The sequence below is a fragment of the Echeneis naucrates genome, chromosome 8 (assembly GCF_900963305.1).
Source record: "Echeneis naucrates chromosome 8, fEcheNa1.1, whole genome shotgun sequence".
Lineage (NCBI taxonomy): Eukaryota > Metazoa > Chordata > Actinopteri > Carangiformes > Echeneidae > Echeneis > Echeneis naucrates.
In genome coordinates, this window is record NC_042518.1 from 10,762,498 (window position 1) to 10,906,676 (window position 144,179).

General features: G+C 41.8%; 1 protein-coding gene across 1 annotated transcript; it reads right to left on the reverse strand.

Moving 5' to 3' along the window:
* Nucleotides 1–16,788: 16,788 nt before the first annotated feature.
* On the reverse strand, nucleotides 16,789–112,459 carry cacna1ia (calcium voltage-gated channel subunit alpha1 Ia). The gene is made up of 36 exons (XM_029508051.1): nucleotides 112,212–112,459; nucleotides 83,139–83,250; nucleotides 78,532–78,665; nucleotides 72,857–72,954; nucleotides 65,759–65,918; nucleotides 62,440–62,788; nucleotides 62,028–62,120; nucleotides 58,632–58,956; nucleotides 57,950–58,338; nucleotides 54,007–54,158; nucleotides 52,878–53,063; nucleotides 51,497–51,614; nucleotides 51,211–51,366; nucleotides 50,954–51,044; nucleotides 49,955–50,109; nucleotides 48,742–49,467; nucleotides 47,705–47,805; nucleotides 46,674–46,797; nucleotides 46,391–46,459; nucleotides 44,060–44,238; nucleotides 43,751–43,877; nucleotides 43,302–43,427; nucleotides 43,091–43,180; nucleotides 42,621–42,813; nucleotides 42,277–42,428; nucleotides 41,211–41,320; nucleotides 38,516–38,649; nucleotides 38,097–38,167; nucleotides 34,205–34,283; nucleotides 33,039–33,160; nucleotides 31,283–31,732; nucleotides 26,753–26,902; nucleotides 22,025–22,159; nucleotides 20,041–20,227; nucleotides 19,489–19,634; nucleotides 16,789–19,124 (listed from the first exon to the last, which is right to left on the reverse strand). Exons 1-36 carry the CDS (start codon nucleotides 112,457–112,459, stop codon nucleotides 18,396–18,398), a joined length of 6,966 nt encoding a protein of 2,321 aa, XP_029363911.1. The 3' UTR covers nucleotides 16,789–18,395.
* Between the last annotated feature and the right edge of the window lie 31,720 nt (nucleotides 112,460–144,179).

Genomic DNA, 144,179 nt, shown 5'->3' on the forward strand with positions numbered 1-144,179 from the left:
TCATTCAACCACAGGAGCATTGAAGACACCCTGAGAATATTAACTCACTTTAAACAGTGGCACACTCGGGCAACATTAACATCCCATTCCTCTCTCCAGCACACAATCTGTACATGTCATTAAGAGAGCAGTATTTCCCCAGGGGGAGAGTTGCAGCTGGTGGCAAGACAGAGGGAAGAAACAATGGGCAGATAGTGAGCTGAAAAGACAGGGAGGATGAAAAAGTGATAAAGGAAGAAACAAGGGGCTGAGATGAAGGGAGCCAGCCCGATGTGACACTAAATAACCAGGGTAAAAAGAAAAGGATAATGGAGATAGATTGTCTTCTCCTTTCTCTGCTTTTAACTCTGCTTCACATAGACATGAATCTGAAAAGAAGCAGGAGGAGAGAAGCTGCATGTGGATTATGCAGCGGAGAAGGCAATTCATCAGTGCTGCTGGCGTGCTGTCTAATTTATGATTGAAGCTCCAACACTCACTAACAGCTTTCGTCAGTTGTCAGTCATGTCGTGATGGAGGGGGGGCAGTATGGTTTCTCCAGAAGGCGTCTGCTATTTGTGCTGAGTTAGTACCTATTGCCAACTCTTCGCACAGCTGTGCCTCTAATATTCTGGATGTTTCTCCTCATGCGGTTATAGGCAGCGTGAAACTGCAGCCTGACTGCAACGCCAAGTGCGTTTACATGGAGCAAGCTTTTCATCCTAATCCACTCTTTTGGGTTTTTTTTTTTTTGGCTTGGCTGCAACATCACCAAATATTCATATTTTTTTATTTTATTTACATGCAGCAGCTTGTTCTGCATCCATCCCATTATATCCAATGGTGGCAGTAGTGATTCACTGGCAATTGTGGCCAGAGATGAACATTTAATTGCCATCAATTCATGAGTGGATAGCAGTAAATGTATTCTACTTCCATCAGTCTTTGAGTGAGGATGGAAGATAAATTAAATATTTCACAGTCATATGAGTTGTGCCTGTCTAAACACACAAGTCCTACAACTGCATGCATAATAATGCAAAGCATAATCGCTCATTGTCTTGCTACATGGGTGCACAGGGCCCCATCTTAGCTGTGCAAGCGTGCTGTGTAATGAGAAGCGCAGCGCGACAGGTCTTGAGAGCACCAACTGTGTGAGCATCTCAAAAAGCACCTACTATTTTGGTGCTTGTAGGTGCCGCAGTGCAAAGTGCCAAGTGGGGAGGCAGAGGTGACATAGAAATCAGAGAGTGCAGTGGTGAATAAATGTGCTCTTAACCAGTCACATCAGCCGTGCCAATCACAGTGATGGTAACAGCTCCACAAATGCAAAGAGGCTTTCCCAAAAAAAAAATATATATATATTGTGTTGTGGCTCGTGCAGAGCAGCACAATCTGAACCACAGCAGCTCAAATCTGCACCCAGATATTCTTCTTATTATTACAGAGCTTGAGTTATGATGATTGAAGTAAATAAAAACAGATGCTGATGAAGCCGCTGGTGTGACCAAATGAATCAAATGCAATTTCTGTTTTATTTCGGCTGTGGCTCACACAGAACAACAGAGCGCCGAGTGATAATGGCTCGGATGGATGTGTGGCTGTCGCCTGGTGTCATTTGCATGCGACCAGATAAAATGAAGCAAAGCGGACAGCTGTGTGTAATGTAACAATGCAATGGCGCTCTGACACAGCACTTCTCAAACGGGAAAATGGAGGTTGCAGGGATTCAAAAATTCTTTCTAAAATTAAGAAAAAAAAAATCTGATACATCTGTATCAAAGGATGTGGTTCATCATGAACAATAAACATGGAGTAAAAGTCACAACAAATGTTCAGAGGATTTCGAAATCCGCTTCTTTTTTTTTTTTTTTTTTTAATTCACCAAAAATAGGCCCCAGGGTGTGCCATTCAATTACAGCCAATCATATTTGTTCTTCCACTGCGTGCCATATGTGGAGTTTCGACTGTGATCCCCCTGTTTCATCTCAATTAGTATTTGATTAAGTTGTGCATATGGCAGTCTTTATACAGTACGTCTGTGTCCATCTGTTTGTTCATCTGATTAGGCCAAAATTTCAAACTGGACAGTTTGCCGTTGTGGTGCCTGGCATGGCGAAGGATCGGCAAAGCACACAGGAGGAAAACTGCAGCATGTACATGATCAGCTAGTTTAATGTCGTCCACTGCACCGTTGAGTTGGGCCACCCTGTTTTAAAATCAGCAGTGAAACTGAGAAATTTAACAGTAGCAGCTACACAATGGTAAGATTTATTGCAGGATATATTACTTGACACAGTCTTGTGTATTTTTAGACTTTGGGGGTTCGGTTCAGCATTCAGCGGTTTCACCTGCACAAGGCTAAGATCAAATTATCCAGCAACCGTGATGAAAGCAGAATGGCTCCCGCTTCAGTGTTTGCACTCCTCTCCTGTCTCCGTCCTTCCCTCAGCAGATGGCTCCACCACAGGAATGGGCTCCGAATCGACGAGTAACAGCCCAGCAGCTTTCTTTCTGTCTATCTCTTCCTTCATGTTCTCTTTTTCCTTTTTCCCCTCTTTACTTCCCACAGCGCTTGCATTTCTGGCTATGAGCTGAGCCATCCGGAGCCAGCACCCCCCCCTCCGGGTGGCAGCCAGTGAGAGTTTTCAGGCCTCCCACCTGAGCATCAAAGTCCTCTTATGAGTGTTGGAGTGAAGACAGGCCTGTCTTCTGCACTGCCTCCCACCCTGAGAGCTCAAGAAGGAGAAGTTGGGACACACAGGACAGAGAGAATGACAGAGATTAAAGAGAAAATAAAATGCCAGGTCGATTTTTTTCCTGCAGAATGACTCCAATTGTGTGTTTTGTGGAGTTAGGAGTGTGTTGGGGGGGAAAAGAGAAAAGAATATACTGCTACCTAATCACAGGCGAACTCGGCTCCACAAAACAATATACTCACTGCCACGACATTACCACATCACCCCCCAGTGTAAACCTGTCTCCATGGCAACGGCTCAAGCTGACCTTGCCTGATTTGTACTACAACAATTGGCCTTTGTGCTGCACTTGTTCAAATATGCACCTGGCAAAAATAAAATAATCTCCCATCCCTCACACACACACACACACACAGAGAGCTTACAAACCTGCCTCTGTGTCTCCCCACGCAGCCAGCCGAGGAACCTGGGGGAGGGCTGGGGCAGAACAAATGACACTTCCTTGCAAAGTCTGGCTGACTAATGTCCATAATAAAAAGGCCATCACAATCTACTGTTGTTTCCTCTTTTTGTGTCATGCCATAAGCTTACACACATGTTGAGCCCCAGCACCATTAGAAGACCATTTACATCCCCTATATGTAGTTATTGATCTCAGGCAGTGGCATGCACTGATGCTCTTTTTATAACCACCAATGACTGTCATTTATTGTAGTTTCGTTGTTATCGACCCACTTGTGTGATGATTGTCATCAGATCGATTCATTCATTTTCCATCAGTACAGAATCATCACTGATCTGACCCTCATGTGTCGATGACCTACAGTTGTCTTATTGATTATGTCTTTCATATTAGTGCTTTTACCATCCCAGAGGTAGCTTTAGGAGATTTCCATTATGTAGATGTAAATTTGATTGAAAGCGCCCAACTCTTCTCCAGTACAAGTCTTCGGGCTGGAGTTACTGGAGCCCCATCTCCCAACAAAAAATAAAAAAATAAATAAATACAGCATATCTATATATTATGTAGAAAAGCGCTTGGCGTATTTTCATTTCATTATTCCAGTTCAATTGATTCGTCCATAATCCTATTTTTGTTGCTGGTCAAGCGCACATCACAATGTTCTTCTTCATCATCTCTGTAAGAAAATGCTGATGATGCAGGCCTGTCCTCCTCCCCCATCCCCTTCCATTTCAAAGCACATGCTTCCATCTCATGAATAATGTATCTGATTAATTAGGCTCATTATTACAGTATATGGTCAAGTGGAAATTCCCCTCTGTTCTAGTTCAAACATAAAATGGACCTTTTTGTTCTCCCCCTTCCCCTCTCTCGACTCACATCATTGTCGGCCGTGTTGTTATGGATGAGAGGGAGGGCCCTGGGTATTTGTTGTACCCCTCGGGACGTTGCATGGCGTTGCGCAGAGAAATACAATGAAATAACAAGATAACAAGATAAAAGCCTTGTGTTGGACTTCAAAGCGGAACGGCTGCATGAATAGAAGCAGAGTGAAACACACTCTGCGCCTTGGTGATTTCAAAGAGCGGGTCCGCGTTCATGGAAGGCAGCGGCTCGCGCAGGATATGCAAACCTGGGATGTTGCATATAATCACACACATGTGATTATGTGACTATACACAATGAGCTCCAAAACGTCAAGACTTGTATGTTAATACTATTCTCTGCCTGAGAAATCAAATTCCATAAACTACTTGGAGTGGAGCCGCCCACGTATTCTTGTCCTTGGGATGTAAATATGGCACCTTAGCTTGTCCTCACTGGAACGATAAAGTTAAGCCATATAAATCCAAGGCTAGCACAGCTGCACGGAATCACCCTTTTCCTTTACTCTACACACGGTGACGGGCATATTTAGCGCTAAGTAACATAAAGGCGCAAATCTTTCACAAACCTGTAATTCCTGGAAGCCCGCAGGTCCTCCCAGCCCAAGATGCCATCCATGCAATAAATTTGCCTCGCAGCTATTGATCCATGATGTTCTCACAAAGGTGGGCTGTCCTGGCACTGTGGAGACAGTAAGATACACACATGAACACTCATACTCTCCAGTGATGGCAGGGAAGGAGCTCTCATGCACAAATCTGAACAGATGCCACGAGCAAAGTTTACTTTTCACTCTCACTGTCTATTTTTTTTTTTTTTTTTACTGTTAAATTCACTGGCACATTTTACAAGCTTTAATGTGCTGCTCTCACGCTATGAAGCAGTAGGGGGGTGTGGGGAGGTGGCCGCCGCATTGTGAATCCTTTGGCTTTTCATCGATCAGGGGCTTCAACAGCTCTGTATTGATCGGGCCTCTTTCTTTCTACAGATCAGTCATGCACCTGTCCATGGATACTCTGAGCTCACACGGGCATTTCTGCCTGCCCTGCAGGAAGATTATATGGACGAGTCAGTGATAGACAATGTAGAAGATTTTATACTGTCATACAACGTTGCTCAAATTGATAGCTTTTGAAACACCTGAAGATTACAGTGTCCTGAAACACAACCTATCAATCAGTGAGACAGTGTATGCGCACGCGTGTCTGGGCGTGCCATCATCCTCGCCACTTCCCAGCTGCAGTATCAGCTGGCATTGCCCTGATTTACTGTACTTGTGCATACTTGTGTCTCTCTGTAGGTCGTCTTGGTTTTTATGTGTGTGTGTGTGTGGCTTTGCATGTTTTTTCATAATCATCCTGTGTGCATTTGCGATGAGTAATGAAGCGGTGTCTGTCTGGTGGATGCTGGGTAATCATGCAAATCAGCACCACACTCATTCCAAGGGAGGGTATTACAGGCAATGCTGGACAGAGAGCCTCCTCCACGCAGTCCCTGCAGATGACACTATAGCACGACTGCAAAAAGATGACAGGGAAGAAAGAGGTGGGAGGGCAGGAGAGGCTGAGGATATTAGACACAAAAATACATTTGTGAAAGAAGCAGATAGTAAAATTAGCAGCTGGGGGCAAGACAATTACAAAAATTGTGCTGCGGCTTTGCGTGTTAAATGAGTAAGAAGCATGTTGCTGTCTGCTTTTAGATTAATTTGTAAATTATTCTTCCCATAGCGTAAAATACTCAAAACTGCATCAGCTCTGCGTTGTCATCCGCTCATTTTTGTGGTGCGTTGGAGCCCATGGGTGAGAGTAAACGGGAGCTACATCTGTTGTGTGGCTGTGTGTAGTTTTTGAGATGAAGCCAATGAGTTCTGACATTGGCACTGATGTGAACTGAAATAGAAAATGCAGTGCTGGGTGACAAACACCTGAATCTCACCTTAGAACAAGGAGCAGGTCCACTCTGTAGCTTTACACACAGACACACACACTCACAGAGGAAAGTGTCTACTTAAGATTTTTGCTCACGCGGGGCTCGAATTATAGCTCCATCGCTGCCTGGGGTCACTTGATGCTTGAGAGCTTGGAGGATATGGATGCCAAAGGTATTTGGCAGCACTGTGGGCACAAAAATCTAGCGTTGATGTGTTTAATATCACTTAGACATCAACATACTTCCCTGCTGCACCTGATGGGGCAAATACACGAATCACAGAGATTTTAGTGATGATGAGTCAAGTTATGATGTTGTGATCAATTCTCCCTGGGGATTAGTGTGAAACTCTTCCGTGTAGGCTAACCTTAGATAACGTAAATCCTGTGAAATGATTCATTCATTTCTATGCTGAATGTACACGGAGCGGGTCTGTTTTTATGAAAGGAAGACAGCTTGAGGGAAAGTGGTGTGGATTCTCCGTTAATCCAGATACAACACTGACTGAAGAGGCCACTTCACAGGCAGTAAATGCCAGAACAGATGAGGTTTTACGCTGAACCTCCAATACAACACCCCCCCACCGCCTCCACACTTTTATTATAACACATAATGAGCCCATGCACACTGAGGGAGTGGTGCTTTCTTGGCCAGCCTGCATGGACTTGCAAAGTGGAAGGCGGTTATTAGAAGGTCAATAATCAAAGTTTCATGCTCAATTCCAAATTCAGACAACCTTGCTCAATATCAATTTCACAGGTTTGTAGTTTATGCTGTTCTATTGCACACTATAACAATCTAATGCAGTGTTAAATGTTTCCATTAATGACTGGCCCACAGAAAAAAGATTCACGGATGGAATAAACACAAAAATTGGGCCAAATTATTACTCAACCTGCAACCATATGTTTCTAAAACAGCTGCCTTTACTTGACCCTTCAGAGAACACATGAATTCAAAGCGCCACTGGGCCACGCAACTAGCCCGTCATTGCCAGCGGTGCAGGCGGTGAATGGACATCTATGTTAACATGTTTTTTAAGTGACTTTGTGCCATATGTGCAGGAGAGAGAACATCTGCTACTAAATGGGGAGGAAACAACAGACCTGCAACATGATATGCATCCCCCAGAGAGAGCGGAGCCCGCTCACACTACACTTTCCCAGCTATTGTAAAAAAGAGTAAACCAAAGAAATTTGCCTTTGTTGTCACCTGAGACCATGCAACGAATAAGATAGCCGTCCTAATTGGATTTTATTTTGAGTGAAGTTAAATGGAAGCAAATAGCCTTTTTATGGTGGAAAAAAAAATTGTGACGGTCTTGGTTATTTGTGTTATTGTTGATTAAATAAATCAACATCGAACCGAAGTAACAAGTGAACAATTTGAAAGAAATAATCACACATACATGCATATCACAACCACATCCCGCCATGTTTTTTTATTTATTTCGCTATTTATTCAGTGAACATTTAGTGTCTTTATGCAGATGAACCTCTTTGAAATCATTCTGATACTTAAAAAAATCCCTTACAAACATACTGAGACTGCGCTCTACCAAAAATGTCATTTAATGGTTTTTAGTAATAGAGAGTTATTTTGTTGCTGGCTGAGATTATGCAGCAGTTGCTTTAAAGAGCCAGCAAGTCTGCTCTGGGAAAAGCAGAGCAAGAATCCACTATATCAAAATAGATTTTATCAATATATATCAAGCTATGTATCAGCTATATATGTCAAATTTCTGTGATAAATTAAAAAAATGAAATCTCCTAATAGCTTTTTTTCCCTCGCATTTTCAACACGTCTCAGTTTGCTCACTAAGCCGATTTTATTGTCAAACTGCTGTTTCCGCGGTCATGCGTCCTCTTTTACATCCACAGGGGGAACTAAATTGGAAAGCAGTGAGCCAGTGAATCAGTGAAGAGCACTGAAAAAGAAAATCCTGCGCTCAGTGAACCCTGGTCCTGGTGTTTGTATGCCACCTCCTTATTGACCTCTTCTAATCTTTGTCCAGCAAACCAAATATAGCCTCCTGTCCTTTGACGTTACTGTGATCACACTGAGGTCTGTTTGGTGATGGAGCCAACATCGCAAACATGAGACTCAGGTACCATTGTCTGTCTTTTTTTTTTCTTTTATTCCCAGCATTTCCAAAATACTTCTGCTTCTTTAACGCCATTAATGGAGAAGACAGACAGAAGAAAAAGAAACTAATGTTTTAGTCTCCATCATGGCTTTTCCTTGAATACATTCATCTTGAAGAAGCATCCCTGCATCAGCGCGTTGCTCCTTCTGTCTGCCTATTAGTGTCTGCCCTCACATTGCGCGCCCCCCCCCACACACACACACCGACACACACGAGCATCAAAGCCAGAGACATCAAAAGTGCAGCACAAATGCTCATTTCAATGCACTTTGTTCATTATGGTCATACTCAATAACACAAGCATGCATTACTGTATCAGCCTTTAGGTGGATTAACCAAGAGCTGCCAGGACTGCACATATACTGTACAATCAGTCCTGCTCCTCAGACCCTGAGAAAAGAGGTCCCAGTCAAATAATTCATTACCACCCCAGAGACTGTTCTGGAAAACTCGTCAGGGTGTTTTAAAGGATATAATGTGTCAGTAATGCATTTAACCGAGTATGAGTCCTTCAGTAGTAGCCTTGTGTTTAAATGAGCTATTACATCTTCCAGCATGGCGTGAAAAAAACTTGAAGCTGCTGGATTTTTAACAATTCATTCCAACCCGCTTGATTATTAGAAGGAAGAGTTCACATTTATCAAGTCTGGCCTGAAAGAAAGTGTGTAATAGGTGCTGGGATCTGCCTCACATAAGACTGAGGTGAACTTTTAAAAAGATTTTTCTAAAAAATTCAAAAAATGTATCCAATAAAGTGGATGTTCATGAACCGGAACAGGTGACATTACCACACGTCACAGTGATACCTCTGTCAGTTTGTTTGCTGTTTCCTTATGTGATGAGGCCTGCACTTCTTTTTCAATCCTCCCTTCCTTTTGCCTTTCTCTGCCTTTCCACTACATGCTCCCCGCCGCTTCCTCCTTTTCATTTTACCCTCTTATAACCTTAACTCTCGCCCTGTCTTAGTTTCAATGGGGATACGTCCTGTGCGTATTTTGGCTGCAGTTTCCCTTCCTGGTCTCCTGTAGATATATGACATATGTTCAAAAGCTAAATATGGCTCTTATTTTCTTCTGTGTGTAGAGTTTCTACCCAGTCTTCCCTAAATGTTTTTGGCGCCCATTTCTATTTTGTTTTCACCTCATTCATCTTTTCACTTGTTCTCTGCATTCTTTGATCCACTGCACTGTCTTTCTCAGCTGGCTCTGTCTGTCAGCGATATCGTCATACCACACGAGTACAGACGCAGACACAGAGAGGACAAAAGACAACATTTGGTACAAAGAAAGCCCCCGGTGGCTTCTTGATCCAGGCTGCAGCAAAAAAATAAATAAAAAACACCCCCCCCCCCCCCCCAAAAAAAAACAAACAAAAAAACCAAAAACAAAAAACCAGTCGACAATCAGCACATTCACAGAGATCTATTTGCAGTAAAGATAGCAGCATTTCTTCTGTCTTTCTGTCTCATATGCTCACTCGTGTGCACACACGCACACAGCGGGCTCTGAGGTAGACAGGCTCTCCAGTGGAGGAGAAATGCTCGCCCAGCGTGGGGCTACACGCTCAGCAGAGCACCTAATTGCAATGATAAATATGAGATGGTGGAGATGGGGAAACAAAGGCTGGTAGAGTCTCTCCTCGGATGAACCTCAAGAAGAAGGTGGCTGTTTAATTGGCTTCACACAGAAGCACATAAATGCATGGCAAACACATACGTGCGCACACACACACACACACACACACACACACACACACACACACACTATAGGAGTGAGTGGTAATCCACAGAGATGCTATAACGTAGCACACAGGCTAAAAGAAACAGATTAAAAAAGCATACCTACTGCAGTATATATGCCGGGTCTTTAAATGTCCAAAGATTAAGACAAGATTAAAAGACGCCTCTGAGTTGAGACTGACTCAATCACGAATCCATTACAGTAGGTTTGGGAATAGGTTTCCAGTAAAACCAACAATGTGACAGTGATGTCATTTCAGTCGATGGAGGATAAAGTAGTTCTTCATGAAGGTGTGATGAAGTTGTTCTCCCTGAGCTGTGGCCCCTTTGGCAGTGAGTTTTTTTCATTATGGATTCTCTGCTAGTGGACAACATGGGAGACTGGGCTCAAGTCAGGGACTTAGCTGGCCAGAGACCCTGCATGAAGCCTGTTGTTTCTGAGTTTCTCCCATCACCACGCAGGAGCTCAGAAGTTCGGCCAGAGAGATGATCAGGTGCAGGTCACACCTTTTAGCGTCCTTATGCCTTGACTGCTCAGTTTGGCCCTCCTGCCAGCTAGAGGTAGAGTTCTGTATGTGTCAAACTTCTCTTATAAAAGAATAAAATAATCCTTCAGACTTGACACAGTCCCGTCTCTGCAGACAGTTCCCGGCTCCTCATGTTTTGGTTTTCACTCTGTCAGGTGTGATACCTCATGTAGACAGATGTGTAAATGGGAGAGTACTGGAAGGAAAGTCAGCTAAATTGTCATAGCAAATGAAAGATGTATGAAAAATTTCCTTATGTAATGTTTCTTTTCTTCCTTTGTAATAAAATGTCTGTCCTAGCTTTGTTAATTTACGCTATCTGTAGACTGATGACAGAAAAGGCATTTAGAATAAGGTTGTTCGATAATAAGGAGTGAAATAAGTGAAAGGCTTTGTGAAAGTGAAAGTTTTTGTAATACTGCAGATAAATTTTAAGAATAAAACAGATAAGGGGGATAAAAGAGGACTGGCACAGTCCTTCATATTTCCCTCATTTTTAAATGTGATAAACTGAGTACGAGAAGTTGAGGTGAATATCAGTTTCATGCATCATAAATATCTTCATAGGCACTGAAGTGCAGTCAGATGAGGCTCTAAGGGCAAGTTCAGGTTTTTTTTTTTTTATTTTTAAATTATGATTAAATCTGAGGCACAAGAGAAAAACCTTGTTCTTGTACTTCTTGCTTCTTTAAGATTGATTCATTTTTGAATTTAAGGTTGTTTAAATTCATGAGTTCACGGTTTGCCCTTCACTACAACCTTGTGTCATGCATAATGAGAATTTTAGTGTGTTTCTGAGTTTAATCTGATGTTCTGTCTCTTATTCTTACTTTGACTGGGCTCAAAGTGTAGCATACATGACACGCTACAGCCGAAAGCTCTTAACACAGCTTTAAGAAATTGAACATTCAAAGTACAACATGGGGCAAACACAAACCCTTTACCGTTAAATACAATCAACACTTCATACATATTTCAAGTACTTGTGTCTCTCCAACTAGCCACAGATTTGGTCAACGCTTATCGATTGATGCATCTTCAGTAAAAACATATTTGCAGCACAATGACATGCTGAAATAAGCAGAAATTCAACAAAGCTAAAACCAGGACCTCCCTGTTTGCCAAATGCCTAACTTTGAAATAATTTTCATGTACTATTGCTTGGAAGTGCATGGAAATTTGACAAAGTTGCCCTAAGTAAAGGTCCAAGAAAATACCAAGTAAATATATTGCAAGAAACAAAAAAAGAACAAAACTACAGCCTTTATTGCACCTCTTGCTTCATTATTTCTTTTCTACAACATTTCACAGCAAAACACACTTTATTACAAATCCAGCAAATGGAATTTGAGTGCATAGAACCTTATGCAACGGTTCTCTAAAGGGCATGATTTTTTTAGTGTTTTTTTTTTTTTTTTACCCTCAATGCTTGCCATTTTTCTTTGTAAGCAACTGCAGTGAGTTTTTGGAGGCATTGTGTTCTTGCTTCCGTGCTGAGGCTGGATAATTCAATCTGTCATCTCAGGTAGAATCATTGAGGGGAGCTAGGTTATGCTGATGGGCCACTTTTTAACTCTCACTCATGACTGAATGTCGGAAAGGGATTCAGCTTTATCAGAAAACGAAACCTTCAGTTAATATTCTTAAGAAAGAAAAGAATAATGCAGAGGGAATAATTAGAGGCAGTGGATGCTGTGAACACATGGATATGTGGAGTTGTGTGTCTGTTTCTCTTAATAAATTCAGTTTGACAGCTAAAACCCTTTCAGGAATTATTGGTCTCCACCAACCCCAGAGGAAAATCTCTGACGGACTTTTTTAGCTGTGGAATGCTACAGTTTATTCGTTGGCTCGTAGCTAACGGTGCCTGTCTGCCGTTTGGTGCTGACCTTGCAGTGTAAAATGGTTTTTTTGACCATTTAATCGCTGCCGTTGACACTTTAGAGGCAGTGAGGGTGAACTCAGACAGCAAAATTGGACATTGGATGAGTAAATAAGGAACTGAAACTAGCTTGTGGTAATTGACTTTAGCTTCAAGTGACCCCTTTCATATTGACGCATTGTTTTTATATTAGCAGAAGTGATACTGGAAAATGTTTTGGGCTTTTTGCTTTTTGCTTTAGTTTCCAGATGAACTTGAGGGGAAGCAAAATTACTTTCTTTATGCTTTCATTCAGTCAATATTTAGGAGCCAATGTAATAAAAGGATTTGTCTGAAATACCTAGGGCATTCTGTATGCCTGTAAAATAGATTTTTGCGTTTTGGAAATTCAAACAAAGCGGAGATGTGACAGCTTGAAACTTGAGCCCAGAGTTTAAGTGAACCACTGGAGCCCACTTTGAATAAATCTTTGAATGCATAAGCTGTTCCCTTGACATTGTTACTGTATTAAGTTTCACTGTAATCTTACAAAGAAGTGGTCCAGGTGTTGAGAAAACCAGTCAATCATCCGTCGGGAAGAAAGCGCAGTGAGGTTGAAACCAGCAGTGTCAGCGCAGCTCCCAAGCTCATGGTTTCAGTTGTCACAGCTTCTCGTTCTCCACTGATGGCTCTGAGCTGTAGAAGCAAAGCAGAAGAAACACAGAAAAGCCTTGGGGGTTGGGGGGGGGTCCATGCATATGCCCATAAACATTGATATGCAAATGACATTAAATGTTCATAAGCCGGCAGCTAAAGTAATGCAGAAAGGAGGAAATGTGTTTGCTGTACTGCTGAATTCATCCCCGTAACTCGAGGGACGCAGTGGGGCGACAGGAAAAGGGGGAAGCAAATTGTAATGGGAAAGAGGAGAGAACTGGATTGGAGGGGGTTTAACAACAAAGGAACACTTGGATGAGAAAAAATAAACCCAAAGAACTACTTTTGTTTTTCCTTATAAATATCATCTGGAGATTGACAGCCACTTCTCCCTGATCTCATATAAGTCGGCTCATCTCAGCAGCACCTCATTTATCCTTTTGTTGTGCCACCTTCCCTTCCTGCCTTTATCTGCCTCTCACCCTGAAGCCTGTGATACCATCGACGGGCCTGGACAAATCCCTGGGCAGTTAGCCTTGATGGCTGACAGGGCTGGTTTCCATGCAGAGCCTCTCTGTACAGTGTGTGTGTGTGTGTGTGTTTGTCAAGAGAGCCTCAGGTGTGCGGTAAATATTCTGCAGTCTAATGTGATTAAATTATCGAAAAAGAGATACAGTGAGTTAACAACCTCATTTTTCCAATAATAACCCAATAAACCTGAATACGACTCGTGAGTCTCCATTTTCCCTCCTTTTAAAGTGAAGCTGCAACTCTCAGTGACATATCTCTGGGAGAATTTCCTTCGATGCTTCCTGACCCTTCATTTTCTCGTGTGCGAGTCTGTTACAACCAAACATTAGAAGCTTGAGATCTGTGTTTCGTGGCCAATGTTCCCCATTTTAAGTAGCTCTCTGGCCACTTCTCTATACATCAAAGAAACTCTGCTGGATTAAGTGACTCATTAGGTGACTGAGCCCTAAAAACAGCACCTAATTTACTCACTTCCCGACCAAAAAGCTTTGCAGTTCCCCCAGGAAAAGGCAAAAAAGAAAAAAAAAAAAGAAAAAGAAAAGAAAAAGCAATGCATCATACGGTATGAAAACAAGCTGGATGCTGTCAGAAGTTTTCACATCCTTCCCCTTTGGACCCAGCAGAGACAAAGTAATGAGACGAATCTGTTTAGATCTTATCAGACAGAAGTAAATAATTAAATAAATAAAAAGCTGAGACAAATCCTGTAGGTTTCCAGGACGTGCTTGGCGATGGGTGGTAATCAATCAAATTATCACTCCAGCCCCAGTGCAGGCCGAATGGATGGAGCTTCTGCTGTACGATGGCATTCCCACCTCACATGATAAAAAGCGAAAACAGAGCTCAACACCAAAAAATTGGCGAGAGACTTCTTTAAAAGACCTTGCAGATAACTGAAGCAACGGCATATCTCACACATACTTGTTTGCACTTACATCAACGTTCCTGCAAGTGTGCTCACAGTTAGCCGCTCAGCACCACACGCACACCTCCACCCTCCTGTGATGACATTTGAAGGACGAGGGGCCTGCGGGGAGAGCGGGCTTGGAGAGCTTGGATGAGGTGGAGGGCTGGCTGGCCGGCTGGTTGGGGTGTGAGGTAAACAACACCTCGGAGTTCAGCGTGCATGCCTAATGTGGCTCTGATGGCCGAGGCTGCCCGATGACAAGCTGTCTAAAGAAGTCTTCTGCTCCTGCAGCGACTCGCTACTGCTGTCTCTCACAGTGCTGGTTTTACTCCGTCCAGCTGTCCACATCAACTCTACTTTGTACTTTTGCGTCCCTGCCATTTTTTTTTTTTTTTTTTTTCATCCTGTTCAAACTCTCTTGACTCACCTTTTGCTCTGCTGCTGTCATGCAGTTTATGTTGCTGGTATAAAGACGGAGAACAAACTGAACAAACTGAATATGCGTTCTTTTTTGTGTATTTTTTTTTTTTTTTGTGTGTGGTTTCACAGCAGCTGTCAAAAAACACTGGGTCATTGCCTTTAACTTTGTACAATTTTATGAAATGCATACTAATGATATAATCATGGTCACTGGCAGCAATGCACACATGCAGATCAAAATACAAAGATATGTACAAATGCGAATTGTACACTCTTAAGGTGTGTTCAGACTGAACACAAAGCAAATTTCAGAGCAGGTGTGATTGCATAAAAATTCTGAGTGGAGGTGGACATGGAGCGTGAACTCGAGCAAAAAGGTTTCCGCACACTTTGAAAATGCAGAAATTTTCACAAAAAGAAGAAAGAAAGAAAGAAACAAACAACGCCCCTCCCCCAACAGTGTGCTCATCCCGAGCTGTTGAACTTCCGTTTCACAAATAAACAGATGAGGAGAAAAAAAAAAAAAAATGTCTGAAAGGTGATGATAGAAAACACCAGCTCCTGGTCGGCTCTGCCAGTCTGACTCAGAGCTGCAGCACACACATCCTGTACAAAGTCACTCTCTGCTCACACACACAGGTGGGCCGTTGCTAGGCTAGTTTCAGCTAACATCTGGTGTTTTCGTAACTTATAAACACGGAGCGAAAAAATGCCCCGTTGGTCAAATTTGTGTGGGTAAAGCAAAGCAAAATTTGCTTCACATGCAGTCTGAGCACACCTTTACAGCTATTTTTTTTTTTTTTTTTTAACTTTTACTAGTGGTTTTTACCCCCCAACCTGAGTTCAATAATCTCATTTGTTCTCATTGGCCAATTGCCGCCCATCTCTCTACTGATTGGTCTCTGAGAGGGCAGAGGTGCTATCTGATTGGTTTTAAGTTCAGACAAGTAGAAGCAAAAACAGACAGTAATGAATACTGTTGTATTCTGAGGAGATAAAAATCACATTGACATCATTTACTCAGGTCATACACATAGAACATTTATTGCTGTGTAGTCAGGCTTTAACCTTTGATGCCATAATCATTGACACAAGGATTTGTCTCAGAAAGATAGGAGGATATATCTTTGAAGCTAAAACAGCCCTTGGTTGCTTCGTATTTTCCCTCCTCTACCTCTAATCTCACTGTATCCTCACTGATGAACAGGACACTTCAGGAAAAGGCAATCACTTCACCTGAAGTCAGAAACGCACACACACACACACACGCACAGTTGTATGAACTCACTCATTGTTACCCAACATCATGTCATAAACATAGTCATCAAAGTGATTTTGCATGATAAAAAAAGGTGAAACCTTCCGATTTCCTCACATCACCTCTTTTTTGTTAAGAAATCCCCCCCCCCCCCAAAAAAAAATAAATAAATAAATAAGAAGGTAATGCTCACACCACAATGTGTACAACAGTTTACCTCTGGAAATCAGGTTTTAAAGATGAGCGTCTCCCTCATTTGGAGGTTAGGGCTGCGGCAAAATGAATTTGCATTGAAAGATACAAAGCTTTGTTCATCGTTGTGAGCGTGTGAGCGCTTGATATTAAAACTATGATGTGTGAAAGGGTTGCTACAACATACTGTCTGTTTGAAGGGCTGGGGAAGAGAAGATGAGTGCATCAGGGTGTCATTTTTTCAAAAAACAAAATAAGACAAAACAAACAACAGCAAAAAAAAAAAAAAAAAAAAAAAAAAAAAAAAAAAAAATCATATTGTATCACAATCCCAGAACCATGCTGAAGGAACACTAATGTGTCCATAATCGATATGTTGTGGTGTAACTCCAAAATTAAAGCTTTGATAGAAATGGTTTATGCTAGTCATGTTTTTTTAGCATAGGAGGCTAAAAAGCGAACAAAGTTCCCTGTGCGCAGCCAGGAATGTCTGTGAGCTGGAGCAATCCTCATGTGCATGAATATGGCTGTTCCCATCTGTGGTTGTCCTCTGGGACTCCAACAACTAAAGAAAAAAAAAAAAAAAAAAAAAAGGAACCACAAGGAACCAGCGTTCCCAAAGAGAAATGTGCTGAAGGGAACAATCACTTCAGCGCTAAAAGGTTGCTTGAAATTTTTTGCTTCGTTGTTTTATACACTGTCCACACCTTAAAAAATATTAGAAAACTGGAAGCCACTGGCAGACAAAAAGTCCTAGACAACAAGTCAAAGAGACCAGATGGGTTAAATAAATGGGGACAAGGAAACGGCAACACTTGGAAGTGCCTATTCTCTTTTCTACAAAAATAGTGGAATAGAAATTACATGGTCATCACCCAACATTGACATCTTGATACACTTCTGTATATAGATATAAATCTTGGTTAAATGCAGTTCCATCATGCAGTCAAAGGGTCCTCGAAACTCTTCTGATTTTGTCCGTTCACCTTAAATCCTTAATCTTGCTGAGAGGAAGTGCTGTCAAAAGGAGTGTGCTTGAAGTGTCACTTCATCAGGTGGCTGTGAACCCTGTTTCGTTGCACACAAGGCTGCCCCAGGCACGCATTATTTATTTTTCCTTCTTGTGGGGTTTGTAAAGCTCGATCCGAACTCGCTCCTTTTTCAAATTTGTTCATTCGTGTTTGAGAGATGCGGGAGATAGAAAGGAAAGAATAACCGATTTCACAAATCGCTCCATGCATGGCTATAGCTCTGCGATCTGTCAGTTTTCCTTTCATTTTTGGCTGCCACTCAAAAGCTTGACAGAGACACAGAGCTTTGATCACATGGTACCTATCTCCTGTTTCAAACAAATGCAGGGGTATGGTGAAGTGATAGGAAAGATTTAATTCATGCTTTGGATACCTGAGGCAGTGCTCTCGCACACAAATACACACCATGAGCACACACTCTTGAACTCTCCTCCACCTTGCATTTTACTCTGATCTCAGCAGAAGGTCCAGTGCCAGAGTGAGTAGGACCTGTTGTTTCCGTCTGCCAGAACAGATGGACATTAGATCCGCTTTCTGCTTCCTCAGCCAAACAAATGACCTGCCTTCTCCTTCCCCAGCCTTACTTCCGCCTTGATTTATTCCACCATCTCTGAGCCTCCGCCCACTTGCTGCACTGCCTCTGAGACATGAAGGCGTCAAAACACTGTGTTGGTATGGAAAGCTATTCATTTTAGTTACTTCTATTTTTGCATTCTCAACCTAAGTTAACCCGAGACGACATGGAAAAAGGTAAACTACTGCGGAGCTACGATACTCTCTCATGGGTGTTCAGGTTTAAGCTCTTTTGTCTGTGCTCCTACTGACTCCCTGATATGAATCGACCTCTTGGTTTTCCAACGTGAGCAGAACATTTCACAGCCTCCACTACAGGTACAGCCCATAGAAGGGTATAAGGACCTGTCTAAATCTGCAGGCGCCAGCAGACCACAACCAAGACCACTCCCTTAGGCAGCAAAAAATAGGACATGGGCTTGTCATAAAAGTGTAGAAAGAGGTTGAGGGGGGAAGATGAGGGTTTTGTTTTGGAACACAGGATATCTTGTGTCATTGAGCCTCTCTCTCACTGATTGAAGCAGAGAGAGTGAGAGGGACAGCAATGGGTTCAGATCCAAGGAATGGAGAGACAAAGGAAGAGCAAACAGTAGGTTTCATCTGTTTTTCCGACAAGGCCCTACTGTTGTTTGGCTTGAGCTCTTCCCTTTGAATCCTTGTTCTCCATGTCCCATTTCCCCTCTTCCATCTCCTTTTCTTGTATCAACTAAGACCCCTGTCCAGGGGTTGGCCAAAAAGCCCTGGGGGTCCATAAGCTCGAGGCCCAGAATCTCCCTGCGGCCCTCCTTGCTCCGGGACGACAGCATCCCCCCTTGGTCCAGGCTTCCTGTGCTGTTGCACTTCTTGACTGCTCCTCCTGGGTACACCACTGAGCTGGGTGACAGCAGGGATGTCAACGACAAGCTGCTCAGTGTCTCTGACAAGTGTTCACTGTTGCCGGCTTGGCTGGAGCCGCAACCACCAATGGATGATCCAATGCCAATACCCAAATCTTCGTCTGAAGGATCAATGGAGTCATCGCGGGTGTAGCCCGGACTGGTGCTACCTCGCCCACTGCTCTGGCTCCGCTGATGGCCCCTGGTGGCCTGGAGGGTTAGAGCAGGCGAAGGGCTTGGCTTTGGTCTCAGGGTCTGGACTGGGGAGGAAAGGATAGTCCTGTCTTCGGGCATCGGGAACGGGCATGTGTGAGGTAATGGAGCTGTTGGCAATGGCAGCTCTAACTTCTGTGGCGGAGAGATGCTGAAGCTCAGTCCTTCTTCCAGGGTAGTCTGGAGACTGCCTTCAGAACTCCCTGTGGCAAGGGATGAGTCACTGTGGGAGGGGTACTGAAAAGGGGAAGGAGAAAGGGAAGTGGAGAAAAAAGGCGCAAATGACGCAAATTCAGCTCTCCTTTTTTTCATTAAAGCACACATGCAGTATTATGAACAGACTACACTGGCATTTTGTTGCGTCTTCCATTCTGGTTACAAAACAGCTACCAATTCTTTTATATATTACCATCTGTACCATTTCTCATTTATATGAGTGAAAATAAATGAATTTGCTTCCTGCTCAAGCTTTAGCAACAAATCTAATTAACTATTCAAAAGACTTAATAAAACCTCACAAGCATCATCTTATTCTGTTCACCTTTTCTGTCGAATCTACTTAATTAAATACACTTTACCTTTTCTCCTCCCCTCCTCCTACCTGTGAGTAGAGCATCTTGTTATGGGCCCCTGGGGAGCGCAGTGAAGTCCAGGAGGCTGGGGAGGTCAGCCTCAGGCCCCTTGTCAACCTTAAGCTCCTGCTGCGAGGAGGTGGCGCGATGACTGCTCTTGCAGGGTGGAAGAACTCTGCAGGGAGATGGAAGACAGGGGGAATGCCACTGGCCTCTCCTCCTCTGCTTCCTTCTATTCTCTCCTTTTTGCTGCTGCTGGACACACCACCTTGAGGAGGAAAAACGCACTTTCCATTTCTTTCCTGGCGTCATTTCACAAGTTGCTTTTCTAGAGTCAATTTCTTGCCTTGTTTTTTTCCCCCTGAAGAATAGATCCGTCTAAATTTCAATCTATCAAATTTATATCTATCAAAAGCATTTCATTTTAAATTGTCCCACTACTTTTTAAAAATAATAACAGGACGACCAAACCAACACATCAAACTACACTCTAACTTGCATGCTAATACAGATACAACACAAAATGTATTCATTATGTGAACTTGCAATACAGTGAATAGAACTTTTCTGTATTTACGCACTAGGGCTGCATTGAGGTGAGCGCATATGTGGCTGGTGTGTTTGCATGTCCATCTCATGTAGTGCGCTTTCCATGTCTACAGCAGTGCAGAGGGCCCTGCAAGGCTGGCTCTGCACCACAGTCTGAGCCCCGTGGCCTCCGACACCTCCGGCCTCCTCAGAGCTATGTGAGTCACTGCTGCATCTTCCCTGGAAGAGAACAGAACAATCCGACATTCAAGGGCAAGTATTTTTTTGTGAAAAATATCAAGGAAAGGCGAATGTTTAAAAACAAGGAAATAAATTAGCAGGACAAGAAAGCACTGACAGAGCACCGACCTCTGTGAGACTTCTGAGAAAAATTCAAAATTCAGTGGGTTCTGCCCTGACCCATGAACCCAACCCTCCACTGAGATCAGAGTAAATCAGGTCACCGGTGAAAACTAGACATATTCGAGTTAAATTGGAGGGGAAGATTGATAGGAACTGATTCTAGTCATTAACATATCTGAACATTAGCCTGAAACACTTGTCCCTACTGTAAAAGGATAATTAGAGTTCAGGATTTGCATTGTATATTGCACAGTGACAATTTCTTTATTTACACCAAGCCTGATAGAAAATGAGGAGGGGGGAAAAAAAACAAAAAACCCTTTGGCATCCTGCAGATATCAAACATGGCCTCTAATTCACATCATCCCCCGGGCTTTCCATTTTAGGGCTAGTGAAGAGGGTAGAGCTGATTATGAGCTGAAAGAGCCCATTATTGTCATGTTAATGTTATATATTGTAACAATAAATATTTGGCTATAAATTTTTATGTCTGTGTGATGGCTGCCACAGCTGGAAGTGGAAGCAGGCAGCAAATAAAACCTGCAGAGTTCAGCCTTGGAAGCTCTTGCTTCGTATGTTTTAATTATCATCACATCAGGACTGCCGAATCAGTGAGTGTGCGTCAGCGCACGCACATGTGCGTGTGTGTGGGTGGGTGAGTATACTTTTGTGCTTTCATTTGTGTATTGTACCTCTGGTTATTCAGTCCTGGCCCCTGAACAGCCCCCTTTCAAACAGCCAGCCACCCACACCCATACAAAACCTCAAACAGCCTTGGCACACAAGCTTAATGCCACCCTCATTCACGCACGCAAATTTATTTTTGTAATCAAACAACTCTTAAACAAAATCCCTAATCTGTGATCCGTTCTCATCTTCTGTCTTTCCCTCTGTCTTTATTTTTCTCTCTCTTCTTTTCATCTTCTAATGAGCAGTGGTTTAAAACTGTGCTTGGTGACTTATCTGGCTACCCAGAACCAGGAAGCATTATCCCATTACAGAAGAAGATATTTAGGAAGGCTGGATGATCAGGAATGGAGGCATAGGGACTCGGGAGAGGAGCAAAAGAAGGTGGGAAGTTACCGTTGGGATAACAGTGAAAAAGGAAAAACATAAAAGATAGAGGGAGGCCACCTGTGATAGCGACGAGGGAGAGCCTGGTGAAAAGATTTATTCATGACAAGGTCTACAGTGGATAGAGCCTGTTGGTTCTTCTGTAAAGACAAGATAGCTACCACTGATATACAGAAATGTGGAGAAAAAGGGACATTTAAAAATCAAGGTTTATCTCTACCTGTTATTCACATGGGAGCTGTCAGAACAATTTTATAATGGTCATTTGTTTTGTGCGTAGAAAAACCAATGACTGAGCCTCTTCCATGGTCTTTTTGGGGGAGGAGTACCAAGTGCTGGTGTGTTGTCTATTTCAAGCACAAAGTGATGGGCCTGCTTGAGGTTAACCACTGTGAATTTGTAGTGCAGTGGTACTTCACTTTCTCTTCAGCTGTTTTTAGACAGGAGATCGGTTTTAACCTGACATGACGCGAAATCTCTGGATTGAAATTCTGTACATTACAAACACCATGCCAAAGAAAACCATTTATTTCAATTCCAGTCCTCCTCCTGAGGGTTTCTCCAAATCTTCCCTTCACACTTTACTTGCATAGTACCCACCTTTGATTCTAGTGCCAGTAGCTGATAGGCTGTATGCTCGTCCAGGCTGAGGTCATCTGGCAGGGCAGGGGATGAGGACTTATCAGACAGTTGGTCCGACTTCAGCGACGCCTGCTCGATCTCTGCCATCTTGATCTGCTGCAAGGAAGTGGCCTCAGTTATTCGTGTCTCAAAAAAATGGGGGGAATGGGAACAGCAACATTTTAAAACTTCCCCGTAAGTTGTTGAATTACTAGAGTGTTGTCTCATCATTGCTCAGTTAAATAATTTGTATTATTTTCTAGGGTTCATAACAGCCATGACTGCAGTACTGAAGACGTTCGTATACATATATCAAGTACTTAAAATGTATAAAGCATCAGCCTGTTTTGAGCATGTTTTGCATGATTGAGTTGCTTCTACATTTTAAAGGCCAACATGAGCTACACAGACAAGATACGTAAAACCTCCACCAAGCTTCGATATGCGTCACCAGATGTTGACAATTCAAAGTGGCCATAATGCCGTGGCACCTGTCTGTAAAGAGAGCAGGGTGAGAGATTTCAAGAAGTAATAACATTGCTTCATCATCAACCGAACAAACGTTTCCCAGTGCCACAAGAATATGTGCGGACAGAGGCTGAATGAGAGGCGAGAGGCTGATATCCAAGCAGCACGTACACGGCGGGCGTATGTGTGAACGTGTTCGTGCATGGAGGCAAACCTGCAGTAACTGTACATACAGAGTGAGCAGGTGCTTTTTGTCCAGGAGCGGTGTTGCAGTGATACCAAACCCCATAATTCTGCCATCTATAACTAACTGTCTATGTTTTCAAACACGTCCTGTGAGATGTTGCTGCTGTGTGTTTGGCGATGCTGTCTCAGTTCTTGTCCCAGTATTACTGCCAAAGAGCAATCCTTAAGAGACAACATCACCGAACACAGAATAATTGGGATGTGAAGACGATGACTCCAACTGTTACCACCTCCCTCTCACAGTATATTCATCAGTATTATCACTCAGCCTGTATGGTTGTTGAATTGGTTTTTAAATTGTCACTGAATGAACCTCCTGTAAGCTCAAGCTTCTCAGCTGAGGCTCTTCTCTTCTCCTCAACCGTACTCTTTTTTTTCTTTTTCAATTTCAAAACATACTGCAATCACGGAGCTGGATGGAAATTTCAGGGTCCTCGGGCCGTTATGATGTGCTAAAGCTGTGTTTCTGTAAAGACCCACAGCAACAAATAGCCAGTGACAGGGGAATTAAAAAGGCTACTTAAAAAAGGCCAAGTGAAATTCAATGGAGTCTGGAGTGGAAGCCGTACATTAACGCATGCCGGCAGATGAGAACGACAAAGAGGTTCATACAAAAAGATTCATGGCTGGTATGCAGCAGTGAATTTAAACTGCCGAAGCCCACTAGAAGAGAGAGAGAGAGAGGGAGAGAGGGAGGGGGAGAAGTGGAGTGAGGCAAGGCGAGAAGCAAGACAGAAGCATCACAATGCTACTCTTTAATTTAAAGGAACAGGTTTCCTATTTTGTCTCCATGTCAGTCCTCCCTTGTTCTCCGACTATACCTGCAAGCACCATATTTGCTGACTTACTCTGGGTCTCAGAGCTGAGCTGTAAATAACTTCAAAAAAGTCCCAACAGTCATTGGCAAGTAAATTAATGTTAAGGAAACTGCAGCTTTTCTCTTCCTGTGTTCTTGTCTGTGCCTCCAGGGACACTGCAGAAGACACAGTGGTTACAGGAAGAGGTGTTACATAGTTTTTTTCAAGGTAACTGCGGAGATATTGAAGGCTTGGCCAATAAAGCGGATGACTCAGGCAAGAGCCGGCTGAAAGTCCTGCATGCCTTTGCCTCACTGCTCAGGGTGCACTGAGGCAAACACATCGCTATTCAGCGCCGCCAGGAGGCCATGAGTGCACAAGATTGTGTGACTGAGCAAGAAAATAAGCATGAGTAGTACCTTATGGCCATATTGCATGACTGATGCCAGTCAGAACATAGGTAGCATATGCAATATCCTTTATGCTAAGCACAAAAAAGCAAGAGTACCAGCAGACTGATGATAATCTCCTATGAAACTGACATGCAGGCACATCACAGGGCATGACACACACATACACACACACACACACACACACACACACACACAGACATCCCTACACATATATATACAGTATATATATATATATATATATATACAGTATATATGCACCAGACTCATACCTCACCTTTGGCAGACAAATGTACCTACTATATACACAGGGGAAAAAACTTTATTTAAACTTATTTAATTTTTGATCTTAGTTCTATTACAGAATATATTCCATTACAAGTTCATATATTCTATAATAATTTGACTTTATCAAGCAGAATGTCGTTTTCTGTGATTTTGCCTTTTCCTGCTCAAGCATCTTGTAGCACTATACTTTCAAAACAGCACCCGAAACTCTGATGCTTTTGCTGCCTTTCAAGATGGTTCCCTTTCAAAAATAATATTCATGTCTGTTTGCTAGCAACTGGATGAATGACATAGGCCTTCACTGCTCCACTGAACTGTTCCATACATATTCATTTCAAGTCAGTCTCAAGCTGTTGCTGATCCCAAGTCCTTATTTGGCAGTTACTTCATGAATATTTTCACTGTCCCACACACACCCCGTCACACACTGCAGCAAGGAGTTCTGCGCTGCCTTTCTAGCACCTTTCAGCCAATAACACTGGATAAACCGTAGACTCATAACTGAAAATGGCTCACACCCACTCAAGCTCACACACACACAACCTCACATATTGTGTCTAAGAATGTGGGAAATAAAAAAACAAACAAACAAAAAACAGCAGCACTGGATGAGATAAAGTAGATCAACGATAGATTAAGTCATATTCAGAGGGGCAGAAAGACAGATGCAAAGAGGAAGCATGTAAAAGAGGGAGGAAAGACTGATGGTTTGACAGCAACTGCAGACAGGCAGAAAGCGAGACTGACAGGTGAGGAGGTGTCGAGCCCAGTTATTGCTTCTTCTGAGCTGACCTGCTGCACTTTGTCATTGTGACTGACAACACTGGCACAGGACGGTAGATGTGTGAGCACGTGTTTTATGCAATATCTCCTGTGTAATAAGTAGCCCCCAAATAAAAGCATGAGTAAAGGCAGGTGTTGCTGCGTGCCTGCATGCATGCATATCAGGAAGGGTTGCATATGTGCATGCATGCAGTGGGCCTCATTAATCCACGTCTGCACGTATGGAAAGTTGATATTATCTTGTGCTGATATTGTGTTTCATGGGATTAAAGCGCTAAAATCCCTATTTTATTGGAACACACTTACAGGAATTGACAAGCTATATAAACCATGAACTTCAACAGCACTTTCCATTCATAGTGCCCTGTGTGATGAATGAAGCCTTGTGTGTGTGTGTGTGTGTGTGTGTGTGTGTGTGTGTGTACATTAAAATATGTGCAAATGCATATCTTTTTGTTTGTCCCGCTTCAAAATGTATATGCATGCAATCAAACCACATAGATGTGTCTGCTTGAGTGTAAAGTGTGTGCTCGTGTGCACAGAAGTGTCTTTTTGTGTTTCTGCATGTTTGCATATGAGTAATATTTTGATTGAGGCTATAGCTTTTCCATAACACACACTAGTATACAAAGTGTGCTATGGAGGGTACACAAAAAACATCAGCCTCAAATTAATACATTCACAATTAGGGGCCTGCATCCAAAGCAAACTGATCTAAAACTGTCATTCAAGTTCATTTTTACCAGAAGCTGGGGCCATATTTACCAAGCATCTCATCAAAACAGTCCTTACTTACCTGCTCAGGATTTCTAACAGGTGGACAAGGCCTGAAAAACATGTGTGTTCTTACACTGATACACATCTACACTAGCTTGTCATTTTTCGTGCTTGCTCTGGCGAAAAAACTTCACCTTCTTCTCAGAAAACAAATACTGAAAATTCATTTGATGAATTGAAGCAACAATTTGGATCTCTCATTTCTGTGTATGCACTGATGGTTTTCAAAGCTTAATATAGCAGGCAGAAAATATTTTGCTTCCGCACCACAAGACATGATAATGAGACATGCCTCCATTAACCTTGCTTTGCCAAATACCCCCAATGATCACAGAGAGTAAACCGTGGCATTAAAAATATAGATATTCTCCATTCTGGCTGGTTGTGGTTGTGTGGTCAACCAAAAATGCTGCTCTTTTTCTCAAACCGGAGAGTCGCAACAACGAGGCGAGCAATGTGGACTGTGAAGTCAACCAAAAATGCTGCCCTTTTTCTCAAACCGGAGAGTCGCAACAACGAGGCGAGCAATCAGGACTAGAAAGTCATGTGCGACTGTTCATGAGAAAGCATGATGCTGGCCAAAAAATTATTATATTTGCTGCTAAATCGGCAACATTGAGTAGGTGCGCTCATAAACAGCTTTTCTACTATGTGGACAGAAAATCCTCAACGCTGGTGTGGTGAATAAAGGTCATTCTGACATGTTTGATAAATATGGACCACAGCGAGCACAGCCTGTCACCAACAATGCACGTTTACAAAAATGGATCTCTCACGTATCCATGTTTGATAATGGTTGCATCAGCTAAATCTTTAACCAAAATAAAATAAAATAAAATAAAATAAATAAATACATAAAATAAACAATTGGATGCCCGTGGCCTGCATGGCCTGTGAGTTGGGTGCATGTGTGTGCTCATGTGTGTTCAGGATGATACCTCTTGTGGATGGCCTTTGTAGTCTTTGCATATAGGTGGAGGAGAAGAGTAGTGGTGGAAAACAGAACCGGAGAGGTTGTCGATCATCAGCATCTCCCCCTCTAACGTATCCTTGATCAGGAGAGACACACTGTCCAGCCACTGGCTCTCCTGGAACACATACGCACGTACGCACACACACACACACACACAAACACATACACACGGGACGCAGGCCGGCAGACCAGTATTGCACGCAGGCGCAAACATGTGCACATGCGGACATGCGAGGACAAAGAACACGTAGGGAAATGCATACACCATTGTGAGGGTTATAAATATGCCTGTGCGCAGGTATGCTTTTACACTTTCTTATGTACTCCCACACACAAATGCATACAGTCACTCGTGTGTATTCACCCACATACGTGTAACTCTCACATCACGGAACCCTTATTTATAAAATTACTCAACAAAAATTAAAGAGCATCGCAAACACCGTCTGAGTTCGAGATCATGTACAAATAAACCAGAACAAATCTCTCTCTCTCATACTTTGTTGGCCTTTGGGGCTAAACACTGTGTTCTCTTAAAATAAAAGATCCTCAATAATGTGACCTCAAACCTTCATTAGCCAAGCAACACATTATTTTACTATCAAAGTCTTGAGAGTACAGAGAGTAGTGCAATTACATTTGATGTATCACCTCAATTAGACAGTTCAATACCTAGTTGAAACAATTTGAGATTTAAGCATTTGCTTTGTGCTCTGGGTATTATTAGGTTTAAAGCAATTTAGAATGAATCAGTCAGGGCCTTTTTCTGCGACTTAAATGATCCCTCCTTGCTTGAATCTCATCTGCCAGATTAGTTTTCCCGGAAAAAAAGGAAGCTACCAACAGAAAAGGGAAACTACTTTAAAAATGATATCTGTGTTTCTTGGCACGGCACCGTAGCTCACAATGTATTGGATGCATTGTGCCTGTAGCACATTCATAACAGCCAAAATAACGATATTACATCAGTAGATATATCCCAAAAGATACTGTGAAACAAGGTCACTCCTCTTCAATCCCCACACAAGCATATCTTCTGAACACATTTCCACAACATTGCTTATGGCACTATACTTAGATCAGTTATGCAAGCACACATTTCTGACTCACACTGTTATATTAAAGTCACTCATGGCTCATGTTTTGAAAAAAGGGGGGGTGGGCGGGGGGCTAAGGATTCAAGAAGCAGGTTACTGTACTCACAACAATATACATGTATCTACATGATGGTTATTTTTTAAAACTTAGTTGCAATGTCACGTTTTGACTCAAAAACAAACTGACTATGCTAAATTCAGCTCTCTGAATACTTTCAACGAGTAAAACCAGCACCTCTGCTCTCACAGGTAGTCCAAGGTAGTTCAGTCCATGCAGGTGGAGAGCTTGATATAGAAGCAATGTTTGATTGACTATGGTGGCCTGTGCTGGCCTCCATTAATAACTGTATTAGAGGACAACAATAGGGCCTGTCTTCTGGGATTGGAAGTTGAGAGAGAGAGAGAGAGAGAGAGAGAGAGAGAATAGTGGTGAAAATAATTACTACCTCCAACTGACTGCCATTGGCTCAGCTATTATCTCTCCTCTCCTATTCCCTTGTTCTCTCTCCCCCTTTGTGTGTCGACCTCCTACAGTGCCTCCTCTGGTCTCTGTGTAACAAATTTCTAGTCTTTCACCAGTCAACACTCAAATGTAACTTCTCCATTGTGTTAAACGGCACATTACAGAAGATGCTAGTTGTACCTGCAATCAGTCCGGAACGCCGTCTGTCTTCATTAAATGTCTAATCTCTTAACAGCCATTTTAAGAAATCAATCTATTTTATGGATGGTCAACTAAAGATGTCGAGTTGACATGTTCCAATACAATTTTCTAAAACTTATTCTGGTACCTGAGCTTATACATTGTTCCATACTACAGGCACTGTTTTAATACTAAAACATAAAAAAAAAAGAAAAAAAGTATCCTACCACCAATGTACGGATGTGATATGATTGCTGTCATTGCCGTATGGCATAGTTACGGTTTTAATATCGAATTTGACTCACAGTCATAAAATAATAATAATAATAAAGGAATAAATAAAAATTGATAAAGCTTTTGTCCAAATACAAGTGTCACCCCCTAAAAATAAAAGCCTTGCCCGCTGTATTTGTTGGATTATTCATCATGGGACTTTCCATTATAACATGCTGCTAAATTGCTAATGTTTTCCTAAGAGCCGATGTGACTCTATTTATCATAAATCTCTGCTTCACTGCTAAAACAGTAGCTGCCTGTGGCTACCCAGTGCATATTGCTATGTAAGCTCCTGTTTTAGTGCAGTGAGGGGGAATTTCAAGAAAATTGGATTTGCTGATAAAGCAGCAATTTCATTTGTCAAACTATGATATTTATGAATTAATGCTATAGTATTGAATCAGTGCATGGACTTACACACATGCCACTAGCCAAGAGTATTTCAAATGTTTTATGTTTCATTGTTTTATCTGAATATCAGTATTCGAGCGGCTCTGATTTTAGATCATAAAACTGTGTCTGTTTATAAGCATACAAAGGGAAGTTCATTTTATTTAGTGAAAATTAAATAGGCACATTTATGATACTATAGGGAGATTTAGTTTGGAGCAAAAATCACAGTGAAGTTACAGTATTGGGTTGCCACACCTTTTTACACGAGCTTTCTCCAATTGCATACACACCCACTCACACACACACACACACACACAAACGCACACATACAGACACCCATATACATAAGCACCTGTGCTCTGAATAAATTGCACCATTCTGCCAGATTCCTTATTTCATCACTTGAGAGGCATAGGATGAGAGAAGGAGATTGAGAGAGACAGAAATAGAGGGACAGAGAGAGAGATAGAGAGAGAGAGAGCAGGGGGTGGGGGGGTGGATGCTGCCGGTGTGTTCTCCCTGGTCTGCATTAAGTTCCTTTGTCAGCCGACAGTGAGCTAAAAATGGCTCCATGAAGCCAAGTTTAGCACTACAAAGGTGAGACGCTTCATGGCAGCCGATGAGTCATCTATACGTGTTCTCTGCATAGATATCGCAGACTATCATTAGCTGTCTGACTCCGGGTGTAAATGAGACACCATATTACTCTTACACACAGATGCAGTGCTATTACCATCTCAAAAATGTAACTTGTGCTCAAACTCACAGAGTCTCATGTGGGAATTGCTGTTGTTTCTCTTGGCTGACAACATGGGTTGCTATGACTACGGTGTGGGAGACGGAAGCATATTTCCTCAAGGTAAAATTAATATATATGCCCTCGCCTAGACTTTTGTTTGCCTAATATCACTTTAGTAGCCTGGCTTAAGTGTGGAAAATGTAAAGCCCAGCCCACTGTTATTACATTCATATCAACTAATTTCCTAACATAACTGCAATGTTGCATCTTATTGACAGCTTATGATCTGTCATTCTTTTACCTTTCTTTCTTTCTTTCTTTCTTTCGTTTCTTTGTGTAAATATTTCACATTTATTGCTGAAAAGTCTGGAAAAGAGAAATAGCAAAAGTAAAAAATGAGCTATAAAAAGAGACCTCGTATGATCACACAATTTGCCTATCCAAAAAAAAAAAAAAAAGCGGGAGAGAGAGCAATGTTGTCCCAACCAGACACCAAAAATCACGGCCAAATTATCTGCTGTTTGTGTAATGCTCCAGTTGGTGCATCAAGCATATGATTGTCTCTGCTGGAGCTAATGCACTGATCCTGTGCAACGAGAAGGAAACTGACAGACAACCAGAGATACAAAAAGAATACTTACAGGTAGGGATGCCTCCGTTAGATTACATTTTTTGTACAGGACTCTATCGTGTTTTGCACATTCTTGCGGAGAGGTGTCAAGAGAAAACAATAAATACACTCATTTGCAGACTCCAACCAATAGTTGCACTTAAAGAGTAAGTTGGAGCTAAAATGGATGCAACCATTTTTTTTTTATTATTTTTATAAATTATCTGATGTAAAGCATCCTTTTGTTGACAACCACAATCATTTTAGCAGAAACTTCAGCCACTGTTGGTATCAGTCTGCTCTTCATTTACTTACAGCGCCCAGCTTAAGGCAGTGGATCAACAGTTTTAGAGTCCATAACGCATTACAGCTGAGACATAACTGGGGTACCTCTGGGATACAATTAAAAGAAGATTAGAAATAGATCTACATGAATGTTGCAGTTTATATAAAGCGCTAGGAAAAAAAAAAACCCCAAAAGCATCGATCGGCCAGATCTTGATCCTGCAGATTGGCTTGAGACATCCCAACTTGCAGACACAAACAAAAACATACACAGACAACCCCCCCCACACACACACACACACACAAACACACACTCAAACGCTAATCATACAAAATAGGGCTTTCACACTACCAGCAAACAAACATAACTATTCATAATCTGTCTCGCTATCTCGCTTTCTCTCTCTCATACACATGTGACCACGTGCACACACACAGAAATATATACTCACTTGTGCTGGTGAGTACAAAGTGCGACTAGAGTTTCGGGAGTTGTATGGACCTTGGTGGACTGCTGAGTGTCGCATCTTCCTCACACCTTCTCCCTTCTCCACACTGTCTCCTCTCTCCCTTCCTCCTGCTGAGGCTCCAGGCCCTGATCCAGCAGCGGTAACCAGTCCCTTCTCCACCCCCCCACCCCCACAACTGGGGGCGCCCATGCAACAGAGGGTGCCCTGGGCCAGCTCCAGCTCAATTTCTGCATCCATCTCCGCCTCCTCTTGGGCCTCCTTGTTGGAGTCGTCCAGGTGCTTCATCAGCACGGCCACCACCACATTGATGAGCACGAACTGGGCGGTGAGCACGAAGGAGACAAAGTACATGGGCGAGATAAACTGAAGGCTCGGATTGCAGGCATAGTCCACATCGGTGCTGTGATCTGGTGGGCATTCCCGCAATGTGTCCTGGTGTCAGAAAAGAAGAATCAGATCGAAAAGGGTCAGGACACAGTTGGTCGGGAGATGAAAAAGGCTACAAAAGACAAAATACATAAATCATCAACCACATTTTTTTAACCAAGACTTGTAAAGACACACCAAGTGTTACCTTGAAATGTTGTGGGCTCAGCTACAGTACGCCACAGCATTGGCTACTCACATAAAAATTATAAAGTACCCATGGGGTTATAATAGATTTATCTCTTGTTAAAAAGGCTTGCTGTATCCCTGACAACTTGTATAATCATCAGTCACTAAATAGTTTCTCCTTTTTGCAAAACAACAGCAAGCATTTTTATTCACTATTAGAGATTTATTCCAATGCGGTTAACTCGTTCACCGTGGAGCTCACTCGGAGCAGAACCAATGTGACAAGTGTTTTCTGGAGGAAGGACACATACCTCACCCAGACTGTGACCTCAAGTCACAATTTTAGCCCCTGAGCTGAAGCTGGTCTTTTCTATTTAATTTGGCATGACATTTACACACTGCTCCGTCACGCAACTTCTCCCTCTCCATGTTTTTTTTTTTTTTTTAAATCAACATATTTTTGCTCCGACATCAAACAAATCTCCATTTTCTTTATACTCATTTGGTGCCTCTGCTTCATTTTTGTTGCAGTTTTCCCTTTAGAAAGTGTAAAGTAGCATAACTTTTCTCCCACCTACCCTTTTACCTATTTTCCCACTGCTTCATCATTCCCTCTCTTCCCTATTGGCTGCATGACTAATTACCACTTTGCCTCACCTGATTTTCCCCAAGCCAAAGCACGTCCGCCTCTCGCAGAGTCCAGATTATAATTTGATGGAAAGAGATTTACTCAGAAAAAAGTAGCATCTGTGGCCTATTGGCTCGCCTCACGGTCCACTTCCATCCAAAATGCCTGTACCCAGTGTATGTTTAATGGTCCACACCCGACACTCTCAAGCATAATCTCTATTCCCCTCGCAGCCTAGCTGTGCAGAGGAGTGGTAATAGCTGCTGGTGGTATTTGTGTGTGCATGTGCCCAATGGGGCGCACTCATTCCCTTATACATCAGTAAAGAAATAGGCTACTCTCAGTGCTGAGCAAGCACATTTCCTTTACATCAGCAACTATCACTGTATCGCTGAGTTTAGCTTATCCTTTTCACACATCTCCTTAATATTCAGTTTTAATTGTATTGTAACAAGCATCGCATTATGAAAATAGATAGGACTTCCTCATGACAGGCTGAAACCTTCAAAATATATCAAGTCCGAGAGAAAGAGGATCCAGATAGATGTAATGTACCTTCATGATGCCATTCCAGTTGTCGCCCGTGGAGACTTGAAATAAAGTTAGGAAGGCCATGCCAAAGTTCTCAAATGTAGCGTGACGACTCATACCCTCACATGGGTAGTCTTCATTGCAAACTGAAGATGACAGCAAAGGAGTGGATGAAATAGAAGAAATTGCAGAAATAGCAGATTGGAAAAGAGGTGAGAGGATAATGGAGTTTGGGAATGGTACAGAAAGAGAAGAGGGAAGAGGGGAGAAGAAGAAACTTTTGAAAATGAATACACAACACTTAACACGACATTGCTACCAACCCCAGAAGACCATTTCTGTCTCTAAGCTGCCTAGATGACTGTCCAAACAAGCCAACTCAGTATAGACACAGTCTGTTATGTAAGAAGTTCCATTGTGACCAAACACTACTTGTCTTTGAGCTTATATCCAACGATTATCTTTGAAATGGCCTAAAGAAAAGCATCACTTGCATTTGCCACTAATCTGCTCTCCTGCCAAGCTCCAATAGGAAGCAATGTTGCCATTGTAGCTGCAGAACACACGGGTAATGTGACAGTTTGGGAGATATCCTCCATCTTCAATGTTGATATTTTGGGACAATGTTTATGTATCAGAATAGTGGAGAGTGGGGGGATCCCCAACTGCCTTCCTGACTGCAGGAGAGAGAGAGAGCTGATTTAGAGAAGAATTTAGAGGGGAAATAAGGAGATTTGCATTGTAAATTTAATGAAAGTCTTTGTGCTTTCATGTGTAAGATTTTGTCTGAATTGTAATCTATTTTGCCAACTTTATCAACATGTTGCAGCCTGATGGTGAAAGAGCATATGTGCAGAACAATATAATTGGAACACCTTTAGTTCCATGACAGAAAAATACCACAATACAGCTTTTCAATATTTCTGAGATTAGTATTGAGAGAAAGAGCAATCCTTCTTTTATTTAAGGAAAGTCAAAACTGACAATCGGTGGCGAGATTCCTTTTGCCTGCAGGAAGCTTGTGGATTAATAAAAGTTTTTTTTTTCCTTCCAGCTATAGTGGATAGTTATTTATAGCATATTAGACATAATGCAATTATTTTTTTTCTTTCCTTTTAAAGATATGTAGTTTTAATAAAATGAAAATTGCAACAAAGTCCATGCATCACAACTAGATATTGTTCACTCACCAAGTTCTCCAAAAAGCTCTACTCCTAAGGCGGCGTAGATGAAAAACAGTAGCATGAAGAGCAGGCCCAGGTTACCCACCTGCAAAAAACACACACAAACACACACACCAAAACCTCTTAACAATTCCAGAGCAATGCAGCATCTGAGACAACAAAGCGCTCCCTACACACCATTGGGGTAGATTTATATCCTGAATAGCTTTTGAAGATGCAAAAAAAAGAAACCAAAACAACCAAAAAAAAAAAAACAAAAAACAACAACAACCTTTCTCTTTTTTCCTCTTCAAAACAGCAAACACATCTACAAGAACTATAATCCCATAAGAAATGTGTCCGTGTGACAGTGGTCGCACAGGATTCCAACTCATTTGTGACATGCTGCTACCGTATCACCTTACTCTGCACTGCAATCCATTGCACAACTCCCCCTGAGAGTTTGAAATAACACAACCCCACCAGTGAATTTTCAGGTTTGGGGACTTGATTTCAAGTCATCCACCACAAAACATTGCTTTTTAGTACATTTGTGGTGAAAATGCATGGAACACAATCAGGGCTAAAACTAATCCTATTTAGTGGATGGAGAAGCTAGTCTTCTATTCACTGTCTTTAACTATCTGCTAACAGAAGTGCTCCACTGGGAATGAGGCTATGCCCCAATAAGTATTTGCTATAAATACACTCTAAGTGTTCAAATAAGAGGTTCAGATTACTTCTCCTGTTTATCTGGAAGAACATATTTGGAGAATTTGAATGATACATCAATATTATGACAATTATAGAGGGTGTTCTAAATTAATTTCGCATCATATTTCAAAGAAGCTGTTACACAAATGGTTTATTAAGATATTATGCAGCGATACTGTGTCTTTCTGGCAGAGCTTAAAATATGTTTTAACCTTATGTGCTGCATGGTTTGTCACCCACAACCATCTGCAAAGCCTTTGGTTGAAAATAGGTGGAATATGGCAGGTTCTTTAAAAATACACAGAGTGGGTGTTTGGATAAACCATTAGTCTATCATATGACGTAGTAAGAGAGTGATGAATGAGAAACTCAGCACACCAGCAAGCCGTTATCTGAGGAGATTTTAGGGTAAGCAAGCATGTCAGTAGATGATTTATTCTGTCTGTGTAAGGAAAATCTGTGCCTCTAAAGTCACTTCTTGTTGCTGCCAGGCGTTTCTACGTTTCCCCGTGATTTGTCTACACCTTGGCTGAAAGCAAAAGGCTTGGAGCCTGAGAAACAGATTCATGCTTCCTTGCAAGGTTAAATATAAAAATGTTGAATAGGAGAGTTTTGAAGGAAAGATCTCTTCAAGTAGTGGTCAAATAAAAACAACTGAAACTGCAATGAGATTCCAGACTTAAGAAATGTCTGCCTTGCCCTGATGAAAACCACGCAACAGTGAGTGCTGAGGAAATCAATAAGAGCTGCATGTATTTATCTGCATTTTAAGGCTGTTAAGGGATTTTCAATAAATCAACTGACATTATTCACCTACTTTATATTCAGGTACAGCAGGTCAATGCTACACTTGATGCCAGAACTGCAGAAGATATATATATATAAAAAAAAAAAAAACATACTATCTATATACAACGCATTGTACAGCATTTATAATTCTGATGTAGGTAAATATGTTTAGTTGCGTGAAGGACAACCTGATTTGTCACTTTTGCACAGGAAGTAATGGAGGCAATTGCCGTATAATCATGGACTGTAATAACTGAAGTTACTTTTATGGGGATTTGGTTAAAGTCAGTTTAAAAATTATTGCTATTCTACCTGGAGTGCTTCACAATCTATCTTCATAATGGCCTGAGTCAATGCAGGATCCAAGATAAGGATGAATGCACTTCTGAGTAGTAGAAGTTCTACAGGAAGGTACTTAACAATATGTTTCCCTCCACTTGATTAAAATGAACCTAAACCTTATTGTGTTTGTGCTAGTACGTGTTTGAAATACATAAATACCCACAATTCTAAAAGTGAAAATAACTTGTATCCCAAGGTCAGCTATGATGCCAAAGGCCAATCAGGAGCCGTCTAAACATTGCCCCAGAGAAAATATACAACAACTGGCTTGTCTTTAGTGCCAACACGATATAAACTATTAGTGTCAGTGTGCTGCAGCCATCTTGTATCAGTTAGGGAGTAGAAAATAACGGAGAATGGTTGTGGGTAAAATTACTGTCTCACTGCATTTGCAAACAAAACCCATGAAAGTGCACTTCTATTAACGTTTCAATGATCTGTTAAGCCTCCCCATCTGTTTACTGTAAATATTAGGCTATCATTACATCTCTGCGTCCTGTTATGGTCTATTAGATATATAAACTACTGATGAAACCCGTGAAGTAGCCGCATGATGTTTAGTCTTATAAATTATAAATTTATCAGATATCTGTCCCTCTGCGTCACAATGGCACTATTCATAATCCCTGCCTTCTTCTACCAGTCTGCAGATACTTTAGATGTATCACAAAGTGTTTGTTGAAATGCCAATACTGTCTCAATATCCAATGTGATGTGATGAAGGGAAGTTGGCAGTTTGCCATTTCATTTTCACACTGAAATAGACTGCAATAAAACCAGAGGTTAAATCTCTTGTCAGGTGTAACGCTTTTGTTCTCAGTCTTGCAGTACCTCAACGTGCACACACGCCCATACGCACGGTTGGAAAACCTCCCAGAACTGTTTAATTAGCCCCAGTTTTAATTACCTACCCCAATGCCCTTGGGACGGAGCAAAGGCCTCAGTGTTAATGAGCAGGGGATCAATAGAAAAGAAAGACAAGGAATCTGTTCTCCCTCACCTCTGCCTGCCCTGTCTTCAACACACCACCTGTTTCCCTGTTTGCTTCATCTTACTTTTGATGGTCAATGGGTCACACTGTGCATGTACTGTGTGTGTGTGTGTGTGTGTGTGTGTGTGTGTGTGTGTGTTTGTGTGTATATTTGTGTCTGTGTACCTGTATGTTCATGAATAAGTTGGTGAACCTGTCTTTTGGCCACATTTGTCTAAATCTATCTAGACATCTGCTTTCTTTTGAAGCAATGTTCTTTCTTTTTTTCAGGTGGGTGGGTTGGGGCTTTATTTAATAGGACAGTTTGAAGAGTGACAGGGGGGAAACAGTGCTGAATGACATGCGAAAAATGACACCAGTTGGAACTGAGCTAGTGTCGCTGAGTAGGACCTTGTATTCCCTTGTTTAGGGGTGTGCACTCTACCCACAATGCCACTGGCAACCCTTGAAGGTGCAGTCTGACCTTTTGGGAGACTATTAAATACTAATTAACCTTGCTGTAATAAATAAATAAATAAGGTGATTTCAACTAATGCTTGGTATTCAAACGAATCAATAATAATGACTTTTCAAACTAATTAAGTTTTCAGAGTAATGAGAATACCATCATTCAAAGTAAATGTAAAAGGGAAGCCATTAACACACGGTGGAAAACAGAATATGATGTAAATTCTGGGAATTGAGCTTTCTGAGTATTAGAATGATTTTGACACCAGGGTGGCATAGAAAACGGTTCACAACCAAACAAACTACAGATTGGTTTAAGAAGCCCCCGCTATTTCGAGCACACTGTGGTCTCAGTTGGAGTCTGGGAACTCTCCATGGTACTGAAAGTGAAAACAAGCCACAAAGTATGTGTGTGCGCGTGTACATGTGTGAGTACTACTGTATCAGTCTGTGGTATGAATGAGTCATCTATTAGAGCTGCCTATAGGCTAACTGAGAAATAGAGGAGGGGCTTGTAACCTGACTGCTGACCACGACTGGTTAACTCTGTCTCCCTGGAATTGCGGAGTGTGTGTCCGTACGGAGAAAAAAGGGGAAACAAACATTGGGTGTGAGAATGTGTGCCGCTCTGTGTACCTGAGGCAGGGCTTGGACCACTGTATCCAACAGGGCTCTCATTCCCGTTGCCATCTTCAGCAGCTTCAACACTGTGAGAGAAACAGAAGTTCTAAGTGTGGGCATTTAGAGGGAAATCCCTCAGGTTCAATTACAGACTAAGTGAGAAACATAAAACTGCCGAAAGGTCAGTGCTTAATTTATACCCTGTGTACTAAACACACTCACACACGCATGTAGGCACAAAAACAACACTTCTGATATTAGCTGCGATGCTACAGCTAACTGGCATATTAAGGTTTCAGCCGTCATTCTTCAACACACCAGTAAGACAAAATCTATATTTCATTTCCCCAAAAGGACGTGGAGGAACTGCAGCTGGGGCAAGACTTGTACGTATGTGTGTGGCTGAAGATTTCCCCCAAGGGTCGATAACGCACCTCGAGCTATCCTCAGCACTCTCATGATCCTGATGATGGTAGGGTTGATGGGCAAGGCAGCACTGATCTCAATCTCTTCCAGGATGATGCCCATCAGCGATAGAAGCACAATAGCCAGGTCCAACTGGTTCCACCTAGCACAAGCACACACACACATAATGTCATATTATAGAGCAAGGCACACAAAGTTACAGTAATTTAAACACAAAACCATGAAAGGACGAAGACAGACTTACAAATTTATAGCCGTTTATGTGTTGTTTTCAACTGTATGTAATGTATTGAAGTTCTGGCCTCAGGAGGTTTGTAGCTAATCATTAATTACCCATCAAAAATTTATTTTCCTCGTCCTACGACAGCGCCTCAGACCCAAAAACCTTAAATTAATCCATCATGTTCAGGATATGTTACCAAATCAGGGTAAAGTATATATCGTAAGTATTAAAGAAGGTGCAGCCACCGTCATCCTTGTGACATCTGACTTAAGGGCAAGGGTTTTGTCCTGATGTAACTACACCTTTTGCGAGCTTCCCGAGACATTGATCCTTGATTACCTGAGGCTGTTGCTTCAGGATGTTGTCTAGTCCTCGTTTGTCTTCTTCAGACATTGTGCAAGATGGTCAACAAATAGAAATCTGTGAAATCATCAAGCAGGGCTAAAAACTGTCCGATGTGGTAAATGAGGTGCACACCTGTTCTGGGATCACAAAGATAGGCAGTCCTAAAACGTTTGCTGCTGCCGATTCATTTGTCATCAGGCTCACCAAACTCTTTCATTGAAAATGACAACAGTGCATCAGTCACAGCTTGTGACTCACTATCATCACGTACATGATCCTATTTCCCTCTATTGTCAGAGCCTGTCTGACTGTGGGCCTACTTTTATTCCAGGCAGAGGAAGGTGCATCCTCATCTTTGCCTTAAAACTGAGGATAACAGCATACAGAATGAGACATTATGTTCCTTAACCACTTTAAACTCACCCAAGTGACAGAGTCAATCTAGTTAACCTAGTAAAAATGAACACATTACACATCAAAAAATTGAATTAAATGTATGCTGTACTTCAATTCCTCCTCAGCTGTCAGATTTTGAACTTTTCGGCCTTGCACACATACACAGCTGCAGACTTACAGGGAAATGCAGTTCTGCTGGTGGCTCCTGAGGAAGCATGTTTGTCTGTTACCTGTTACTCTAATGATCCAGTTGTAAAGCTGGCCTGAGACTCACCCCAGTCTATAAACTGCAATATGCACAATGTCTGCTCTTGGCTATTGCTGACACAACATAAAAAGAGACAAAGTGCCAGACGCCTCTGTGATAAATACTCTCTATATCCGCCCGTATCTTACTCTTTTCATCACTCATTTCTCTGCTTCCTTTTTCCTGTCTTCTATCAGTCCAGCTTCCCGTACAATATATTATCTGTGTCTTCCCTGTTTCTATGACCTCCTCCCACCTTATCACTCTAACCCTTGTCCTTACTCTTTCTTTATTGCCTCTCTTCTGCTTCACTAACCAAAACTAAAATAGGTCTATGACATCAAGCCCCCATCATTGTATTATAAGCTCCTAAATCTATTTCTGCCATTAATTAGTCACCACATGTCCCTGAAAAGAAATAAGACATCAGTCTCATCGCTGTGCACATTTGGTGAGTGACAAATCAATTAGTCTGGACTCTGAGTGAATGAATGTGATTAGGTGTGTTTCCAACAGAGGTCCCTCAAAGAGTTTTACAGCAAGTTGGAGAAATGAAAAGTGTCATATCACATGCAGGGAACTAACAGACTATAGAGGTTTTGTTAAGCAGAATAATAGTGTGGTAACATTTTCTTTTGTTCCCATTAAATAGCTGGTCACTCAAATTAATATAATGAGAAACTCATTATTGGACTGTCATACCGAGATGAAATGAAAGTTTACATTAATTCATTTAATTACTTGTAAGTGAATTATACTCCAAATTTGTATTGAGGAGCCAAAGATTGATTTGATGGTGACCAAAGTGCCAGCTAATGATTTTTACCGTGACTAAAGTGAATATTCCTAACTGTAAAGTGATGATGTGCAATTGTTGTCATGAAATCCATATTTTTGCCACAGCTTGATTTAGTCAACTTCACAACACACAAGAGCCTGCTCATGTAGTTTAACAAATTTCATAATCCCTCGATGATGTTAAAGCTGCTATTCCATTTACAATCATCAAAGCTCAATGCGGATTTGTTCAGCTATTACACTTTGAACTAAATAAGTGTTTATTGTGGCACTATTTATGTTATATGTTAATTCTAGAGATTATGGCATGTGCCTAGAGTCATCTTAGACGCTTTAATGTTTAATTTTTTTCACATCACATATGTGATTAGTGAGTAAGCTGAAAAGACAGAAAAACATAGTAACACTGTCTGTGACATTAGAGTTCCACCTGTTTGAAAATATAAAGCTCATTTTGCTGTATCCATTCTAACAGCTGCTTGTGTTTCCAGGGAAGACACGAAAGAGGGCATAACAAAAGATAATGACTGTCATCAAGCTGCATTCCTGCAGGTGCTGTAAAGACAACATCTGGACAGTCTATGGCCAGGAAAGAATACAAACAAATCTATGTGTGTAAAAAGTGGTACAAATAAAACCACAGACAGACTAGTATGGCATCAGAAGACACAAAAAAATTAAATACACACTATACCTGTCTTTGAAAAAGCGCCGAAAGCCGAAGGCGATGAGTTTGAGTACTGCTTCCAGCACAAAAGTGGATGTGAAGAAATAGTTGCAGTACTTCAGGGCAAGATCCAGAGACTGGAACGAGAGAGTGAAAAAGGGTGTGTGCGTTCGAGTGTGAGCGTGTGTGATGAGGTAGAGAGCAGGATCAGCAGGGAGAAACTCTAGAACTGCTATTGTTTTCATTGCTTGCAGGGTAAAATCAAGCATGCCAGAGGAAAAAAGTGAAACAGTTTCCTTCCACAGCGCGCGCACACACACACACACACACACACACACACACACACACACATATTATATCCTAAATAAACTTGTATTTTAGGCTTAACTGTAATCACATAGTATTAAGATATTCCAGAGACAAGCGTGTTTTAATTGTCTTAAACACCCAGCTTCCTGTTACCCTGAGGACTGGAGATTATTTTGCTAGCTGTTGCCTCCTTTCATAAATAAAGCTGTAGCTTCTAGCAAGTGGGAGGCTGCCAAATGTCAGGAGCAACTGCTGACAAATACAGCCAAGACCTATGATTTTTATCTGATGCTCGGCCAGTTTGAGAAAGCTTGCTCCATTTTAAAGGTCAGATGGGCATCTTATCGCAGGGATAATCACTTTTTCTGTCCCTCCCAAAAACACCATCAGGCCTTTTGAACTTCTGTTCATCACACACGTACGGACAGATACGTGTTGCTAAAATCACTCTGACAGCAGCCCCTGCCAAATCAGCGATGCAATCACATGCTACCAAGTCTGGGTACAGCTTCATGGTGGTGCGCCAGTCAGTGTTATTACTGGGGATTTTTTAAGATGCTGATTATTGCAGTTTCAGAAAACAGCTGGATGGATTGACAGACACTAATATTCTGCATAACAACCCAGTCTTACATCTTCCTACTGAGAATCTGCTTGGGGGTAAATGCTTCAGTTCATATTTTATAGAAAAGATGGTTCAGTGGAAGCAAGAGCAAAGCTGCACAACTTCAAACTCGGAACAAACATCCTTGCACATACAGCTACTCTAAACATTCCTCCTTACGTGAGGTTGATTGTAGTGCTCTAGGGACATGGTGATGACGTTGATGCAGATGATAAACGTGATGATGAGGTCCAGGTAGTGGTTAGTGCACAGTGTGTGGATCATCAGGCGCATGTGGCCATAGCTGGCATAGTAGGGCAGCCTTTGGGCTTCTGTTGGCAGAAAGATAAGTTAATGAAATATTAAATGTTTGTGTCTGATGGAGGAGAGATGATATTATGTTCTCTCCAGTGGTATAAAATACCCGTCATTGTTTATGCTCAAATAAATATGCTAAGAAAATTTATATTTATTGTTTGTTTTTTTCTGCTCCATCCCCCTCTCCTCTCAATCTTCCATCTTACTCCGCCTCTTCTTTTCCATGCGCCGCTGACGCTTCTCCTCACGTCTCTTGGCCTCCTCTACCTCCTGGTGCTGACGGCATTTGTGGAAGTTCTCCACCACTACGCCGACAAACATGTTGAGGACGAAGAAGCTAACGATGAGAAGGAAGGAGATGAAATACAGCAGCATCCATGGGTTGTTGTTGATCACCGGCTGTGTTTGAAGTGATGTGTTTGTTCACAATGGGATTTGTTATAAAATGAAGTGATGTGAAACAAGGAGGCATAAAACAGAAGAGAGATGAGAGACAAAGAGAGAAAAAACCGTTAGCTAGTTAAAGAAGTGTGGCAAGAGACAGAAATGGATCAATAAAGTGTGTGAAAAACTCCAGCAATAAAGCCAGATTTGAATCTACATCGTTGTTTGTCAGGTACTGTCAGCGGCGAAGACCGCCTCAAGAAAAACTGCTGCACAGCTTATATGCAGGTACCTGTTGGTCCACACCCACAGCATCTAGGCCGTGATACATGATGTTAACCCAGCCATCTTTGGAGGCGAGAACAAACAGGGACATCAGAGCCTGGGTACCAAAAGACAGAGGAAGGAAAAATGTTATTTTGCGCCGAATTTTTTCGGTTACTTTCTGCTTTAAGATACACAATGCACATCAGACACAGACATAACACAAAAGTGACACTAACCTGTCCCAAGTTGTCAAAGTTGTACTTATGATGAACCCACTTATAGTTGGCTTGCAGACAGTCGGACTTGTTGGTGATGTTTTTGACATCAGGGCCCAAGCAGTAGAAAAACTTGCCTTTAAACAGCTGTCAGAAGAAGGAGAGTGACAACAGGCTTTCATCCAGTTCAAATACTTCAATATATAAATATATATATATATATATATATATACAAACAAACAGAAAACTGGAATAAATCTTTCCAGAGGCTTGTACAAAGATAGGCTGAAGTGAAATAATGAGCTGGTCAGATCCCATCAGCTGAATGAAAAAAGTAACACAATGAAAATTTATAAAAATGCATGGGCATTTGTTCTTCAAAGATGGAGGGAAAAGCAAGCAACTGATTTTTTTTTTTTTTTTTTTACAGATATTTACAAAAGCTTCAGGACAGATAATATGTTTCCTACCTGTACACCAAGAATCCCAAAGATAATGAAGAAAGCACAGCAAATGAGGACAATGTTGCCGATGGGTTTGAGAGAAGTGATGAGGGTCTCCACCACCAGTTTCAGACCTGGAGCTCTGCTGATCACCCTGAAAAAGGAAGTGGAGTGTAAGGAGAATAAAAGCAAGTCCACAAAACTGCACAAACATCCTCATAGAAGATTGAAGAAGATATAATAAATTAATTTGGATGTTTTGGGTCCACTGTTGAGATTAATAAACACTAACAGTAAAAATGTGTGTATAAAAGAGTTCTTCGTCCGAGTCCACACCTGAGGGGGCGCAATGTTCTGAGGAGCCTGAGTACTCTCAGTACGCCTAGGATTTTGGCCCCACCCGCCATGGACACAACAATGTCAACCAAGGACACGAAAACCAGGAAGCCATCCAAAACGTTCCAGCTGCTCCGCAAATACGCCTGTTCACCCATATACAGTCCCATGGAGACAACCTGGAGATGAAAGGCGAGAGATGAAGCAGCATACGAGAATGTGGACTGGAGATGTGATTCAGGATGTTTGTACCTTTTTAATTTGAGCTCTGTAAAATAAATTGTCAGTAGCAGGGTGAGACTGAGAGATGATCGATGATATACAGAAGAAATAATCATTAGCAGGCGTAGGATAAAAGGCTATGTGAAGCGTGTGTTGTTGGTGTCAAACACAAACACACTCAAACATGTTCTCACCTGGCTGGTGACACAACAATGTTCTTGACAGACAGATACACACACACACACACACTTAGATGTACATACAAGCCTTTTCAAACGACATCTGCTTTGGCCAGAGAGCACACAAGGCAGACTTTGGCTTGATCTATCACACATACGGCATGTGTGCCTACACGCACACACCATCAAACACGCTAGTTGGCACACTACAAATAAAATCTAACAGGTGGAGACAACCCTTTGCTCTACCAACACAGTGCTAATCACGGTGTAGTTGCTGTCGAGCTCATTTAGCTGAACTCTGACTAAAGATTGAGAGCTAGCCTAAGGTAACAGTTAGCTAACAGAACTGCAAACCTCCACAAACTAACTTGTGCTAAAACTGTTAAACATTGTTAAAGCAGAATATTAAACTAGTTAAGATTCTGTTGATAATCCTCTCAGCTTCTGACCTATTTTTCTCTGACTTTGCCATCTATCCATCACTTTGCTGTGTCTGACCCGCAGGCTGACTGAAAGAGATTTCTTCTTTCTTTCTTTCTCTCTCTTTTTTTTTTTTGTAAGCGGCAACAAGCACTAAACAGTATGGCTGCCCTTTCCTCTTCATCTTCTTCTTCTTTTCCTTTTTCTTCTTTTTCATCCTCTTTAAAGTCTATGGCAGCAGTAGCTTACATGCTTTTTTGCTTTTAAGGAGATCAGGAGGAAAGGAGAACCAGGTTACGAATTTAACCCCTGGGCATTAGTGTTTTTGACATTCAGGGGCGAAGTACAGAGGTTCTAATGCTTCTGTGTTGTGCTAAGAGATTTTTGTGAAACTATTTCACATATGATGCTACTTTATACCTGCCGGAGTACACCACAGAGACAGAAGAGTGCTGGCACTGTAATCCACGTGCACAAAGCTTAAAGCAGTAGCTAAGAAGCTGTAGGAAACAATCTGCCCCTGACATTTCAAGGTGTTTGCCAACTGCCCTGGAAATCTTCAGAGGCAGCGTGGGGGTTAGCATGCAAACTTATCAAGATGCTTGACAGATCAATGCCTGGCAAACCTGTTAGGTCTAAATGCCAAAATGGAATGCAAATGTACAATAGCTATAAGTGAGTTCGGGGATCTAATTATTCAGATTTTATACCTCAGTGTAATATACTTTTGGAAATAAGAAGTGAATGTATTTTGTGAGTGAAAAATTGTGCTCATGATAACTCTGAAAAGTTGTGAAACGTGCTGGCCCATTCTTCAGCCCCAATGTGCTGCGTCTTTTTATTTAGCTACAACTTGCACAGAGCATCTAACCTCATTGTGGAATCATATGGAGAGATTAATGCTACAGAACCAAATACACACCAGCACAAACTACACAGAAACAAGGCTCACACAGAGACATAGAGAGGAGACATGCACGGCATGGCCAGGGGGCCGAAAAGTCTGTGGCTCATTGACGGGCTGAGATTGGTTAATAATTGATTGTGGGAGTTCATAATTGATGGCCCACTTGTGCCAGAGCCTTTTGCAGAGCACACAAAGACAGTAGAGGAGACAGGGAAGCAGAGAAAGTAAAATAAATGATGGGGGGGGGAAACAAGACAGAGTTAAAAAAAAAAGGACTGATGAGAACAGAGGGACCCTAAGGAAGGAGAAATGCGGCCTTAAAAAAGAAGCAGTCAACGTTGGAGCGGTTAGGGGCGGTGCTGGAGATAGACCACATCCCTAAGATAAGCTTAGCCACGAATTAATGACATTGCATCATTGTGCTATTCTCCAAAAAAACATGGGAAGGGGTAGTGTGAGCAAAGAGGTGAAGCTGATTTAGGAAGAGGGCCATCAGAGAGACACAGGAGATAGACAGACAGACACACACACACACACACACAAAAAGTGCTTCTGGCAGTAACAGAGAGACAGGTTGTAAAACAGGTTGTAAAACGTTACCTTGAGTGTCATCTCGCCCACAAAGATGGCCGTAAAGATATAGTTGGAGATGGTTAGAAAGACTCTTTCCTGAAGAGACAAACAAAGGGGGAGGGGAAAAAGAGGGTTGACAGTCAGAAAGCGAGAGATTGGGTAATTAGGAGCACTAAAAGCTTACTTACTGGACCTTAGATAATAAAACTGAATTCATCCTCAGAGAATACAAAATGCTGCCTCACAATAATTGCAAAGAAGAGCTGTGGCTTCCATATCACACACACAGACACACACACTGCTGATTTACCAAGCTGCCCTGTAATATCTTGGGCCTCTCCAGAGCTACAGTGATGCAGTTGGAGAAGATGAAGGCCAGCACCACATAGTCAAACAGCTTATGAGCTATGATGGACTGACACATCTGTCTGAACCTGGAACAAGAGGAGAGACATGAGAGACAATTAAAAAAAATAAAAAATTCTTCCATATAATTAGAACACGAGCCAAGCTCCCTGACAGTACACGGGAGCTTCCTCGTATATTGGTGAGTAGATAGCCTCATTCAGCCCCTGTTTACACTCCTAATTCAAAACAAATTACATTCAACTACACTCTCAGAAGCACTAGACTTCCGAGTACAACGCTCTGACGAGAAAACAGAATAGAGAGATGAGGGAGAAACAAGCAGAAAGAGATGGGACATACTAAACACTGAATATGCATTTCAAAACTTAGCATGTGACATGGTGTACTGCCAAAAAGCAATTAAATATCCACACTGCAGTGTTTATTGGAACAGTTGAAAAGAAGCAGAATGAATCAACTGGGAATGGGATCGAATTTATTCAGAACCATTTTGCAAGACACATTTGATTTGATTGCCTTTTACTTGAAAACTCAAATTTGTCTATTCAGTCTTTTCCTCTGCAGATTTTGACACAACGTCGATATATGTCGATGCCAAATTTCATGGGAAGCCTAACATAGTAAATGTACACCATGTGCCCTGTTTCTTTTTTCCACCAGGAGCGGATGGGGGAGAAAATATTCCTTTGTTATTTGCAAGTTGACGATCAATACTCTAATGTAGTCCTTCTCTGTGGAAGCTTGGCAACCTGTCCTTCCTATTGATGAGGTGGGTGATGTTGCTTTGGCAAGCTATGTCCTGTGGCCAGTAGATAATGTGTGTGTGAGTGACTGGGCCTCCAAAGCTGTCCAAATTTTAATTTGTTGCACTTTTGACGCAGTCAATCACTGCAGCACTAAAAGCATTGCGTGCACACAGACATTTGATGAAAAAGGGAAAGCGGAGCGGAGTAGGAGATAGCGATGACTCACTTGTTCTGTGGTGAGAATAGGAAGACAGACCAATCCTCTCTGGTCTCACACCAGTCGGGTCTATACGCCTCTAACATCTTCTGAATGCGGAAGCACAGGCTCTGCAACAAATTCATATATCAGCGCGCGCGCACACACACACACACACAAACATCAGGGCATGCACGACCAGAGCCCATGCACCACACACAAGCAGTGAACACAAAAAGACACACAGAGACATTTCCTGTCTACACTCATTCATCCATTCATTCATCTTCTACCGCCTATCTATTTCCGGGTCATGAGGTGGGGTACACTCTGGACAGGTCGCCAGTCTTTCGCCAGCACTCAATGACAAACAAAGACGGATAACTACCCTACTTTACTTTAGAGTAGGGTAGTTATCACGTGTGTGTGTGTGCGTTTCCTCCAGGAAACAAAGTCCACACAGAGAGGCCCCAGACCCAGGAACCAAACCTTCTTATTGTGGGGCACTAAACCTATGCCGCCGTGTTGCCCCGTTTACACTCTATCTAAATTATTCAGGAAAGTGAAACACTTCTGTGGCAATAGCTTGGAGCATCTTCCAGCATTACCATCTGTATAGCTCTCTCCCCTGCTGTCTAAATAGTCCTTTCTAATTAACCTTGTTTCTATCCCACACAGACTTGTTTACAATGAAAACAATTGGACTCCCATGAGGCCCAGGTGATAGAGAGTGCAGGCTTTACGCAAAGTATCTGAAGATACTACACAAGAGAGCAGGAGATTATCGCAAATGCAAAGTCTTGTACTTTAAAACAAATATTAATGATTTAGTTGTTGAGAATCACAAAGCAAAACTGTGTTTCTTTGTTTGATTTTTTTGTTACACACTGTTTGAGCTATGATTATCTGTGTCTTCGGAAATAGACTGTATTATATGAATTAAATGGTATGATTGCATAGCCTTACTTCCCTTATTTACCAAGCTTGTATTAATGTTATTACTAACCAATTCCCTCCCTCCCAAACACACACACACACACACACACACACACACAGCAATAGCCTACATATTCAATGTCATCATCCAGGTCTTCCTGGTCCTTGCTGCGTGCATTAACTTGAGGGAAGACGTCAGCCATCAGTTGGCTCTGGGGCTGTGCCCCTCCAACCTGCTCAGTCTGTTGTCTAGGAGGGGGCTGCAGAAGCTGACATAATGGAGTCTTCCCATTACAGTCTTGGTGGACCCCTCCTAAGATACCCAGACTGTCGAGCCCAACACCACCAGTGATCACCACTCCCCCTGATAAACTCTTCTTTCTGTGGTGAACATGGGGCGCCATCGGGTGCAGTGGATGATGTGGCAGTGGTAGAGGGTGCAGGGGTCCTGGGACCTGCAGCAGATTGGGTAGCTCCAGTGACAGAGCTCTGCGGTCCCTCCTGGGCACAAAGTGGCCCGGGAGCTTGGGATGGGGAAGGTGAAGGGAGTGAACGGGTGGGGAGAGAAGAGACTCCTCCTCATCTGGGTGGATGTGTTCGAGTTGGTGGTGCGGGGATGAGGAGGCGCGAGGACCACGGACACGAAGGCTTCCTCCGACCACACCTCCCAGACTACCCAGGCCGTAACCATAGAAGGGCCTTGCAGAGGTGGGGGTGAAGGCTGGACTAGCACAGGGAGATGACGAAGAGCAGGGGTGACCACCTCCCAGGCTGTTCCAGCTGGAACGACGGGCCCACAAGGCCTGAGGCTGTGGAGACACCGGGCGTCCCCAGTTGTGATAGCCCCGACCTGGATACTGAGAGAGAGAGAGAGAGAGAGAGGGAGAGAGCTATAATCCTGACCCATATCCTGTCTAGCTCTGTTCTGGTAGTCTAGTTCAAAATCAAAAAAATCAAAAAAGATTGGACAACCACACACCTCATTATAAAGGGATGAGGGCAGATAAACCATATAATCATATGTTACTGATTATAAGGAGAGCCCTTATTTAGACTTTACTGAAGAAAATGCCATAGCCTCAGTTAGTGCTGCGGCATATTATTGTCCTTAGAATTAATAAGATGAAGAAAAAGCTTTTGCCACTGATTAAATGTGATCCAGGTATCGCTGAATACCAAAATGGTTATGATCTATTTTGTGATTTTTGGAAGGATCACTCATCATATTTCCTTCAAATTGTTTCTGTCACATCAAACTGCAATGACCTGTCAGACAAATAACTAACTAACAAGCAGCACAGCAGCTATGTATTTTCCTGTCTCATTACAGTTATTTCCACGTACCACAGCCCTCTGCTCCAGGTTGGCCCTGCCAAGAGATATAACGCTGTTCTTCCTTGAGCCAAGGGCAAAAGTCAGTCTCTCTCCTGGAAACAGACCAGCAGGCAGGGAAGATAGGTCCAAGTGCCCATTTGGGGTCAGTGTGCAGATCTTTGGGTCTGCAGGAAAGAGAGAGTGGAAAGAAGAAGGATAAGACTGAAATAATAAAGGGAAGCAAGATAACAGTGGCGGTGAAAGAGTGGTGAAAACATTCACATGAAGAAATTACAAATATAGCATTAAACAAAGACTTTTGCTCTGCTTGTTTCCTTATTCTGTTCTTGCTACACAGAGAGAAAATTGTATTTTTCCCATCAGAGTGCACCATAAAACTCTTCTCACAATGCTATGGCCAGCTCTGACAGAGAAAGGATTTATTTGTAGAGAAAGGTCTTGCATGAGCCAGACAGGCGCTTTTAAAAGTGAATAATAGCTGTCAGGGCTTTGTCTGTTCTCATACATATATTTTGGTTGATTAGGTCCCAAGGAAGATTTACATTTCTGCCATGATTCATTGAGGTAAACTGCCATTTAAAGAGTACATTTGGGCTAAGGAGCACTGGGGTCAGACATGATCAGAAACCTCCCTGATGTGCTGCTAAACGCTGTACCGCATGATGCTTTATGTTTTATGACAAAAAGGGAGAAGAGTGGGAGGGGAAGTGGCATCGGCCACAATTTAGCAACTTTTCTAACATTCCAAACAACTTCTTTAGGTGGTCAGATTTGAGTATTTACTGAGCTAATTATGTTGGCTACTCACATCTCCATGATAAAACTTAGTTCAAAAGTTGTTCATTACAGTGATTGTGAAGTCATAAATACATATAGTATATGCTTGCCATTAAACAAACTACAGCTTGGGCCAAAATACCCACATTACTTCAGAGGAAGCAGTGAAATTAATCTTTAAAAAAAAATAAATAAATAAAAATGCTGTAAGGCTTGTAAGGCATTTAATACCTGACAGATGCAGAGAGTCTTTCTGCCCGTCATGCTCTTCAAAATTACAGGAAGACCTGTCATCGTCTGAGTAAGAGCGGTTTGCATCGCCCTGTGTTGGTGAAAAAAGGAAAATTGATGGGGGAGAAAAAGAAATACAGAGGTTATTAGAGGAGATGAAGAAGGATTTCATGACGACATTTGATTTTATTAATTTGTCTTTTGCCTAAACGTATACTGCCCAATGTCCTTAATCAAGATTATTACCCACGTCTTACCTCAGCTTGGAAACCCTCAACCAAAATGGCGACCAGTAAATTAAAGAGCACATAGTTTCCAAATGTCATTAGAGCTACAAAATAAAGAGCAGCACAGGGCGATGTGGAGGCCATGCCATTGTACAGCACCATGTTCCAGTCTTCCTGAGTCAGAATCTACAGCAAACAGAGTGGAGCAGGAATCATTTTACATGGCAGACACCGATGTGGACACAGGTGCAAAGAATTAAAAATGGTTCACAGGTTAATCTGTTTGAAAGTGGATATGTGTTTTAAGTTGCTGTACCTGAAAGACAGTGACGATGGCCCAGAGGAGGGAATCAAAGTTCTTCCTGTCAGGGACCGTGTCTCCTGCCTCTGTCTTCAGGCTGAATTTACAACCAAATATATGCATCCCCAAGATACTGCAAAACAGAAAAGCTTTCCTCCTCAGCCACTCTCATATATAAGAACATAATCCATAAAGGTGGTTGAAATGTGCATTGAAAAGATTGACGGAGATTGAGAGAATAAGACACTTAATACATACAATTATTATCAAATTAATAAATACATCTTTTTGACTATTTCATTTCAAATTGTTTCCATTGTCCTTTAACTCTCTTCTTCTCACTTTGTCAGCTGCTTTCAAAAAACAGTTTTGACAAAGAGATATGGAAAGACTTTACCTGTTAAAGTTTTAGCTGAGAGGAGCTGTACATGAACTTATGAGCCAGAATAAAGGCTTGTAAAACATTAGGTTTGGCAGGTGCGCATAAGTATATATAGATATACGGAGGTCACAAAAATGCCAACAGCATGATGCTGCTGTAGAACTCTTCTATAATATGAAAATCATTGCATGCGGAACAATTAGAATAAATTATTAAAATAAGAATAAATCTGTTAATGCTATCCTGAGAGGTAAGAGGAAAGAGCTGCTGCTGTTAAAATGTGTGTGCGTGTTTCTCTGGGATATTAACAAGAGGACTGATTAGGCTGAATGATTATGTTTCTGTAAATTACAGTCTTCAGCATCGGTGTTGCAATATCCATTTAGGTACAATGTAAATGCTATATTTCCTCTTTAATTGTTGCATGTAATTTACTGAATGATGTAGAAAAATATTAGGACAAGTCATCCTCTGTGTGACTATGAGCTGACATCATGTAAATGAAAAGAACGCTGTACCTCCAATAAGGTCTTAAAAATAAAATTAGTTTTAAATTAAACTAATTTATCACAATGCGCTAAATTTAAAATCTCTATATCTGACTCGTCACAGTTTGTTGTTATCGTCTTTCTCATCTGTCTTATTTAATGGAATTTCCGTCACACACAGTGCTGACCGATAACCAAGTTAAGATACTCACAACCTTCATGGTAGAGGTTAATAATAGACAGGGAGGCAGGTCAAAGAGGAAATCATTGATGCCACGGTTTTGGAAAAAATGGGGAAAGATTATAATAATCAGAAGTTAATTCTATTACTCTGTGTAACCGTGTTTAGTCCTCTGGCTGTCTGCTCCGTGATGGGCGGCTATATTCTGTCTTAATCTGCTGATATTCTACCACATCTTATCTATCACGGCTCGTGGCGCTGACGAAACAACCAGTCCCAGGCTCTTAAACAATCAGGCACCGCACTGCACAGGGTACGTATACAGCAAACACTCGCATGTGTTACCTGAAGATGAAGATGAAGAGCATAAGCAGCATACAAAAAGTGGCCACATTATCCATTGTCTTCATCAGCACCACCAGCTGCCGTCTCAGCGCGGGCATGAACCTCACCAGCTTAATGACCCTCAGCAGCCTGAAGGTCCTGAGCACGGACAGACCGCCATCTGCCTGGCCGATTATCTCACACACACTGGTGTGCGTTGAATGGATGTATACATATGTGTACAACAACATGAAGTGGAGAGAAAATGAGAAATGGGAGGATGTGGAGAAATTCAAAGCAAATGAATTTTCCATAATTAATGAGTATGGTGAGAGTAGGATTTGAAAAATAAATGGAAATCAACACCAAGGGCAGAAAGGACAAATAGGAGAAGATCAGATAAGAGAAGAAGGTGACTTTTATCGTAAATAAACAATACAGACATTTTCAAGATAAAGGCATTTTGAGTCTGTGGCCGTATAATACATGCTGCCGTGATAAGGAACGTTGCTACTGCTGCATATTTTATCCTCGTGCCACTACATAGTTCCTTTATCAAACACGAGTGACATAAAACAAGCTGTTTGGTTAAATGTAAAGCTTCATGGGGAATACGCAGGATGCTGTCAATGACAGGACCAGAAATCAGTAAACTTTTATGGATTGCTTGTGATTGATGTGGTCCATGAGGATTTGTACTGTTATGCCCAATGGCCATTCCAGCTGTGGTTGTTCTTGCTGGCTGTGTTTTGTCAATCTGTGGATCTGATGCTTCTGGTGAGCTCTCCAATTGGTACAAAACTCCAGCTGAGCTTCGAGGGTGCACATGGGGGTCTCAGGTCAATTTAGGTTCCGTAGACCTCTGAGACATAACAGTTATTAAAAATATGAGAAGACGCTGTGTGTATCAGACACTGAATTTGGTTTTGAGATGTGAATGTGAATGAAAGGAGTTTTCATTGTTTTTTCTATGTTAGGTCATAGGAAACTTTAAGTTTAAAAAAGACCACGCCAACCTAAAATTATTTGAGGTTTGGTTTTACTAATCACCATTAATTTTTCACCATTTATGGGATTTTTCACTCTTTTCTAACATTTTCAGAAGAAAACTCTCAAAGCCCAGGATTTTTTGGCCACAGTTATTACAAACCTTATGATGACGATGATGCCATCAAAGATGTTATAGGGGTTCCTCAGGTACTCAAAGAAGCCAAAAGCAGTCAGCTTGAGGATCATCTCCAGTGTGAACATGCTGGTGAAGACAATATTGCAGATCTCCAGCACATTGGTCAGCTCTTCAGGCTGGGTTGGGTTAAGAGGGGCAGGCAGGGGAGGGGGCAGAGGGATTGGAGGAAGGTCACAGAAGTTGAAAAGACAAATTAGGGTAGCAAGTAAGATACGGAAGTGTGTGTAGACTGGGTGGCAAAAAGGATGGTAGCTAAAAGATAAGGCGAGTTAGAAGTACAGACATTCAGATCACTGATAGACAGAGAAGCAGCTGCAGAAAAAGAGATAAAAACATAGCTGATAAACTGCTGCAGCAACGAGTGATGCCGGTGCCACTGCAAAGACAAAACAAATGTGCATGGATTGCTTTCCTCTGCCTGTGTAGAAAATACTTTTCATTCAAACTGTCAGTCATCTGGTCAGGGAAACCTCATCCTTACCTTGCAAATAAAATTAAAATACATGTCTGATACATGTCAACACACACAGCAGTAGGAAAGAAAATGAAAAGCACAGGAAATTTTTTCAACACAGTCTCTGAAACGAAGCTGTAAATCAAAGGGGGGAGAAAAAAAAAACCTCACATCAACTAATAAGAAGCGCAAAGTGCAAAAGTAACGGAGAACATGTATTGCCTGTGGAGCACATGGTGTCAAAGTGTGGCTGAATAGGAGAGCATGATATCTGAAACTGACAAAGATAAACAAAGCTAAGATACGGACCACACGCAAAACACAAACCTACACTCTTGCTCTAGTTAATCCTGGGTTCATTTCCATTTGTGCAGCAGCGGGCTTTGTGCAAATACAGTGCGTTAAGTGCAGTATAGATCAGATACTTCCTCTGATACCCCCTGTGAATTCCAAATAGCCAGCCGGCTTTGCCAAAGTTAGCGAACCGTGTTCGACAAAAACGCACTCTCAAGCCCTACCCCCTCCTCTAATCCACTCTTTCTCCCAATCTATCTGCCGCCCCATCGTTCTCCCTCCTTTTTTTCTTTCTATTTTGGTGTGTTATTATCAGGCGGACATGTCTCTTCCCAATCAATATCCTCTTGCCAATCAGAAATGGGGGGATTGGAGAGGAAGAAGCCAGCAGAAGGAGAGGAAAAAGAGGAAAAAGCAAAAGGGATTATAATTTTGGGAGTGGAATGAGCAGAGTGGAAAGAATAATTTTGATTAGAGGTGAGGTAAAGTACGATTGAAAGAGGAAAGGGAAAGAAATAAGATCATAAAACCTTCCTAAATCTCACAAGCTCAGTTTTAACAGCAATGTTTCAGTCTACTGAGACTCATTTGAGCTCTGCAGCTCCAAACTGGGCCAATGATTGGAATACAGATTGGTTTGCCTGTATAAATGTCACAAATCCAAAATGTAAAGAAGCACAAATATAACTACTGCTGAAGATGAGTCGTCGTAGAAAAAAACTGAAAGAAAGGATGACTGTAGACAGATAGGCAGACAAAATAAGTTTTATCGCTTCAGTTTGTTCTAACCTTGACCTATATCTCCCCCTCTGGTCTAAAGTACAAACACAGGATATGAGATTTATTGCTATTGACAGAACCATCACATCCCTTGACATCACAGTTTAACTCAGACAAAATACCATCACTACACCTGCTCCTTGCTATTTCTCCTCTCTCTCATTTGCTCCATTACCTTTCAGTCCCTAACCCCGTTTTCCTCATATTCCTATCCCAATGTTTTCTTATGTTGCTTCCTTTTCCTGTAGAGTATTTTATCTCACATATTCAGCCTCACTCATGTGTCTTTCTCTGTTTTCCTCTCCAAGTGTGGACCCTGTCAGAATTGTGCATGTTGCCTGAATATGAATGAATGAGCTGCAGCTTCCAAGCTTGAATTCCAATGTGCCAACTTTTTTTTCCCCCTCACAAACATATCCAAACACAGATTATATTTGTGCAAATGGACAGTTTGTCTTTAAAGTATGTGATTATGTCACATAATCTGTTGACTAAAAAAACAAAACAACACTGTGACAAAGATCACAATCCCAATTTCCAAGGTCATAGCTTTGATGAGCAATACACTTTATGATGTGAACATTTTTCTAGGTCCAAATAAGGCAGCTCTGTGGTTTGTCTGTTTTCACAGAGAATTAGACTTCTCTTCTGCAGAGTAGCGACACGTTCTTGTACCACTGCTTGTTTTCTAGCCTGTGGAAATTGCGGAGGGAGAAAGACTCAGAAGACACACTGAGAGAGCTTTGCCTGGTTTGTGTATGCAAATGTGTACGTATGTTCCTGAATGCACGCCTACTTCGAAACGCACACACTTGCTCATGCACAGAACCACACAGGGGATTGAGCTGAAAAACTGCTGTGTAACCAGCGTCTGCCTCGCTTTCCCTCCCTCACCCCACCCCACCCCCAAAAAGCTCGTTTATTTTTAGAGTCTTTGGAGATGAGAGAAGCAGCGACTCTGTACACTGTCAAAGAGTGAGTAGGTGGATGAGAGAGGGAGGGAGGGAGAGAGAGAGGGAGTCACAGAGAAAGAGGGGGAGGCGGATAGAAAAGTGAAGAGATGGCAGTGAAACTCAGGGAGGTAAAACAGAGCCAGAGAGTAGATGAGACACTTGGGGTAAGGCAGGAAGGATGGAAGGAAGGAAGACAGCAAGGGACGGAGGAAGTCGAGGGAACATGCAAAGGGAGGTGCACAGAGGGATTTATGGAGAAATTAAGGCACGAGAAGTGGAAGTAAAATTAGCAAGGAAGAAATTAAAGGAAAAGAGAGAAAAAAATCAAGGCGAGAAATCAGAATGACATGTGTTGAGAGAGACAGAGAGACAGAGAGACAGAGAGAGAGGAATGAAGGAAAGAGAAAAAGCTGTTTTATGTAACAGCTTGTGACTGTATGTGCCTGCATGTGTTCCTGTTGGTGCATGCGCAAAAACTTAAAAAAAGAAAAAAGGATTTGTTTGTGTGCACGCACATACTGGACACATATGGGTGTGTATTGTAAGTGTGTGCTGACACGTTTTTGTGTTTGTCTGCATACATGCGTGCGTGTGTGTGTATTCTTGGCAGGCTTCTCCCTCTCTCGCTCTCAGACACCTGCCTTGTCTGCCTCTGAGGAGCCTGGCCAATGTTAAAAGCCAGCTCGGTTTCGTCTACCGCTAGGCTAAATGTTTACATCTCTGTCAGGAAACTGCATGGCAGTGATGCTCGACTCCCACACTCGTCCTTCTAAACGTCATCTGCTATTATAATATTTGTAGCGGCAATGCTTCATCAGCAGTAGTAGTTATTTATCTGCTGAGACTGTGGTGATTTGTGGGAGTGAGAGCGGTGAGAGGGAAGATTATGACCGGCACTCACTTAAAAGTCAGTCTTGGCAATGTGTACAGTATAGGAAGGCTCACTTCAATTATATATAGTGTATATTATACAGGGTATATTATACAAAAATTTAACACCAAGTATAGATTTACTTAAAAAAAAAATCAATCAATAAAACCTTGTCCTGCTGCATCAGTATGATTTCCTCTTTTTAACTACAGTTCTTACTCTTCCTTTCCTCTTTGATTAATGATGGCGATCATTTCTACATGATTGCTCTTCTTTTTATATGAAAGCCAGGTGTCAATAAACTGCAGCGCTCTTTACAGCAGTTGCTCAATAAGACCTAGAAGATTTTGGCCTAAAGGGGCCTCTTGATATTATGCTTTTAATATGAAACGCACAGAAGACGTGATTTGAGTTTGCGGCCCACAGCAACAACAGCAAATTAAGATACGAGGCTTCTGACTTAAATTTGATCAAATGTATTTGCAGAAAGAAATTATCACCGCACAAAGAGCTTGCGATAATGTTTGTGTGACTGCACCGATCATTACAGCTTACCTGGTTATGATGCTCGATGCCCATACTGATGGTGTTGATGAGAATCGCGATCATAATGCCCCTGCTGAAGTACTTGCTTTCCACAATGCCCCAAAGTTTCCTCCTCATATCGTTCCAAAGGTCCCGACATTTTCCAAAACATGACCTCCTCTTCTTAATCTCCCCATCCACCCTCTCCTCTAAGTGGTTTTCCTCCTTTCCCATCTCTTTCACAGTATCCTCCTCATCTTCTTCCTCGGTGGCAGAGTCTCCCACAGATCTTGCCCCGTCTTTCAGTGACAGTTTACATATGGGGCAGTCCTCTGGATTTTCAGGCACAGACAGACTGATGGAGTTGGCTAGAGGCTGAGAGCCATGGTCTTGCTTATTCTGATGTGGACAATGGGATGCTGGAGAGGTGCAGATGTAGGAGCGGAAAGAAAATGGGAATATAAACAGGACAGTGGATAAAATTCAGAGTTCATTTGCCATGCAAATATACAAAAATACATAATGTTTTTTTTGGAGGTTAGAGGTTAATATTGCCAAAAATAAATGTGTCAAAATGCAGCCATACTTATAATCAAACCCAGTTTGTGTCCAGGCTGTATTTTAACTGACCATCCAGCTGTCAGAAGGTCAGCGTCAGTGTTGCACAAATAAGACCGATTTAGATATCATTTGCTGAGGTCCTTCTACTCACATCTTGGGTGCCTTGAATGATGCCGCTCTCCGTTCACATTCCCTCCAGCACGCCTGTTACCTCTGCCTCCACCGGTTGGCGGGGGCTTGCCCCTCAGTGTGTAGTAGAAGGCTGCCGATCTCCTCTTTGCCTTGCGGAGGACGTGGCAGATCAGCTGGAAGATCTCTTCGTAGCAATCGCCCGGCTCAGCCATGCTGGCCAGTGTGGACGAGGACAGGCACTGTGCCCTTTGCTCCTGCATCAGCTGGTGCTCCCGCTGCTTCGTCTCTGAAAACTGGGTGGCGATGACGACCAGGCATAGGTTGATCATGAAGAATGAACCGATCTGGAAAAATGTGAATGTAAAACAAACAGCAAGTTTGTAAGACAGGAAAAAACTGGTGGGTGGGTTAAGATATGCAGGACATAAGGTAGATAAAGCCAGTGAAACTAATGGAGAATCACTGCAAGGGACATGAGCTGATTTTGCTCTCAATTTGTTCAAAGAAAGAGGCTTACGAGCTTGTGAAGTTCTGTTCTAAAAAAACTGAGAACAACAAATAAAATATAAATAGAAATATATAAGCAGCACTTTGGTGTTTTGTTTAAATAGCAGATTTCTGGCTGAAGTAGAAGTTGCTCATTTAAGAAACACAAAATGTGTGTACACAGACTTGTTTTTGTTAAGCTCACATAATTAAAGATTCAAAATAATGTGGCTTAGTTCCCCTGTAGAAATGTTTGCACACATGTAAATTCTCTATAAACCCTGGCTTCACACCAGACCACAGCTGGTTTGAGCAGATCACTTCCATCCCTACGTCTGCTTCATATCATTCTTTACTTTTCCCATGCACATGTACAGTGAGCATTGTGCACTTCCTTAGCAATCAGTATGTCCTTCCTAAAAGAGCTTTAATTTACTTATGTTGAGTTAAAGTGAGAGTTCAGTAGTGGAAGCAATGGAGTGCATTGTGAATGGTATGCTTTGGCTGACCCTTTTACTGGCAGTAATGGGAATCACTACAGGACTGCTGAAATGACTTTTATTGGACCTCTCCAAGCTGGTTATGGAACAATGACCAGATCAATAATGGCTAATGCTGAACAACTCAAAAACCTGACAGCAGGATGGATAGAGCAGCCTGTAGCAGACTGTCGATTTTGTTCATCACAAACCTGAATATGTATCACTTTTTCTCCTTGGACAAAGGGCTTGGACAGACAGACATCATACTCGCCTGTAAAGCCAAAACATTAAGAGCAAAAAAAAAAAAAAAAAATCGCAGTACATACATCGAGCCTCCACAAATATAAAAATTTCTAAACTTCCACATCCATTTTGATTAATGATGCCAAGGAAGGTGCAGGAGAATGAGAGAAAAAGGTAAGATGAAATAAAAAAAACAAACAAACAAACAAACAAACAAGAGAGCACAAAAATATTCACAGATAGAGCGAGAGGAAACATATGAGAGGAGTGTACATGTGAGTCTGTGTGTTTGTGTGTGACAGAAGAGGGAGGAGAGACACCCATCTGTGGCCTGTGGGTCAAAGCAAGTCTGCAGGTGTGCGAGGCTTTGATTTCCCTCCAGGCCTGTGTGTACCTATTCTGTGATTCTGATCAGTAGACAGCTTTTTGCATAATCAGGGATGGCAGCCCAATATCATGCATTCAGATGATCACTGCATAATGCACACACACACACACACATACGCACACTCAGCCATAACAACAAATGGCAGGCTGAGCATACAACCGATTGCATGTCTATGTGTCTTCATGCAGCAGCTATCATACACATTTATGCGGAGGCATACTGTCTCTTTGAGTTAAACGCACACACACACACACACACACACACACACACAAAGTCAGTCTCCGAATGACGATCGTCTTGCTGGCACTTAGCTTTGAGACACTTTAATCCATTTAATCATAGTTTTCAATGTGACACCTATATAGATGTTAAGGTTATGCACTTGACAGGATATAACGCATAAAGCTGATAGAGGTGAGACTCTCACCAGCTTTAAAGAACAACCGCTGGAAGTTAGCACATGAGGAACACTCACACACATATGCATGCCTATCCCTATCCCCCCTATGCCCCTCCCGTCTGCACACAGAAGTTGACAAGCTAAAGAAAAAGGACTACAAAAGGAAAGTAGTCACAAGGTGACCCTAACTGTGTGAACAGCTCCTTCAGGGTCCGTGGAAGTGCCTGACTGAAAACTTCTGTCAGTGTCAACAGCACTTCTTAGGCATCCCATCAGACCTCTCATTAGAGGTTACCCTGAGGGGAAGGGATCATGTTGGTGTGTCTAGATGTGAACTCTGCAAAGCACTGATCGAGTATATCGAACTACTGAAATTCACTTGTTTTGTTGTATTACTGATTGAGCCTACCTGTTGAGTTGTCTCAGAAATAGTATAGTGAAATCTACATGACAAGGGACTGTGATCAGGGCAGCAAAAGTAATTACGCTGTATTGTGGCACCATGGCAACCGTCTTCCAACTGTTGTCACCGTCAACAAAGTCTGCCAAAAAAAGTGATGACAATTACAGCTGCAGTCACGATTCCAAAATAAGGCCAATGATGGAGAAAAATGATTTGTCATGGCCTCTCTGATTACAGTTCAGTTAGAATCGAGTCAAGAGAAGAAGAGAGGGGTTGTGACTGATTGGTATGTTTGTTTTCTTCATTTTTATCATCTCTTCTAACTTTTTGCCAGTTCTGCTCTCTCCCCTCTTTTCTTCTCTAATTTTCCAGCTTTATTACAGGTTGTATGTCTATTTTCTATTGTATTCACCTGCCGGTGGGAAAGTGCAGCACCTGGGGCTTCTGTTACTGCATGACTGGTGCTACACTGAGTCTCTGAAAGCTCATTTACAGACAGCCAATTGCACATGAGTGCAGAATCAAACAACATTCATTGTGTCGCCATCTGGCACTGCATACAAAAAGCTGATCTTGCTCGTGCACTTGGCCATGTGGTACTTTTCCCTTTTGAACATTTTCTGGTGTTGTTCAGATGTCTTTGCTCCTTTCTCTCTCGCCTTTCAAAAAAAAAAAAAAAAAAAAAAGTAAAAATGCATATAACACTCACCTTCTTCGCTTGCGCTCTCCAGCAGATATTGATTATGGACAGTCCTTTATGTGACTATTGATTTTCACAAGTCTATTAACACTTCAATTCACCATGTAGGAAATATCCTCATTCAAATTACTGATGGCAGGACAGTCCTGGTGTCCACATGTATTAGAAATGTTATCAGAGATTTTCCATCCGCAGAATGTGTGGCTACTGTTAGATGTCATTCTTTAGTTATTCATTGTTTAGAAAACAGAACACATTGCACACACTGGATGTGTGTCAGTTTGTGAGAATGAAGAATACTTGTAATACTCACAATGATGAGTAAGATGAAGTAGATGAAGTTGTAGAAGGAATGGGCATCCATAACATAATACATAATTTCCACCCAGCCCTCCAGAGTGATCACCTAGGAGTAGAGATTGGACAACATCAGGTAATCCTGTGCCAATGCTACTAGTGCAGCATGGTTCATCTCAATTACTCTGACTAGGCTAAATTCATTTAGCCAAAATAATCAATATATTAATTCTTAAATAACAAAAATGAACAGTAAAATATGCAGATTTAGCGCTGAAGTGAATTCATAAATAAAATAAAAGAAAATAAATGAACTTTTATGAATAAGGATCCGAAAAGTTAGAAATAACATCATTTCAAAATCCAACATCATCAAATAGAAACACATGTTAACAAAAGCCTGCGAAAAAGAACACGCAGTATCATACCTGAAAAATGACTATCCAGGCGTAGACAATGTTGTCAAAGTTGATGGCACCTTTGTGGGGGTTGCTATTCCCTGTGTGGCAGCGGGTGTAATATTGGTTCCAGTTGATGCACAGCCCCATTGCTTCTCCAGCACCGCTCCCATTGGCCAGTGGCTCCGGACTCAGGCCCAGAGCCTGCCTATGGAGCGCGTCCTCCTTGTCCAGGCAGCACGTGCGGCCTCCTTCACGCCTCGCCGGCACATCCGAACATGACATGATGCCGTTATCAGATGCCAGCGAGCAGATGAAGGGGCGTTCGTCATCCTCCTCTGGCTGATAGTATGGAGGTGGCAGAGCCATGCCCGAAGAGCTGGACAAAGAGCAAAGTAAGAACATTTTCAGTTAATTAACAGATTTCCATCATGTTTCATTTCTCCTTTTGGGGGCATTTCACAAGAATTTCTGTTCTCTTCTCAGTCTCACATATCAAGCGACATATATAATAAGTGTGTGTGCAAGAGAAGATCCTGACCGAGCAGTGAACTACCCTTCAGTGCCTAAAGCAAGAGTAGACAGGTGTGGTAAACTGGGCTGGGTTCATGCAGTGGTCAGGAGATGATGGAATGAGTTTATGGCCTTTATTTATCCACATGGAGAAGAAAAACAAGTGTCAGACAGTAATCCAAATGCTACCATGCTTTACTGCTTTCAGTAAAAAATGTAAACTATTTATGACGAGTTGGCAGCACTGACTGTGATCGAACTATCCGACAGGGAAACTGGGATCAGGATTAGGTAAGATTATGCTAATAATTGGTGTGGTCTTGACAAAACAGAAAAAAGAGGTGTGTTCTGCCATTCGAAACGGGGCCCCTCCCCTGATAACCCTGCTGAGCAAATGGACCTCATTCCACTGAGTGTGACAGGTGAAGATAATCATACACCACTGTTGGAGATTAAATGTATTCTCAAGTGCAGGATTTTAATGGTATGATAATGTGATGACAAGGCAGTTGTATAATCTAGCATGAAACATTCACACAAACAAAATGAAAATTGCATATTCGGAGCTTGCTAACCAGCTGACAGGCACTTCACCGTAAACGGGCGTGTGCGGCAGCAGACAGCAATTAGATTAATCATGTAAACTAAGTCATGATGAAAGTGCCAGCCAGACTGTGCACGTGGCTGACGTAGCATGAAAGAATCAGAAAACAGATAAGCAGCTTGTATACATGTGCATTTACAACACGCATTCATATGTATAAAGAAGTCATCCACTGAGTGAGTGAATATATGTTTATGTATGGAGTATGACCTCACAGTGTCTGTGGCACTCACACTCTTGCTCCCTCATTAATCTCTTGCGCTTATCTCATTTTTTTGTCGTCAAAAGTTTCTTACTTTCCTTGCATCACAATAATTCTTTCCCCTTCTTCTCTCTGTAACATTGACCCCCAATCATCTCTTTTCCTCTCACCACCACAACACAGACATTCCCCCTTAAGTTTCCTCTCTCAGGCTCTTGATGTTACTCTGTCTCCAGTCAGTATCAAAATAGACAGTGCTGATATCTATAATAGCAGATTTCTCCTTCTACCTCGATCTCTAATTGATCACACAACACACATGCACACTGCACTTCCCAGATCAATAGTTACAGAGGCCAGATCAAGTTACGCCACCTTCCATTGAGAGAGACTTTGAAAGTATGCATTGATTTAGTGGCAAAACACAAGTTTGCAGGTTTACACTGACAAAGAGAACTCACAATAGTGATGGACAGAAGAATGTTGAGAGATGGTGTCAGTGGCACTTTTTTTTTTTTTTAACCAAAGGTGCAACAGTGGAACGAGGTTCAAAGGGCTTTAAAAAACAAAAAGAGTGAAAGAAAGTAAAATAATGAAGAGAAAAACGGCTCCTGTCAAGGCAGCAGAGCATGAATGAAGGCTGTTGCCCCCCACTGTCAATGCCTGGGCATGGCATAGCATGGCACAGCAAAACCTGGCATCACACTGAGCGAACACCTGCCAATAGAGAGGAAGATTGAGGCAAAGACCAAGGCTAAAGAGCAGCAGCGAAGAGAAACAGTTCCCAGCAACGTTACTGAGTGAGACTCTGGGACAGTTGAGAAGGGAAAATTGGTTTGAAGAAGTATGGCAAAATAAATGGAACATAAAATAGGCCAACGTACACAAACTTCTTCTGAAATTGCGTAGGGCAAATCCATATCCTGCATAATACAAAAAAAATTAAATAAAAATTGCCTATGAAGTTCTGCTGGTCAGCTACATGTTTTCCAGTGATGCAGCCTTGTGGTTTCCCAGACCATTGCCCAAGCACTATTGTCGCATGGCGGGCTAATAAAATAGAAGAATAAAAGATGAAGAGAGAAGGTGTAATATACTCAAGTGATTGCTGCAATTGACTGCAACACTTGGCCCACTCCATTATCAACCCCCTTCAGGCTAATGTTAGCCCTTAACTTAGCATAATAGTCCTCAAGTGCCAACTCAATAAGACCTCTCAAAGTAACTACTAAAGCCCTGTTATTCACCTGGATAATATTTTGACACAATACTTAATAATATACAAAACAATACTTGAATAATGAGCAACAACACACAATACAATGTGAGATCCCTGCTGGAAGTCTGCTCTTGTACTGATCAGCAAAAGTGTTTCCAGTCTAGTCCAGTGGAAAACACTCTTTTCTAAACAATAGCGATTTTCTTCTGATGTCTTCAATAAAAATCCAAAAATGTAATAAAAGCAAAGTCCTCAGTTTGCCCTGATAGCCATAATATCTGATTTATCCTACTGAAGATGCAGCAAACATTGAAAACACAGTTGGGAGTAATTTTGTGGTGTGATTTTTCTGTGGAAGGGTGAGAAGGAAGCAGATAGGACGGTGGTAGCAGGCGGACATGGGTCCCCTTTCCTCTGGCTGATCGAGCAGTCATTAGTACAGTACGTGCTGTGCCAGCACAACGGGCTCCAATGCAAAGAAGCAAAGATTTCCAAAGTGACGTGGCTCAAATACATATTACAACACACATATCAGGGCGAATGTCTTTCTTGCTGACAGCGAGCAATGAATGTCCCTCACAAACAATGAAATTGTCGGTGAAGGTGTCATGTAGAGCCATGAATATGGAGGCCATGTAAATGTATTTAGTGGATTTATGCATCAGGACAAAATTTCATCTTCATATTCATACTGATGAAATTGTACATTTTACAAAACTTCTAAAAGAAATATTGCATTTAGCCTGTTGACATGGGTTATAACAGCTTTATGAAAGCATGGCCACAACTTTCATTTTCTACTTTAACTCACAGGGTGAAGTTCTCCTCAAGGTAGCAGCGATTCCTCAGCAGTCCTGCCCAGAGCTGCACACCGATGATGCCGAAGATGAAGAAGACGAAGAAGCAGAGAAGCAGCACATTTCCCAGCATTGGTAGAGTGTCGAGCAGCAAGTTCACCAGGATGCGCATACCTGTGTATTTCAGCAAGGTGACCAATCAGTAATGGATTATTACAGGTTTACATTCTCAATCTTAACAAAGGACTTCATATTTCCATATATATTCCCTCATCAGTTGATGATTGAGATGATTTTTCCCAATGAAAATGTCTATTGGAACGTTGTAGCGCCACTGCTAATAAAGTTTCTAGCAGATAGGGATTATCTAATAGAAATGACACACACATAGTGAAGGAAAAATGAGTAACGGTCATCACATTTTTTTGATCAGGAGGTTAGCGTTTGCTCCACTGCAATGAAATTATAAGGAGCTAATCGGGAGGACAGTGGACTGTCAACTTCAATAGCAGGGACTGAAACCAAATACTTATGCTTCCAAACAGTATTGCCTAAGGTCGGAGAAAGCTTCTGTTTTTGGTTAAAGAAAGAAGCGAAGCATACCATGTAGCTGTGTCAGGAGTCTTTCAATGTTTCACAAATTCCTACCCTGCTGCCGAACATCACTTTTTTGCAGATATGTTTAGTAAGAACCTTTTGCAAGTGCGGAAATGATCACTAAATTTTATTAATGTGTGACATTATGTGACATGAATGGTAGCGATTGTGAATTTGCTGTTGCAATTTAGCAGTAATTGGATATATCACTAAATTTTGGGGCATTTATAATTCATTCATTTATAATTCATTTTCTAATTCAAGACCTATGAAGAAGTGACAAAAAGAAGAAAAAGGGAATAACACACATACAGGCAAGCCTAACAGCCTCTCCATAGGAGGAAGTATGGAAGACACACACCTGAGGAAACACTGTGTGGACAAATTAGGCATGATGTAAAAGAACAGTTCAAACACACACTAAAAAGTTAGAATATCAAGCAGACAGACACAACCTAAGTACCATCCAACCCCAAGCTCTGAGGCATAATTGAGATACATAAGGTCTCATTCAGGATTAGGTGAAAACTAACTGCAGAAACACAAGCATGTCTCCTGTCGAATAATGATGACCTCATCTCCTGCGGCTTGGTCTGCCCCGCAGTGAGGACATATTGAGATGGTGATTAGTGTAAGATAATGACAGCTGATTGGACTAACAAGAGAGAGAGGTGAGCCACCGACTGATGAGATCACAGAAACCCTGTACACCTGAGAGGTAGCTGTTTGTGTGTGTGTGTGTGTGTGTGTGTGTGCACTAACAAGTGCTGCTATAAATGTGTGAGTATGTCTACTTGAATTATCTGATGCATGCATTCGTACTTATAAGAGGTGTTTATTTGTGAAGTGCCGTACTGAGATCCGTGAATGACAACTCACCAGCAGGTTAATGTGTCATCAACACAACAACGCATCTAAACTGAGTGCCAACAGACTGAACGACAGGTGACAAATGGAGGCAGGAGACAAAGAGAGAAAGCGCAATGAGGATGATGTTCCCACATGCAGAAAATATTTATGACGATGCAAATACATGCAGGTTAGTCACTACAGAGACACGAAACCACATAAACATAAATGTTGTGAGTTACAAAAAAAAAAACAAGAAAACATCTAACATCCCATAAGTGTTGATCAATGCTAGTACTTTGAATTGTTTAGATATGAGTCTGTGCTCACACTGAGAGGTTCATTTGTCAACAAGTGTGTGGAATTTCCTCATGCTGAATATTGTACTGTTGGAACTTTTTTCCAAACATGTTTTCTTATGTTATAAATGGATCCTTTTTCTTACAAAACAGGTTGTGAATGCCAGATTACCAGTACATTGATGTGCTATCTGAACTTTCTTGAACTAGGGGGGATTATCAAATTGATTGAAATCTCATATTAAGAGTCCAGAATTAAGACTTATTCCTCAGGTGGGTGAGTGTATACTGTTTCTCCCCCATGTTAATTTTTCTCATCAACTGGTATTAAATTAAAAGCAGTAGCATTCCTTGTGACTATGTGTCTCTGGTGGCGACTGGAGGCGAGTCTAAATGTATTTGTTCCCCAGGGTTGTGGTCATTAGACCACCACTCCATTAGGCTTAATTGGGTGAAGAGAGAGAGAGATGGATCATGGGAGAGATGGGGAGAACAGGGATGAAACAGGGCCTGAGGGTCTGCTGAAAAATGGTGAGTGTCAAAATAAGAAAATTAAAAAAAGAAAGAAACTGAAAGAAATAGAAAGCAAACAACTCTCTGGGATAAGGAACACGATGCTCATCTTTTCCTTCCTTATTCTCTCGCCTTCTCTTCTTGCCTCCCTCCCTCTCCCCTCCTGGTGAGTGTACCAGTTTGCCAGCTCCTGCTGTTCCCACATAAAGACCGATGCCCCCTCTTGTGCCACAGTAGAAACACATTTACAGCTACCTGCCTGTGCTATTCACCAAAGACCCAGAGAGCTGTTTCTCCTGCTCTTTTTCTTGGTTAAGTTTCCATAGCATTTGTTTGCCTTCTTCGCCTTCTCTTTCTGGCATTTCCTCTATCACCCATTTCAGTCTACAACAACAGCACACAGTAACACACACACACATAACTTAGAGCTATTATCTGCCATCTTGTCGGAGGGTTACAGATTGAGATGTGTAAAGGGTCAGGGTGCGCTCATGCTCCCTCTGCATCCAGGCAATCCAACAAAACAGGGAACAAATAGCTTTCTCCCCTTGCTTCATCCCCCTTAAATGGGGTCAAAGTAGGGGGCAGAATCAGGCCACAACACACCCATTACATGTAGCTGACTGTAAACATCATCGGTACACAAATCACTAACACATGACTACAGTAAGAGCAAATATATAAAAGAGGAACTAAGCGTAGGTCTATGTACACATATCTTAAATACACACTTGTATAAACACATACATCTGCTGTATCAAATATGCATATGCTAACAAACCCATGTATCTGGAGGCTTGTGCAATGATGCATAATCACCTCCAGAAAAGCTGATTTGTTTACAATCTGTGCACTTGTCCCTGAAACACATAGACACTCTGCTGCACACAATATCTTCCAATCACACCACTTGAAAAGTAATGCATCCATATTTTCTGAGCGTTGCTGCTGCTGCAGCTGTCTGAAATATCAGGCTGAGTGGGTTTCTTGATGATGGCTCCACCTGAAACATGACTTGTCCTTGTCCAAAATGTGTGGAAAATTGAAATCAATTCAGCTAGGAGGCATATTAGATCTTTTTCATAGTATCACTGGAAGGTGTCTTCAAACTCTTCCTCACCCGGCTCAGTCAGTGACCTCCAGGAAAGTCTGGATAACATCTACGAACAGACTGGTGACGGCTGGAGAGATAGTGGACCGCTCAGAGAGATGATAACCAGGGCAGGAAGGGTTAACCAGTGCCAAAGAGGGCACCCAAACAAGCTACTATGAACATCTCAGAAATATACCCCCAAAAATGCCCAAGATGGGGGGAGGATGAGCATCCCAATTGGAAGGAAGTACTGGGAACGACCCAATCAAACGGACAATGAAATAGGGTAGAAGTCTGCATCTGGGGCAAGGTCTGCAGTAACCCAAGAGGCCTGAAGAGCCAACAGGCAAAGATGGCCTGCCTCTGGAAGGAACAAGTGAAGTAATGCTTAGGAACAGGAGCTGGCACAACAGTTCCAGTGCAGACCCTGGTTCAAAGCCTGGATCTACCTGCAGAGAGTCCTGCCAGGAATGCTCTGGTCCCTGTTATTTTACGAGGTATCATTAACATTATCATTAACGGTCGAGACTCTCGAGAAGTCCATCAGCCAGTTTGTCTGGAGATGGATGGAGCTCCCTCGGTCCTTGAGCAGCATTGCCCTGTACGGCCATTCCACCAAGCTACAGCTAATTTTAAGTGGACTAAGAGAGGAGTTTAAAGTCACCCACTCCAGAGAGGTGTTGATGTACTGGGACTCTGCAAATGTCAAACTTGCATCAGCAGAAAAAGACAGAGAGGAAGTGCCACAACTGAGGCACAAAATGCTGGCGGGCTCCGTGGCAATGGGGAGAGCAAGTCTTGGTTGCTTTCCCAAGCTACATTATCACCTGGCCCATGGAAAAGAGAAGCACCAACTGGTTCAGGGATTTGAGCAGATGTGGAGGAAAAACACAGCAAGACAGTCAGCATGTCCAAATAAGCGGCATGGACCAAGTGGGAGCATGCAGAATCCCACAAAACTGCCTGGGCGGAGCTCTGGAAAGCTGAACCATCACGTATCAAGTTCCATGTCCAATCAGTTCATGACGTCCTCCCAAACAGCCAACGGGCGTACCTGGGGCCTGGTAGATACTCCTGAGTGTAAGCTGTGCCAGAGCAGGGGCACGCCAGTGCATATCTTACGCTGCTGCCCAAAAGCGCTAGGGGAGGGGCAGCACCGCTGGTGCCACGACCAAGTTTTAAGATCTTTGGCGGACTCCACCTGCACAGCTGAAAAACCCAAGAGGCCTGAAGAGCCAACAGGCAAAGATGGCCTGCCTCTGGAAGGAACAAGTGAAGTAATGCTTAGGAACAGGAGCTGGCACAACAGTTCCAGTGCAGACCCTGGTTCAAAGCCTGGATCTACCTGCAGAGAGTCCTGCCAGGAATGCTCTGGTCCCTGTTATTTTACGAGGTATCATTAACATTATCATTAACGGTCGAGACTCTCGAGAAGTCCATCAGCCAGTTTGTCTGGAGATGGATGGAGCTCCCTCGGTCCTTGAGCAGCATTGCCCTGTACGGCCATTCCACCAAGCTACAGCTAATTTTAAGTGGACTAAGAGAGGAGTTTAAAGTCACCCACTCCAGAGAGGTGTTGATGTACTGGGACTCTGCAAATGTCAAACTTGCATCAGCAGAAAAAGACAGAGAGGAAGTGCCACAACTGAGGCACAAAATGCTGGCGGGCTCCGTGGCAATGGGGAGAGCAAGTCTTGGTTGCTTTCCCAAGCTACATTATCACCTGGCCCATGGAAAAGAGAAGCACCAACTGGTTCAGGGATTTGAGCAGATGTGGAGGAAAAACACAGCAAGACAGTCAGCATGTCCAAATAAGCGGCATGGACCAAGTGGGAGCATGCAGAATCCCACAAAACTGCCTGGGCGGAGCTCTGGAAAGCTGAACCATCACGTATCAAGTTCCATGTCCAATCAGTTCATGACGTCCTCCCAAACAGCCAACGGGCGTACCTGGGGCCTGGTAGATACTCCTGAGTGTAAGCTGTGCCAGAGCAGGGGCACGCCAGTGCATATCTTACGCTGCTGCCCAAAAGCGCTAGGGGAGGGGCAGCACCGCTGGTGCCACGACCAAGTTTTAAGATCTTTGGCGGACTCCACCTGCACAGCCAGCCAGCGCAGCAAGACTCAGGCCGCCCTCAAACAGTCACTTATTAGAGCAGGGCAGAAGGCTTAATGACAACAGCCTAGTTCGACAGGGGACTCCTCGCCACCGCTCATGACTGGCATCTTCAAGTCAAACTGGGAAGACAGGGCAAGTTACCAGCCAACACCACAACTACTTCTCTTCACCCAGATATGGTGCTAACATCAGAGTCCACCAAGCAAGTGGTTGTTCTTGAACTGACCGTTCCCTGGGAGGACCGAATCGATGAAGCCAGTGAGCGAAAAAGGGCTAAATACACAGACCTAATCACACAGTGCCAGAGCAACACCTGGAAAGCCCGCTGTGCGACAGTCAAGGTCGGCTGCTGACTCTTTGCTGGCCACTCACTACAGCAAACCCTTGAATTCCTTAAATGAATGGACTGCAATCTAGGAGAGTCATCAGGAACATTCTGGAGGCCTTGAGGTGACTGTGGATCCGCAACAAACAAGTGGATATTTAAGGTGAAAATGAAAGTATCAAAATGTTTTATATGTCACTTTGCAGAGATAATGCAAAGGCAGTATGTGGAAAAGAAGTGAAGTAAAAATCCACAGCCGCAGCCATCTGAGCAACAGATTGTGTAGCTCACATGCAATCTTATTCACAAGGCCATTTCTTTCAAAGTTTGTTCACCTTATATGTTTAAAAAAATGCGGTGCAGTCACTGCTAAGTTTCCTCTCTTACTGTATCTGTCCTGAAGGTCCAAAGTGACTCAGGCTAGGGCTTTCATGAAATCAGCTCCATCTGCTGCAAACTCATTTCATGGTTATTTAAAAGAGGAAAACAGCCGCTCTTGGTGGCTTTAAGACACAGGGAAAGTTTGGTTTACTTGCTTTGTTTATCCAAAACTTTCTGCAGAGAGGAGGAACTGTGGATCATTTCAGGACAGAATCCAGTCCTCTATTGTCAGTTTCATAAGGAAAGGAATTAAAAATTAATTCACCTATTACCACAAGACATGCTTTCAGCCAAAGCCAAACAAGCAAAAAAAAAAAAAAAAAAAAATATATATATATATATATGAATAAATAAATAAATAAAACGACTTATCTGAAACCTCATTACCCCCAATTTGCAGTGACTGCAAAGGCTTGGCTAAGTGCTAAAGTGCTAGAACTATGAGACAAGACTGGTCAGAATCTACTTTGGGCAGACTTTGGTGCTTATAATGATTAAGAGCAACCTGATTGGGCAGCGAGACATATGAAATCGATACAAGTTAAAAAGTTTGACCAAGAGCAGAGTTTCAGATGAAAGAAATTAGGTTATGGTCACGGACCGATCACTGAAGCAGCATTAATGGATGGTTTGTAAATCTGATAACGCTGTGACTCAAGGCCTGAATGGGCTGTGTGATTAAGCATAAGATGAATGTTTAATGATCCCCGTGGGGAACAGGTGGCATACAGATGCACAAAAAAGCCAGTCATGTAATACATCTACATGAATTTTCATGCAGACGCATTATGTGGACTGGCAGCACATAGACAACAACACAAAGAGGAACGACAAGCACAGACACACAGAAAACCGGCTGTGTAGTCACATGAAAGGACACTTCCAAATGTGATTTGCACTCATAAGCGAACACAGAGAAATTTGAAATGTTCTCACTTGGCACTCTGTTGATAGCTTTGAGAGGCCGGAGGACCCGCACTGTCCGAATGGCCGACAGGTTGATATTCTGCAGGTCCAGCGAGTACTCTACCATCCTGGATGAACAAAGAGAGATAAAAGTGAAGAATGATAAAAGCAGAGAGAGCAAGAGGGAGAGAGAAACTATTTAACGTTGCCTCAGTGTGCTACCTGTTCATTATTATCTTTTGTTTTTTTTTTTTTTTTGGTAGTCTCACTTGTCCCCTCCCAGAGTTTTGCGAGCCTAAACAGTTCAGAAAATTCACCACAAAGAGAGGGAAGTCGTGGGGGGATAAAGCGACAAAGCATCAAAAGTGGAGAATAACATGAAAAAGAGGCGGAGAAGAGAAAGAGCGAGCGGGGGAAAAAAGAGGGATTCAGTCTATTCTAAGTGTTGCCTGCAGGATGTTGTGGCTCAGTCAGATCCTGGCATCTGTTAGAAAGTCATTTCCACAGCATGGCTAAGCTGTTTGTGCCCCTGAACCCCAACAACTTTCACAGGAGAATGGCCGCACTTGTCACCATGCACACCATGTCTGTGTGCGTGTGTTAGTGTTAGTGTTGTGTGATTCCTGGACGAATTGTGAAAAAAAAAAATAAATAAATAAATAAATAAATCGAGAGTCATATAACTGACGCACGAATCACGATTCCTCTTCTCTGTTAACTCGTTCACTGACTCATCCCTGCTACGGTTAGCCAACTGCGAAGAAGAGAGCAGACAACGTGTCACTGTAGTGGACTGAGGTTAATCGCTATATTAGCCCTGTGGGAGAAGCAGCATCTCTGGATTGTTGTTGCACTCCTTTTCTCTCCCCACTATGAGCTGTCACACAGTCCCACACAGTACATCTCACGGTAACCCGTTCCCATTCACAGGATATAAATCTTGACTCCTCTCATCCTCTCGCGTGAGGAGTCAAACTCTTCAAACTTGTGATTCATGACTCCCCTCACTGTAACTTGTTCGGAGTCTGCCACTGTCAGTTCAGCAGCAGCACATTCACACACTCGACGCTGGGAGAGCCTCTCCCCTGCCTGAGCTGACAATCTGCTGTCTCATCAGGTAGAACTCGGGTGAAAGGAAATTGTTGACAATATCAATCAATCAAACTTCATTTATATAGCCCTTTTGAAACAAAGAGCATGTTGCCCGAAGTGCTTTACAAATTAAAAAATAAAAATAAACAAGATAATATCCCCCAGCCAGGCCACATCACCATACACGCACAAACACACATGCATGCACGCACGCACGCACGCACGCACACATCCACTCACACAGACGCTCAGATTAAAACAGGTCATTATGTTTGTTTGGCAGGGTAATTAGTACGGCAGATAAAAACTGAGGTTGATCATTTTTCCTGCTTTAAATCAGTGGTTTTAACAGTGTGGCATGGGGGGGGGGCTGGGACTGGGTGGAGCTCGTGTGTGCACTGACTCAGTGACTCTGTCCGATTCACTTTGGTGAGTGATTCATCTAAACTCAGTCAGTGAAAGGGATCGAGTTTCTCATTACTAGGGTGTTTGTTTAAAAAAGCTGCACTCTCACAGCATGACTGCGATCATGAAGACACAAAAAGCTTGAGTTAGTGAGTTAAATTATATGTTTAATAAATGCGGGTGTGAATGTCACGGTGTGTTATTTATGTGTGCAAATGGTGAACATAATGTAAAAGCAGCTAAGTGAGATTGTGTGAGTCTGTGCCCTGGGCTACATCCGTGTCGGGACAGCATGACACCAACAGAGGCGTCAGCAGCACCTCCCCAAACTAAAGACACCCAGAGCGCAGCAGGCTGGCTTCGAACTAAACCGGCCAAGCTCGAAGTTTTCATTCATTCATTCAACTTCTACCGCTTATCTGTTTCCAGGCTGCAGGGGGTGCTGGAGCCAATCCCAGCTCACACTGGGCGAGGGCGGGGTCACCTTTGAGAGGTCACCAGTCCATCACAGGGCCAACACATACAGACAGACAGAGACCAACAACCACTCACACTCGCACTCACACCTACGGAAAATTTTGTGTCACCAATTAACCCAAACATGATTCCTTTGGACGGTGGGAGGAAACCCACAAAGGCACGGGGGTGGACATGCAAAATCTGCACAGAAAGGTCCCAGCCTGGGAATCAAACCCACGACCTTCTCGTTGTTGGGCGACAGCGCTAATCAATATGCCGCCATGCTGCCATGGATAGACTTATTAATCACAATTTACGAAAATGTGATACTTTATTGATTCCCCATGGAAATTCCCTCCATTTAACCTTCACCACAGCACATTCCTCAACAGAGCAGCACCCGGATCACACTTGAGAGGGATTACTTGTACCAATAAGTGTCTGAACCACTGTACAGCTGTCATACACTAACCACTAACAATTTATTCATGTGGAGGTGAAACGTTTAAAAGAGCTATAAAGTTGTAGGCACGTGAGGGCACTAAATCATATTTTTAGGTGAAATTCTTACAGCTTAACTAATTCTATTGTTCTTTCTGCAAAGCTCAGGAGTACCGCTTTCCATCATCTTTGTGAGAACGTATAGTCGCAGACCAATTTTCAATTTCCGCTGTAGTCGAAAGTGCAGAAATGCCACATGGCAGCTTGATGAAAACGTCCCAGTGTAGAGAAGGGCATCACAGCCGTCCTGGGGCCAGGCTCTTTTCTGTCTGGACATAGTGGTGCGATTAAAACCTGCCTTAAACACAGGAGCACCTGAGTTAGCTCTCATTAAAAACAAGGAATACGTACGAGCTCAAAGGCACAAAGTTGATCCTTTTTTTGTGTTGCTTGAATAGGCTTCAGGGGGAGCAATACACTTACATTAACAGTGACAGATATTGTTTCATTTGCATCTGTAGGGCAGACAGAGCAGCAAATGAAGTGAAAGAGAGACCGCAGATGTGCCTGTGTAAGTGTGGGTCTTTGGGCATATGTGTCTTTGTGAGCATCTGTGTGTACGCACTGTGCTTATGTATGTGTGCGCTCTATACAAGTGACTCTTCCTGCACACATCAATCAGGATGCTATGTTTGGGAGGGTAATTAGTCGACCGCCGCAAGCATCCTTTTATGATTGTTCTCTCCCTTTTTTTTTTTTCCACATTTCCTTTTTGCTCGTAACACCTTCATCTCGATCACGCTTTTATCTGATTGTGTGTGTGTGTGTGTGTATGTGTGTGTTTGTGTGTCTTTATATCCATATAAATGAAGAGCTAAAGGGGAAACCCAGGGTAGAGTCTTGATCCTAAATATGTCAATTCTCTTGTGGCTTGTCAAATTAACAATGTACCCCGATCAAAGTTAGCTCTGAAGTTCTGTGTCATGAACGGATTTTTTTTTCTTTAACATCATTTACATAAAAAGCATCACTCTTATATTTGAAAGTGATGAACTACAGCTGCAGTGCCGTCTTTTTCAATCCTGTTTAATTATGTAATACTGCTATGATCCAATATCCTAGAAAGGCGGATCCACAAAGTGTGATCAGCTTTTTGTTTCTGTGCAGTAAATGTGCAAAAAAAAAAAAAAAAAAAGCTCGAGGTTTGTTAACCAGCTAGAGTTAAATCACTCCCGATCCTGATCATGCTGGATGTGTCATAGGAGAGAGACTTTGACCTGGTGCGTTTTTCAACTGTCTCTGGAATACATTAAAATAAGTATGAAAGGCAAGACCGACTTTCTGTAAAGAAAAGGTCATGCGTCATTCCTGGTTGAAGAAGCTCAGGGGAGACACACATGCTGCGAGTTTTTAGCTACTGCTGCAGATACCAGAACTGCAGGAAGACAAGCTTGAGTGCAGCGAATTAGGCCGAAATGAAATATACGGGATACAAAGTAAAAACAGACTCAGGGAGGCACTTCATGTGTGCGAGGTTATGGGGAAAATGAATTAGGGCCTTCAAAGCATGCTCGTTTGAACATGTGAAAGAGAAGGAAAGAGAGAGGGAGATCGAAGGAAGGAGAGAGAGCTAGGTGGTGGCGGTGGGTAACAGACAGAGGTTTAAAACAGACTGTTGTCTGCAATTTGGCCTGGCGAAGCTGGCAGTGCCCCTCTGCAATTAGTCTCAACGCTAATCTAATGGCTGCTGCCAGGAGGGAAACCAAGACCGAGGCACTTACACGAATGCAAACACAGACGCACACATCCACAGATTACACAACCCAGACAGCAGACTGTAATCTCCGTGTGTAATTCTCTCACGCATACACACTGGCGCACACACACACACACACACACACACACACACACAAACTCTGAGCATCCGCTAGGCAGAAACTGCTTCAGCTCAAATGAAGATAAATGTCCCACCACCTACTCTGGTAAGTGTGTTGCTCAACCTTTCTTTATGTGCTATTATACCAGCCTCTCTCCTCATCCATCTCGCTCTCACACACGCAGAAACACACACATACACACACACACACACACTCACACACTTGCTTTATCACCCACGTCGGAGTCTCTCATTTCACTTTGTTCACAGCAGGTGTTCGAGCAGGTGTGTTTGCTTCTGTTTTATGGACATGCATCCATTTGTGTGTGTGTGTGCGTGCGTGCATGTGTGTGTTTGTGCATTTTCCGTATTAAGAGCACATGTGATCAACAGGCTGCAAGATTACATTCAATTTATTCAACAAAACACTAGGCCATAGATGTTTATGCTTTTGTGAGCAGGTGTCAGAAATGTTTCAGAAGTGGGTGCCTCACAAACTCACTTTTGCATTCCCAGATTTTCTGTTTTCTGCCTTCATTTCTTTGTTTTTTTTCCTGTTTGCCCACCAAACAATTTGAACCGTCAATTTGCATGTGGCAATCCAAAGCAGCAAAACAACATTTCTACAGTCAGAATTTATATGTTAACTGATATGGTTAAATTCTAGAAATTAAAGCCCATTTTATCTTTGTTTGTCATTGTCACAAAAATGTTTATTGTTCAATTGCATGTTTTTGGTGTAGTTCATGAATGACTTTTGTTTAATAAACAACCGCAAAGACAAAAGCCTACATTTGCCCAGCATGAACTTTACTGATATGGAAATTTGTCTGGAGAACAAAAGTGAATAACAATGTGCTATTCACGTCTGTAGTTTAATTGCCTCAGCAGACTTTTACTCCTCCTAGTCTGTTCACTGTTCACACTGGTGCCCCGCAAACATGACACATGTTGGAAACACATGGACTGACAGGTCACACAGACATCAGACAGTGTTGGCTGTCTGTCATCCAGGATCATCGGCACCACAGAGTAACACAGGGAAAATGTTAAAGTGTCTGGAATGAATCAAAATCATGCTGCATTTAACAGCACTCAGCAGAATCTATTCAGGGCTTAGAAAACCAACGCACAATTAGCTATAGACAAACTGTGTTAGAAGTGTTAGAGGAGGGAAACAAATGTTGCCAAGATACAAAAGCTCCACAGTTGCTGAGCCCTCAATATAGACATTATAAACATTATATTACAAAATTCGGACACAAATTAAAAGTGAACTAATTCAGCCATGACCTTTAATGACATTTACTAAGTAATAACATGAAGTAAGTACTTATTTTACTCGCCTTCTAATGACTTGATTCGAAGAACCTTCCTGAAATAACATTTCCCAGTTGTGTGATAAGCTGCTGACATTCGTAGGGTTACTTACCCAGCCATGACGATGAAGAAGTCCAGCCTGTTCCAGGTATCTCCAAGGTAACAACGACGGCCAAAGATCCCAAGAGCCACCATTTTTATCACCATCTCCAATGCAAAGAAGATGTAGATGAATGCATCAAAGGCCTTTAGGAAGACAGAGGGAGATAAAGTCGGAAGAATATGTGAGCAAAAGATGCATTTGATATATTTTACTTGATATGAGCCAGATATCTGGTTTCCCTTTGCATGTCCATGAAATTAGTAGGCTCAAGACGTTGTCAATGCTTTGCCTCATCATTTTTTTCAACTCATTTCCTTAGTGGACAAAGAGCACTTGTCATCTTTTGTGAGAACAAGTTGCCTCAATAAAAATCACTGTACCACACAGTGATAGACTGCAAAATGAAATGGCAGAAAGGGCCTGACGCGCAGGTGCTCACGCCTCAAACCGCTCTCTGATATTGCCCATGAATGTATTGTAAATGCTTTTAAAACAGTTCAAAACAATTCATCAGCTACTCTCCATATTTCAGTAGAAGCTTTTTTTTTTTTTCTTTTCACTTTTTAAATGTGAGAAGTTCACCCTCAAAACAGAGTCACCCCCCAACTCACAGGACCTGCCAAATTAGTTACTTTCTATCCAACTGTCCTTTTAAAACACAGCGGACTGTGATCTAATAGCACATTAAAGCGCATGTGACGTGCAAGACTGGCAATAAGCTTTGCCGGCTGTTGCTTCAGTTAAGTTTGCTGTTAACATTGCTAAATGTGTGCATATGCCCCGCGTACATGTAACTTTGCTAATTTAACACCGTGCACAACATATGGTGCTCGGTGTGAACCAACCCACACTGCTGCACTTGAATCAGAAGAGAAGCAAAAATTAAACAGAAAAGAGAAAGTAGGAGAGATCTAGGTCAAACCTAAGAGAAAGCGAAAGATGGAGAGAGCGCAAGATAGTGAGAAATAAATGGAGAGGGACATATAAGCCCGAATCCTCGCCATGTCCTGCTTGTGTGATTATGTTTGGATCACTAGCTAAACCTACGATTGTATTTTCAGAGAAAAAATATTCCCCAGTGTTTTGCCATAGGCTGTGTGACTGTGTTTGGTTCTTTGTTACATATTACTCCCACATACAACTCAAGCTGCTCTGTCTTAACACAGACATTTCCATAGTTCGGAAATTTTAATGGCGCCACGGCTGCTTATTAATAATTGATTGATAATAATTTGGCTTTTTGATGATGATAAGAGTATTTGTTTGCTTCACAACCATCATCCCTCCCCCAACTGGGGTACACAAGTCCAATACTTTTTAATCTCAAAACTATAACTTTGCTTGATTTGTGGGGGAAATGTGAAATAAAGAATATGGCCTTAAAAGTAAGGAAGATCAGTCATCTGAAATGCTTTTCAAGCATCTACAAACATTTAAGCCTGGTGAAAGTCCCCAGGCAACAATACATGATAAGGAACACACCAATTTACAAGTTCATGAAAATCCCATGGACACTCTGATTGAGCTGAATGCTTCTCAAGGCTGTGAAAGTACAGTAAGCACGCCCTGAGAAAAGTGCACTCAACAAATTGCACTTCACAAACCAATAGACATGCTGCAATGGGGAAACAATTCTTCACGGGCAATTTAGCGTTATTACCTTTTTCAGCTTTCAGGGAAAAGTCTAACGTCAAACTAGAGAATCAACAATAACCCACATCAGGCTCAAAAACATTGATCCGTGGTGCATTTGGACAATCTGGAGTAAAATATGTCAACCAGAGAGGAGCCTTAGTAATTGTGGGCTATTGTTTTCATCCATAGGCCACATTCAAAAAGATAAATGGTGAAGGAAATTTTGTGGATTTATTCATGCTGCTGAACTGGAAGTAGCACGTTTCTCATCCAGCCAGAAATAGCAAGAGTCAAGAGATGGGTGGTCCCTATTATAACCATGCCATTATCTAAACGGATCAAAATCTCCAAGAGTAGAGACCAGATCTTTGCTACTTGAACACAAGATTTCAAATATATACAACTGAGATTTTCTTTTTTTTTTTGCTTCTATTTGAGGCATGGCTTGGTGTGTGTAGAAGTGGGCACTGTGTTTTGATGCATCTGAAGCCGACATGTGCTCCATCTCTTCTCATTCAATCACACGGACACACATACTCAACGCCTCGCACAGGCGTCAGCTAACACACACACAGCCAGCACACAGAGCTGGCAGCATGCAAGGGGAACAGTCTCATATGCTGTTTAAATGATGTTTTGATAAATAATGCAAGCTGCACGCTTCACATGTAATCCGACATTGGCTGCACCAGCCGGATCCCTGTTGCGCGCTGCGCTGAGTGAAAGGGGAATGAATTCATCATTGTTATTTGTCACTGCCGCCAGCTTGCTCTTCAGTCAGCCTATCAGGTTTCATCGTCGACATGATTTGTAAAGAGGTTGAGGCTGATGTGTGATGAATCCCTTTCATGGTTTGAAATAGGAGATGGTGTAGAAACTACTTCATATGCTGTCACTGTGCAGCTTACTTGGCAGGAAGAGAGGAGGTGGTAAGTAGGTCATCAGGATTGGAATGGTACCATTTGAAATCAAATAATGTGTGTGTCTCTTCCTCCACCTTTGGTGTGACTTACTGACTGGATTAATCAGCGTATCAAACCAAAGGCATCATGAGTACAAACGTTCATTTTACACTGAAATTTAAATAGGATAGAAAAAGGAGCCCCTAACAGCGCCTTTCAACTAAGTGTCAATGAGCTTTCTGAACAGTTGAACCTCTATTAAGAAGCTTGAACAGGTGATTTAAAGTTTAAATGAACATCCTATTCAAATCTACTTTAGGGAGAACAACAACTTTCTATTTTCAACAAATTACTATGCACATACAGACCAGAGTTAAATCAGGGCCCACTTAGTTACAATTTCTATCCTCAACTACAGTTTCTGGCTGTAAATTGAGGTTTGATTGTATTTTGAATGATTGACTGAGGTGTAACATATCATGGCGTACCACATGGATGTTACTGCCCTGCCACCCTACCTGCACTGAAGTTTTCTGTCCCTGAGGTCCAGGGCTCTAAATCCCATATAACTCCAGCAAGATTCCTTAACAGCCCAAGGCTGTCGTGATATATACATTGTTTGTGGTCATTAGTCTCTCTCCTTCCTCCAGGAAGTGAGGTTTGGATACTGTTTATCGAAGAGGGCCAGAGAGGCATATGAGGGCCACTCTAACTACCAAAGCCCTGTCAGCAAAATCCCTCCTGTTACCATTAGCAACCACAAGAACAGGACCCCTAACGCTACCTGGGGAGACAATATGCTTGTTAGAGAGACGGAGGTTGGAGGAAGGGAGGGAGTGCAAGCATGTAGGACTGGAGGATGGGGAACTTAGGGAGGAAGGAGGGGAGCAGGAAAACATGTCACACAGTTTTACAACAGCCATGACTGCTTATTTGAAATCTTTGCACAATGAAGAGAAATCCGGGATAAATACAGCTATCACAGCTTTGTCTGGGGGGCTTTACTTGATATTCTAATCCATCGCGATATGCTGTAGACCTGTGAGCTATCGCAGAAAAGTCAGTCAGCATAGCAACAGCACATGGAAAAGGAAAAAACAAACAAAAAAAAAAGAAACAAAATCCTTCGATGCAGGTAATCGTCGAGGGGTTGTCAATGGCAATGGACATGACAAATCCCCAAACAAAAAGCATATGAGGCAGAATTAGGTCATTTCTGTCATACCTGGAACTGAGCCTGCCAAATTTACTTCAATGAAAAGCTATTACAATGGCAGCCGTACACTGCATCCTCAGCCAGTTGGCAAATCACCCAGTCAGAAACACATAACCCACACCAGCCCAACACGGCTTACAAACACAAAGGAACAACATCAGCAATTACACAAAAAAACACAGCACAATACAATACAACAATATACTCTCAAACACAAATAGGGCTAAACTCGCGACCAACACTTTTATGAAAACAAGTCTTTCCCTCATGGCAATATACCTTGACAGTAAAATAAGGTGCAATATTTCCTTATAGTTCTGTGAAAGCCTTTATATTTTAGAGAATATTCTCTCGGGTTCAGCTATGCACTTACAGTAAACCAGTTTTGAAGTTTCTACATGGATCAAAAACTTCATCAAGACAGAGCCAAGACGGTCCTTCCAATAATGCATTTCAGGAAAACGTAGGGAAAAAAGAAAAAAAAAGCAGATGGGCGATGCGTTCTCGGCTGCAGCATTTGTGGCCATCCGCGAACACAACGTCAACTGCTGCCACTTGTCAGTTATGTCCTCATCATGGAGTAAAAAAAAAAAAAAAAATCGCTTGCATCTGTACAAGATATATTAAAAACATTCAGTACCAATTCCCTGTTCAGAGAGCAGGAGGAAATATAAGCCTTCAAGATGGGAAATATTGTAGCTGCAGCGTGGCTGTCTCAGTTGAGCAACAGTGACAAGAAGACTGGCAACCTGCTCCGTGGTGTATGAAATAATTGTTTTGTTGTATCTTTTCATCGATGCTCTGATGTGTTGTTGCCCCCCCCGATACAGACACACGCATGCAGGTACTGTGGTCTGCCTTACCTGCAGTATCTGGCAGCGGTCCGAGGTGCAGTCGATGTTTTCACAGGGCTGGTACATGCCCAGTGTCACACAGTTGAGCAGGATCACCATGATGCTAATCCTCTCGAACCACGTAGGAGCACAACTGGGGTTAAGGAGCAATGCAGCTGAAGCAAAGTACACAGTCACACACCATAGTGCATAATTTCAAACAGGACATCAGCGGCAAAGGCAAGGTGTTCACCCCGCCTCACCTCTGGACCTGTGAGCTCCCAGAGCTGATGGACTGATCAGTCATTACCTGTATGGAATAAAACTGACTCCTGTGTGTTAAAAGCGTTTTGAGAAAATGAAATGGACAGAGAGAAGAATCTGGATTTGATGTGGTCAGTGTACAACAACTGATATTGGCCTATTTGCTTTAGTGTTTTGACTTGATGTAAATAACAATTTATTTTACGAAAGATTTAATTTTCATTTTGAATTTATTGAGGTAAACATCGCAGTTTAAACATGTCTGTCCATCATTCTTACCATCATTTCAACATCATTCTAAAACCCCTTATAAAAAAAAAAAAAAAGCAGATGTTTAGGGATAACATTTAAAGTGAAGTGTTTTGAGAACAGTGGTTGTGAATGGTTTAAAAACACTTAAAAAAGGCCGGCAGTGACGCTCATACATTCACGCAGAACAAGCAATTTACTAACCTTGGTCTTTACTTTTACTTGGTCTGAGTTGGGGTGCGTTTGTTTTTACACCCGTATGGCCAGAGTTGGTGGTGTTAACATGAACGTCCTGCTACAGAACAAAAATGGAAAAACAGCTCCAATACAGTTGAGGTTTTCAATAAATGCAGATGAAGTGTTAATTTTCCCACTGTGAACTTGTAATGAATTTAAAACACATGTTCACGCAACTGTTATTTTGCCCGTCAACAACTTAATTTCATTCAATCACTCTCAATTATTACACAACAATCATCAATCAGCACCTCCAATTATTTTAAAAGGCATTTTAATACAGTCTTTGTTTTGTGTTTCCTTCAACGCAGCCACAGGATTTGCTCTGTGGCTATTTGGAATTTTGAAATGGGGGAAAAAAAAACAAACAAACAAAAAAAAACATTTATTTTAATCACTCGACTATGAAATAAACAGATTCACATTAAAAGTATCAGTTTGCATACAGTAAGTGACTCATTCACAGCTGTGTGTGCTGTGAGGTCAGGGGTCAGGCAGCTGCAACATCACAAGTGAACAATTCATCAACAACAATGAAGATGAGAAGCAATTTTCGAGCCAATTTCCGCTTAATGAATATACGAGTTATAAAACCTGACCAAAGATAGAGTAAATGCTGCAACCTTAGGGTGCCAGGGAACAGGACAGCCTTTTATTATATATTAGAAACAACTAAATATGCAACACTACTTGGGGGGGGGTCACAATCTCAAAACAAAATTAAAGCTTAAGCTTAAGCACTTACGCGCTGTTTTTCAGGCATATTTAACCTTGTTTGAGTCACACTTTCCGAATAGATTAAAATTAAATAAACATTCTTCTTCCACTCTATTAAAAAACAAACAAACATAAACCTTCAAACATGTGAAAAGCTTCAAATGCATTTTCTAATTTCATCAACTCTGTTGTCCCTTCACAGTAAAAAACATTCAGGGTATCTGTTATATTTTTACATAAGAATATAAAATGTAATTTTATTTTTCCTTTTCATTTCTAAGGTGTTCGTGAATCGTGGCATAATGTGAAACAAATGACTCCTTGGCTGCCTTTCTCAGTTGCCTGCAACCACCCGAGGACTGATCGTTATGTGAAGGACATGGGAAAATCTAAATTTTGCACCCAGCATCGAAGGAGTGTAATGCCAGCTAATGCTGATACACTGAATAGCTTTGTCACTTTAAAAGGTCCAAAAGTCTGGCTGGTGCCCGGGATGCTAGCTTACGAAGATGCATGAACAACAGGGAACTGACTTTGGCTCGCAGCCACGACTGTTTATAAAACCTTGGGGATGCGTGACTGCCCTTTCAAAATAAAAGGAAGCTGCTCGAATTGCTTAAATCAATATCCATTTTAGGACCTGCCCACTAACATTATATTAGAGACGGTTAACTGTCATCCATTTTCATTTCATCTCAAAGAATCTGCTTTAACCAGAAGCACTACTTCTTAACCCAAGTGACTTTGTATGACTAAATGAATAAACTAAAGTTATTTGAAAAGGTTTTATGAATCTTGCATCATCTAAGGAAATCTTAAGGGCACATAGAAGAAAAGCCTAACTGCCAATGTGCGTGCGCACATACGCAAACACACACATACACGGAGACACGCACACAAATGTGCATAGTCACAATTTCCTTTCAACAGGGATTATGTGGTTGCAAACATCTTTGTTATTCAGTTTTCACTGTCTCTCCTCTGCACACAGACACACACCAGCATAGACAGATTTTCACACCCACACAGACACATCATCCCCTCCATTAATCTGTTTGTTTCTCCCTCCTGCTCTCTGCTGTTTCTGCTATCGCTTCAGCACTGCTCTCTTGGGGTAACGCAGTGAAATGGGGGAGAAATAATATCACGATGAGTGGAAAAATGCCAAAAAACTTTTATACCCTCTCCTTTTAGTTTCCTTATCAAACACACTTCTTCTTCTTCAAAAAAAAAGGGTCTAACCCCCTTTGGGTGACAGTGTTTCTTATTTTTCATTTTCTCTGCCACTTCCTCCCCAATATCATTTCTATATTCCCAGGTGTCTGCTCTCCTCCTTCTTTCTTTCTATCTCAGCTTTTCATTCATTCCCAGGTGCGACAAAGCAAACGATGGACAGGTTTGCCCTCCCAGCAAAAACAAACGCAAACACTTTGGGACATATTATGCCTCAACAGGCAATGAAAAATCAATCAGGCCTGTGTGTGTATGAACGCGTGTGTGTAACACTCCCTTGGTGCAACAAGAGAACCTGCCCTGAGGTTGTGTTTTAGCAAAGCAAGAGCCAAGAGCTTTGGCATGGTTTGAACTCACAGAGAAAGAATTGACACAGTCAGTCTGAGAGAAAAAGGAACAAGAAAAGAAAGCGTGTTTGGGACTTGAGACAGAAGAAAGAAGCCAAAGGCTGGATGCCATGTCAGTGAACGGTGCATGTGGTGTCCCCTTCGATCAATCAAAGACAACAAAACTAAATATTGTTTGCTGCATCTGCAGTGACATGTGAAACGAATGGGCTCTGCTTTGAGTTTAGTTTCTTTGTCATACTGACCCCAAACGTTTCCCTCCACGGGGAGATGAAGCAGCAGGGAGCTGACTCACATTCAGCTGATTCCAGAGAGCTAGCTGATGGCGGGCATGTCACTCCTTAATCATGCTGAGAGGACGCTAAGCTGGTGTGACACCAAGGATGCTTTGAGGAAAAAGGAAGAAAGGTGTGCTTTTATAGAGTTTCTGCATTTAATTTGATTGTTCTTTTAATGCGGTATATTTACCTTTAAAACCAGCTTCCATCTTTTTTGTCTCTGCCTCTTCCCTTGCTGCTGTTTGTCTAATCTTCTTAAGAGGTGGCTGGGACTTCCTCTCTGTCTCTACTCTCTTTTTCATCTTTCTCTCTTCCTCCTCTTTATGTCGCTACCTATTTTTTATGCCTGTCCCTTTGCATAAATGCCGATTTGGTCAGACACATTCCCACCTCTTTCATCCTTTCTTTTCCCCTTATAGTGTGTGGGGCTCTCCAACTTTATCAAACTGTCTTCTTCCCTTTCCCTCAACAAAATATTTGAGGATTTTTACTTTGTGTCACTGATTCGCTTTTTGTCTGTTTGCATTCAAGCAAAAACAGGCAGGATCAATGAGTGCCAATTTGATCTTATTTTCAACAACTTCAGTGGGAAAGCATCCTTTGAAAAAACAAATTATTTTAATCAGTAAAATGTAAAAATGGAGAGCTCTGGTGCAAAAACCAATTTATTACCTGAGTGCATTTCTTATTTATTTTGTACCTATGAAAATGATGTACTCCCTGTTGAGAGCAGCATATAAACATTTTTACAGTGGCAGTATTAAAGCTTAAATTTCATATAATGTACTAGATATTTAGCCTCTGCACCCCAAATTTGTCTGTCTTCCTTCCTTTTATTTCTAGGCTCATTGGGCTGATATGCCAAATATTTTTTGGCATGCTATAAATAGTGTAATTGGCATAAGTATGCAGTGGCTAATAACCCAACTAATACAAGCTTTTTAATAACAAATGAAACTGACAATTTTGCACAGAACCTGAACACTGGCATATTGAGAAATATAAAAATAGACAATGAAATCATCCATATCATTTACAAAAGCAAAGCAGAAAAAACTGTGGAAATGGTCTAATTAAATGACACAAACATTATTAGTTCCACTTTGACAGATACACATTGGAAACAAGACTGACTCGATTCATTTTACACTTTTGATCTTTCGGTTCTTTCTTCTTCTTCTTTTTTTGGTTCACATTATAATGACGACTGCTGCACAGAGCCCAAGCTGGGAGACAAGACCATCACAAGCTGACTGCAAAACAAAATGTAGCTTCTTATTCATGTAAATAATTTAAGAACCAAAATCTATTTTGGTATGATTCTTTTCTCTCCTATAAATTGTAAAAGTAGAGTTTGTGTTGCCGTGTGTGTGTGTGTGTGTGTGTGTGTGTGTGTGTGTGTACGAGGTTGGTCATTGAGGGGGCATTTATGTAATCCATGGAAAATATTCGACTCACTCCTTTAAATGGATGCGGCAAATCATCAACTGTATATGTGTGTGTGTTTGTTAAGAACAGGGTGACTCATGACTGAATGAGAGCTCTAATTTACACTGAGGCTTTTCAACAGAGCGCCCCTCCTTACTGCCTGCATGTGTGTGTTTTTGCATGCGAGTGTGTTTGTGTGTTCCTGTGAAAACCCTCAGGATCAGTTTCATTCAGAGTGAATCAAAATGGCATTCTGCCTCTCACCATGGCACTGAGGCCCGTGCCTTTCTCTTCCCCCAGTAGGAACAAACCACGATAGGTCACATACTGTTACGCACACAGCGCGCACACACACACACACACACACACACTCTATCACTCTCTTGACGACTGTCTCATCTAGTTGGGTGTTTTCTCAATTTCTCTGTCTTCAAGAAAACTCCCAGTTGTGGCATGTGTCATGGTGCGTGTGACACAGAGAAAGGTCCCGGCTGCTGGAGGTGGTATCTGTCAGTGTGCCTGAGTGATGTCCAGGTAAACCAGCGCTGGAGCCGATGTAGAGTGTGTCTGTGCGCCATCCTTGGCATCAGACACTCACACTTTTGTTTTGACTCTGTAAGTGCTGCACTGTGTCCTTGCTTCTCTCCCTGTCACTCCCTGTCTCTGTGTCTGTCTCCATGATGAAGGAGTGAGGCAGACTTGCCAGGGAGCTCCCCACCTCCCTACTTCTGCTCTCATCCCGCTTTTTATCTCATTTAATTTCCTCGTAGCTTGTGGGAAAATTGATCAATAAGCCCATCTTTGTGTCTGTCTGGGTGTCTGACATTATGAATATTCTCCATCTGACCCCTTGTCTGCTTGCCTTCGGGTCCACAAGTCTTCCCTGTCTTAACTCCTTTAACATCTACCAACTCTAAATTTTTGTGTCATAATGACGCTTACGATGCCTGAACTGGGAAGCTTGTGATCCAATTAAAATTTGCACACCCCTCAAACAGCTGGAGAAGTACTTATAGGTAAACTACAATCGGCACAAAGCTTTCATAGTGTCCTAAAAAAAGCCTTTACTTCTGCATTATAGGGCCATAATCTCACCAGCCAAAGGGACACGACCACACACACATACACACACACACACACACACACACACACACACACACACAAAAAGGTGCACCAGCATAACAGGCAGACCACCATTTTAAAAGCTCCAAGAAAGCTGTGGTATATGTTCTGTAAGTGCTGCTTTGCTTGTCTCAGCAAATGTAACTTTCACTTTGCCAGCTACAGAAATTGTTCGCTAATAAGGATATACTCCCCCTCATGGACACACATTTGTTCCCCTCCCATCTAAAACAGTATTTTAAACTTGAGGGATTACAGTTTTGCATATTTCTGCCGTGCTAAATTCCCACTTTGCTGAATAACAATGTTGGCAGTCTTTGAGATAAGACCTTCCTTAAAATGCAAGTGCTTTTTGAAAAGTATGTGTCATTCAATGGGTAGAATCATTTCGCCAATGTTCAAGAAACACAGATTTTCTTTTTCTTCCAATGCCATTAGACTAATAGTGGCAATTGTTGGGGGTGTGTGTGTGTGTGGGGGGGGGAGTCCATGGTATGAGGTTAATATCATCTTACTGCTGCTTGAAGAAACACACCAAAATATGAACTATGAAACATACTGTATCAGGTCAAGCAGCGTAGTGGATACGATTACAATCAAAAAACAAACTACCGTTAACAGTCACAGGTAACAGCATCTCTGCAACAGCCTCATAGCAGTCACATTACACATCTATTAGCAGCTGAAGTGTAATAAAGTGTTGGACATTAAAACCATAATAGACTATTTAACTATAATAGAACATCTGCAAAAATGAAGGTGATGGAAGAACAACTGAATTTATCTACTCGTCCTCAAACTTTAACTTGATTCTATAATAATAAAGCATGTACTTCAACTTCTGCCATGATGGCAGTAATTGTTGTTTCCACTGGCACACATGTGACTAATAATCCAAAACTACAGGGTCTCAGTAACTTTCTCAACTCTCCTCCGAAAGTTAATCTTGACTTGATTGAAATTGGCTCCTCTTCTTATTCTTCTATATCATCTAGCAGCCAAAATTGGAAAAACTTAAATTGTGCACATAATGCCATTTCAGGCTATGCTCAGCAAAATAAAAACATGTTGGTCATTTTCTCACTCGATTTAAATATAAAAGTGGAGCACACAGTCTGGCTTAATCTGCACATTATAGATTGGCAGCAGGAAAATGGAATAGAAGGGTTATTTAATCCTTTTCTGTGAAATTGGTGAAGACAAGCTTCCCTGATAAGCATTGGTGTGGTTGGAGAGAAAGGCGACAGACATTTGGTGTTTTAAATGAATCCAAATGTGGTTGATATAAATTAAGCATAACTTTGACTCCAATTCAGATGTGTAGAGGCACTTCCCTACCCCTTGTCTCACAGACAAGAAAATAGGCAAATGTGTGATGGGAATGAATTTATTACATAATCCAAGTAACAGCAGCCTAATTTGAGCGTTGCATTCCCTCACACACAGGTGCACTGAGGCACACAATGGCGAAGGCAGAAAGACTGCCAACCACACAGCCGAACATGGCAGCCAAAGACCTGGAGCACCTCTGAAGACAAGCCTATGGCCTGTAACCACGGCAACGACAGCAGACAGGTTGCCTCCAGCCACAGAGACAACCGCAAACTGCGTGTGTCAATACTGTACATCTATGCTCCGTGTGTAACTGTCTTTTATGTGATGTTTGTATAGACACATTTCTATGCAGGCAAATGTAAAACCCAAGGCCTGTATAGTTTGGCATTGTTTAAGTTCTGGTTATGTGCAGTGTCTGCATTTACTAAAGGTGATTACATTTTCCATCCGTATTTGAGCCTTTGAAACCTCATGGATTGTGTGTGTGCGTGCGTGTGTACTGTATCTGTGTGTATGCGACTGTATCTCTTGATATTCTCATATCAGCTCAGCACAGCAGGTGCCTTGCTCCAGTACATTGCTGCCACTAGTGAAGCTGAATGTATTGCAGTCACCATGGGAAATATAAGCCAATACTTTTTTATTTTCTGTGCTTGTGTGTGTGTGTGTCAGCGGAAGAGAGATACAGACAGAATGACATGACTCAGTGAGATACGACGAGGAAAGACAGACAGAAGGAGACTAATTTAGACCGAGCGCGCAGGGGCAAGTCGGGGGTGGAAAAGGAAGTCGGTAAGAGTGCAAAAACGGGGAAGCAAATTTGAGAAAGGCACGCAGAGGGAAAAATCGAAAGGAGGGAAGAGGAGGAGAAACAGATAAAAACTAAAGAGTTTGGTGGGTCGTAATTACCAGCACATGCAGTGTATTCACAAACCATTAGTTTGAATATGACCACAGGTCAGAGTATTGGAAACAGCCGCATGGAGAGGAAGAAGAGGAGATATTATAGCAGGGTTATGTTGCTGACATCTGCAGGGACCAGTCAGACTCTGATGTGACAAGCGACCATCCTTGCCAGCTACAGTAACCACCTCCCCCCAGCCATCTGTTCCTCTCTCCATCTGCAGTGTATTCTTACTTTTGTCACAAGTGAAAACCTTGCATTTTCCAAAAAAAAAAAAAAAAATGTAAGCATTAGACTGTGTAATGTGAAATTTACAGACAATCATATTTGCCTCCAAATGAAAGAACTATTTGAACCCCTTTGGTGATTCATAGCAACTTGGCTGGTCACATGTGGTGATGCCATCTGCTCTGTGTTCCCCTCACCAACTTGCCACCTCCTTACAGTGACTAACGGTAAGTTGTTGTCATAGGAGCAGGGCCAGGCGGTGTTTGCCTCAGAAAGACCTTCATCCCATCCAACACTCAAAGAAAAAGCGAGTAAAGCATTTCAAATGGGTAAATTAATGGGGTGACAATCCCATTAGAGTCTGCCATGTTTCTCCCGCCACCTCTCACCCCTCATTTATCCGCCCTTATGCCGTTGCCTAGTTTGGTGGCAGCAATGTGGAACGACTGGATGACTCATGAACTGACTGGAAGCCTGTTTCTAAAATCAGTGGCTTGAAAAAGTCACCTCTGGTAAATAATTTCACTGTTACGTTTGACCGTTCAAGCAGAAGTTATATAGACATGACAAAACATCCTGCCACGCAGCACGGCAGCATAGTGGTTAGTGCTGTTGCCCCTCAACAAGAAGGTTCTGTTCCCGGCCTGGGGCCGTTCTGTGTAGAGTCTGCATGTTCTCCCTGTACCTGTGTGGGTTTCCTCACACCGTCCAAAGACATCATGTTTGGGTTAACTGGTGACTCTAAATGGTCCGTAGGTCTGAGTCTGAGTGTGAGTGGTTGTTGGTCTTTGTCTGTCTCTGTGTGTGTTGGCGCTGAGATGGACTGGTGACCTGTCCAGAATGTACCCAGCCACTCGCCCAGTGTGAGCTGGGATTGGCTCCAGCACCCCCGCGACCCGGAGACGGATAAGTGGTTGAAGAATTCATCCTCCCAACCATCATGACTCACCTCCCATCAGTGGAGCTAATGTGATGACTGTATTTCTTGAGAGAAAAAAAAATATTTTTGGTGGTTGGTGTCCATATGTACAAAAAAAAAACCAAACTGATATTTTGGGGACTCATTGAGGACAGAAGTGCAAGTTACTCATAATTACTCATACTACACTGTAAATAATAATATGAAAAGACATTAAACTGCTCTCTGACCTTTTGAAGCTGATGAGCTGTGCTGGGATGATTACATATACATTTTCCTTCAACATGTGATGAAAAACATATTTCTCAATCTGTATACCAGCTCTCTTTCTTGACTTACTTGTCCATTGAACAACAGCTGAGCTATACACTACCATGGCAGTGATAAAGTAAGTCTAACTTGTGGAAAGTCTTTCTGGAAAGTGTGTCACTTACACACTTCCTCAGGGGGCACGTAATGTGAAACAAGTCAGTGTGGAAATCTGCCCATATGGTCTCATAATCTCTACTCAGTTTTGAAAGCTGTGGTTAATTTACTGATATGTTTTCTTTCAGTGACTGCCCGCAGCAATTTTTTGTTCAACGCATTACTCAAGACGTACCGAACAAACCAGAACTTAGACGTGGTAATGAAATAGTCCTCGTCAGAGAAGCACTTCGAGCTGGGCGATTCTGCAAAATTTTCAACATCTGATGGAACAACCATTTTAATGGCAGATGCATGTAAGGAGTCAGCGCATTATGAAATTAATTAGCTCCTTCTTTGGGAGAATGTGTGTAATATGTGTGCCATGTTAAATTTTGGGCTTCCCCTTGAGCAGTGCACAAATATCACTCTGAACCGACAGAGGGAAGTGAGGATAACAGAGATCAGAAGGAAGAGATGGGAATGGGGAGGATCTGGCTGAGAAGGGAACCAGCCCTCATCTCTCTCATCTTTTCATCCATATTTCAACAGGGGTCTAATGGGCTGACATGATCCCTTGTTACAAACAGAGGGAGGAAGGGGATTGAGGACTGAGGAAACAAGAGAACAGCTGTGGCAGTTTGATCTGAGGGTTTTTTTTTTTGTTGTTTTTTTTTGGGGGGGGGTTGCCCTTTTCTTAAATTCTATCTATTTCCACTCATAAGAGATAATTTAACTGTACACCTCGTGGTGAAACGTAATTGTATGAAAATGAGTGAACTTAACCAGGCAACATAAAGAACAAGGGCGCTCTAGCGTATCTCACTCATTTATGCACGGGTCACCTTGAGCTTTCAGATTTTTTCGTCACTTTTCTGTCTATCTTTTCTCTTTCCAAACAATTAGTTCTCGGCTCGCTGAGCGCTCTAATTGCAGGCTCGGTAAGTGGATCCCTGAGCTTCACAGGTGTTTCATGAAAGGAGAACAAACAAGCCGAGAGTAGCTCAGCAGATGAATGAGGCAACACAGAGTGGGAGACAGTGTGAGAGTCAGTCAGACATAGGGAGAGAGACGCGATGAACAAAAAGAGTTATTAATACGCTGTGATCTGGACATTTGTGATGTCATCATTTCCAGCAGAAAGGTGAAGGTCTCTCTGTCTCTCTCACTTTCTCTGTTTACTGTTTTTTTACACCATCGAGTGAGTTCTGTGTGAACTGTTGTGCGATGATGCTGAGTTAGTTGGTGGCACAATGACAACCCAGTCAATTAACACATGCAGATTCCACGTTTGCCCTGGTTAAACTTAACTGCGGTAAATTTTCACTCACGACAAACTAGAGAGTGGTGGTGATCAGTGCTTGACAAAAGTTTCAGCTGTCAATTTATCGATATGATAAATGAAGCGGACATGCTTCAGAGTAGAAAATTTCAGGTCTCCTGAAGAACTTCACCGACTTCCAGGGTGCATGGGAAAAGAGAAAAACAAGACGATTTAGAGTCACCAATCAACCCAAACATGATGTCTTTGGACGGTGCGGGGAAACGGGGAGTACTCAGAAGAAACCTACGCAAGCTCGGGGAGAACATGCAAACTCCACACAGAAAGGCCCCAGGCTGGGAACCGAACCTGTGACCTTCTTGTTGTAGGGCAACAGTTTAAATATAGTTTACATTTTTTATGCTTCCCCTGCAAGGCAAGTGCTACAATAGCACATAAGAATACTGTATTGTAATGTGGAGTCCGATAGAAATGCTGGTGTTCAGAGTAACCCACATATACTTAGTTGAAAACCGACATCCGAGGTTCGGTGGAGCAGTTTTTCTCTACTCTCACTCTAACAGCAGTTACTCTCTATCAGTCACAAAAAAAAAAAAAAGACAAAATAGTCAATTCCATCTCCCCAAGTGTAAGCCACAAGGCACATTGGCTGAGGGAGACAGAGTGACTGGCAGCTATCATCACTGACAGATTGAGCAACTTCTTAGTGGGATGGAATAAAGCTCCTCCTGGGAAAATATACAGTAGCATAAAAGCAAGCATTCCCTTCGAAACTGCAGACGTGAGATATTACCATATTCCTATATGTCCCGATAAGGAAGGTGTTCTGTTTATTTGTTTGAAAGCTAGTGTGCCTTACCGTTATTATTAGGAAAAGTGTACTCCAGCTGCAATAAAATGCTCTTGCAAAATACAGTTTACATTTTAAACACTAACGTGAGACTAAGAAAAGAAGAAAACTAAAAGTATATCCATTCACACTAAGGTAGTATATAATTTCCCTTTTCCCCATGCTTATTTTCTGTCACCTTTCCTTTCTGCTCTCCATCTCTGTGTCCAGTAAAGGATTTATTTACAGTTAAGCAATGATCCAAAACATTTTCTATGTTTTTTCTGCCTTAAAAAAAGTTTCAAATTGTTTTACGGGAAAAAAAAAAACAAACAAACAAACAAAAAACACCCACCATTTATCTGCTTAAAACGCAAAAGGAATATAGTTATACATTGTTTGGGTTCAACTAAGTCAGTTTTTCACGTTATCAACAACAAAAACAGTCCGGTACAATAACTTACTAGTCACTGCCTCAACACTACAACTAAAGAGAGCCTAACCTTTGTTTCCTCACTGTGAAATTTTATTACTTCTGGCGATTTTTCTTCTTCTTTTAACACACTTCAAGGATATTTGGTCTGTTGAAAGCAATTGCATGCACACTTACACACATGCACTATTCCTCCTCACCTGTATCACTGTACACCAGAGTTCTCTTTCTTATTTTCCTCAGTCGGTTCACTTCAGAAAATTCAGATTGCTTCTGTTGCAGCGAGGGCGGCGCAAACACTGCAGGTTCAGTGGTTTGTTTGCTTTTGTTTAAAGACCGCTGAACCCTGCAAGTTCACATTCCACTGAGTGGCTTTGCATCAGGTCGCCTTTTTATAGTAGTTTGCAGGTTTGCTTTGTTAAGGGTTTTGTGAAGTGCTCACGGAGCAAAGTACCTCACCAAGTCTCTGAGTCGACACAGCCTGTCTCGAGCGCTCCCTCGTTAATTTATTTATTATTTTTTTTGTTCTTTTCTACTACTACTACTACAATATTAATTCACATGTGCTGAAAAACCGAAATGAAATAGAAAAAGGGACTCAATAATGCATGGTACCCTCTTCAGTATTATTAGCTTCAGGTGAAACTTGCACAAAATTAGGACACAGAAATTAAGAGCAAGCTCGCCCAGCTACGTGAAGTTGAAGTTTACTTTTTAACTGGCTGAGGAAGTTGGAGCTTCGGAATAGTTAGCTGGAATAAGTTTGTCTTTATCTCTAGTGTGTGTGTGTGTGTGTGTTTGGATTGGTGACAAGTCCGTTGTATGCATGTCAGCACAGCAGGAGAGCCAATGTTCCTGTCTTTATTAATTACTACCTGACACACACACACGCACAGTTGCCTGCATGTACGTACCCAAACTTCTTTTAAACTACTCCACAAAAACACACACGGTTACACTGATGCTAACACATGCTTGTCTTTAGCATCTCCTCCTTTATTTTCCACCATGCCTACAAATACACACACACACACACACATCCATACATACATAGCGGCGACAAGAACCTAGTAATTTGTCCCATATCCCCTCTGCACTTGTACTTACTCATGCTTGGCTAGGCCAGAATGGGCACTGAAGGGGCAGATGAAGCAGAATGACGAGCCAAGCTGCTAGCATGACCCAGCAAAAAGCTTGAGAAGTGATGTTGAAGACTGACATTGGCAGACATGTTTTATTAATAGAGGTCAGATTTGTTCCCGTTTTTCCTCTGAGGGGCCACAAAGCAACATTTCTATGCCACAAGATGCAAAACATGTCAAACCATTGGTAAGCTTTGCATTATTCATTTGCCGAGCTTCGCAGCAGCATTGGCCGCCGCGTGAGGCTTCCAGTTCTCGTAACTACCATTTGTAATGCGTCCAAGCTGCTCCACAGGGCTGACCCATACACTCATATTCATTGCCATCATTATAAGAGTCATACAGCCATTCCCTCATTTTAATGTGCCAGATAATCAGCCCACTTGTGAAGGGCACAATGTGAGCACAGCTGCCAAGTCTCCCCGCCAGAATGCTAACGAAAACAAAATGATAGAAGAGTGAGCGAGAAGACAGGGAGCATACCAAATATTATACATTATGACGCAATAACAACGAGTCATTTTAACATTAGCAGCTTGTTAGTGAGTCCTTGACGCAGGTAAGGAACGCTGGGCTGGGAGCATAGATGCAAGATGCTCAACAACAAACAATTAAGGTGCCCTTGCAAAATATGTGTAAAGCTCATTGGCTCCAGTGGTCCTGTTAGTTGTTGGCAAAGAACAATAGCCGTACTGGGAGGCTCCAAAGTGCAAGCAGCATTCAAGTGAGATTGACAAATGAAGATGGCTAGGTGTTAAAGTAGTAAGAAGAAAAAGGCCGAATGTATTATTAATGTTCTCCAATAATTATTTAATCTGTGTGGTTATTTACCTGATTTAACTGATGGCAAAAGAGAAGTGTGTCCACCCTTTGCCAACCATTTTGATAAAAATAACAGAGCTCGTCTTTAATCTCTCATTCCTGCATCAAATATGGCAGCAGTAGCATAAATTTAGTTGAAGCTCATCATGCGCTGACACAAAAATGAACATGAAGGGACAAAGACTTTGCTTCAGCCACTCACCTCATTCCATTAGTATAAATAGGACCAATTTCAGTCATGGGATTGTTTTATCTGGGCTTTCCTCTCTCCCTCTTGCAGGCAGTCTCATCCCTCTCTTGCTGTGCTGGGGCTAAATCCTCCCTTGAGGCGATGTCAGAGTTCAGTCTGGAGACAGGCTGCGTGTGTAACGGTATCTACAAACGTCGAAATTTCGAAAAGCAGTCATATGTGACCGTAATTTCCCCGGTGTCATTGGATAAATAAGCTGGAGCAAAGGCAAGGCTGGAAACACAGTCCTGTTGTCAACTAGTTTCAACAAATTAAAGACATTCATGCACATCAAAAGTATAGATTGAGGTCAACACTTAATAAGAGCTTGTCTCATGATTTACATCACTAAATTCATTCAGTTATCAAATAAGACGAAAATAGTGGGCAACGCCTGTCAGCTGGGGAAAAGATAGCATTGTAATATAGACATTAGTTCACTGGTTAGCTGAAGCACAACCAAAATCGGTCAGTGCAGTTCAACGGGTTCCACTGATATAAACAGGCACTGGCAGTGAGTGCACCCTGTGGGATCACATCTCCACAGGTATGGGCCTACATAATAACACAAAAGCGCACGCAAATAGTCACACGGATTAAAGACTTGAAGCCATAAACACCCCTTTAGAGATGTTTTATTTCAGTATATTAGGGAGACAATGCAACAATAGCATTAGCAGAGGCTAATGACCTAAATGGATTTCCTTATTCGTGTATCATATTATTTAAGATTCTCACAAAATCTCATCACGTACTTGATAGCTTCCTTAAGGACTGTTCCATGTACAGCACCACCAGACACACTTCTTTCAATGGGAGAACTTTCGTACCTAAACATTTAAAAGTGATTAAAAAGAAATATACATATACATTTTCGAACTGAATTTTAATTCAGGACAGTTTATTAAGGGAAAATATCATGGTGCAATAACGAGGAGTCATATTAACCTCAGCACTTTATCAGCCAATCCCTGAATTCAATTTTTATTTCACTTCTCAACATGTCTGTTGTTGTTATTCTAATGAGGAGCTACTTTGAAGGCGAATGTTGAAAAAAATCCAGTAAGTTAAATAGAGATCATAGTCGCTCTTTACAACTGGTTGGTGGTTATAATCGATTGGAAAATAGCCTGGTTGATGCTTGACAATGTTTCTTTCTGCTCCGTCACATGTGAATATATAGTCCATGTTGCTAATTTTGGTTAAACCCCAATTATGTGAACAGCGTCTCTGACCCAGTCCTCAAATTGCCTAACACGATGTGTTGGATACCGTTGAAAATGTAGGAAAATACACCCACTTAATACCAGTTTTGGCCTAATTTACAATGACATCTGCTCACTGACTTGCCTGCGGCTCTGTGAGTGATATCTGTCGTGCTGGCACTGCCTGTCCCTTTCTCCGTTACAGTCTCTTCCCTCCTAACTTTGTCTTACAGATCAGATCAGCAACTCAGCCATAATTCAAAGTAACTGAGAGAGAGAGAGGATGGAAAAGAAGAGTGACAGACCTGGGCAAGCAGTAAAGAGAGATGGGACCCCCATTAATGATCACATGTGGCAAGGAAGCAAATACAGCAGATTTCTGGGAGTAACTGACACATCAGCAACAACCCTGTCCTCTAATTAATGTCCTATTGAAGAAACATCTGCACTTACTGAGTCTTTTGCATTTAGAGATCTGGCTGCACAGACAGAGATTTATGGATGGAATTTACCGTGGAATTACACCATTGATTGTCTTGCCTCATTATGCTATTAATGTGTATTTTGAGTGTGGGTATGTCACGTGGATGCTAATGTTACCTGTTAATATGACATGTGAAGCCACACCAAATGAGCCCCAATTATTATGAATGTTATTGGATCCAAATTACACACAACCCAAAAACCAGAGCCACAAATGAGAGGAAGTAAACACCTGATACACATAAGTGCACCAATTCTGCTTCAGGGTGGCATAAAGATGCCAATAAAAAGTATTTATCAGAGTTTGTCACACACCAGTGCTGGCCTTGGGATTGTCCTGGGTCCTGGAGCGTTGTAGATGTATACTAATCAATAACTACTGATGGCAAGGGGCATGACCTGAAGGATGTTTGACAGATTGGGCTATGAGTGCGTGTCCATACATTGTAGTATCCTTCATGTCATTCCGCTGCAAATACAACATTACACACATGGCCCCGTTTTCACATAGCACTAAACAACCAGCGTGGACGCTTCCCGTGACATATTGGAAGGGAAAAAAAACAAAAACAAAAAAAACAGCTAATGAAGCGGATGAGGGAGCGGAAGTGATAGAATGCATGAGTGAAGCAGATGGAGTGGAAACAAATATTTTGTGATAACATCATTTAAACAGTGCTTGGCTCTCAGAGGGCCCTGGCTGTCTTTACCCTCCCGCTCACACTCGTTTGACTGGGAAAATGGCCAGCAGGATGGGCCAAAAGGACACGCACTCTTTCTCTCTTTTGCTCACTCTCAAACACACTCTTGCTCCACCACCCTTCTTTCTTTCTCCCTCTCTTTCTCTGTCTCTCTCTCACTCCCCTGCCAACAGACTAAATTGTACAAAATTGTGCTGTCAAGTCTTATTTGTGAGAGAAAGCACACACTGGGTATTACTTGAAGACAGCAGGTTGTTTGGTGAGCTCTGACAAATCATCTTATTTGTGTGTGTGTGTGTGTATGCTGTGATCATTATGTGTGTGTCAGTTAAAATATTAAGAAAGTGTGTGTGTGTGTGTGTGTGTGTGTGTGTGTATTTGATTGCTTAAAAGCATTGCACATTGGGGGATGTATTGTAAGTTGTGTGCATAATCTGACAAACTCACACTACACATAACTCACCTTTCCAATAGCTCTGATTGAAATCATCAGTGGTGTTTACAGTACAGAAGGTTGTTCTGAACACATTTAGAGATGACATGTCGCCAAAGCAGATTAGGACACCTACATTCCTGATACTGTACTTCTGATGTAGTAAAAAAGCAAAAAGCCCTCCAGCTCCATATTTGTGCGATGAACCTCAGCGCTGCCAGCTCCTCTGTTGGCCTGGGGAGGGTGTGAAACGCCTTGTGATCCCACACACACAGGGTCACCAGACAAACAAGATTTTTTTTTTTTTTAAATCAATAGTTACTTTCAATAACATAACAGATTCAGGCTCTCTTCTGCAATTTCCCTCCGTTTCCCTATAGAGGTGACCCGCCAGTGTAGGGATCTGGTGTAGAGACAGCAAACCCCTAATGCCTTCCTTCCTGCAGCAGTGGACTGATCCCACTGAACTGCAAATATTTTCCATGAGAAGCGAGTGGAAACGGCCCCATTTACTCATCCTTCCACATCGGGTCAGAAATTACTTTTCAATACCTCTTTCCTCTCCCCGTTTTATTTTCCTCCATCCTCCACTGCCGAACAGTCGGTGAGCTGACATGTCTTTAGCTGATTCTGTTACATGACAGTCTATGGATTTAAAGAAGGAACTTAACAAGTCAGCTACTTGGGCAGAACATCAAAACCGTTTGTGTGTGTGTCAGTGAGTTTAAAGCTGATATTTAATGACCTAAGCGCCAAGGCTCATTTGAGCTGCAGATACCAGCAGTCGACTTATGAGAAAACATCTGGGTGGTAACACACACAAACACACACGCATACACATACACACAGACTAAACTTTTAGCATTGGCCAGAGGAAGGGTTTTAGCATCCGCCCTGACAGATGCCGCCTGCACATCAACAGACACACCCCGGCTAGTTGAATAACAGTGGAGGAGGACTGAGGCAGAGTGTGATCCATTTGTGTGAAACATATATCTGACAGCTGGGATTATAGTGTATATGTGAGAGTGCGCAAAGTGAGCGAGAGAGTTGTGCATTTTTGTGTATGCAAGACAGAGACAAAGCAGGGCCATTTCTGTGTGTCCCGAGTGGTCACTAACGCTTTGTCCCCTCTCTCCGCATGTCTTTTTTTCTCCCCTTGATACTCCCTATTGTCAGCTCCGCTCTGTTTGTCTTTTCCTCTCTCCCTCTCTGTCAGCCTCCCCCTTTCCATTCTGTTTCTGTCTTTTTCTCCTGCCAGAGCTGACAGAGCGATACCGGAATATGCCCAGGAGAGAGTAAAGGTCGGTGGGCAGGAGTCAAGGGAGTGTTGTGGGTCACCGCTGAAAGAGTGCAGTATGGATATGTCATCGTCCCACCAGGTCAAGGTGCACAGATGAAATCCCTGAATCACCGAGGCACGCTCACAACACTCACAGTCAGCATACAAAACACGACATTCATCATCTCATTTCACGGCAGGAAGGCAGATGCTAATGAACTAGGAGGGTGAAAGATCTTACATATTCAGAAATGTTAATTTTTTGAATTTTTTTTTTTTCCCAACTCTTGTCACAGTAATCATTCATTGTGCAGAACTGTCGCAGTCATGCTAAATGAGAATCTGTTAGAGAGGAAAGGGAAAAGACGAGTTGGCAGGATATAAAGGTAAGCTTCTTCCTTCTCTGCTCTCAGCTTATTACCAGTGGTTGTTGGAGGCTTTTGTCAGTTCAAGATGTGTTAGTAGGGCTTAGTAAAAGGACTCATGTTGTCCTCCTTTGGAGGACAGCCTCCTTTTATGCCTTTGAACCCTGATCTTGTGTGTCGTCGCTGTCTTTTGTGTGTTTAAAGATTTCGGTGTGCCAGTCAGTTGTAACGTTACTTATTCCCTCTGCCTTTTAGGTTGTTGTGTTTTTTTTTTTTTTTTTTTTTTTTTTTTTTGTTGTTGCCGATCTCAGTGTTACTCTGCCCTCACTCCCACTCTCCTTCTCTCTCCCTTTCACTATGGAAGAGGTCTGAAGTTGCCATCACAAGAGCAATTAGAGACTTCATGTTCCTCTTCACTGTCAAGAAGAGGCAAGGATACACACACACACGCACACACCACATCCTCAGTCATTCTCTGTACTGACAGGCACTGGCCAAAAGTTCACTCTGCCACTGTGCTAACTATCTGCGTTTCTCTCCCTCTTTTCTTCTGCTCCTACCTCTCCTTCTCACACTGTGCCTTTTCAAGAAAAGTGCTAACTAGCAATCTTTCACTTCTTCCCCCTTCTCCCCCTGCCTGCTTCTCCAAGGGTTACTGTCCTTTTCTTTCATCTCCATCGTTTCTCTTCAATTCGGCCTCCCTTCAGAGAAGAGAAGTTACAAGACTGTCCTTCACTCAGTGTCTTGCTTATGTGCCTGTGCTAACTTCCAATCCCACCCTACGTATCCACACAGTAATTACCCTTTCTCGCCGCTCCCTTTTTCTCATCATCAATTGCCAGCACGTTCCATGTGTTTTCAGTAAATTTAAAACCATTTTGCACTCCTCATTTGGCCAGCTCTGACATCTGGGGAGAGTCGATGCTTATATGAAGTGTTGCAAATATGCAAACCACATATACACCGGAAAACAGATCTTCATCTCCCATGTGGCTTTGTCTATTCTTTACAAAAAGACCTCAAAAGGGGAGATGGTAAATGTCAAGGAAAATTCTGAATATATTTCTTTATGAAATCATATTAGATCAACACAATGGGCTTCTCAAAGGAACTCGCCACCTTTGACTTTTCTCAACCTATTAAGCAGGACTGGATTGCTGCCACATTGTAATATTGGAATGCCTTGAGCAGATCAAATTCCTCCATCTGTCTGCCCAGCGAAACCAGCTTTGATCTGTCCCAGGTGAACACCGGATTGGCCATAAGCCTCCGATTCTCTTTTTATCAGAGGAAACTTCTTATATCACAAGCATTGTGGTTGTGTGGGCAGCTGTATGTCATTCATCTTCTCCGAGGGGCATTGAGGGCACCGCTGCACATTACAGCTGAGGGAAAATGAATCACACAGCACTTCACGCGTACTGCATGGTGGAGTTTCACGGGCACTGATGAAGTGAGTGTCAATCAACCATCTGAAGCTCTTGTGAGGGAAGCGCTCATCTGTTTGAGGTTTCCATGACTTTACCTTCAGCGTGTAAGGTGGAAGGTGGAAGGGGGGGGGGCATAATTGTAAGCCGTGAATTCGTAACATGGCACTCATGCCTCAAAAAGCACGGCCACAGAACTCAAAGGCATTGAAAGGGCATGTGATCTGCTGGTCTCCTTGATATTGTAATGAGTCTTCTTGGTCTGCTAATGTGCTCATAAGTATTCATTACCGAAGGATAGACCTCAAAGCCTGCACAGCAAGTGGGCAAATGGTTCATGCAGAAACATACTGACAATCAGTCGAAATGTAGAACATTCATAAGCATCCCTCGGTGGCTTGCTACCCTCATTTTTCTAACAAACATACAACATTGGACTGAAAGTGTTCTGTGGGATCAAAAATGCTTTAACAATATCACAAGATCTACAGGGCCATATTCATTATTATGATATGTTATTCTTCCAAAGTGTGGTCGAAGCACGCGTGTTATCACGTGTCATAAATCATTGGGGTGGAGGCTTTGCTTTTTCTCCCCAAATCTTGAACATCCTTAACTATTGGAGAAACATGGCAGAAAAGACCAAATTTTATTTTAAAAATAAGTCTAAACTTTAGGCTGTCAATTATGATTTATATGCAATTTTGTCTACTTGCATGTTGGCTTCCTCTGAGACAAAAAAATTTGCAGTAGAATAATTATTGCTTTTCTTATCTGTAGCTGACTCTACAGCTGCCTCTTGTAATATCTACAAAATTCATGTTCAGAGTAATAACATGTAAGCTTTTAGTGCTTTTTCTTCTGTTTTAAGGACTGAAAGCTAGCCTGCGGTCCTGACATTGCAAACGCGAGTTGAAATGCTTATTACATATTTAACTTAACTTGCGACTCGCCTTAACTCGTGACTAAGCTCTGGCCTGTAACTTATTTATTTACATGCTGCACACAAACACATACAGAGATAAACCCATTCTCATTCTGAGCCAGTACCTCAATCAGACAGGTTCAAAACCAAGAGGGGCAGAGGTTTTTTTTGTTGTTGTTGTTTTTGTTATTGGGGTGATTATTGTGCAGAGGCAGAAAGACATGCTACTTTCAGAACTGTGTGAGTGTGGGTCATTTTAGGAATATAAAACATGTCACTGCTTGTCTGCTTTTTCACCGTGTTGGTGGATGAGATGTATGCAAACATCTGCTCTCTGGAATTACGGGATTAATTGCTGATAAATGTATTTAAGGATGTCGGTATTTTTAACCTAAAACAGAATAAAACAGAACTTTATTCGCCTCCTATTGAACTTTGATATCAGCCAAAAAAAATCTCTTTGACTGAGGACTAACGCAGGTGTTTTCCTAACTTGACCAGGTAGCTCCTCATGCATCATCACCCCCTTTCATTAATGGGCTTGTCACCTTCTTAAATCATATTGATATAACAACAAAAATAAATAAATAAATCCTGTCTGTTCAGGGGTTTTAGGGACGTCAGAAGCAAAGAACAGATTCACCGCAGTGCAGAATGACTCATACAATTTATATGGCACTTTGTGGATAATAGATGAGAAATAGCAAACTACAAAGCACTCACTTGGATAAAATGTACCCTGCAGTTAGTGGTGATGGAGCCATCAAATGACTTATTAAATTCTCTCAAGAGTCCCAGTTTGTGTAAAGCAATACTTCTGAGTTGAGCTGACATAAAAAGGAAGACATGATTCTTTTATAAGATAAAAAATAAGGCAGCAGGAATGCGACGATGACAGTCGGAAAACAAAAAGATGGTAAGATAAAGATAAAATTATTTACTTTTGTCCTCAAGCATATGTTTGCGTGTGTGTGTGTGTGTGTGCATGAGTAGGCATATGTGTCTTTTTGTATGTGCACCTCTGACATTTATCTGTGCACTTTATCCAAAAGCAATCTGCCCCGCTGTTACCGAGTTCAGACAAATAGGCACTGCTGTCTAAAATATGGCTGCCATATACAGCCTACTGTACAGCACAACACAATGCCAGAGCATTTGGTGGATAATGTCATCCAGCCATCTGGATGTAATTCTCTTCAAAGATTGTGACATTGAACTAAAACCATAACACAGTTATGGGCTGCAATTCAAGAATAGTTTCGACATAATCCATAATCCAATATTGGTGGATAGCGATAACACAGGCGCACACACACACACACATATATATGAAAACGCACAAATGTTTGTACATTATGTATCGATGCATTTACATATGCACACAACTATGAACTATGTGTGGCATGTATTAATACGTGTAAACAATGACAATGACAATAACAATAACAATAACTAATGACTATAATTCATGTTATTGTTTCATGATTCGCTAAATAAATACAGAAACAGAAGGAAAACACATAGGGAACGTAGATACACACTAACATTATCCCTCATTAGCATTCCAAGCAAATCTAAATACAATGCATGTCAGTAGGAAGATCATATCCATCATGAAAGAAATTCTCAGAGAAGCACTAGTTGAGCAAATTTTCCTAGTGATGAGAAACTAATGGAGAGATTCTTAGAAAATGTTTGTATCGGTTCTGAGACACAAGGGAGTGCTTTTGAATACAAGGAAATGGAACAAACAACAGGACATGTGTGAATAACATAATGTAGCATTAGTAGTTAGTTAGTATCCCTCTTTTTCTATTAACATCTAAGAAACACCTGAACATCAAGCTGCTGTTGTATAAAAAAAGCATGTTTGCTGCAACCTTACTAGCATTGCAGAGCGATAAATGGAAAAGAGGTCATATAGAGTGTGCATGCATTGAGGCTTGGTACTACAGTAGTCATTAGAGTGACTTTAAGCCCTTCATCTTTTTTCCTCTCCTCTTTTCTCATTTCTTTTTCCTCTCTCAAACAGCACAGGCACTAATGGAGTTTAGACTAGTCCTGAGGGAGAAAAGAGTGAGAGGAGGAGGGGAAGGAAAAGAGGCGAAAGACAAAGTGAGAAGGAGTGAGGTGATCACAACAATTAGTATCGGTTATTTTGTATCAGCACTGAGATTTATGTTTACGAAGCATAAGAATTAATGTAAGTGTTTTAATAAATTTAATTAGTGATTGAAAGAGGCGTGCCACTTTAATGTTTTCAACTCTTATAAAGAAAAAGGACAACTGTTCATTCATGAAGCACAGGCTCATTAAAATAAATGGAACACTCTTATTATTCCACAAGATGAAGGCATAAATGAAATTTTTGAATAAGACGACTTCTTAAGTGAGGTTGGAAAGGCATGAATGCAACTAGAGGGGAGCAAATGAATCCACGACAAGAAAAGAGCAAACAAAAAAGAGGAAATGATGAAAAGAGACTAGCAGGAGATAATAGAAAGTCACAACAGTACAGTTGCTCTCAATTGTAGACAAGATTCTGATGTCCTTTAATAAAACATTTGTCAAAACAAGACGAACAACTGTTCAGCATCTACACAAACACACACACACACGTCTATCAAGTGGCACATCTCCCAGAGTCACTTGCCATCGTGAAAGAGGAGACAAAATTCTACACTGTAGCCGCCCACCCCATCAACTTTCCCAACTAGAGTCCCAGCAAGACGGAGAGGAAAAGTTAAGAATAAGTTAAGTTAAAGGAATACGAAAACCGCAGAGAGAGAAACCAAGAAGGCAGGAGAGAGAAGGTGATGTGTCCCAGGGGTGAGATCCATCCTCAGCTGTAGTTAGACTGAGGCATGGCAACGCCTCAGCCATCCGTCACCATGGAGATAACAAGCTGTCAGGGCCAGAGAGGATCATGGGCCGCAGAGGCCGGTCACTCTTCTTGAACACCACAGGAGCCAATCAGAGGCAAAGAGGAGAGGCCGAGACAACGCGAAGAAAAGGATAGTAACTGGCATCGACTGGCTCTTGGGTGGTTAAAAAAAAAGGGAGAAAGAAACCAATAAAAGAATTAACAGTCAGAGAAGAGAAGATGAGAAGAGGAGTGTCAAGTGCCACATTGGAGACAAGCTGGGCAGCGCTAATTTTGGACATGGAGAGGTGGAAAGAAAATAAAGTGCAGTGTAAGTGTAGTGGTGTTTGGACATTTAAAGACAAAGCACAGCGCCAAGAGCCGTACATTAATCAATATTGCTCGGCTTTTAAACAATTCAGGCACTCATCCCAAACCACTTCCTTGAAGAAATACTGCAGGAAGAGTAGACCTAATAACCCTTACATTTCCACTGCTTCAAAATTTCACTATACATTGTGCCTATATTTGCAAATTGAAAGGAAAGTTTAGAGGAGAAAAAGTAGATAAAGCCAAAAAAAAAAAAAAATCTACAGACAATGACATAATGGTATTAATTTCAAAAGGACAGATTTTGCTCTGTCATCTAGAGTTTGATCATAGTTTATAGTTAGTAGCATATAATAAAAATAGAATATCCAGAATAATAAACCAGTAAATGACTGGTGATGACAAACTACCCCTTCATCCTTCGGTGTTGACAGGCCACATTTCACTGTGGCAGATGGCAGAGTATGACCGACCTGACATTTTCTCATCCTAATCTGAAGAATAAGCATTGATGAGAGTCAGTCTTCCCTATATAACTAAGGCACAATAAAGACCCACTGTGCATCATTATAGTCTTTTCCCTGCATTACTCTGCTATTTTACCAAATCAAACTAAGCACAGACGAACTATGGAGCAAATTGAGATCAACAATAATAAACCATACTATATACTAGAAAAGTTCCTCTGCAGACATGCTTTAAATGATGTAAAAATACTGTGGTAGGATAATTGTTTAGTCTCACATGTTTTTGTTTTTTTTTAAGCGAAAAAATTAGGCTGGATCAGAAGGTTTCAGGCTGCTTGTGTGACCAGTGAAAGAGTAGAGAGTGACACGGTGGCCAGTGAAGAAAACATCTCTAATATACATAATATTATGCAATTAGCTAAAATGGTCTGAGTTTGCACGTTAACTTTACACAACGGACAAACTCGAATTGGATAAGAATATTAGGGCAATCCATTCAAAGCACTCTACGGCTGGCAAGGCCTGCTTCACGTTGCATGGGGAAAATAAAATACTGCAGCTGGTAAACAGACCCTACAAGGTTAATTTGACTTTGAGGGAATAATAATTAGTTATCCAGCAGATTATGAGTGAATTAGTATTTTGAGGAGGACCATTTCTTTAAATCCTCTTGCCTTGAAAATGGGCTACACCCAGTAATCTGCTTTGCTGGAGTTGATTTGTGAATATGTGTTGGGAATAGTCAAGTTTGCTTTTGAAATATTGCATTTGGGAAGTCTGTGTGTTTGCATCACTTTGAATACCTCCAATATTCATACATTTACAGGCCTAGGGCAAGTAATATCTGCAAACTGCCTCTTGACAAATAATGATAATTTTATAATGGTCACACAGCAAAACACATTTCACAACAGAAACTACAGCCCACAGTCTCTTGTTGTTAATGTTCAAAAAGTATAAAATGGCATAAAATCTGACTATTCAAGTAGCAGAACTACCTTAACACAACATTTATATACAATTCGTTAACAAATGTATTTTTTTTACCGAGCATAGTCAGTGTCCGTCTGATATGATTACATAAATATACCACAAGCTTGTAGTGCAGAAAGGTGCAGCCTTAAATGGACTCTGATGAAGTGAGACTGCGCACCTGATTTGATTTTAACGCAGACGGAGAAGAGACTGCAGAGCAGATTCAGCAGATATATTAGTGGTGTAAACGTGCACATCTTCGATCATACGAATTAGGGCCAGGATATTAGATATAAATGACGTGTGTAACTGGAATATTTGAAAATGGGGGTGATGAATAAAATAGTCTCAATGAGGAAGCAAAGAGAGAAAGAATAGGGACCGTCTGCAGTATATGATACGTACCGAGTGTAAGTGTGCACTCTGAAGAGCAAGAACAATAGAGAGAGGGAGAAGAAGTGTGTGGGGTGCAATATAGAGAGGTGCTCTGGGCACACTGCTGCAAGCGTGGGAGAATCATTTCTGTTTGTGTGTGTGTGTTTGTCACTGAAGGTCTTCACCAGGAGCTGAGTGGTGGACAAGATTATTGATCCGAAAATATATTTGAAACAACTACTTATTACCCCCCCACACACACAGACACATGCACAAGCTTGGCAGAATTTATTTCTGATACACGGCACTGAGCATAAGCAAACACTGATGAAATGAGGCCATCACTAGTGTGTATTTTGTGATCAAACAAACAGAAATGTGCTGTCCACACATCTGCGCAGCACACAAGCAACCCAACATGTCTATATATACAGCACTATCTACTTCAGTACAGTCAATACGCACACACACACACACACAAACGGGGGCAAATCATCATTTTGGTGCACTGAAAAATTTTGCTTCAGTTAGAATCCCACACACACACAAACACAGATCCTCCTAGTCCTACACAGGTAAAAAGCCTGTGAAAATACTGCAATCCCACAGACACACACACACACAGACACTGGCACGCTCTCTCGTGCACTATAGCAAACCTCAAAATTCTCTATACCAACATAGTCGCAGCAGGCAAAAGTAGCACCTCACAAGACACCATGGGGACTATGGAGTGTGTGTGTGTGTGTGCGCGTCTGTGTGTCTGTGTGCGATTTCTTGGCTCTCCAGCTGATTCTACAAGATGAAACTCCACTCACCTACAGCAATAACAACCTTCCTTCAACCCACTACACACATACTTAAAGTTCTTTTCACCTCTTGCGCACACCTTATATTATTCTCACAGTCTCTCTGTCTATGTCTCTCACACACACAGACACACACACACAGATGGTGCCTGTGTTTAAACATGCTTACAGTTTCAGCCACCATGGGTGTCCAGTGACCAATGAGCTGCAATAGAAGCTCAGGCGATGTGAAATAAGATTTGGAGTGTTTTTGTGGTGAGGATGTGTGTATCCACTGGCATATTTGTAGCCCGTGGCACGGGGCCAACTGAGCGTATCAGAGCTCAGCTATTAGTAAGCAGTGTGAAATCCTTCTGAAAACTCTTTTCCATCAAACATCAAAGATGGGGTTTGAAAAGGCAAACAGAAAGTCCAGTTTCGTGTGTCTAACTGGATACCCTTTCCCTTTTTATCATCAGACAACAACACTGCACTTGGACTTGGTATGATATTTGGTTTGGTGTGAAGTTTGTGTCAACACGCTCTAGAAAAAGAAACACATTCAGCTGAAACGTAAATGACTCTACCATGATTTTATAGCCTTTACTTCATCTGACAAAATCACAGGGATGGTAATATTAAATAAGTTAAATTGTCAATGCAGTAACCACAACGCATTCTTTTTTACTGCTTGTTACTGAAACGGTTAAATAAAACATAGCCGAAATCAAGCAATATATCATTCATTCATTCTTCTTCTACTGGTCGTGGGATGCTGGAGCCAATCCCAGTTCACTCTGGGCGAGGGCGGGGTCACCCTGGACAGGTCGCCAGTCCATCAAAGGCCCAACACACAGACACAGACAGAGACCAACAACTGCTCACACTCACACTCAGAGCTACAGACAATTCAGAGTCATCAATTAATCCAAACATGATGTCTTTGGACGCTGGGGAAGAACATGCAAACTAACCAGTATCCCTCCATCCTGCCCACAATATATTACTGGATATAAATATTTAATTTGTAATAATGACTCAAGTGCTCTGGCTCTGCCTGATGACAGTGAAAACACATATTAAAGAGAAAACACCATAACCTGGATATTGTTGAATGACCCAAAGCCAAACACTCCACCTACACATGATTAATCTTAAAAGAACCATTTTCAAAGCAGAGAACATATCTGCTCCATAACCTCTTTTGAAGTGAAAAACACCTACTAAAATGCACCATTATCTTAATAGCAGTGAATGAAAATGTGCTGAAAAAGCTTGAAAGCCTATATGAGAGTAAATAGGGCCGCATTGCAGTTAGATGTACACACACACCCCCAAACACAGACACATATAGATTTGTGCAGCAGTATGGTCTTGTCTGTCCCTGATGTGAAAGGATCATCCTGAGTCCCACTGCCAGTGTCAGTGTAGTCAGAAAACAGGCGACTGCTTTATCTGGACACAAGCAAAAACCCATACACATACACACAAGCACACACATACAAATGTGCACATTCAATTGTTCAAGCAGCAGAGTGCTGATCACTGCAGCAGTGGTTGTGTAAGGATGTCAAACACACTTACTTTGAGAAGATTCTGGGATGTCTGCTGCACTGTGGTAGCAAATCCGGCAGATAAAGGAGTGAGGGTGGATTGGAGGAGGGGGTCAGAGTCAAGATGGATGGAAATGTATCAAAAGAACACAATGCGGAGACAGAAGATATCACAAAGAAGAGAAATTCTGACTTTGCAAAAGAAAAAAGGGGGGAGCTCGGGACGAGTTGGATGTGGAGGGAAAGGACAACTAGTACTAGATGAGGAGATGAAAGGAGAAGGTGGAGGAGTGGAGTGGAACGGATGCTGTGCGAAACCAATGAACAGAAAACGTTAAGAATGATGGGAGTGATTTAAAGAAGAGGGGGGATTAATGAAGCTTAGGGACTTAGAAAGCCAAAGAAGGCTGATGTTACCGATAACATCTGAGGATAAATGACTAATTGTGACTGATGAAAACTAAAGGATAAAGTAAAGGTTATCTTTAAGGTTAAAGCAGCCACTTGCACCAGCAAATGAAAGGATATGGGCTGGAGACCATACGGATGCACCAGCTGCGAGGACAGGTGGTCTGCTTAAGGCAGAAAAAGACCACGGGCGCCAGCTCTGGGAAGGGCACCACCAGAGTGCTTAGGTCACTCCCAATGCTGACATCATCACCCGCTCCCACTTCCTCGATGATGTCATCAGCCTGCGCCGAGCCGTATTCCTCGCTCTGCCCCGGCACTGCTGAGGAAATGCTCCCCAGCGGCACAGGACACTCCTCGCTCGTCATGGCAACCCAGCCGAGATCTGAAAGACAACGTGTGGGACAGTGGGATCAGATTGGTTGGGACATTACACAATTACATGGTTCATTTCAATAAAAAAGAATCTGTGTGGTAAAATTGATAGTGCTGAATCTACAGCATGATTGATGTTCATTGTTAATATCCTCATTGAAAAAAATTGACTTTGCCAATCCTGTACCACGATTTGGCAGCTCTCTCTCTGCGCCACAAGGCTTGAGATATTTTAGTTAAACCTTTGCCATATTACCAGTTCATATCTACAGACTCGCACAGGGTAGCTATTTTTATTTATTTTCCTGATTAAATATCATTTAATTGTTTTTAACTAGGAGGGATGTCGACTAAGAAAAAAAAAGAGGTCTTAACAGACATTACGTTTCAAAGCATATTTTCATGAGTATTGCAATAACAGCAAATTTGTGAGAGGAAATTTCCATTTCATCCCAAGTCTGACAACAGCCGAACAACCAAAAGTGGATTTTAATTGTGCTCAGCTGAGAAAAACAAAACATGCTTTAAATATAAGAAGCAATACAAGTTTTTTTTCTTTTTTTTTTTAAAAAGAGGCCAGTTAATTAGGAGAACAAAGTGCACATTACATCGCCCATGGTAATGAAATTGCAACCTTGATGGACATATATGCAGCCATAGGTAATTGCACATTATAAGATATTTCACATTTGTTTGAAGTGGATTAAATAGATTTATCAGTGTTGGTTGGACAAACAGCTTCTGACTACACAGTCACACCCACAGCCAGCTAAATCGCCCTCGTATCATAACATCACCTCACAACTCAGAGAGACGTGTATTAAACACTTGTTTGTTGTTGTTGTTGTTTTTTTTTTTTTTAGCCCCGAAGGCCCATAAGTCACTTGCTCTCTCTTTGCCCTGCAAAAGCAAATGCTCATTATGAATTCACTTGTCTGCACAAGAGAATGCGTAGTTTTACTGATGGCAATCACCACTCACAATCAAACACGCACAGAGGAGCGCAATAGCAGAGAGTAAATCAATGTCAGCAGTCATTGCAAGTTCATTGATGATTCATTTAGACTCATCGCAGTGTTAAGGGAGAGGAAATAGCTTTCTATCTGCCAACTCTTCACTCATGAATGGATTCACTTTCATCCATGAATATAGTGTGTGCACACACACACACACACACACACACACATATATATATGCACATACATAGATCCAACTGAGACTGTATCTCTACAGTATATCTGGGAGCACTGTGTAAACCACTGTTGGCTTCAAAACCGACGACTTGCCTCCCTCATCTGCTACAAGCGGGAGTCTGAGCAGTTTGGGACCTGTAATCCTGAACAGAGTTAATTTATCACTCACTCACTCACTCACTTTGGCGTCATGCATCAGTTTTCAAAGTGCCATGGTTACTTAACAGTGATCCACAATCCCAAAATAATTATCGGCCAGCCCATGACCTTGATTTCCTTTCAAAAGTGCTGGAAAGAGTTGTGTCTCAGTGGCTCAGCAGTAATCTTTTTAAACCTTGTTAGTCTGCTTTCAGGGCCTGTCACTCCACTGAAACTGCACTTGTTAAAGTGGAAAAAGGTCTTTGGCTTCTTATGGAATCAGATGCTTATTTGATGTGCAGCTTTTGGTATCATAGGTCATTGCCAACTCCCAAGACTGACTTGGAAACCAAATTGACATCTCTGAGTTGATGCTAAAACAAACTGGGCACTCTCAGTCCCACTTGTCCAACACATTTTCTTTTTCCCGCAACAAATATTGTCTGAATTTATTGAATTGTAGTATGAAGCCATATATGTTTTTCCATACAGCAAGAGAGAGAGATTTTTACAAACACAACCTCTATACTGAAGGTAAGTAATGTAATTGAATTCAAATCTTTTTAGTGAAGCGGCACAGTGTAAGTTTGTTTACAAGGTCGCCGATGTGTTGCTCTTTAGGGTATTTTGGCGAAATGTGACAATAACAAAAAGCTAAGTGGACTTAGGGTCCATACACACGGCCTTCATTCGCCTTCCTCCGCTACACACAGACACACAAACACAAGTTAATGTTGTAATTCTAGTAAGCTGTGTGATGTGCGTGTGTGATTGTTGGTCTTTAGTATCACTAATGTGATATTTTCACGTGTCCACACAATAACCATGAGCTGATGACTAAAAACGTGCATGCGTAGGTGTGGGTCCTTTATATATATATATATATATATATATATATATTGTGTGTGTGTGTGTGTGTGTGTGTGTGTGTGTGTGTGCCTGCTCACACAAGTGTTTGTTTGCACTAAATCCTATAGGATTAAGTAGCAGTGGGGGAGCAGACTTTATTTTTATAGGGTAACAATATTAAAGGCTATTCATTACATGCTAAGAAAATAGGACAGTGGTGATTTAGGAGCTGGTATCTCTCTCAGCTCCGGAGCTAATCCTCTGACAAGGTGTTAAACCAGGTGGAGATATCAAAAGTAGAATAGAGAAAGAAAAGACACCCACCACATGCAGCGACACGCTGACACATCGAGTCTCTCTCTCTGCCTAATACTCATCTATAAGTGTGCCTGGGTATCCATTCATTATCCCAGTACATACAAATAGATGGTGTCTCTGAAACCAGGCCATTGAAGTGCCTTTCCATAACTGGCCTTTTAAATTAGCCTTACCATAGCAACAGCAGCTTCCTGTGGAGGCAGGAAGTTTATTCTTACTCTGCTGTGTTTTATTTCCCATGACAAAGCTTCTCAGAGAGACCCTGCAGCTATTAGCAGCGACTACAATTAAGCAGGAGACAGCTTTGCAGAAATGGTTGGAAGGAGTGCGCTCTGTGCATTTCGTGCAACACTCTTGTCCATGTGTTTGTGTGTAGCAAATTCTCCAACCGTTGTACCACTGCTCCTTTAACTCTGGCCGTTTTTCCAATATTCTTGTATCATGAGTGAGGTTTTTTTGTTTTTCTTTGTGTGTTTTAATGATGACGATTGATGGATGTGTGTGTGACTGAAGGAAAAACAGAGAGAAGGACGATGCAAAAGGCTCTCGCTGCTGTACGAGCGCCAACACACACAACACACACACATGCACATTTCACACTTTCTCAACATGCACACTCTCCTCACACATTAACACCCCTAATTGGGGAAGCGGATACACAGTCACCCATTTAGCTGCACTATGAGCTAAAGGCTGTGATGAGCCATAGAAAAACTTGCTTTGCCCCTCCCACGCACACTCACTGCGACAGTCTGAGACAGACACGGGAAGAGGCTGGATGGGAATCAAGAGTGAAAACATACTGTGGATCCATAAAAGGTTTGAACAGCACAGGCTTTATTATAATCATTTCATATTGCCAATTTGAATATATATTAAAAAAAACCTGAAAATTAATGTTTTCAGTCCTGTTTACACTGAGATCAAAACTCAGACGCATCTTAACCAAGGAAAGGATGCTCACCTCCAGGAAGCTAAAATCAATCTTTTTTTTTTTCTTCTTTTTCAAAGTTCAGCTGATGATGAATGTACCTGAAGTGCATCTGTGAAGCTGTTTCATCTTTCTATGTCACTGGCCAACCAAGAATGCAGAGAAATCGTTAATCTGCTAAAGTTTGGCACTGTCCACTGGCTGACATTCTTTGCTCACGGGCGACCCTTTGATATGTGTCAGAAAAGCAGAGGTGAAGTTTACAGCTGCCAGTGTTCCCATGCTCATGATTTAAACAAGGTTTCTGTTTCACCAATACATAGAATAATTGTTACAGTCATGCTATTTTATATGGACAAATGTATCATTTAGACTTACAATTAATTGGGAACTAAACCAGTAAAATGCTGACGAATGTGTAAATGTACATGATAATCACTTCTGCATGACCACATGTCATACTTTGATAGACTGTTGGCTCTGACTAATAGAGACACGTTAGATTATTCCAGTGTGAAAGAGTGGCTGGTGACAAAGATATAATACTAACCTGTTTCAAAGTCATAAAAAACGAGAAAAATAATCACTGTGTGTAATGATTTTTAGATGGGTTTATTTATAATCAGTAGACTGACAAATCTGCTGCTGCATTTAGGCACAAAGAGCTTATTCAATAAAAAATAACAACAACAATAATCAATGTTGTTTTCTGAAATAAAAGCAACAATTATTGCAATATTTCATACAGCGGGGTAAAAGCTGAAAAAGTAAAAATGTCTATCTATTATAATATCCCCATGTTTAATGTCAGTTGTGCAGCTTTGACAGGGAGCCTGAACGTACTGTGAATAACCAGGACATCTGGGAAAGAATTGATACCACATCTGACACAATGTGGCACATAATCCTCCATTCCTAAAGGGAAAAGTTATTAAAAAGCACCTCCCCGTAATGTTGCGTTATGAATTTCAGAAGTTCTAAAAAAAAAATCGGTGTGGAAAGTTACAGGGGAAGATTTTTTTTTTTCTCCCCCTCTTTTTTATTTTCCTTCAGCAAAAATACAGCTCCGTTGGAAGAGTGCATGATGTGGGACAATGCTGAGCCCAGCACAGCAACTCACAGACAGCCTGGGATCTGACTGTCACACCAACTTAACACAGCACCCACTTTTCACATCTGAAATTCTCTCTTTCTCTGAGTCAAAACACAATATTATCACTCGAGCACACACACACTTGTGTGCATGCAGTTGTGTGTGACTGGGCAGACAAATGAGCAGGAACATTGAGCATATGAGAAAACGTAGGCCAGATCGCTCATGATTGGTGCTGTCTCAAGTGTGTGTGTGCGTTCACAAGAAGCATAATGCGCCATTGGACCGTTCAGGCACGGACAGTGGCTAATGCTATTAGAATCACTTTAGGGCAGGGGTCTCTCTAGAACACAATTTTGACTACAATACACACCCTGTGCACAAACACCACACATACACACACACGCATCCTCTCAACACACAAACTCCCTGTCTCATCAGCTATGTTGGGCAATACTTCATCCAGTGACCTGAGACAAACCAGCTTTGGCACTTATTGCTGAGTGATCAAAACAACACATTAGTTGGTTACTGAGACTATCAATTTAACTGGTGAGAGAGTCTAATGTATTTCTAAGCTAGCTACTGACAGGGCAGCCAGCGCTGAATAAGATGGCTGGCTTGTTGACAGCGCCATTAAATAGCCATCTTAAATATGATAAATGCGATTCTTTCAAAATGGAAAGGAACCTAATCTCTGTTTTGCAACATTAAATTGCCAAGTAACCCTTATTTGTCTCGTTTAGAACTACTGTTATATACTGTATGTCATTTTAAATGGACTTCAGAGCATCTTTTACTGCATAATCTAAAGAGGGTTTGCTAAACTTTATGCAACCTAATCAGTGCCTTGGAATTTAGATTCATCCTTCATTAAAGTCTGCACCACTGCATTATTGTTTTATTCTCAGTTGTGTGTTGTCCACTTCCTAGATCACCCCAGCCTGTCCTCACAGCAGCACAAAATAAGGATTTATGTGATTAACTCAGAATAACAGAATAACCCTTAAGAGATCTAGAGAGGAGGCGTAAAAAAAATGCTGAGCTAAATCAGAGCCCCTGTCTGGCTCAGGCACTGCGAGAGCAAGGCACCGAGATTATTTTTGCTTCAGCCAGTAAATGAGGCACAGGATGCTGCATCGACATTATCTGTGACAGGCTGTCACAGGGCAGTGTGCCTGGGCTGCAGTCATTTTAAGGCTTTTTGGTTTGTCACGTTTTAGTTACAATCAGAGCGCGACATGTAACATCAACACAGCTGAGCGTCACTTTTCTGATGATATGAAGGGAGCATTCCCTTCCCATCCCCTGAAAAGTTTTTCAGGGAATTCCAAAAACTGTATTTTGTTAAAAAACCAAGTCCTTAGGCCTAGATGAGCGAAGCTGAGCCCTCCAAAAGCCTCTTACACATTTTGCTGTTCTTCATTGGCTTATTGTGGAATAGTAATGAAGGTGGCTTCTGGGAAATGTCTCTCTGAACACTGTTGGCAACAATTAGTGTCTTATAACATAAAAAAAAAAACAAAAAACCAACAGTCTTCTGTGCACACTAGGCCTCCCTACACCAATCCTAATGCTGGAGATATCCCAACATTGTATAAAATATATCTCTCTCCTTTACTGATTAGCTTATTTATAATAAATAAGACAACATGTAGTTGAACACAAAAGCTGGATTAGTTCCATTTAGAAAACTCCTGCATCCCCACATCCACAGTTTCCTCCTGTGAGTGTTTGGTGTCATTTCTGTCCTGAAATGCGTTAAAATATCCACAATCTCTGCAGTCAAATAGGCTGTTAACCTGCTGCCGCAGCCAGACACTTAAGGCTATTTCAGTTGGTAAGTGACATATGGGTGTCGGAGCCATCTCCTGCTTCCAGCAGCATTCACCCTGACTCGGCAGAATATCCAGATTGGACAGGGCATTTGCTATGGATCACAGATCAGCCGAGTGGGCAAGTTTACCCCTAACAGCGATGTGGCCTGTGCAAATGACACTTCATCGATCCACTCTGAAATCACACGTTGTGGGGGGGAGTTTTCTGAAATGAATTTTCATGAGCTCCTACAATGTTGAATTCAATTGAAAGTAATTTCATCATTTTATATCCTTTATTTTCCTACCAACAGAGAATCGAATGCCCCTTTGAGTGTTGGTCCTGCTGACAAACAGCACCCACTTCAAGCTCATTTTTTATGAAGATAAGATGGAGCAGTAGCTAAACAACCATTAGCCATATCAAAGCTTGGTACCATGGTATCAAAGATGTCCAATTTCAATAATACTTGCTTTGATCCAGTGTAAATCAGCTATTTAGCCTGATTATTTTATTTTTGTATTTTCTTTTTAATCTAATTTATCAGCCTAATAAAATATAGATTTTATCTTCTTTATGGAACCCAAATCCACCATGTACAGAAATTCTGCTGCTCTTCAATATTTTTCCTTTCCTTATCCTGAATAAAGTTATATGTCATGGAACAACATAACCAAAACAAATCCACATGTATGTATTTGAAACTGTGAGCTACTACAGCCAACAAAAGACTTAACACAATCAAACAACGTCATTGATGCTGGATGAAAGCAGTCAAGCTGGTAAAATTTAGATATGCTAAGGAGTCTTCATAGAGTTTAATCACATTGTCCCTTAATGATTTTATGCATCATCGGTAAGTAAAATATGATACCACCTTCTCAGTTAAAACAGCTGCCATTTTGAAGTTCTGCAGGGAAGTGACAGCTCTGCAGTGTCTGTTGTCAAATGTAGTTTTTTTGGGGGGCATCAAAGCAATTAACTTTTTGATCTGAGGAATACATGAAAGATTTCCTTTGATTCCTCTTTAATCTCATATCTTCCTTTTGGAATTTCAAATTTACGGTTTCCACTTGAGTTTCTTAATCTGTCTTGATTTACTTTATTCTATTTTTTTTCCTCATTTTTTATCCTCTCTGCTGCCCCTTTAACACTGTTTTGCTCTTTACATCTCTCTGCAGTTCTTCTATACCTCCTTCTCTTTGCTCGAGCACTCTCTCTTGATCACCCCATCTCTCCCTTTCGGTGATGAAGAAGATACCGAGCTGTGTCAGAAATCATCTTTGGTGAGTGGCTGCCAGTGGATTACACTGAAGCAGTGGCCCCATCGGCCTAATCTGTTTTAACAGCATTAGTTCTTGCCAGGCAGCTGAGATGATTGTTGTACATACACAGTTTGTGTGGAGATTTAGCACATCCTTGTGTCTTTCAGCCAGCATGAGTGCTCTGTTGTGTAAATCTTCCCCAGCGCTATGACACGCTGATACCAATGCAATTCTTTGCAATACAACTGGGGTCAAAACTATTAATATATAATATTATAATATAGATTAACTTATATTATTTTTAATTTCTCCACTTGACTGAAAATGTAATAACTAAATGTACTTCTAGCTCATTAATATTTGGTAGGGTAAACTTTCACAGCACCATTATGGCTGCCAAGGTTTGTATCTGTACATCTCCGTTTAACTTGCATGACAAGTCAGGATGATTGTTCTGGACAGGAAGCAGAGTGCACACAGGAAGAACTCAGCTCCTGTCACAGCACATTTATCATCATCTCTGATGTGTTGATATGTGTGTGTCCATGTGCCACTGTAAGAGATGTGTGGACGGAGGGATTTGTGGTTCCATCTTCTATGTGGAAGTCTGTTTGCACAAAGTCCTGTGTACTGTTGAGTTGTTCATAACTATATATTTATGACAGGCTCTTCCTGCCTCTCAGCACAAATCCAGTAATGCTGCCAATGATTTACTACTAGACCTTTTGATGTCACTCTTTAACCCTGATAAATGCCATGTGTGAGGCAGAGAGAGCTCACATCGGTAGGCGTGCCAAATAAAACAAACGGTCAGTCTTAGAGGCTGACGTGCGGGAACATCTCCTGCAAGGCTGCCAGCCAGTGTGTGTGTGTGTGTGTGTGTGTCTGTGTGTTGTCACCTTCAAACCAGATCAAGCAGTTGTCTGCTCTTTGCTGACTACACTGAGAGTGGCAGAGGGACTGAGGACAATCAATTCACATTAAGGAGACGGTGCTGCATAGCTGCAGGTGTTCATTAATATCTGCGCAGTGTGTTGGTGTGCATGTTTGGTTAGTGTATCTGACTGTGTGTGTGTGTGTTTGAGACTGAGCGGGTGATAGAGAAGAAGAGATTTTTGTCCTTCACCACAAAGTCTGCTGCTTTACACATATCCACACACACACACACACACACACACACAGTCTATGTAGCCAGTAACTAACAGTAATGAGGACAGTGGGTGTAATCTCTGTCACAGATGTTCCTTAATTGGAAGGAAGCCCGATTATTTCCCCATTTTATGACATCAGAGAGACTGAAATTGGATTTGAGACTTTGTGATTTAGTTTGACTGTGCAGCCTTCAGCCTCGCTCTTTAACTTCAAGTTGAACTTAGACTTGTTAACATGTTGCTGCTTGAATTTTGCAGCAGCACTGTCAGTTTCGGGGTTGCAACTCTATTATGTTCCATTTTGCTGTATACAATTTCAAGTTAGCTAAAAGCTTTGATGCCTTCAGATCAAAGGAAATAAGTCAATTCGGTTTAACTTTACAAGGGAAAACAAGAAGGGGAGGAGAGAGAGAGAGGGAAGAGGGAAGAGGAAATGATGGAGGAGGAGAAGTAACGACAGATCCATTCCTTCTTTTCTTCTCTGTGGCGCAAAAAGCGTAGAGTTGAACATCTGTCAGCACTTCTTATCTCTTCTCCTTCTGTCTCTTCCTCTCCTTTTAGACATTTCTTATCCCACTGCCTTCATTCCCTGACAGGAAACTGCCAAGCAAAGCTTGAAAACACCGGCAGGAATGGCATGAGGCTACGTGCATGTGTGCAGGATTGTGTTTGCATGCGAGACAGAAAGAGAGAGAGAGAGCGAGACAGAGAGAGCCCACGCAGGAAGACAGACAACAGACAAAGCCTTGATATCGAGTCTCAGGACGGATGAGAAATGAGGGCTGGCTTGAAGGTGCACGAATGTGAGTGCATGCAGGGCCACATGTGTGCATGTGATGCCTCATTATTCATGCTTTTTGCGCTATCATTGAAAAATACAGCATGTCTGCGCCTGCATACAGCGTGTGGGTAAGCTTGCGTGTATGTGTATGTTGAGCGGCATGTCTAAGGAGCGAAAACTCCGGCACAATCTGAAGCTAGAGAAGAAAACGACAATGATAAAAGCAAGAAAAACAGACGGAGGAGAGTGTGTAAATAAGACGAGGATTAATCAGCCAGGAGGATGGATGGGGTGGATGAAAAAGAGGACAATAGGTTTGAGGGCTGGGCCGACGGAGGTAGAGGAGAGGCCACTGAGGAAACTGAGCTGTAAGAGGCAGAAACAGAGGAGCACATAGCAAGAAGGGAAGCCCATAGGGAAGGGTGACAGAGAGAAGGAAGAAGGCGAGAAAGCTGAGGAGGAGGAAGGGAAGAGATTGACAAAGGAAAACAGAGAGATGAAGCGTTTCTGGACAGTTGTGGCTGCACCATGTGATGGAAATATAAAGAAGCATGTAAAGCTGCACACATGGGGGAGAGAGAGAGAGAAGATGATGCTTTAAAATGAACATCGATGTGTAATGCTGTTATTCTTTAAAACAAACGCCTGAATCCAGATCCGTCCACTTCTCTCTTTTCGCTCCTCAAACCTGAACGCTCAGAGGAAGCCAGGCGGCTTCTTAATTACCTCATTTGCATAAACATGCACATTGTGCACGAGGGAAGGAGGTGGGCTGCAGTTAGTGGAAGAGAAAGAGCGGGAGAGAGCTTCACCTGAAGAAAAAAGGAGGGCGTAAGGTAGAGTGATGTAATTTTGGAAACAGAAAAGAGAGCGCCACGGAAATACGCTTGCCGACAGTGAGAAAAAGCGTCAAAACTTGTCTTCCTCCTCCTCTACGCCAATGACATTCTGCTCTCTCACTCATTCTCATCCTGCCTCCTTTCTCCAACCTCCTCCTTTTTCCCTTTTTAGAGTTGGCTGTGCACTATTCAGTCTTTGCTTGCTCCCTCCCTCTCGCTCTTTTTTGCTCCCTTTGCCATACTGTAGGTAGCTTACTGCCAACAGCCATTATTCTCCTCCTCTCCCACATCATGTCCCTTGCTCTCCTCCTCCACTTTCAGCGCTGTCTTTGCCATCATTTCCCTCCCATCTCACACAGTCCTCCCTTCACTTCCCCTCTCATTCTCCCCCTCTCTTTCTCTTCCTCTCCTCCTTTTCTTCCAGAGTGCTGTGTCAGGTCTTTTCACCCTCAGCAGTGTGAAATGAGATTTGAATATGGCTTTTGGAGCATCCCGACCCCCCCCCCCCCCCCCCCCCCCCCACCTCACCTTCCATCCAACCACACACACACACACACATAAAGAGAAGGCCACTTGTAAAGATAAAGGATTGTTATGCTACTTGAGTGCATACTCACATGTGAAGGGAGGGGAGAGGAAGAACAGAGGGATGATGTGAGGAAGCTGGAGGAGGCAGGATGGATGGGAAGGTTACGAAAGGACAGGAAGGAAGGGAGATGTGAAGATGAAGAATGGGTGACTGGAGAATTTTATGGAGAATATTAAAGGAGGGATCAGCAAGAGAGAAAAACGGTGAATAGGACGAAGTGAAAGGATGGAGATCAAGTGGAGAATAAATAGATGGAGGGATTTTGATTAAATGTGCTAACCTTCTTGTGCGCCCCTTTCTTTGCATTTTCAATGGAAAACCTCCACAGAGAGAGCGAGAGAGGGACGACTGAGCTGAGCATAAAATGGCCATAAAGTGTCAAGTGCTGGCCTCTCTCTGGAGCAAAACAATGTGGAGTTAGGAAGGTCCTTGCATGTTTTTTTTTTTCTTGTTTGCTGTGCGTGGGGGTGTCTGAAAACCCACAGTGCTTACGGGGTGTGATAGATTTGTAGGGACCAAAATGCTGTGTTTTGCTGCAGCCAACAAAAATAAAACGTTAGTTAGGGTTCCCAGGGATATAGTAAAATAAGCTGTGTGAGTGGGGGGTGGTGTAATGGTATGTTTTCAACCAAAGAAAGTGCCTTAAACCTGGCAGAATGCAAGAGGTGTTTCTGTGACAGTTGTGAGTCTGCTTGTCACACGTTAAGCGTTTTATTTCTAATAATTGCCCTCCACCCAGGCAGGACCTTGTAATTACAAAATCATGGCACTGTGAGATCCATCAAAGCAATTAAATAGAATGAAACAAACACACGCGCGTTTCATTTCAGACATTAATTTTTAAACATCTCTCACGTGGCAAATGTTATCAATACAGAAGATTTAACCAGGCGTGGATAAAGAATTATCTTTATTCTTCTTCATTCCTCTTTGTACAAATCAATGATTAGCACCAAAGTACTTAAACCTTCATTTTCTTTGAGATCCCATAAATTGAAGGAGCTTTGAATGTAATTCTGCTGTTATGGTGAGGACCTAAAGGCAAAGCTGCTTTACGAAACGACCCTATAAACAGTTAGATTCCCATCAAGGCCGGAATTCAATTGGAGGACCACAGTGTATTCATACAGTGTCCGTGTGGTCTGGCGAGATAATGAAAAAATGGGGGCTCACTCAAAAAAGTCCAGGTGGTAATGCCCTTTGACCATCTCAGCAGTGGGAAGAGGGATGGAGTACGACAGAAAGATGCAGTGAGAACAACAAGGGAGCGAAAGAAAAGCCCAAACTACAGCGGAACAGCAAGATTCTTTCTGCCATTATCATTATTGCCCGAGCCGCTATATTTCTGCATGCTGTCAGCTGCTTTAGCAGGAGGCTGAGCAGAAGGAAAGGGGTGCAACACACACACATAAAAGGTCAAAATGTGCAGACATCCATGCAACGATAACTTGAACACACATCAGCAGAACAATACGCGAAAACACTGAAACACGCTGAACGAAAGAATTATATCCCAGAAAGGAAAGTCTGTGGAAGGAATACATTCCGTTAGATATTTCTCCAAATGCTGCCTCCATCAGAATGGAGCTGAGCTGACCAGTGAATCTTGACTTTGCCATATCAGTGAGGTTAAATATAAGAGAGATCTTGCCTTTGCATACAATTACTATTACTACTAATAATAATACAGGTCCTCCATCTCCCAGCTTTTATAGAAATCTCTGCCGCCATAGTTCTGTCACCAAAACGAGCAGGTCATCATCGCTGATGCTTCAGTTGGTTTTCATTATTGAATGGCATACTTTTCAATACCTGACGAATGAATCATATTATCATCCACAAGTGGCACTCATGGGTTGTTCCTCCACACGCTGAACTGCACGTTAAAGCTCTATTATGATCTTTATTTTGTAACTTTCTGCTTTCAGACTTGTTTCTGGCTCCTCTCCCAACCCAACTAGCTGAGGCAGATGACCCAAGGTTTCTGCCTCTCAAAGGAAGTTTTTCTTCGCCACTGTCGCCAAGTGCTTTCTCTTGGGGTTGATATGTTGGGCCTCCTAAACAACTCCATAAAGAGTTTGGCTTGTTGATGCTGAAATGAAGCGAAGTTGGTAACTCAGTCCTCAGTCTGACTGTGAAAAAATATTTTGCAACTGGTGTGGCTCGCACAATTTGATCACAATTTACCGATATGTCATATCAACATGTCCAGCGCTCCTTGCTTTTGTTCACAGCAGATTCTTTTTCAATCGAGCCTCGTTCTTTTTTTGAAGCTCATCTTAGTTTAACTCTGACATTTCTTTTGTTTACGTTCAGCCTGAATAATCTCTCAGAGAATAAAAGTATAGGACTGAGAAAGCAGATGGGAAGGCTGAACAATGAACTCAGCAGAACAGAACAGCATGCAGCTGTGGTAGAAGTAGAAGTCATGTTTCTGTAAATATTTCATTGTCTTCCTTACTCCACTGTTTCTCCTGCTATTGTGCTCAGGACGTGAGGTTATCCTGTGGAAGGCAGCGGAAGGTTGACCTAAATCGTAAATTTATTCAGAGTCACCCTCTGCTTTCTTTCATAAGCAATTTACTGATTAGTAGAACTGGAGTTTGCTGAGGGTCATTTACATATTTTAGAAATGAAGTTTAATACCGTATTTTGCGGACCATGAGGCGCAATATCAATGAACGGGTCTATTTTCATACATAAGGCGCATGATAAAACATATATAAAGTGAAAGAAAACCGTCAGGTAAGTCAAACTTTATCCAACTCATTCACAATAATTCAGAAAATTGTTCACTTATGACAAATACAGAAAAATACAGTCACATTTTAAATCATTTTAAATCAATAGCTGAAGTTAGTGTGACGTTGGAACAACGTTGTCTCTCAACATTTGATTATAACTGGATTATGATATGGATTTGAAAATTGGCTTTACATTAAAAAGCCTAACGTTGGCTTGACGTCTAATTATAGCAAGGTAACACTGACTAAATGTTGGATGGTGGTTGGTTCCCAGCGCTACATAATTAGTTATCTAACATTGTCTGACGTTGCAGCCCAAATCCAACCAAGGACCAATGTTAACACAACGTGCCTGTGTCAGCTGGGAATGATCCGACAATCCATCAAGAGGAGCAGCTTTGTCGCTTTCCAAAGTCGCGCTAAAATATTTTGACAGATTTTTGAGCGCAGTGTACCACATAAAATCGGTTCGAGGGCAGTAAGCACAACAAGAATTCATACATAAGAAGCACTGCCGATTTTTGAGAAAATTTAAGGATTTTTAGTGCACCTTATAGTGTGAAAAATATGGTATATTTAAAAAGAATAATAATAAAATACTTGCAAAATACTGCACTCAACCCTGACTTTGCCGGTGGGAGAATATTCTGGTTTTTCTCAGCTGGTCTTGACCTAATGTGGTGCACAGGTGGGATGCCATAGTACAGCCGTCCAGTCAGCGAAGGAAATCTGACTTTAGGATTCCACCTTCCCCTAATCCCCACCCCACCCCACCCCAGGGAATGAAACACTCATTCCCTGTCCATCAATTATTTACATTTTCATTCTCTGTCTCTCTCTTTCTCTTTCATCTCGTGAATCATTTCGGAACTCATCTCTTGGTTTTGTTCGCCACTACACAGCTTTTAGTAATTGCGGCCTCTCCCCTCATTTCACTCTGTCCCTCTCACTCCCTTCTTTAATGAAAGCTTTATTATTTTTTCTCTGACAAAGATTGTGTTTCAATTGCAAAGCTAGTGAATAGAGAGACTCCTGGAACCACTTCACAGGGAGTAGACTCTCTAACTTTGCTCCTGACTATAAAATGTAAAATCTCGGTCATTAATCACACAAGAAATCCTAATTAATATATTCAATCATAACAGTTTATTTAGGTATATGCCACATGATTTGTATTCAAGACTGGTAAAAAAAAAAAAAGTCAATCATCCAAGCCAAAGAATCCATTTCATGAATTTGAGATTTCTAACCAAAGAAACCTGCAGTTTCATGGATGTTAGCTCTTTAGCTAACAGGGAAAAGTTGGATCATAGCTGACTGAACCATGAGTTTGCCAAATGTGCAACAAGGTCACTTTCAAACATCGATAATTTGGTTTCATGACAAGAGACCACACTGTCTACTTCAGTATAGATAACAAACAAAGTAAAATACATAAAATATGTCTCAGGGGAAAGTAAGTCTGCACTCTGAGAAATAAGGGCTGTGATTATGTTGATTATTGCCATATTTTTTGACTTTGCAGTATAAAACAACATAAACTATAGCATGGGTACAGTTAATTAAGCAAAAGGCTATGCCTAAGGAATTGTGTTATTCCACCCTGTGTATCTGCTCTTAAGTACCTTGGACATGGGCAGCACCTACAGCATGCTGTTCAGGTTCAGACATCCCTCCAGGCATCTGCTAAAGCTGCGAGCATGGCCAGGGACAGAGCCGATACGCTGTCTCCCATTCAGCCTTGCATCTCAGCAGCCTGCTGTATTTCACTTGTGTACTTTCATTTACAGCAGCAGCTGAGGTCTCTACCTGCACAACACAACTACTGATGCTGACATCTTGTGCTGTGTATTTTCTCACTGCACTCAGAGCCTTCTTGTTTTGGTTTTTTTTTTGTGGGTTTTTTTCTGTTTTTGTAATTAAATCTCACATGACGTGATTTTACTTCACATTATATTGTTCACTGCATAGTTAATATATAAAAAAAACGTAAAAAATTATAATAATAATAATCAATACGGGACAGTGTTTAATTCAAATATGGCATTATATACCTGTAATATACGGGACAGAGGGCAACCCAAGTCAAGCATCTTCTCACTATGTCCTCCTGCTGGCATTGCAGGTGGTTTTTCCTCTACCTGAATATTATTAGAATTTTCATTCAGATCACTCTATCTCACTCTGCAGCTTTGATAAGGCTGAACAAAATATGGCTTTCTCTTCTCTCGACATAAACTTTCTAATTAGCTAAAGCCGATAAATCAGCTAAAATGATAATCCCAATAAATCCACAGCATTGTTTCGTCTTTCAGCTTCACAAGAGGCAGGTAGCTGGAAGCTGTAGTCTTCCTGCTGAAGGTCAGACTAATGTGGAGCATCACAAGAGAGCAGGAAGTTGAAGTGGGATGGAGATGAAGGACCCCAAGGACTCACAAGATCCGGTTCAAAGTCAGTGTGCCATATCGTGTGAGTGTAAAAAAATACAGCAGATTCAACAGACACAGGGAGACTGTGAAAGCACTGTGAAAGGACGGTTCACAGTTTAACAGACTAAGAAAGGATGTTTGAGGCTTCAAACGCACTGTGATGAGGTGTGTCTATTCAGTAGGCCTTATGTCAGTGACACTTGCACTGTAAGCAGAGTGCATCACTCTGCTCGTTTCCTGCCCAGAACATCTCAGCATCCTGTTGAACTGTAGCACACACACACAAAAAAAAAAAAAACAAAATTGAAATAAGGACGCTGGACTACATTAGATAAAAAGAATTTTCTTATGTATTATAAGTAAATTTCACCTGTTCCCTCTTACTACTCATGAAGCCATCTAATTTTTACCAAACCACAAGAGTTGGTGTAAGCAATGCTGCTTTATGTTCAGGTTGCTATTTAGATGAATCATCCTTGTTCCATTTGCTCTGTGTGTGTGTGTGTGTGTGTGTGTGTGTGTGTGTGTGTGAGAGAGAGTATTACATAACTTCAGTAACAGAAAGACTGCTCTGGATATTCAAATAGAATGACTCAAAATATATATTTTTTTTTTGAGTGTGGTGCTGATAAGCAGAAGATTTTGGTTCTGACCACAAATATTCTACCTCATCATGTCCAATTGACCAAACCGAGAGACCAAGGCGAGAACCATCACCACATGGTGTTAATGAACTGAGCATTCTTTAACCAGAAAGTAATTGAGGAAGCTATTCAAATTTATTGTAACCTCTAAGCTTTAAATACAAATAAAATCTTACAAATAGGTAGTGAACAATTAACTTTTCAATTATTTCATATACATAATTATGTATATATATATTTATGACATATACACCTTGAATACATGCATTTGGCTCTCTGCTCATCCTCTGTTGATGACTTGAGGTTGTTCCCATCTTGTTTTTCTTTTTTTCTTCAAACCTATTTTGGAGAAAATGGAGCTGAGGAGGATCTGACCTGCTCTGCACTAACGCTTACCTGCTTTAAGGCCTGTTTGCCTGTAAATGGCACCGTCATTTAAAACAACGGACATCATATTTTGAAGAAGACTCAAAATTTGTTACTTGAGTCCACAAACTCCAGAGGAACATGTTTAGTGAGGTAATAAATCAAGGGGGGTAATGGAACCAATTTCCCACAGACTTAAATTAATCAGGTCTGTTTTTTGAGGTGGAGTCAGTTGAGTCGCTACCTGATGGTAGACAGAATGCAGGTTTAAGGCTACTCAGCATTGGCTTCACTTTACTTTACATATTCCTCATGTTTTATGTTATATTATCACTTTAAATTCAGCTCTTATATTGTTGTTTACTTTTCCGTTTTTTTTTTTTCTGAAAGAGTTCAGTTGATTTTTGTTGCTAAAACAACACATCACCCACTGGAGTTATTCAGGTTTAAAGTCCAGGGGAGAAGACAGAGGACGCAGACCAAGTGAAAGGAGCACCAAGGATTAGGAAATGTGGAAAAACAAGAGATAAGGAGAATATTGGAGAAAAGGAAAGACAGAAATGTTGTGACAACGGGCAGAGAAGCCGTTCTACACTGTCAGGCATCAGCTCCCTCAGGAGTGGTTAAATGCATTAGGACTGTCCACCGGGAAGTAGTGAAGTGATTAGCAGTAGTTCAGCTTCAGGATGGAAAACTAGGCAACATTCAGGGCACACAGAAACACACACTAAACCAAAAACTCAAATGTGGATGTGAAGATTAAATTAGATTAGTTAATAAGCCAGTGAGGAGCGGCTGATATTCCTGACAATTAGGAATGAATGTACAGAGATCTACACACTTATTAAGGCTAGTGTCACCTATTATATAACACGAGCTTGAATAATAATGACCAGCTAGTGTAGAGATAATAGCTTGAGCTAAATGTTTAATGGCACTGAAATATGAATTAGTGGAAAAAGACAAACCATGGTTATTAACTAACATTAATAACTAACTAATTAACTAGCATTAACTAAAACTAATACGGTAGTTTTGGTCCCACTTATTTTATACCTCAGCCTCTTATTGTGTGTGAATATGAAATTTCTTCCCACCTTTTATCCAGATAGAGAAATATTTTATCAACTGACGCTGATTCTGAGTGCGTGTGGTATATTTACTGTATAAATGTTTTATTGCTAAGTTACAGCGATGATGAGGCCCAGAGCTGCACCACCTTTGAATACTGCTGGCCAATTCGATTTGTTCATTTGGAGGCTCATCTCACTCAAGTGAAAAGCTGAAGTTATTTGGATTTTTTTTTCTGACATTTTCCAATTTCAGCCCTGACAAAAAAAAATACATAAAATAAATGAATAATTGATCACAAATGGACTTAAACTGACACTGAAAAATGTAGACTTATTTTAACCTTGACTCCAACAATGGCAGCCAAATTACGTCTTTGCCAGATTTATTTATTTTTTTTATAAATCAAGGGGTGCGTTTGACGCATGGTTTTGAAATGCAAAGAGAAACAACAGCAAAGTGAGGGTTTCGTATAAAAGGGATCAGGGCCAAGCACACTCAATCTGTTCAACCTCGGATGACACAAATGCGATCCTTCGTCTGGCTAAAACAGTCAGATTAGTTCCATCAGCACTAAAGACATTCAAACTCGAAGGAGCAGAAAGAAGAATAAGAAGAAAAAAATATCAATACTGAGAGCATGAATCCCTCCAAAGACAGGGGTGTCAGCATTGAGCGTTGAAACCGCATTATCATAAACACATGTGTCATTTATTATCGATCATCTGCATATTGTCTTGGCAAGCACTCAGTCCACACGGTAGCCTCGGCCACCTGGGTGCGCGCTCTGCATGCCCTGTAAGTAATCCATGGATGGCTTTAGGCAACACAGCATCCAAAATTCAATTACCCCAGACCTGGCAGAGAAAACTGTTGCGCAATGACCTTACTTAAATGTCAAGCTAAATGTATGTAGTTTAATTTTACATGATATTGAAATCAAATGGGTCATGCAGCCTACTTGTCAGAAAGTCTGTGGAGAGGACACTACACTTTACACTTTAGCTATGAAACCAGTATTTAATATTTGAAGGCTCCAGCTGCTGTCCTTGGGAGAACACAATAGTTTCAAATATTTGAACAAAAATATGAAAATGCTGTTAATCATAAATTAAAGTAATTAATTAAGTTCAACGATTATCTCTCTGCCACTGTGGGTTTCCTCCCACCGTCCAAAGACATCATGTTTGGGTTAACTGGCGACTCTAAATTGCCGTAGGTCTGAGTGTGAGTGTGAGTGGTTGTTGGTCTCCGTCTGTCTCTGTGTGTTGGCCCTGTGATGGACAGGATGTGCCCCGCCCTCGCCCAATGCGAGCTGGGATTGGCTCCAGGACCCCCCTGACCCAGGAACTGATAAGCAGTAGATGAAAGCAAGAATAATTCTTGGAGGTACGACCCTAAGCTAGAAAAATTGTTATCCCATTATTTATCCGGTGTTTGTGGCTTTGCATTGTTCTAATTTAGTACTTGAGACATGAGTAGTTCAGAGTGCATTACAGTACAAGAGCTATCAACGCCTGTCAATCAATCACCCGCAGCGCCTCCTCAGCTGATTGATTACTGCCGGTGTTGGACCAGTGCATGATCCCCCCCATCAATGTCAAAGGAGATTTGCTCAGATAGGCAACCACACGTGAACACAAACACAAAACAGGAAGGGGGTTTACGTACCGCATGTACATGTCAGAAGAATTTCTCAAAATGCACACACACACACACACACACAACCAAGCGTGACTGTTTTTAAATGATCCCCAAAGAACAATCCTGAGATTCTCAGGATTAAACATTCCCAAAGGCAGCCATTAGCCCCCTTGATGTCGCGTTTCTCTTTGACTTAAGGAACATCACTGGGGTGGTAACACATACTCCACACATGGACGCAACGCAGTGAACGTCGTCACTTGACATGTTGCGGTCTGCATTAAATCTGGTGAAATTTCAAATCAGTGTGGCTTTCACCCTACTATTCCATCAAATCATGTTATTAGCGTTTATTGTGTTGCTCATGTGTGAGCATTCATTTATATCAGTCTTTGTTTTGTGTTTGTATCACGTAGCAGAAGAAGACTCCCAGGCTTGAACACATGGTTGTGATGTGTAATGTGTAAAAAAAAAAAAAGGCACAGTGTATACACACATACACACACATACTAACGCCATTGCTGAACACCACAATAAAAACCCGACATTTTTGTCAGAGGAATGATTCACCTGCTGATCTTCAAAGGTCTCCCGCCATTTCAATACACCTCTCATTTCTCTTCCTCTCTGCATCCCAACCTCTCAATTCATCTGTCACTTCTGATGTGCCCCTCTTTCTCCGTCTCACAATCTATCCCATCTTTTTCTGTTTCCTTTGTCTTTCACTCGCCACTCTCAGTGTGATGGCCTTTTGCATCTTGGTAAGGTTTAACTTTTCAATACACAGCAGACGGATGACATTAATATTGCTGCCAGCGATTGCTCATTCAGTCAGGGAGGTACAATGGGGGGAAAAAAAGAAATGAGCGCTTTTCTTGGTCTTTCTGCGAAACCTCCTACCGCAACTCCCTGCTGCAGAATGTGCCGCGCTCTATTGTCTGTTGGCACCCTTTTAAGCCTCTTTTTAGCCTGTTACTTTCTTGTCCGCTCTTCAGTTCGAAGCCTGCCATTGTTGCAGCATCACTAGTTTAACAATAGAAAATGTTTCTTCAGCCACATCTTCCAGAGTTTCGTGGACTTGCTGAACACTGAATATCTGAACACGCTGAGCAGCCAGTGTAGTTAACAACCGGCTGGTGAACATACTTATGCTGAGTTTCTGCTGGATGTGTAAAAATATAAAAACATGATTAGCTCAAAACCTATTACTGCCCTATGCCTGGTCAATGTGCACATATTGAGAATGAGGTTGTATTATTAATTAATTTATTTTTTTATGATGAGCTTTTTTTATAACATTTTTCTTGTGTTCATCTCTATTTATTTCTTATTGCATATTGTATGTATAATGGGTTTTTTTTATTATTTTCATCGGGCTGTTTGTTTTGCTTATTTTTTCATAATAGCAATTGAATTATACTTTACTTGTTATTTTATGCACAACTGTTTTTTTATATGCATCCAGCGTTGCCTCTCTCCTATTGTATTCACATATACGGGGTTTTAATGAATTCCCAATAAAGCTTTTCATTTAGGTGTTTTTCTTCTTCCATTAGACAGCAAAACTCATTTGGAATAGTGATTTAAACATGGTCCACTTGGACTATATTTTGATTTACAAGCCACCGTTTACCCCTTACTCCTTATTTAATAAATTCACTTTGTTCTTTATTCTGTGCTGCTGGGACAGTTTCAGCTTCTCCACTGTGGGACGCATAATAGAATTAGAATTTGAATCTCCAAGCTGTTTATAACTGCAACATCTGATTAAATCACAGCAAACACGATTTAAAGACAAATATAGTGTTGTGACTTCAGCTGTGTTGACCTGTGTAATGATCACTAACAGCAGGGGTTCTTAATGTTTTTGGCCTCTGGGCCCCATTTTCCCAGTACACAGTAGCCTGGGGGCCCATTCAGATATAACAAATATAACACTTTCTTTTCAATAGATCCAAGTCTTGGTTTGATTTGCATTCAATAACTAAATCAAGTCCACTTACAATTTCACAAGCTAAAACCTTGTGAAATAAATGATATATACACTGTGATCCTCTGCGTCTTTGCCTCAGTGCTTCGTTGGACAGCGTTAGCCCACACTCAACACGCTGGGCTCTGTGCTCTGCCTCACTACCTCCATTCACAAAGCTGAACTTTCATCTTTGTCTTTTCTTTTTAAAAACTTCTCCATAAGTTCAGCCAAAGGTTTGCAGTTGGCTTCTTCTGCTGCTGCTGATTGGATGCGTGTTAAACTGCTGGCTGCGCCACTGCCACCAAGTGGTGGGAAGCTGCATTGTGGTTCTGCGGACCTCGCGGCCCACAGGTGCAGGACCGACAATTCTTTGGCGGCCTATTAGTTGGTCCCATGGTTATAGAGGGAAAAAAGTCAGAAGCGGCAGAATTTTATTTCCTATTTGGTCATTGGCATCGGGTTTTGCTGCAGTGTGACAATCATGCCCAGGTAAGGCTTACACAGAGCTTTTAATCACTTGCTACAACACCACTTCGAGGCGACAGTGTATTTCGGATTTTACTAATTTTCTACACCCCCGTTTCCTTTTTTCTCACCATACTTGTGTCTTTTGGGATCTTCATTCTATTCCTCTTACTCCTTTTTCTCTCTCTCCGTTTGGAGTTTTCACCCTCTCCTCATGTCACCCACCCTCACACCACCTCTGCAGTTCTCCCTAACAAGCAGCGCAGACTAAAAGGCAGAGCAGGAGAGAATTAACCATTCACAAAACACCCTGTTTTCCCTGAAGCTAGCAGGAATAAAAATACTAATACATCTCTGGTCCATCTCATTACTCCGTAGGTCTCCAGATAGAACACACACACGCACGCACACACACAAAACCACAGGTTAAGTGTCAGGCCAAAGAAAATATTGACAGAATTAAGTAGTAAGAAGTAAAAGGGCTCACTTCCCTTTTAATGAAAATCTCCTCTTACATATCAGAACTTTGTGACGTCTCATTGCTCCAGAGAATGACCTTTGTCTTTCTGAGAGTCAGGCTAACATCAAAACGCATTAAGCTCTCAACTCTGTATGCAACCACACACACAAGCACTTTTCTATATGTCAGAGTCTGTTCCTTGGATGTGTAGGGTCTAAACAGGATAATGCAATTTTATGCTTCCCTACCACCCATATGTTTGCTTATGCATGTATACAATTAGATTCTGTTTAGTTTTAGAATAAATCTCCAAAAAGACAAAACAGTGTGATGTTAAACATCTGACGAGTGTCAGACACTATTGCCTATTCATGAAAAAACAACCCTTTAGGGTCCTATGGCTCACATATGTATGTGTGCGGAAAAGTTACATGGCAAGCACTTATTCTGTTTTGGTTCAAGCAAAAGTTACTGATAGAGCAACATCTTAGGTGTCATCTGGCTTCAGTCACCCAAACTTCACAAAGATCAGATGGCTCGTTTCCAAACAAAACAAAGGATGCAGTGGACTGTAGGGAACAGGGTCAAATACAGCGCATTACACTCCTGCTAAAGCACCATCACATATAGACAGATCTCCTGTGTATTTATATGTCCTCAAACAACCAAGTATACCCTCTCACCGCTGTGTGTGCAACTACATGTGTGAGTTTGTGTGTGTTTGTGTAGGCAGCAGCCACAGTGCCCCAGGATGCTAGTTGGCTCTCCAGGGATGTGTGAGAGGTGTCGTCAAAAATAGAGAGCATTCATGGTCTAGTTCACTGCTTGTGTCTGCATCCACAACAGATTAAACTGCCTTCCTTAATTGCTTGCTCCAGTTCTTAATAATAAGAATAATCCAGAAATATTACATTAGGATGTTGCCGTTATTGGGACATTGCATTTGAACCTGTTATGTAGATTGTGAGTTAGTCGTCATAGACAGTAGTTTTCTATCTATCTATCTATCTGCGGTCCTGTCTTTTCTACAGTGTGTGTGTGTGTGTGTGTGTAAGCGAGTGACAGATGGTCTCCGGTCATAGTCCCTGTGGAATATAGACTCTACAGATGCTGCCGGCTAGCAAGGTGTCAGCGGTGCCTTGCTTTCACTCTCCTGCGTTTCCTTAAGATATCACACATTACGTGATAATAGTTGTCCTTGACGACCTTACAGGTTCACGCCACCCTAGTTGGAGCCCCCCCCCCCGCCGCCAAACCTGCGAACCACAGCAATAAAGGTGACACTCTCAATTCCAGAAACTCAACTGCAAACTGCTTTGCCAGAAATAATGTTCCAGTTACTCAGCACAAACGTTTTTAGATGGGTAAAGGCTCCAAAGCAAGCCAGCCCTTTGTAACGTGGTTCTGTCCTTGCGCGTTAATATAACTCGCATGATAAAAGAAAAGAAGCAGACAATATCAGAATCCCTGCACATAAAGGAATTGGTTCTATGTTTCTGAGGTCAGCTGTTTCCTCATTTCCAGTATGTTTAATTACATTCATCTAGTTTCATGTTTACTGTATAAACACAAGAGTGGTGTCATGCCTACCGATCTGAAAGCTATTTGGCAGAATCTTTTTTTAATGTCAGCCTGGTTGGAACAAGTTTGAGCAAAGTTTAAAACTGTATTTCAACAAGCATTGGGAGTGTTTTTAGATTAAAAGCAAGTACAATGAAAGTCAGTCCTTGAAGCAAACATTTAGTGGCCATGAAAACTTCCTCCACACCTGTGGCGCACTCTGCGTGAAGAGAACACCCACCTGATGAGCTACAGTAAAGGTCTTTTTCGATCCAGGAACTTTTAGCATTGAAGAAAGCCCACGGCTGAGATGTCAGCGCTAATCAGTGTCAAGCCATTCAGAGAGAAGCATGTGGATTTTGAGGTGCTTGTCTATATTTCTGTTTTCTTTTTTTCCTCCTATGTCTGCCCTAATACCTCAGGGTGAGATCAGACATTTTGACACGCTCACCTCCATGCAGCCTGACCATCCATGAACACACCTCAAAAAGAATCCTTCACCAAGGCTCTTTCCTTTCGCCAGTCCCTCCATCTCAACAGGGGCTGACTTAATAGAATTCATAAAACAAAGAAGGGATTGATTAGTAAATGAGGCGTGTGAGGGGGGCCAGCGTAGAAATTAATTATTAGCGCGCGGCTGTTCTGGCTTGTGATCAACAAGCGTGGACCTGTGGAGCCAACTCTGAGTGTCTGTTTGTCTGTCTGTTTGTGTGTGTGTGTGTGTGTGTGCGTCTGTGTGTGTTTCCAATTAAATGCAGTGAAATTGAGAGACTTGGCCTGTAGGAATCTAATTACCAGAATCCTTGGGGGAAAAGAGGACAGAGTGCCTTCAGTGTGTCAGCACATCTTGCAAGGCCTGAATTTGTACGTGGGGAGAAGATGATGTATGTTTATGTATCTTTGCAGGTGTGAGTGTGTATGAATTCATTAAAATATTAATGCATCAGTGACTGTGTATTGTTTAGTGCTGCATTTCTTGTAGCTGTGTCTCTGTGTGTTTGCAAATGCTGAAGGAAAGAGTGTTTCCTCATCTATGTGTATTCCCATTTATCTAATGCTCCAGTTTAGCATTTTATTTTATGCCAGCTATGTTTGTATGAATTTCATTTTTTAAGCTTGTGTGTGTTTGTGTTCAGGTGCTTTATGAGGGGCCCGGCGTAATGAATCAGGGTGGTCCTCAAAGGAGCCGCACTGTCATCAGCATCAACTATCACAATTCCTCCATACGTCTTTCGGCTCCCTCTCCGCTCCTTAAAAAACATGGCTGGCATTAGAAAAAGGGTTAGACGGGGGGTTTAAAGACGGAAAAAGGAGAAGCAAAACAAAGGAGAAGGACACAGCACAGAGCTGCAGCTCTGTGATGTCACATTATGATTTTACCAGCTGGTATCAACCCATTTAATACTTTGTTGATATATTTCACTCAAAACTACAAACATTTATCACATGGTGACACCAGAGGAAATGTCTGGGCCTCAGTGAATCCCCTGGAGACCATAAATATGTCTTTCATGAATCAACTCAGTTGTTGAGATGTGTTGTTGTGGACGGGATGCTACCTCCCCTGGGCTCACCACCTGGAAGGGCAGAGGTGCAAAGTAAGGCCGGTGACAGGTCTGGAATGAGACAGGAGGTGCAGGAAAAACAGGGGAACCAGCTAAAACACTGTTTCTGTGACTAAATTTGTGGATAGTAGGTGAACTTTCCAAAGTTCTCCTGGGAGGCACACACTTGTCAAGTGCGGCGATGCTCACAAGTCCCAGTTGAGGGTTCTCCGTGGACAATGAGAACTTTGCCTGACTGTCTTATGCTCTCCTGCACCTACCAGCAATATCCAGCCTTCTTGGAAAAAGGAAGTGGGTGACGTTCTGAATCCAAGTGGTGTTTTGATGTCTTGATGAACCTTCAACAATCAGCTCTCTCATATGTTTTGGACACAGAGGAGGTGGTGAGCTGGATCGCTTGGTGAAGGAGCTGGCAAGACAAATCGTGTCAACCCAAACCAGGAGTAATGGTGAACTCCCTCCATAGCAGGCTGAGTGGTGGCAGCTGGAGAACCTCTCAGTGGACACATGGTGAGCTGTCTACCTGACATACAGCATGTCCTGGTTCTGGCTGCCACCGGGAGCTTGTGAAGCAGACGGTGGAGAAAAACCTTCGGTTTGCCCTCAAAAGGGTTTGGTTAAGCATCAAATGTCCGACGAAAAGGAAGCAGGATGAAGCCTATGCTGTTTTCAGGAGGGGAGGAGAACAGCTACGATGTCAATTTGACTGAAAATGCTTCGGGATCTCTGAGAAGGAGCTGGAAAATGTTGCCGGCTATTTGGACATCTCTCTGCAGGAGTCAGGTGAGAGATAAACTATAATAAAAGAATGTGAAGCACTATTTCATTTTTTGTTATCTTATGTTCACTGAAATAGAACTTTTAGCAATCTTACAGTTAAAGACACAACTGTCCTGCTCTATAGACAGGATAAAATACTGATGGTCTGGAGCGATTTATCAGTTACGAGACAGAATCACTGCACACACACAGAATGGGTCTTTTTAATCATTTAACTTGATACAATAAACCAGCAGCCAGTACTTTAACTTATCCGATGCAACATCACAGCATTTTTATTTTTTTTTATTTCTGCAGCCCGAAAAGGTCGGCTCACACACAATGAATACCTCTGTGACTTTTCCTTTCCAAACTCCATCAACATGCTCTCCGGGAGATGTTGTATGCCATGTTCCATGACTGCAGCAATTATTCATAATCCATGACTACAATTTCACATCCTTACATCCTTTCATATCCTCAACTAATTAATTGCAACATGCAAGTGACACTTAGGATGAAGGAGCTGGGTTCAAATGTCACAACAGGGATGAAATTGTTTCCAGACGATCTGGCTACATGTGGGATTTGAGTAACTGTTAATCACTGAATGATTGAATGGTGATGGGTGGCTGGGTGCATCAGTCTTAATAAACTGTCTTGAGAAAAGAAAAATGAAAATGACCAGAATGTAGCAAATGTATAAAATCAGTACTGGTGGATGTTTTGGATTGACATTTGTGACATCAAAACACAGTCAGTCATAGCAATTGAACAGCTCTATGTCTGTTTACCTGCATAATGTAATTCAAACACAAAGACACACACACACACGCACACAGCTGCAGGGGTATAAATGTCAGCCCTCACTCTTTGTATTTGCTAATAAATTTGATCGATTGGGTGTGTGTCTGACTCAGGTTACTTCTGTGGACAAATTTCAGACCAGAGACCAATGAATCTAGGCCAGCTTTACCAAAAATGTGTCCAGTGCCGGGGAAAAGGTGACTTGTGGTGGTTAGGGTCGGGATTAAGGCGGCAGTGTGCTATGTATGTATGTATGTGTGTGTGTTAATGTGCGTTGATGTGCGTGCGTTTGGCTTCTCCTGTTAATAAAGGAATACCAACATCCCTCTGACTGGTATGTGGTGACAATAAATCTGGAGGAGAAATGAGAAAAATAATCTTATATTGTCAGGCTGTTGCCTCTGGGTGTTATCCAGGAGTGGAAGAAGGGAAGAGCAGAGGAGCGATTTCACAATGACAGTAATGATAATTACAGCAATAATAATCACAATGATACCGCTGATGCCGCCTCTGAACGTGATGATAGTGGTGGAAATAAAAGTGTTTGTTGTGATGATGAGGATGATTTTGCCGATGAAAATGCCTCTTGTCAGGATTTTGTTTTTAACCATGATGGTAAAGCACAATAACCTTGAAGGTGTCCATTGAAACACACACCACCACCTCTTCTAATGTGGAAGGTGAGACTACTGCAGAATGGAGCTGGTGAGCTGAACAGCACAACAGCATGAGAGTGTGAAGATGAGTGGAGATTGTGGATTGAGTGTAGCAGGCATCAAGCCCGAAGCAAATTTTCTTTGTACTTCCCTCCTCTTGGATTTCTTTTTCATCTGTAAACACGCACACACACAGACACGCACGCGCACACTCAACAAACAAACTCAAACAAAGCTAATCCCCTTCATTTACAAGCAACTGACAGAAAACACTAGATGATGGAGGAAGTTGTATGTGTGTGTCTGAGTTTGTCTACAGACTCATCACTGAATGATCTGATCTGATTCTACAGCACCTTAAGCTCCTTTCCCAATAAAGTCCGTAGTCAGAAAATGAAATTGCAGCTACAGATTGGTGGATGTTTTTATGAAACAAACTTCCGATTAACTTTTAACATTGAGGAGTTACATGACCTGGTTGGAGAAAAAAAAAAAATCAACTTCTGTTTTGGAAAGCCTGTGAAATGTCGTTGCTTAACTTCTGCTTTTCTGACCACTCCTGGTGCCACTTTCCTAAACTCAAAACAAAATACTGCCACTTTGTGGCAATCTCTGAAAACAAAATGCTGATTTTTTTTCTTTGTTTGGTTGCATCTTCTTCAATCTGGCGGTGCATTAGATTCTTTAGCTTGCATGCCGGGCAAAACAAGAGATAGAAACAGATAGAGGAGAAAGCTGTTTGCCAGAGATAACGCGTATCATCCAGTCAAATGTCTCCCTGATTTCAGTCATACACATCCCCGGGTCTCCAAATTGCTTCCAGAAAGCTGACTCTACAAAACCGTTTGGCATTAGTCCTGGTGGATCAGTGGTAAAGTCCACAGTCCACAGCCCTCCTCACTCCGTTTTATTAGTTGCAATATCCAAATATATATTTCATAGATTTGGAATGGAAATTTTAGAAGGTGCTTAATGATTGATGTCTAAGTGTGACTTATCTGTGCACAGACTACAGAGTTAAGTAAAGGTGTACATCTATTTTCATAAAGAGATCTGACGTTTATCATCAAATATCTTATGAATCGCAGCTGATGCAGACTTTACGCGTCACAGTTTTCTCGACGAAAGTTATTTACAAAATAAATATAATGTAATGTGCTGTCAGTGATTTTGTGTGAATAATTCCTCCAAGCACAAGGAGTCAAGAAGTTCTTACTGGGGGGGAAAAAAAAAAAAAAAAAAAGCTCATCGCTTGCATCATTCATTCATTCATTCATTCATTCATTCATCCATCTTCTGCCACTTATCCATTTCCAAGTCGCGGGGGGTTCTGGAGCCAATCCCAGCTCACACTGAGCTCACACTGACAGACAGACACCAACAACCACTCACACTCACGCTCAACTCCACCACAGACTGGCCCCAGGCCCGAACCCACAACCTTTCTGTTGTGAGGCAACAGTGCTAACCGCCACGCCGCTGTGCTGTCCCATAACTTGCACGCCAACAACAATTTCCAAGAAAAACCGAAGCGCTAAATTACTCTCAATTACTAGCATGCAATAGAACTCGACGTCACGAGAGCAAAATGATTCATTAATCATACAGTTAGCCATGCAGAACATCATGAGACAATAATGCTCCGAAGTGACACTCTGACTCCAAAAAGGTCACCAATCTTGATGGCAGGGCTGCCATTTGTTCACATGACTGAACAGTGAGCAGAGTGGGTTTGAATGGTGGGATGCGGTGTCCATCAAAAGGACTTAGTGACAGTGGAGCGGGCCTGAGATAACCTCCTTTACTGGTGTCAGGTCTGACAGGTGACAAAACAGCTGCAGGAGGGGCATGCCATGGGACCACGTGTGTGTCTGTGTGTGTCAGAGAAGCAATAGATACAAGGTGTGAGTGTACCCGGCGGTGAGAAGGAGACAGCAAGAGAGAGAATTTTCTATATAGAAACATCATATGATGAAATGTACCTGCAAGAATGTCTTGGCACGTCTATATAACAAGATCATATGTGCTAAACAATAACAGACCTCTTGTAACGCTGAAACAGCATATGAGGTTACATTTACATTGTGGTCAGAGAACACCGATTTAGGTTGAATTTGTTTGGAGTAAAGGAATTGAATCAATAGAAGCAAGTGAAAATGGTGGACAATAATATGTTAGAGTAGTAAATGAATGATAATAAATGATTTGTTGTCTGGTTAATGTAGCTGATCATTAGTGCAGAGAGCAGGTGTGAGGTTGTATGTTTGAGACAAAAAAGCCTGCTGAGGTGCCTTCTGGAAGCGTTTTAGTTAAAATCAACTAAACGACTATGAAATGATAGCATACACTAAAAGCTCAGTTTTTAAAGAGGCACTCTCTTCATACGTCATTGGTAAGCTCTCCTGTTCTGTGCAGCATAGCTGAGAGAAGTTCTGCACGTTAAACTCGTCATAAGGGAGGTCATTTTTAACAGGGACTGCGTCTTTTAACCCCAACTCCCTGTTTAAAAAGGGACTAATATGAATTATAGGCTCATTTACTGTCTTTCTCCCAGCAGATAGTTATCTTATCTCGGTGCAAAGGCTGGAAACAGGGTGAAACACCTAGTCTGTCTCAGTCCGAAGGTAATGTGAAATTTATGAGCCCCCCTCAAGCTCACTGATTCACATCATATATAACAGTGTGTAATCTTTCCAAAAACAAAATGTAAAAACACCTTATTGTCATATTTTGTGTCTTGTGTTAAGCTAAGCTCATTATTTTTGCAGAATTTAATGCACACTGCAAATGCTTCTTCTGAAGGTTTCAGTATACCACAACCATAAATGTTTTTTCCAGATCTGGTATGTCTATATTCATGCTGCTGGTGATGTCAGTTTCAGAGACTGTGGGACCTTCAGGCTAGCAGTTTTAAGATGAGTAATTCAACTCTAGTTAACAAAAAAGATAAACAAGACCACCAGTGCTTTATGGGCACATTTTCTGAATTTTATGTGCAGAAGGACGTCGGAACGTTAGTATTAAGGATTTAAATCCACATAATGACAAACTATTTCAGGAAAATTTAAATTCCAAGTTCATCTGAACAACTTTAACCTTCAGCAGCACATTTTATTTTCAGTGACCTGCAGCTTCACTGGTAATAATCAACTGCCATGGGAGCTCAGAAGCATACACAGAAATCCCTGACATGTCCAACACATCATCTCAGATGCATGCACACCAAGTTAACACAAACCCACACCCTCACACGCTGCGTGGCAAACAGTCATCTGTAACTGGGATGTTGTGTGATGGGGCGACTGCTGCTTGTCAACAGAGATTAGGTGCAGATGTGTGTTTGTGTGAGTGTGTATCCACTCTTGCACCTGAGCACACTGAATGAAAGCACCTGGATTGGATGTGATACTGTAAAGACACACCGTGTGCACTCGCTCACACGTGGAAGTCTGTTAATACGTAATCAGAAGCAAAAAATGACCCACCACAAAACACAGACACCCACACACTACTGTCGGATTTCTCTTATGTCAGGCTGCATGCAGTGACAAATGGATGCACAGGAACAAAAATATATTTTCACTCCAATAAAAAAATCCAAATTTG

Coding starts and splice junctions, on each gene's coding strand:
- cacna1ia (XM_029508051.1), bottom strand. CDS start 112,459: ATGACGAGCGAGGAGTGTCCTGTGCCGCTGGGGAGCATTTCCTCAGCA. Junction 58,339..58,631: donor TCATTCAAGGCACCCAAGAT/GTGAGTAGAAGG, acceptor GCACCTCTCCAG/CATCCCATTGTCCACATCAG. Junction 43,428..43,750: donor TTGGGATTCTTGGTGTACAG/GTAGGAAACATA, acceptor TTCTTCTGACAG/CTGTTTAAAGGCAAGTTTTT.